Source organism: Neolamprologus brichardi, chromosome 17 (assembly GCF_056152115.1).
Source record: "Neolamprologus brichardi isolate AB-2024 chromosome 17, ASM5615211v1, whole genome shotgun sequence".
Taxonomy (NCBI): Eukaryota; Metazoa; Chordata; class Actinopteri; order Cichliformes; family Cichlidae; genus Neolamprologus; species Neolamprologus brichardi.
Genome location: NC_142120.1, coordinates 31611063 through 31735090, shown reverse-complemented (window position 1 = coordinate 31735090; position 124028 = coordinate 31611063). Strand labels below are relative to the sequence as shown.

The 124028-nt window shown below is 40.4% G+C and overlaps 4 protein-coding genes across 8 annotated transcripts; 2 read left to right on the top strand and 2 right to left on the bottom strand.

Moving 5' to 3' along the window:
* Nucleotides 1-17272: 17272 nt before the first annotated feature.
* tmem125a (transmembrane protein 125a) lies at nt 17273-30582 on the top strand. 3 transcript variants are annotated; one of them, XM_006804003.3, is made up of 4 exons: nt 17273-17509; nt 23582-24694; nt 24953-25038; nt 28281-30582. In XM_006804003.3, the coding sequence occupies exon 4, from the start codon at nt 28740-28742 to the stop codon at nt 29436-29438; it is 699 nt and encodes a 232-aa protein (XP_006804066.1). In that variant the 5' UTR covers nt 17273-17509; nt 23582-24694; nt 24953-25038; nt 28281-28739; the 3' UTR covers nt 29439-30582. The 3 variants fall into 3 exon arrangements, with proteins under 3 accessions (XP_006804066.1, XP_087686645.1, XP_006804067.1); XM_087830519.1 differs by having other exon boundaries at nt 23582-25038; XM_006804004.3 differs by lacking the exons at nt 23582-24694; nt 24953-25038.
* A 4363-nt stretch (nt 30583-34945) lies between these two features.
* On the bottom strand, nt 34946-69499 carry ap1m3 (adaptor related protein complex 1 subunit mu 3). Of its 2 annotated transcripts, XM_006804001.3 has the most exons (12): nt 69302-69499; nt 61362-61518; nt 60685-60752; nt 58258-58388; nt 49031-49178; nt 47340-47466; nt 43593-43735; nt 42498-42569; nt 42070-42228; nt 39886-40011; nt 39242-39317; nt 34946-36417 (listed from the first exon to the last, which is right to left on the bottom strand). In XM_006804001.3, the coding sequence occupies exons 1-12, from the start codon at nt 69341-69343 to the stop codon at nt 36395-36397; spliced, it is 1272 nt and encodes a 423-aa protein (XP_006804064.2). In that variant the 5' UTR covers nt 69344-69499; the 3' UTR covers nt 34946-36394. The 2 variants fall into 2 exon arrangements, with proteins under 2 accessions (XP_006804064.2, XP_087686953.1); XM_087830827.1 differs by lacking the exon at nt 34946-36417 and having other exon boundaries at nt 39159-39317.
* A 1145-nt stretch (nt 69500-70644) lies between these two features.
* Nucleotides 70645-79877, bottom strand: c17h1orf210 (chromosome 17 C1orf210 homolog). The gene is made up of 4 exons (XM_035913497.2): nt 79739-79877; nt 73251-73786; nt 72861-73046; nt 70645-71887 (listed from the first exon to the last, which is right to left on the bottom strand). Exons 2-4 carry the CDS (start codon nt 73297-73299, stop codon nt 71685-71687), a joined length of 438 nt encoding a protein of 145 aa, XP_035769390.1. The 5' UTR covers nt 73300-73786; nt 79739-79877; the 3' UTR covers nt 70645-71684.
* A 15907-nt stretch (nt 79878-95784) lies between these two features.
* On the top strand, nt 95785-118890 carry tie1 (tyrosine kinase with immunoglobulin-like and EGF-like domains 1). Of its 2 annotated transcripts, XM_006803999.3 has the most exons (24): nt 95785-96060; nt 96965-97261; nt 97425-97532; nt 97629-97784; nt 98360-98491; nt 100355-100495; nt 100615-100743; nt 101198-101343; nt 104366-104510; nt 104591-104755; nt 105299-105439; nt 109516-109818; nt 110250-110540; nt 110858-111057; nt 111140-111286; nt 111367-111430; nt 111597-111707; nt 114072-114262; nt 114516-114629; nt 115338-115408; nt 116384-116424; nt 117377-117473; nt 117575-117674; nt 117859-118890. In XM_006803999.3, exons 1-24 carry the CDS (start codon nt 95997-95999, stop codon nt 117928-117930), a joined length of 3426 nt encoding a protein of 1141 aa, XP_006804062.2. In that variant the 5' UTR covers nt 95785-95996; the 3' UTR covers nt 117931-118890. The 2 variants fall into 2 exon arrangements, with proteins under 2 accessions (XP_006804062.2, XP_006804063.2); XM_006804000.3 differs by lacking the exon at nt 109516-109818 and having other exon boundaries at nt 95786-96060.
* The last annotated feature ends 5138 nt before the right edge of the window (nt 118891-124028 follow it).

Here is a 124028-nt window from a genome sequence, read left to right as displayed (position 1 = left end):
ATCTTCTAAAGGTTGTACTTTTTTCTAAAATTATAGAAACACCTGAATCTGTGTTTATTATTTTCAGGTAAAAGATGATGGGGATCATCAAATCTTGCTATGCATTCCAAGATTGCTGCTTTCATCACACAAACCCCGAAGCTCAAAATAGCTTGTTTTAGCATAATATCGATTTGTCATGAACGGAAAGAAGCATCTCTCGCTCTCTCTCCCTTTTGCATTTTTAAAATGTCACAAACTAAATAAATAAATTATGTCATTTGAGAAATAATTTTGTCTGAGCACTTTTTATATCTGTGTGCTTATTTTACCTGAGATGGAACAGTGTTCAGTGGCCACGTTTTCAGAGCCACTTCTAAAGAAGGACAGAGAGGAATGAAACATGGAGGTGGACAAGGTGAAGCTGGCAAAGCAAAAAATCACAGTCCCAGGAGAGAAGAAATAAGACTTGAAAGAAAATTATCACAGAAAAATCAGAGCTTTCATTAAGCAGTTGTGACATTAAGTCTCCGAACTCTTTAGAATTACCCATTTACCTAATTAAAGGTAAAGCATAAAATGCAGTGACTGACACCTTTTAAAGTCCCATGACACTGCTGATGTAACATTATATTCACCGGACACTTTATTAGGTACACGTTGCTAGTACTGTGGTGGACTGCCTTTTTACTTCAGCACTCCTTAATTCTTCATGGCATGCATTCACCAAAGCGCCCTCAGAGATTTTGGTCCATGTTCACATGATAGCATCACACAATTGCTGCAGATTTGTCGATTGGCAAATCACCAATTCCACTACATTCCTGGTGTGCTCTATTGGATCTAGATCTAGTGACTATGGAGTAGAGTGTCTCACTGTTAAATTCAAGAAACCCAGCCACTGGAATATAGGTACACTATAGTCTTAAAGGGATGGACATGGTCAGCATTAATACTCGGGTAGACTGTGGTGTTTAAAAGATGCTCAGTAAGCACTAAGTCGCCCAAAGTGGCCCATTTTTTCCCCATAACATCACTACACAACCATCAGTCTGAACCATTAACACAAGGCAGGACAGATCCATGTTTTCATGTTGTTTACACCAAAATCTGACCCTCCCATTTTAATGTCACAGTAGAGCTCGAGACTCACTCATGAAACAAGGGAATATTTTTTCCAGTCTTCTATTGTCCGGTTTTGGTGACACAGTGTAAACTGTAGTCTCAGTTTCCTGTTCTTAGCCGACAAAAGTAGCAGCTATGTGTGGTTTTCTGCTAATGTGGTGTATTTAGTACAAGCTTTGACGTGCTGTGCATTCAGAGATGTTTTTATGCATCTCTAAATTACCATCTTGGTTGTAATGAGTGGTTACTTGAGTTACTGTAACCTTCCCATTAGCTTGAAGTAGTCTTGCCATTCTCCTCTGACCTCTGGCATTTTCACCCAGAGAACTTCGAGCTCACTGGAACTGCTCATCAGCAGTTTCTGGAATACAGCCCATCTGCTACCAACAACCATGCCAAGTGACTTCTTTCTTCTTTTTTGCCCATTCTGAAGCTCAGTTTGGACTCTAGCTTGTCTTGATCATCTAGATGTTTAAATAATGAGTTGCTGCCATGTAATCGGCTGATTAGATATTTGCATTAAGAAGCTGAACAGATATACCGAACACGGTGGGAGTGTTTGACTATATTTTGTTTCACTTCCCTTTACCCAAAAGATAATGTTATTCAAAAATGTGGGAACTGGTGCCTGATAACGTTCTGAATGCACGATTCCATTTTGGAAAAATCACTTCATCATCAATCACATTTGCACACCTTTCTAAACTCTTCACAAAGTTCTCACCTTATTTGTGCTCAATGAGCCTCAGTATCATTCATCACAGTTGGCAAGGTGACTGAGCTGCAGTCTGGGTCAAGAATGATGACACTGAATCAGCACAGATGTGAAGAGAAGTGGAAGTGCATGCATGTAAAACACATCTAAATTATGAAACAGCGTGAATTCCTAATGGCCTCCTCGTATCTTCAGCTTTGTAAGTCCAAAGTAAAGAGGAATAATTGTTACTACTTAAATTTATTCAAAAGCTTTATCTGGTACACCGTCTAAAAGGATATCTGACTTGAGGGCTTGGTAAGAAAAAAGAGAGAGAGTAAAACACCCTGAAAAGGTTAAAATTGATTCTGGCATCAAGAAGTCCATTTAATCAACCTCTTTAAGCAATGCAAACGGTGTTGTACCGACTGCTTGCTCGATACAGCTCATTAATGTTGTCCCAAAACTTTACCCATTCATCACAGGCTTTGTAGAAGCGATCCTCTGTAACAGAGCTCACTTCTGTCTGCCTTAGCAGTGTGTGTGGCAGTCTGGCATTTGCCCTCTTTGGAAAGAGCAAGTCCATATTTCATCACCACCATGCTACTGTCTAGTCAACAGAAATTTACATCCCATCTGCGATGCCGGTCACTATGCAGTTTTTTTTGTTTGGCTGGAGAGGAGGGGATGGAGGATGTTTTTGTTAAAGTGTCACAGATGTTGAATGTGAAAACTTTGAGGCTCTCTATCAGAAAACCGATCGCACTGTAAAATAATTTGGACTTTCTGTCTCTGTTTTGAACTTGCAGAGGAAGTATGTGTATTTTTGGCATTTGTATGTGTGGAAGTGAGAGAGTGTATACATTCACAACTACCTCATGATTAAAGATTTGCTCGTGGAGCAGCTGCTGCTCACACGCTCTGTTGTCAGATTGGTTTGTGGCTCTCTCTAATTATAATCCATTTCAATAGAACAGTTTACACTTCATTTAATCACATCAGTGGATCTGGGCGTGCTGAGACGACCGTTGGTGAGACACAAGTGATATTCATTGTCTTTTATTGGGTACAAGCATTTTATTTCAATGGTGAGTCGTGATTCCTTAAGCATAGCACCGAATGACAGGAGGATTAATACAGTAGGTGTGACTGTGAGTCATGATGAAAAAAAGAGAGATGTTTTCAAGGTTCGTCTAGAGTACAAAAAGAAGAAAAGGGGTGAAAGAAAACATATTGAATCCCAAGAGAATAACAACAAAGAAACATTAAAGAACACATACACAGATTATTTATTTTAAAAAAGATTTCAGGTGCTTTACTCCCCAGTTTAGGACTGCGTAAATCATTTTGGTGAATGTTAATGTATTTTTTCCACGCTCAACAGGAACAAGGCCATTTGCAGTTTAATGTCCAACTGACTGAATGGACTTACTAAATGTTTTATTTTATTGCACTGCAGAGCATGAATGCAACTCTTTTGATTTTATGGTGAAAGTAGCTTGAACTCCCACCTGTGCCACTTCATTTCATGTAAGCTGGAGACACTATACACTAGACACTATGTAACTTTAGTCCAAGAGTGTGGTTTCAGTCAAATGCAAATAAATATCTCATCTGAATTTATTGTGGTATTTTTTGCAAAATTAAAAATTTCCCTTCCTAAATTTCAACTAAGTGTGCTAGACCTGGTCTATAGTCTGGTGTGCAGCAGAGCTGACGCTTTTAGCTAAACTATAGTGAGGATTCTGTTAACCAAGCAAGATGCTCAACCTCGGCATCATGACTGCAAGAGGTTGGCAAAGTGGATAATCTTGGACATACAGCGCTGTGAAAAAAGTATTTTCCCCCTTCTTGATTTCTAGTTTTTTTGCACATTTGTCACAATTAAACCAAAGAAATTTTAATATTAAACAGAGATAACCCGTGTAAATACAAAATGCAGTTTTTTTCAACTTATTTGTACCTCCACCATGTTTGATTGTTGGTATGTTTTCTTTCTATGAAATGCTGTCTCAGGTTTTCGCCAGATGTAGCGAGACTCAAAACTTCTAAAGACTTCAGCTGAAGTCTTTTTGCCAAAAGTCTTGGGGACCATCAAGATGTTTTTTTGGAAAATGTGAGATGAGCCTTTTCCTCGTGTTCAGCAGCGTTTTTCTCCTTGGAACCATTTTTGCACAGTCTTTTTCATATTGTTGAACTCTTGACTTTAATCGATGTTGTTCTGGATTCTGTTGTTACCTCCTGAATGACTGGGGATTTACTTGGGCACATGCCCAGTTAGATTTAAATAGCTTTTCTTAAAAAGTGCATGATGGATTTACCTGGATTGCTTTTGTCTAATATTAACATTTATTTGATGAACTAAAACATACGAGTGTCACAAATGGGCAAAAAAGGAAGAGGATAAATACTTTTTCACAGGACTGTATAATATGCATACAGCTCAACTCTGGTGGTGCTAGCATTGCCCCAAAGAGTCTGTCATCTGGGAAATGTCTTAGTGGATGGCCTCGAGTATGGCTTTCCCAGGAGGGATCTTTTCGACCCAGGTTAAAGCAGCAGCCATAATTGACATTCATTTGGTCACAAGGTAAGGGGAAGCCAAAATGAATTTTGAATTGAGCAGTGTCCTAGGCCTTACATTAACATCCTATTACCAAGACTGCAGTACTGGCTTAGAGTTAAAACACTTTCCTCTTGGATTTTCAGCCCCAGAAACATAGTAGGTCAAAGATTTTGTCTCAACACTGACTGGAAGTGGCGATCAGTCGAGGACGCTGTTGTTTCATTATCTAAAAGTGACCTCTTATCAGACAATTCACTGTTATCATGCACATCTTTTACTGAGGTTTATCACTGTCAGCTCTGATGCTACTCTTAAAACTTTGTGTAGCACATCATTAAACAATTTATGACAAAAATCGTGTTTCCAGTTCACATTCACAGCTAATGCTGTTTTAATCCAAAGTATTTTTGCTGTTTCATTGCCTTTCGAAGTCACCTTGTTCTTAAAAGTATAAAAGTGGTCATTTACATGCATCTTAAAAAAGTTTTTCAGCCGCACCAATGAAAAATTAATGAATTCTTGGAAAACACTTGTCCAATCATTAGAAAAAGCAAAAACAAACTGTTATTGATCAAAGGGCTCATTTCACTGCTGTTATTGGGCAAGAAAAGTTTCTGTTCCCTCATCATTGGTGATAGTTTGTATCATCTTGCCAACTTGGGTTATCTTTAATTTAAATGGAAATGAGACTGGTCCTTATAGATCGAGGATCAGGTGCCTGATCAGTGCTGGATGAGCTTCTCCTCTCATTTGGTATGCTTATGTGTACGTGTGTGTGCGTGCTTTTCAACTGCTATCTCTGTGCGCTTCAAACTTTCAGGGTAGGTATATGTTTAGAAAATGAGAGCATTTTCGCGATGGTTAAGATACTGTTCAGGGTTAAATTAAAAAAAGTATGTCAAGTACAACTTTTTGGAAATTGTGGAGTTAGTTGAGTATATGTTTAGGTGAATATATAGCCTTTCAGAGCAAGGTCGGACAACGTTACATCTGTTATGTTGGAAAAGTTGGGTTGGCACCCACGCAATAAAAGTAAAAATCAATAAAAGAAATCAATACAAAAGGCTACAAAAAATAAACATTTACACTGGAGAAGATGTGCTTTCTAATGCATGTTTGATGCAAAATGTATTTCATTTGAATATGGAAGCAGCAAGTGTTTATTATTATAAATCCTACCCTGTGAAAATTAAACATTGTGCTGGAAAGAAAGAAGATCCTGTAAGTAAGAATGTCTAATCCTTATCACTTATTCATTTAGTTCACATTTAACCTGCCAGAAAAATATGCTATTGCTCCAAAGCCTGTTGATCGTGTTAAATTAGAGGATTACATGATGCTGGTATTTTTTATTTGATTTATACTTACTTTTGTTTTCCCTTTTGGATACTTCTTTTCATGTGTAGAAAAATGTATTAATTCTTCCAGGAACCTAACATTATAATTGTAACAAACAAAGAATAAAGTGTTTAAATTCAGTGCTGCAACCACAACACAACACATAGAGAGAAAACTCCAGCATGACCTCTTATGAGCTTACCAAGCAAAAGTGGGAAGGAAAACCTCTCGTTGGACAGGAAGAAACCTCCTGCATGACCAGATTCAGGCAGGTTGCCACCTGCTGCGACCAGTTGGAAAGAAGGTTAGGAAGACACAACAAAAGACATGCTGCGGAAAAGAGCCAGAGATGAATAATAATGATTAAATCGAAAGTGATGTATAAACACACAGAGAGTGAAAAAGAAGACTTGATATGCTGTGAACAGACACGAGCTTTTGCCTTAGTTTTTTTCCAGGTTGTTGTGTATGTTAAAATGAATTTAAATGCAGATAAAGACAAAGACGTAGCTCTAGATAAAGGTTAGGACAAGGCTGAGGAGAATAATCATTGTTCTGAATACAGATCATTGCATGCATTGATTACGTATACACAAATAATGTGTGGTATTGCAGTTTGCCACTGGCCAAAAACGGAGGAGTGTTTGAAGGTGCATGGGGGTGCACATGTGTGAACACTTGTTAAAGTGACTGTATTCATTAGTGCCGACATTACTTATTACTCCCATATGTCAGCAGCAATATTGCACGTCATCTCCTATTTTCTCCTCTCCACTGGTTCCTTCCCTAACACCTTTCCTCTAATTACAAAAAGATAAACTAAATTACATTGAGGTTGTAGGACATTTTTGTATCAAATGTCAAGATGAACAACTCTGATTCACATATTCATAATATACTAGCCTAAAGAGTTATTTTCCAGAATGAATGTAGATTTCCTCCCTGTATCTTAGGAATAAATCTGATGTTTTCTTATGGCGGTGTCACCACTATTAACAGATTGCAGTGCATCTGTTCATGAGAACACTCCCCTTTTCCCTCAGGTGGGGCCAGAAGTATAATAAACACAGATGGAGTGTTCCTGCCACAGGGAGCACCTGGAGAGAAACATGGTGGCTCTGAAGAGGAACATGATGAAAAACAAGTTATTGAGACTCACAGAATGTCAACCTCTAGGCAATAAGACTGTGTGCAGGCGACAGTGAGCAGACTCTCTTCCAAGTTCAGTTCTTCTAATTTTCTAAAGTGTGAGGTAGTGCATTTTTATTATCGAAGCATTCGATACACATGGTTGACCTTTAATTATCAGAGCTGTGGACTATAAAGGCTATACTACAAACTACTGAGCACATTTGAGAGGACTTCTTCGAGACAGATGCATGCTTTAAGCAGATTCACACTTCAAGTTCTCACTTTATTCTGTGCCAAACATAGATATTTGATTGATAATATAGCCTATAATATCTATAAAATGAAAGACTTGTTTGAAATGTGGCTTTCTTTACAAAGATTCAGGCAGCTCTGAATAGCATTTGAAAATATTAGGTTCTAAGTAGGCTCTGGGTTGATTTCTCCTCTCTCTCACGCTGGTGACGAAGACATTGGTTGTGCTTCTGCCTGCTTTTTGCTTTGTCTTATCCATGTACGGTATTTAATGTCCAAACACACCGAACTCGGAGCACCGACTTGTTTCCCATTCGAGTCCAAAGTCACTTATCTCTGTTTCAAACAGAGTTAGTCAGTTACTGCGAAAACAAGGACTACACTCTTGCTCACCTGCCTGCCCACTCCTCCTCCGCCTCCTTTGGATTACAGCCTGCCCAACTGCTACCCCTCCAATGCCCCAAATCCAAACTTAACAAGCAAGATCTCAGAGTTAAATAGGATTTGTCCTTTGCAAACCTTTATTTCCTGCTGGCCATCTCTAACAGTCTCTCTGCCGATCTCACCAGTCATGATTAATTCCTACCCCGTTGACCTCCTGCCACTTTAAACCTGTTGTCGGAAATCTGGGTCTGCTCCTTGCAAACCCAACTGCAGTTCAAGCCCCAGTTTTGTTAGACCCACGTGAGCAGTTTCTGGCTTCCTTGATTAAGCGTCACTCATCAACATCTAGAACAAATGCACTGTACTATGGAGTCCACAAATTATAAGTTATTACTGAAGCAACAGCCCAAACCAGTACATCCACCTGTAGTTCAGAAGCTCCTTCACAACCTCACACTTGCCATCTTGCTCCCCGCTCACCTGAGCCATTTGGCAGGGAGTTGGGATGTTGCTAAGATTTCCCGCTTCAGTGTACCTTTTTGTTTAAGCTCTTCCCAAATGGTTATCACAAGATTTCATACATTAGTCTGTTAAAGGTTTACAATCTTCAATTGGCAAAAGCCTATATAATCACTAACCTCACCGGATCTGTCAGCTATGCCTAATTTAGTTTTTGACCAAGAGAAAGAGTTTGCCTGCTTTTTATTGAATCTTCTGAAAGGTAATAAGAATTCTCAGATTTCTCCTTATTTCGAGTTATGGCTGCCTAAACTGGTTGGGAAAGAAAAAGCCCCTCCCTAAATGATCAGATAAAAGATAAATTGTCATCTTGAGATGAACCAAAGATTTTTATTAATAATAACTGTCTGTGTGACATATTGATCAAAAGAGCTGAAGAGACCCAAACAAACACATCCTGATCTTTCTCTCTTTTCGAAGGCATACCGCGACTTGGGTCCAGTATTCAATAAAGAGAAGGCTCAGTCACTCCCTCCACACCAAACAAATGCACAGTAGATCTCGTCTTCTCTCCAGTCATCTATATAACCTCTCTCATCCCGAGAGAGAGGTCACGGAGAAGAAAAGATTAACTCGAAGCTGGTATAATTCATCTGTCCTCTTCCCTGGTAGGTGCAGAGACTGAGACAAGATTCCCAGACCTTCTATTGATTATTAAGGACTAAATCAGATCGCAGTAGAAAACAAGTATTCATTCCTATTAATCACATCCACTTTTGAGCTCACATTGCACCAGAGCCTTCACTAAAGTAGACCTTTGCTACTGCTATTGCTTATAGTCATGTCCAGATCAGGAAAGAGGATGAATGGAAAACTGCACTTTGCATTTCTCTTGTTTAGTTTGAATATCTGGTTCTCCCCTTTGGGCTCACTAATGCTCCCACTGTCTTTCAGGTCCAGAAAAATGATGTGATGTGAGAGACATCCTGAACATTTTTAGATATTTTGATTTTCTAAGACTCCACCAAACGCCAAAGACATGTTAGACTTTGCTTCAAGAGACTCTTGGAAACAAACTTGTTTGTGAAGCCTGAAAAAGTGAGTTTCACATCAGCTCTGTCATTCCTGGGTCCTAAAACTGCAGGAATGTCTTAAAGACATAAAGACCTGGATGGCCGCTAACTTTCTGCTTCTTAATTCAGATAAAACTGAGGTCATTGTACTCGGCGCTGAAAAGCTTAGAAATATGGTATCTAACCAGATTCTTACTCTGGATGGCATTACCTTGGCCTCCAGTAACACTGTGAGGAACCTTGGAGTCATTTTTGACCAGGATATGTCCTTCAACGCACATATTAAACAAATATGTAAGACTGCGTTCTTCCATTTGCGCAACATCTCTAAAATTAGAAATATCCTGTGTCAGAGTGACGCTGAAAAACTAGTTCATGCATTTATTACTTCCAGGCTGGACTACTGCAATTCATTATTATCAGGATGTCCAAAGAACTCACTGAAAAGCCTTCAGCTAATCCAAAATGCTGCAGCAAGAGTACTGACAGGGACTAGAAAGAGAGAGCATATTTCTCCTGTTTTGGCTTCCCTTCATTGGCTTCCTGTTAAATCCAGGATTGAATTCAAAATCCTGCTCCTCACATACAAGGTCTTAAATAATCAGGCCCCATCTTATCTTAATGACCTTGTAGTACCATATTACCCTATTAGAGCACTTCGCTCCCACTCTGCAGGCCTACTTGTTGTTCCTAGAGTATCTAAAAGTAGAATGGGAGGGAGAGCCTTCAGTTTTCAGGCCCCTCTTCTGTGGAACCAGCTTCCAGTTTGGATTCGGGAGACTGACACTATCTCTACTTTTAAGATTAGGCTTAAAACTTTCCGTTTTTGCTAAAGCATATAGTTAGGGCTGGACCAGGTGACCCTGAATCCTCCCTTAGTTATGCTGCAATAGACGTAGGCTGCCGGGGGATTCCCATGATGCATTGAGTTTTTCCTTTCCAGTCACCTTTCTCGCTCACTATGTATTAACAGACCTCTCTGTATTGAATCATATCTGTTATTAATCTCTGTCTCTCTTCCACAGCATGTCTTTTATCCTGTCTTCCTTCTCTCACCCCAACCGGTCGCAGCAGATGGCCCCGCCCCTCCCTGAGCCTGGTTCTGCTGGAGGTTTCTTCCTGTTAAAAGGGAGTTTTTCCTTCCCACTGTCGCCAAAGTGCTTGCTCATAGGGGGTCATATGATTGTTGGGTTTTTCTCTGTATCTATGAAGCGCCTTGAGGCGACTTTTGTTGTGATTTGGCGCTATATAAATAAAATTGAATTGAATTGAATTAAAAAAGGTGAAGACGGATCCAGAAAAGCTAAAAGCAGTCACTGATTGGCTTGTTCCTCGTGCATTTTGTAAACAGCTGCAATGGTTTCTGAGGTTTACAAACTTCTTTCAGTGGTCAATGCTGCAGCCAGATTGCCTCACTGATAAATGTTTCCCTCTTTCACACCAATTACCTAAATGCCAAACAAACTATTTGCTTCACTTTCATAACCTATTGCTCTAGTTCACGAAATGTCAAACCTGATGCTCTGTCCTGATAGTTATCTGCAGGCTCCAAACTGACCTGAACCCTGCACCCATCCCCCCAGGTGTGCTGTGCTTCTGTGCACTTGCAGGTAATTTGCTTAGTCCACACTGCTAAATTTGCATGCCACCCCAAGGTAAGCTGAATCGTTTCATCATTAAAATGTTCTTTTTGATGGCCCTCAGTAGACAGTGTTGGGATGGTTACTTTTAAAATGTATTCCATTACAGATTACAGAATACATGCCCCAAAATGTATTTTGTAACGTATTCCGTTATGTTACTCAATGAGAGTAACGTATTCTGAATACTTTGGATTACTTAATATATTATCATGCTGTTTACAACTACATGAATGTACTATTGCTGTGATTTATTACTGTTACTGAAGGTCCGCGGCTCCGAACCGTAGTAAAGGGACCTCTGGCTAATACGGTGGGTTCAGTGTTGGGCTCATAGCCGAAAACTAGCTTTACTTTGTTGTCTGGGTCAAGTTTGCTAGCGAGAGACAGAGAGAGGCGTTGAAAGGCTGCTCCAACCGAACTTATTGTTTTTGGAGGAAAACACGAACACGGTGTACAGTCGAGTCTTAATAGCTTACTTACAACTGGGCTCGTCAGGCACTCTTCTTGGCTGCAGTGGTTATTATTATATTTACATGCTTCCAGCTCCCGTTTTTGCTCGATGACAGCTCGTACTTTTCCTTTTTCTCCCTCCCTCGCTCACAGACACATAACGAGTATGGCAGTCCATTCTCCCAGCAGCACGGACTACACTGCCTATGATGCTACATTCTTTAGAGCTATACCTGTAGCATTCTGCCTATTAGCTTAGCACAACAACAACAAAAAGGCCTCTCTCACCCAGGAAACACAGAGAGAGAGAGCGTCACCCTGTAACCATGGCAACCGTAACGCTGCCACCTGGAACAACAGAACGTAGCTGTCAAACAAAACCGAAACAGTCCTGACCCGCCACAATATGAAACAGGGAAGTACCGCCGTGTAATCCATTTATTTCAACAAAGTAACTGTATTCTAAATACCACCTTTTTAAACGGTAACTGTAACGGAATACAGTTACTCATATTTTGTATTTTAAATACGTAACGGCGGTACATGTATTCCGTTACTCCCCAACACTGTCAGTAGACAATGATGGAACAGAATATGTTTTGGCATGCACTGTATATTCTAGTAATAAAAGTGGCACACAACCACCTGCAGGTCATTTGCAACCACTATCCATTTCACATCGATCGCCGTCTTACATATGACTCTAGCTCCTCTGCTCCCATCTGAAGGACGCACAGCCATTTACAACTTTACCAAAGCTACCCACCGCTTCTTAAACTGCTAAACTGAGCAAGTCATGTGCTCAGGTTACACAGCATCTCTTAAGGCATAGTCTATGTGGCGGGGTGTGGTCTGTGGCTCAGGTGCAGGGGAGGCTGAAGGACAGCTGACAATAATTGTCTAATCTCGCCTCCCTTATTTCAGTAGCGCACCAGCACCTGGGAAGAGAAGAATGAGAGCTGATGCTGAGTTTGGTGGTAGGACAGCTGGAGCCCTGATCTGGGTTTGTTATAGTTTGAAAAGATGAATCACTGTAAATAAAGAAACTTCAACTGAGTCATCCTCCTATGTCTGTGTGTGTGCTGGGACCTGTAGTAACTGACAAGCATGACAGTCTCCAATAGGGTTTCTGTTTATTGCCCAAGTTTAGAAAAGCTTTAGTGAAGCTTTGGGTGATAATGTTTGTTTGACCTCTGGCTGTCACTCGACTCTATTGGACAAATCAAGAACTAAAACTGCTCTCTGCTTTTCTCCAACACTTCCCTGTGGAGATCTCATTATGATGGATTGAATATGCTCACCTCTTCTACCAGTTAGCGCCATGACAGGTTACTGACCTGTCCAGGGTGTACCCTGTCTCTCGCTTAACGTAGCTGACATAGACTCCAGCCACCCGTGAAGTAAAATGGTAAATGGCCTGCATTTGTATAGCGCTTTTCTAGTCCTTAAGGACCCCAAAGCGCTTTACACTACATTCAGTCATTGGGGATGGCAAGCTACATTGTAGCCACAGCTGCCCTGGACAGGAAGAGGACCTGGGCCCTGCTTAATGTTCCAAGTCAGAATGTTTGATTGTCCTTCACAGATATTGTTTTGCTGCCTTTCTTTGCTACTCTCATCCATGAAAAATCACCCAGCCTTCCGTGTTTCACAACTAAAGCCAGTCTCTTCCAATCCCCTGTGCCCTCCAGCTGACGCCTGCCTCCCGCCCAGATCATTGACAAAAAAGGAGTTTTTTCCTTTTTTCTTTCTTGTTCACTCTCTGTCTCTCTCTCTCTCCCTGTTTTTAGTTGGCGAATGTGAGTTGATCATCTGTGCCTCCACCTATGAATGGAGTTGCCCTGTCTTAGGCTTGCACACATGCACCTGCAGTGCAGTGTCTTAACAGCATATGCTATTTAAAGACCAAATTGTTGTTTCCACAACAGTGGTAACTTTGCTCTTCCTGGTTAGTGCTTGTCCTAGTGTATTTCAGTAGCCTTTCCTGCTTCCCTTCCTTGAGTTCGTGATTTGTTTCCACAGTACTTACCTGTTTTCCATCAAGGAGTCTGAAGATCACATGGAAGCTTATGCACATGGAAGCTAGTCGATCACTGCAGAAACATGGGCTCTTTTGTCGCTCACCTGCCTGCCCACAATCCATCAAACCTCCTCCGCCTCCCTTGGATTCCAGCCTGCCCACCTGCTACCCCTCCAACGCCTCAAACCCTAAACTTAACAAATAAGATCTTAAAGTTGAATACAGCATCTGTTTTGCAAACTTCTACTACCAGTTGTCGATCACCATCAGCCCACCAGTTGTAATTAGTTCCTGCCCTGTTGACCTCCTGCCAGTTTCCAGTTCACTTCATTCTGTAAATAAATCTTTTAGACCTTTTGTCAGTAGTCTGAATCTGCTCCTTGGGTCCAGTTTTTGCAAAATCATGGCAAAAAGGTTCTTTCTAAACACCGCTACAGTAATCAAAGGAGAATGTGATAATCAATATAATGTGCCAGAGTGCTGTTGAGTGTGTTTAAAAGAAATGTGACCTTTTTTTGCAATTTAATTTGACTTTGAATAAAATATACTGCTGTGAGACTACATCAGTAACATTTTGTTTCACTCTCACATGCCAGCGTCCCTCTCTGGAGTCATTTGATGGCAGCCACTTTAAATTCAGTCATTGTTGATATTTGGTTAACTTCAGTTTGGGGGTGTGTGTGGGGGTGGGGGTGGGGGGGCATAATGCAGGTTGAAAAAAAACAAAACAAAAAAAAAACGAGTATCACGAAAACAAACAAGAGCTGCTAATGTAACCAAATGATAGGCTGCTTTTGTTTTTGTCTGTTACCCCCCACTACAGCCCATTTACCTCCCAGAGTGAGTGTGCTGGTTGGATCAACAGCAACACAGTGCTGTGCTGGGTTAACACATCACCCAGCGCTACTACTTGGAAATGCAAAACAACAGATTTTTAGTTTTTTTGAATGATCCATTTCAAAATTAGTTGAGTGTTACTTCAGCTTGGCAGACACTTTTTAGCTGGAGCCCGATAAGCTGAAAGAGTAAATTGTCCCCTTAGACAGAGAACAAAATCTCTTTACTACAGCCAAAGTGAAAGGGAAACTCACACATACACAAACAACATCTTTAGCTGCACCAGAGGTCTGACAGTGTAACCCAAAACAACCTAAAATATTAACACATTTGTGATTTCTTCTGGTGGTGGCAGGGTGGTGCGGTTATTGCCACTGCTGCCTCGTAGCAATGCTATAGCTTAGTTAAACTTTTGACCTTACAGGAACATTATTAAACATCTGGGTAAAGTTCTTTGAAAATCTAATTACAATATTTGTTTTTTGCAAAAGTAACATCTGGGAATGTTCCCGTCTAGCTGGAATATTATTATTATTATCATTGTTATAGAATATCTTTTTAAGCGTGGCCATGTCAGTGTGTCAGACTTTAAGCTCTGGAAATACACCGGTTATAGTGACATGAAAGTGATAGCAGTTGCAATCTCTCTTTGATGAACCCCTCCAGTTCTGGTGAGATTATATCATTTACTCTGACACCATCAAATCAAAATGTAAAAATCTGTATTTATGATAATAGCACAATGAATAAATAAAGCTTGTCACATCTAGACTTTGGTTAAAATGTCAAATGTGATGTTTTAAAACTGACATTCATCTGCAGTTGCCTCACAGGTCCAAGGGGTCAATCCTGGCAGGGCCTTTCTGCGTGGAGATTGTTCTCCCTGTGCCTGCATAGTGCCTTCCTTCTACAGTCCAAAGATATGTTTCTAAGGTTAACTGGCAATTCTATGTCTGTCTCTCTGCTTTAGCCCTGTGATGGACTGGAAATCTGTCCGAGGTGTACCTCACCTCTCACCCTATGAGAGCTGGGATAGGCTCCATATCTCCACCGACCCTGAACTGGATAGGCGACTAATTACATGGATGGATGGCCTATTCTTTAACATGATTTGTGCTTGTGTCATGCACAGACAGCTTGATTTTTTTCTAACTTTCTAACATATTACACATCAGACATTGAACGAAAGAATGACATTGCCAAATGGAAAAGGAAACAAATAAAACTGTACTAAACTGTAATATTGCAGCCATAGAGGTAATTCATCACAGGACACAATGTCTGAACATTAGTGATGGTGACACTACGTTTTCACTTTTATTTTTGTAATGAAATCATTTTACTCTTCTTTTTTGTTTTTATTTCCACAAGAGGCATAAAATGTTTTGTTTTCTGTATTATCCAATTTATGGGGCATCACTAGGCTACAAACGATATAAATGGATTATAGTTACTCTTGGCAAAGCCCCTCCCCCTCAAAGAAATCACCCAATAATCTCCTTTGTGTCAGAGATGCTATGCTCAATGTGTTATATCACAACGAGGTTATTTATCAGAAGGAACAACTCACTGTGAAGTAGTATGCAAAACAAACAAACAAAAACTTTGTTTGAACAAAGTGTTGGCAACACAGTCTGATGTTCAGGTATGTATAATGTACAGATGAAAAGATAATAAGGGTCCTTGGATATAGCTCCACTCCCACATTCACTCTCTTGCTCTATGGTATTCATCCAACACATCTACTCTAATCAGCTCCTGTATCTTTGGTCTAAAAATAATACTTCTCTCCGTGCACATGACATTCTGTGGTAGCACCACAGTACGTGAGTGACTAACTGTGAATGAAGCACTTGATCTAATTTTGGAATGTGGCCCTGAAGAGGATGAAAATATCGAATGCAATGAACACTGTGCTGCAAGAAGGAAACCTGCAGATGTGTGAATATGATGCAGACCCCAAATGATCAACAGATGAGGAGAGGTGCTGTAAGATGTGATCTACGTGGATGTAGCTCCCAGACATCCACGCAAACCAAACACATGAGTTTTCTGGCTCTGGAAGTTTCTTTTATTAGAAGAATCAAATGATGTTGTGCTTTGAATATAAACTGGAAGTATGGGCAAATGAGTTTTACTTCAAGACACATGAAAAAGCTGAAGGCCAAAGGTCAAATCTGAATTTGCCTGTCTGGACTTTGGCATAGCCATCTGAAACATTTGAAAATAATAAAAAGTAATAAAATTGGAGCATCGTTATTCTATATTTAAGGATGTTTTAATCTTATTTTTTATCCTTTTTTTAAATGCATCTTGAAAGATGCTATAGAAATGTAATGTTACTTACTTACTTTATTTGTTTAGTACTTGTAAATGCACCATAATCACCTGTAGTATTTCTATTTAAGAATGTGAAGCAGGTTTTTGGCTCGAGGTGTAAAACTGTAACCAGAGTGTATTATTTTTGCTTGACTCTGTCATTTCATGGGGCCTTTAAGTGGAATAAATTGTATATGAGAAGGACACGTCACAGTATAATAATTTTGCATGCCAATAAACTACACAGATCTGGCCTTTTATCGGATCCCAGCTTCCCAGCCTGACCAAGCTTTAGCAGAAAGGTCGAATCAGTCTTTTTAGTTTCTGTGGGCAGAAACTGTGGTGATGGGGGGGGGGGCACAGACACATACACATCCATATATGCCAAACACGTTATAAGAATAGGTATGGATTTAAACTTATATAGGCTGGATACATGGGAAACACAACAGAAATTGTTTTTCTATGAAGACCAACGGAGCCTATCACAGACGCAGTTGCTAAAACAACCTATTAAAGCGCTCAATAGCGCACAAACATCAGCATGATGGAGAGTTCCACAGGAGCAGCAATAGAAATTGCTCAGAAATTTGCTTTCTGTCTAAGAATCAATCACGTTATGTCACTGCTAAGTGATGAATGGCGGAAAAACAACAAGTGCACCGCCTTATAGCCCTAATGTTAATCAGTTAGATTAATATTATATCAATCTGTTAACACTAGCTACAGTTATTGATTAATCTATTGATCAGCAGACTTTTCGCCTCCTTGTGGACTGGAAGGGTTAAACCAATAGTGCTCTGTAAACCTGACAGCCCTCCACCACAATCACAGTGAATCTTTTATTTATCAGGAGCAGCCGTCCTTCGTTTCATGTGCTGGTTTCCCTCTGGGGACCCACGGCAGTGCGGAGGTCGATTCGCTGACTCTCTGTCCCCTCCCATCGGCGTCCCCTGTCGCCGTGCGCGGCCACACCTGCATTAAACGGGGGAAGTCCGTCCGGTGGAGAGGCAGAGAGACTGTGGGCTTTCACCGAGAGCGAAAGGGGGGGAAGCGCGGCACCCACGGCACCTTCATTGCTCTGGACCCTCTCATCCAAAAGACGGCTGAAGGTATGCCGCGACATACGGCTGTGGGACTTTGATGATCTGGACAACGAGCTGGGAATTACTGAAAAGAAATCGAGCGCAGCTACTGCGCGGAGCTGAAGGCATTCAGTGTGAACAGCTTAGCGCACAGGTAAGAGTGGCTTCTAATAAACAAGCTCCAAACACAGAGGAGTTTCAACTTTTTATCAACAAAGGGCTTTTTTTCTTAAATCCGATTTATTTAAAACTTACATGCGAGTTTTTGTAACTGCTACATTATTCACGTCCCTTTATTCCCGAATGAACAGCAGTATTATAAAAAGGATTATAAAAGAACGTCACTGTCGATCAGTAATAATAATAGTAATAATAGCGCTCGTCTGCGCAGTAGTGCAGGCTGGTGTCACTGACATAGCACCTTTATTTAAAAAAAATAACAATTTAGTAAGTTGTATACTAAACTGTTAAAGTGTTATCATATAAAGGTCAGTATCCGTGTCTCTTTTTAAAAATGTTTTTCTCTCTTGGCTTTTGTAAGGACTTAACTAAAAGCCTAAATCTATCTATCTATCTATCTATCTATCTATCTATCTATCTATCTATCTATCTATCTATCTATCTATCTATCTATCTTATGATAGATGTAAGCATGACTTCTTAAAGAAATCCATTGTATGTAGATGTAGGGTGCCTGGATATTGGTGTCACTTTTCCCACAATAGTTGCATTGTCATGCTTGTATGCTTTCTGGACTTTCCCCGAAGAATAAATTGTCTATTTTACACCGAGGAAAACAAGGAAGTAAAACATATTGACATTATGCCATACCCACTAACCTTTGCTCTGGTAGGCTGGTCCACAGTTATCAAACACATAGGGCTTCAGATACACTGTAGATCATCACTTCATAGGGCTGCTGTCATATACTCAGCTATCAGTTTTGCTGCATTGTGGAAAATCCATAAACCACATAGAAAGGGAGTGTTGTAGCTGTATTCAAGCCTTTGCAATTGCAACAGATCAATAGACTGTCCAGGCATGACCCCTGCTGCTTTGCTCATAACCTCTTGATCTGCTGGTACTAATCTAAAGGCCGAAGATGAATCATGGCAGGGCATCTAAATGAGCCGAGGTTACATGCAGACTGTCAGTCTCTCTACACCGACAGCACTTTAAGGATCATTTAAGATGAGGTCTAACTCTTAAAAACATGTCAGGCTGAAAACAACATGTGATAGACCTCGTTAAGAAAGAGCCTGAAGTCAACACAGAGTGCAGGATGAAAGAAGGAGAAAAACAAAGTGAGTCAGTGATTGAGTCTGTGGATAACCGTGCAACACAGGGTGCGTTTTTTTGTATGTGTTTGTGTGTTGGCTTTGAGACAACACACAAATCAGAGTAGAGAGTATCAGACAAGAATCTTAAATATCCCCCTTTCTCCACCGTCAGCAGATGCACACAGTCAGGTATGTAGTGTGGCATCGGTAGCAGCTGTAATGACTACATCCACTCCTGTCCCTGGGTATAATACACATCCATCAGTCAGCATAATGAATTCCATAAAGGGGTGAGATGAGGCTAAACTGCCAGACTGTGTTCAGAAAAGGTGATTCTTCCTTATGTACTTGCATCAAATTGACGATCATAACTTTAAGCTGTTTGCACAAGATTGTTTTTACATCTATACATCCATACCGGCAGCTTGTAGAGATAGTGCTTTACCTCTGAACGCCACCTCCGCTGGAGGGGAGAACAGCGGGCACCACAATCAAGGGCTGAATCACTCGCGAAATGACTGGCTGGCTAAAAATATTAGATTTCACCACATCAGGGGATTATTTTGGCAATCTTTGCTGGTAGTTAATGTTAGCTATATAAGCATTCTGCTGTGGTTAGCGCAGGCACTTGCAGTCAAAACAGTGTCACTCGTATCATTCTGAAATACGTCTGTAACACAAGCTAAATAATGTCAAAAATACTTCAGCTTAACCTGCAGAAATACAGTAAGCTTAAAATGACACTTGCATTTCTAACTTATCAGTGAGAAAATGCTTACTGCACACACAGACATAGCTGAGTGTCAGCATCCTGTATTCCTTACCAGTTTCTCCCACTGAAACCCTCACATCATGTTGGCAGGATCCACTTTTGTCTCATCAGTGGGAGGTCCCACCTTTTTAAAAGATGAGACTTATAGCATTTCCAAACTTGATTCAGGTTTTCACTTACGCAGCTTATAAAAAAAATACCATGTTGTTAGTGCAGTCTACGCTGGAGCTTCCTGCCATTATATATGAATCAATCAGTTATTTATTTCTATCACAGACTGAATTGACAAAGAGGCATGTTTAAGCTTGATGAAGCCGCTGTAGATCCACAGGCTGCTTTTCCCTTTGTCATCAGCACTGCAGCTTTAAATCCGCTGCTAACATGTTGGTGTTTTAGCACTTGCGTCATTGTTTTTAACTGGTTAACACATTAACATGTGTTTATTATTGCTAGAACGGTGCTATTAAAGAAACCCGACAGTGATGGGAAGGTTATTTGCTTTCCAGGTACTTGCGAGCAGTAGAGACTCTAAGAAGTTACAGATCAAGCCCAAGTACAATTTATGTAATAAAATAAAGAGCCAATGATCGGACAATCTCATAGGAGGAAGTATTTTGCGACAGTGGGAAGACAAAGATCCATTTTAACAGGAAGATACCCTCAGGCAGAACCGGGCTCGGAGGAGGGGTAGCCATCTGTTGTGACTGGTAAGGGAGTGAGGGGAAGAGGAGATGAAGGAGAGCATGGGGAGAGATTTTTGAAACTTTATCAATACTCTGGCATGTATCAGCTTGCTTGCTGACTCTCTGTCTGTGATATATATAAACATTATAGCAAGCTGCTCGCTCTAGTTTCATGTTAAGCATATAAAAGTGTGGGGGCATCAGTGTTTTTTCAATCTTATCGATACAATAGTCATTAGAACATCTCACTTAACCGCAGGTGTCCTCCTCATATAGGCGCTACAGAGAAAGTTGGGAGCTCATTATAGTTGTTAGGTTTCATCCTCCGGGGAACATAGATGTCAAAAAAAATTCCTGTCACCTAAGACTAAAAATCTGTATTAAAAGTTCAGCCACAGTGTGCAGCTGCAGGATGGAGACATCAGTTCAGGTAGTGAGGAAATAGCCAGACACTGAGACAGCCATCTCATTCATTACAATTATCATCACCAGACAGCCAATATCAAATTAAAATATGTTGAAAATCACCTTTAAAACCCACAAGAGGAAAGGGTCAGGGTTAAAATAAACAAAGACAGAAGATGGGGAGGGGGGGGGGGGTGAGCCTTTCCCATCGTCAGCGGGAGTGAAGCAGAAGGGGACCAGCATGATAATTGGTGATTTGATTAGCGTTTTAATATTGCAGCTGTGCATGACAAGGGAAAGCAACCGGCTGGACAGAGGTTCTTCCTTTTTTCTTTTTCTTTTTTAATCAACACTCCTCCACTTCGGGGACCGAGGGTTATTACACAACTTTATCATTATGCACGTCATTCAGTTAATTTCCTTCAACTTTCAAAAAAAAAAGAGAAAGAAAGAAAAAAAATCTGGATTTCTGGAGTCATGGTAAAGGAGCCAGTTTGACGGAAGCAGAAATATTCGAGCCATTTTGAATTGCGCTCAGTGTTTAAAAGCCCCATTTGGCTCCCATCGTACCGGCTGAATGAGATCCAGAGCCTCTGCTAAGCTGAATTAGACTGGTCTACATTTTTGTCAACAGCAGTGTTTCCAGTGAGAGGAAGAAGTCTATTTAAAAAGAGAGGAACACCATATTCCAGATAACAAATTTGTGCAAATCGAGTTTTGGCTTTGATTGTTAACACGTGTTCGCGTTGGGGATTAACAATACTCAGCAGTTTTACCGAGGCTGATGAATTGGCATATTTTTTAATGTTGGGAATGATGGGATGTGAATACAAGAATGATTGAAGGGAGAATAGCATCAGAATTTCAAGGAGAAAACAATGTAAACACCAAAAGAGGGAAAAGGGCCCAGGTAGCTGTGTGCATGACACATGTTTGCATGGGGCTTTGAGTCAAACAGGCTTTTACCTGAATCCAGAGGGACCTCTGTGAGTAATCCCCCCTCCACACCCCATGCACATCTCTGCCTTCACAACACCCCAATACCCGAGCAGACAGAAAAGATAAGAAGTAGCCACACAGAGGAGCACTGGTAGTGACACAGAGAACGATATGAGAGGCATAGAAAAAAGGGAGGAAACGTGTGTAAAGCTATGGAGATAAGGAAGAGTGTGAAGAAAGCAGATGGGGATGAATATGTGTGCTTGGTTGTGGATAAAGTGTCAGGGGGGAAGGTCTTGGCTGGTCGTGCCAGTCAGGGTGATATTGTGCCATAAAGCTCATTTGGGAAGGAAGAAAATCACCTGAGATGAGGCAGTGGGTAAGGAGGAGAATGGGAATGGGAAGTTTAAAGCATCTAAAAATATTAATATCGCTTACAACTGAAGGTCTGCAGCCACACTAGCTGCTCTGTGAAGCTGCCTAATGCATCAGATTGCAATGTCGACACATTTTCACGTTAGCCATATTAACGCTAGCTAATTAGCAACAAAGTGCAGGTGGAGCAGTTGGGAATGCAATTAATGTAGCAGGGGTTGGCAATTAGCCAAAGTTTCTGACAATAGATGGGGTAAGAAAACAACAACTTATTCATCCCAAAAGTTTGGAAATCACTGCGGTATAGCTGCCAAAACATCAGAAACGTGTAGCTCAATAGCCCATAAAGGTAGAAGATTATGCTAAAAGAGGAGCCCAGTTAAATGGATTATAAAAAAGTGAAGAGCTTTATTAATCATAATGTCAATGTGATACAACAAGGAACTTAAATCTAAAATGAATGCTGGTATTGTGGTATGAGAGAGCCACAACTTCAAAAGTCACCATTTTTTATCTTTAACCTGGATCTAGGTGCAGTCAGCAGTTATTGATCACAGACCTCAGGGATCTAGATGTTATGTTTGGTTGTAGTAATTCACTGACATACAGAGTTATCTGACCATGGAGGGCTCTGAAAGGGCTTACCAAAAGTTTTAACTGAAGCGTAAACTTTAGGGGGAACCAGTGTAAGGAAGACAAAATCTATATCCCATGGGACCTGGTGCGTGAAAGAGGCATTCCGGATCATTTGTAGGCGATCCACGGATGATTTGCTCAGGCAGAGGAATAAGGGATAACAAATAATCAAGACAAGAAGCCATGCATAATTATCTCCATTTTACTTTGAGACACAATACATTCAAGATGGACAGAGGGTGGTAAGGATCTGTTTGCTATACATAGCTACCGACCACGTACGCGGTCATTTGGATGACCTTTGTGGCAGCTGATGGAGGAATCCGATCGAGAAACATTGTTTTGCAGTAACATATCTGGTATTAAACCACTTTTTCTTTAATCACAACTACTGCAATCCATTCACATTTGTTCTTACCACTTAGATTAATGTCCCTGTCCACCCCAAAAGTCCCGAAGCCAGGTACAGTCGCACGCTGAAGTGTGATTGTAGCAGTTTCTCGCTGCAGCACTCCAGGAATCACATCAAACTACTTCCACTGTGTTCCCTCTGGGCTTAATCACACCTTGAGTAATTAATTAGTAATGGCACAAGATTAAAATTTAAGGCATCGACAGATTCATCATAAATCATCCCAGATGGTACTTGAACCACTTCTCATTTGTTGAGACTTTTCACCCGGGACCAAAAGTTCATCCTGACGGGTGGCGCCAGACAAACTGAAAACGAATGCCTGCAGTAAATTTCATGGTAGTCCATCCACCAGCTATAGAATTAGTTAAATCCAACCCACACTGCCATCTTTAAAACCCCAGTGCCTATGTGGCTGAAAACAAACCATTAGTTTCTGAAAAAGAAACATGGTTCTGGTTGCGGCGTTGCGGGGGCTCATCTGGGTATACCGTTCCCTGATAATGTGCAAGATTTTAATTAAGCTCGTTAATCAGTTTGACGATCACGCACCGGTTTGTAGACTTGAAGCATCTTTAACATTTGAACACAGTGATTTGCTTGCCGTTAGAGGGATAGAAGCTGAATTTCAGTGGCAGAACAGGAGAGGAATGAACATGTAAGCGCTTTAAGGTTAAAGAACAGTATGTGCAGCTCCCGTAAAAGTCTTTTCTTTTTGTCTTAGGTTTTCCCTTGTGATGCCTGGCAGGGTGAGGACAGTAATACTGACTCGGCCATTGTCTCATCACTGGTTCCGGACACAGTGAGGCTCCCCGAGTGCCTTGCCTGTCCATTGTGACTAGAGAACAGACGAAAGATCCAGCTTGCCTGCATAAAGACCTATTCAGCATCATTCTTCTTTGCCAGCCACCTTTGTTATACCAGGAACAAGAGTGAAGTCTTAGCACTCTCCTTAGCCCCTAGCCTTTCCCTCTGTCCCTTTGCTTCTAACGCCCTTATCCCCAATCCACTTCCCTGAACCCCTTTCCCACTCCCCGGGCCAGTTTCAGCCCCATTCGGAGTCCCAGATGACTGCTCAGAAACATCCGTTACCCTCCCACTCCGCACAAGCCTTCTTTCCTCTCCCTCCAGCCCCCGTGGCGCTTGGCACCGATGCCCATCACATAGACAGATGGAGCCAACCCTGACCCCTCTCTTCGCCCGTGGGGACGCCAAGAGAATCAACGCCTGACTAGAGGAGAAGTGGGTGGGTGCGAGTGTAAAAGGGGGGGGAGACAGGAAGTACAGCATTGCTTTGTCACCACGGCAACACATCGTCTAATCTCCCATGGACTCCCCTTCAGCCCGTCCCGCCGTCCTCAGATAAAAAATGCACACAGCAGGAAATTCAGCAGCAGGAGCAGAAGGATCTATCTTTTTTTCTGACATATTTTTGCTTTGATTATTTGGCACTGATGCCTTGTTCTACATTTGTGCAGTAAGAGGATGTGAAGATTGAAAACAAAACCTCTAAATATAGTGAACATAATTTAGAGGAAAGTAAATGAACTGCAAATACTGAAGGAAAGGCTGTCTATAGCACAACAAGTTTGGTTTTGAGCCCCAAACTTCCTCTTCCCCTCCAGTCTGTGTGCTCCAGAATGAATTCACAGAAGTTGCAACAGCCTGGCAAACAATATATCAGCTTTTTTTTAAACAGCATACAAGCCACTTCTCATTGTGCTGTGCTTACCCGAATAAAGCTGTTTTCTCTTTTTTTCCCCTGACAGTCAAAACGTAATACGCATTGCATTCCAGTCCGAGCTTCCCTGGATGTCAACGCATGCTTTTATCTGCTGTAAGCTACCACGTTCTGCACTGCACCTTTGCCAAGCGCTCAAACATCCACTTCATTTTGTGGTTATTGCGCTTTCATTCTCCCACCTGAGTCCCTGCATTTTTCTTTCTTTCTTTGTATTTTTAAAATAAGCAAAATTTTGCCTACTTCACTTTCTTTGAATGCTTTTGCTCTCTTCTATCAAACTCTGCTGACTGGCACTCTGATTAGCATACGATATCCTGACATCCAACTTTAAAAAGAACCTCTCATCAACAGTAAAACGAGGCACTAATGGCCGGTGAAATGAATTCAGCTGGCCAACATAACAGAGGCGGGAATACCGGAGTCCCAAAGCTTCCCAGGTAATTGGAGTGAGGTATATTGTATTTTACTCTAAAGCACAGCTCCTCTTGTGACCTTGTGGGCTGAAAACGTAGCAGAGACGTAGAGAGCGAAAGAGAAAGCGGATGATACTCTGTGTCCGGGGTTTACAATTACAGTGTCTTTGGGATTTCTAATGACTTTAATTAACTTTTGGTTGCATTAGCAGTACAGAGAAAGTTTTTACTGGTAGTGTCAGCCCATTTCAATCATTTCAGTACTTCTGCAGAGCTGAGTGTCCATGACACACTTATTATTCCTGTCACTTAAAAGACAGCCGTCTACGGTTGTCTTCAGACACTGTGTCTTCTGATAAATTGGAATAATAATCACTAGAGTAGCTTTCAAATGCCTTTATAAGCTACTTTAGACATCAAGATGTGCTGATTTATAATCAGCACATTTTTGATATGCAAGTACCTGCCACATTCATAGGTCACGACAAATGCCGGGATTGTCAGTCCAAATGAAGGGATGAAGCAGATTGTCAATAATGCTGCTTGTCAACTCAGCCTCGCTTGAGTTTTACAGTCAGCGGCAGTAGTGCATCTGCGGATCTATATTTTATGAATATGCCAAGAGTTGTGGGAGTGTGAATCGACGGCTAAAGGTGCGAAGATTCATTGTTAGACTTGGTGCACTGAAGGTTTTAGCGCACGGGTGTAAAACAGTGGGATGAAGATGACTTTGGGCAACAGCAGTGCCGCAAAATCTTTTTGAATTTTCAAGCACGAGGAGATGGCCCTACCTCATTCACACTCTGTGTCAGACTGTATCAAGGTTTCAGACTGACAACTAAAGATTATTTCAAGCTTTTACTAAAGAAAAAAAAGTCAACTTTTGACATTAGCGACTTGAGCAGAGCACAGTGGAAAAACCGAATAATGTGTTTGTGTAAATTATTTGTGCCTCTCTACTTCTTTTCTATTTCTTAAAAGGAGGCCAGCACAGAGTTCGGCAGTGAGTCAGTGCTTTTGTGGAGATATTTATGAGGCCAATAAGACACGAATGATATGACAGGGTTTAGAGGTCATATAAGTGATAAAAAGAAGAAAGGCAGACACAGCCCAGCAGTTCTGTCTCTGTGTTTTGTTTCTGTGGGGAATCGACTGCGAAAAACAGAACATGAAGTGAGATATACTCGCGTCATCGAGGGTTCAGTTTCATCTCGTGTCACGTGCCGCTGCCTCTCGCTCTGTCGCCCTGTTGATCGCGCGCTTCATGTTACTAGGAGCTTAACGAAAGAGTATAAATAATGTCTCATAAATGAGTTGAGCGGGGATCAAAGGGTTAGTTTCACAGCTTTGGGTGGCGTTGTAGCGTCTTTCTTTTTTTCACCTTAAACCATATGTTTCTTCATCTCAGTGACTGTGCTGTGTTTTTGGCCTCACCTGTCAGTGACACTGAGCTCAAATCAGCTGGGATTAATTAGTGACTCAACATACATGCACAGGTGCACGCACAGAGACACACACATGCACATATGCAAAAACAAATGCAGATACTCAGTGAAACATGCACAGGCTTATCATATGATTAAACATGATAACTCACATGTTCTTTTTATAGCATTTCTTTTGACTACTTATCTACAACTGTAAAAAAGCCAACCACACACACACACACACACACGCACGCGTGCGCACATACTGACACAGCACTCCACCAGATACAGGATGTGAAAAGCTTCCAGAACAGCATGTTGCCAATAAACACCCTCCTCCTCGGCTGTAATTACCTCACTCTTCATTTCACACCTTGTGTATGCAACTCATATCTCCCCGTGTCACGGTATAACTGCTCCACCTCGATACAAGGCGGTACCTGTCCATACTGAGAAAAAATGTGATCTTGCATGTTTGTTTAGTCTTTTCCAAACAGCGTGTGTGTGTGTGTGTCTGTGTCTGTGTCTGTGTGCGTGTGGGGAATTCAAAGATGCGATTTCAATTTCAACTGGGATCCACGACCGCTGAGGACAAACTGTGACTACTGTCAGCTTCTGTTGGACAGTGTGGGCCTGTGACTTTGATAGAAATAAAGCTGCAGACAGTTTTTTGGGTTTTTTTTGAAAGACAAGCTGTGGAGAGCCATAACCTTGAGGTTGTTTGCTTGCTGTTTGTTTACATGACTGTGTTACGGGTGTGTGAAGAGGTTACAAACTACAGTGTGGACGCTAAATGTGCTGAGGTCAGCACGACGGTTAAATAAAGGGGTGGTGGTGATTTGGGGGGTTTACTCCAATTTGTGTTAACAGTGCATGTGAGGAAGGAAAAGAAGATTTACTGGACTCAAGGTAATAGAAAGATTCGTCAAGTGAGGCTGTGTGGGTGTCTGTTTGGAAGGATGAAAAGAACGAAAATTTACATTTGTGGATTAGCTGTTTGATTTTCTGTGTGTGCGCGTGGATAGGAATTGTTTATTCTATCGACAGCTGATGCTCCTTTTATCCAGCCGCCTCTGTAGTGGCAACTCATTACCATAGTGATAACGAGAGAAAGAAAAGGTTGCCGGTGTCAGCACACCAAGTTTTTTTTACACAGAAACTTTGTGTGTATATGTGTGTGTACGTGTCTGTAATTTGGCTGCTTTGTATCCGTCGCTGCAAAATATACACAAACGTAAAAAATTTTAAAGAGAAACTTGACACCGAGCTGAATAACACGGTTTGTGCTTGTTGCTTCTCAGGTTTCACACAGTGTCAGAAAATAAAAGAGCAGAAACAAAAAACAAACTTGTTGGTGGAGGCAAAGAACTTCAATCTCTGGAGCTCAGCACGCAGAGGATTTTTAGCTGGTCTGAAGTTTTTCTTTAACTTATCTTGTACTGATCACATCCTTCAGGGTGCGGAAAACAAAGAGACCCTTAAAAACAAGAAGGAAGAAACAGAAGTCAAAAAGTCTTCGTATATAAGCCTGTGCTTAGCCAGACACTGTTGAACGTGGGTGGTTAGAGCACCTTGAAGTGACTGTTGTTGTGATTTGGTGCTGTGTAGATTGAATTGAATTGAATTGAATTGATCTGAAAGTTAAGCTATTACTCCTCTCCACGTTGTGCTTGGGGAAGAAATGATAGACGAGCACTTCTTATCCATGCATTTCTGTGCTGTGACTAATTGTTTGGTTAGTAATTGAATCTATGTACTAGTTAGTAAGACAGTTATCTAACTAAGTGAGCTGGAGAGGCCTCCTACAGCACTGAATGAACTGTATGTCTTGTCTTCCAGGTGACTGCTACCAACTAACACTTTTGCCGATGTGTGGATTCTTTGATTCAGAAACTAATGCATTAAGGATGACTGGGATCTGCCTCTGTAGCCGGTGTTAACTACAAGAAAAACTACAAGAAACTCCATGAATTTTCAGGAACAATACATCCAAACTAACTTTGTGGAACTTTTGAGTACAAACCATTGTGGATAAAATACAATACACTGATCTCGGTAAATCTTTTTGGAACATTTTTGGGGAATTACATTTAACTTCTTTTTAGATCTGCTAAAAATTGAAAATTTCTGGATAATTTTGAGCAAATTCCCTCATAAAGCTTCTGGAATCTCTTGCTTGTCCTGATTGACCTGCAGTAACCTTTGGTAGATTTAATTGGACCGAAGTAACCTTGTGGATTCTCATTCCCTCGTTGTGGTGGTTGCATCCTTCTTCAGCAGGCTGGGAGTACCACTACAATGCCGGAGCTGGACAACCTTCCCCCCGCAAGGGAAGCCAGGAGTCCTGAACTGGGCCTTAATGGTCCAGCAGACCCAGCACAGATTCAGCACAGCATCCTAGAGGAACAAGTGGAGCTGTGGTGGTTCAGAGATCCTGGGAAGTCTGTCCTCTGCTACTGTGTCGCTGTGATTCTCATCCTGGGTTGCGGACTCGGGGGCGTCGGCCTTCTTTCGACTACCACCAGCGTCTCGAGTGAGTGGCGGCTCGGCACGGGCACAGCTTTGTGCCTGCTAGCCTTGGGAGTCCTGCTCAAACAACTTCTCAGCTCAGCCGTGCAGGACATGAATTGCGTTCGGAGCCGACGGCGAATCGACATGCTAAAGAGCGGCGGTTTATCCGACCTTCTAGTGGTTTTAATTACCGGGCTGTCACTGTTGATTTGTGGAGGGGTTCTACTGCATCTGGCCCTTGCCAACCATATGCCAAAGCCTGGCCAAGCCCTTAATGACATGTACATTTCTGGAGTGGTTTTGCTGGCTGGAGGTGGAGCTGCAGTTGTGGGTGTTGGGATATACTCTGTAGTGGTGATCCTTCTTGAGAGGACGAGGCACGGACGGCGGTTTGTAGACCGGGTTTTGCACATCTTCACTGTTTCAGGACATATGGACCGTCACGCTCGAAGAGAGACTACCTCCAGTTTGGCTAACCTTATATGAGATGCAACCCCAATAAAGCTTTTTTTTGCCCACTGGCTCAACTAAATTAGAACTGGCTTCATGCCCAGACACAGATTCATACCATGCATGCTTCGGCAGACTGTGTACGAGATAAAATAGTTGAGTGTGTAGTATATTCTTAGTGAACACGTTAGTTATTGTCAGTCAGATCTCTGTGAGTAAGGATGCAAAAATGGAAAATGCCAGAAGAACCGAACACTGCTGTACATGGTGATGGTCTGCTTTTTATCTATAGTGGGTAAATGTTACTCCATTCTCACAGGACAAATACTAAACAGCATGGAGAAGACACACAGAACAACAACAAAAAATATTTAAGCCAGTTCTGATAAATTACAAGCACAATTTTTATCCCACAGGAGGAGCAAGCTGCAACTGAGTACAGCTAACCTACAGCAGGAGTAAAGTCCATGAATGAACTTTGAGCTATTTCCTGTCTATAAATTCCAAGAACTGTAAGCCTACAACCAAACAAGCCCATCTTGTTCTCTAAAAGATGAAGTAATGTTTTTTTGAGTCCTCATTTGGAGAGCGGCACATTCAAATTTATGCATGTGATTTGCATCTGTGATAATTGACCAGGGACCACACATCTGACCACTACCTGCTCACCGAGGCTCTCGTAGTTGCGGATGAGAGTGTCATCTGAATGAATGAAATGGAAATTGAATAAGATGGAATCTGCAAGAAATGGGACAGTATGAACATGAACAAAATCCTATTTATAATTTTTGATTCATATCCCATCCTCATGATCTTCGTGTATATGTGAAAATATTGCCTCTGCAGTTTCTGGGATGATGAATACGAGGGATTCTTTGGGAGTTTTATTGCCTCGGTTTAATAATAATTTAACAAAATTCATGCTGCGGAGATATCGTGTTTGTGGCAGCCTGTCAAATGTGATTGTTGGAGACTTGTATCACAGCACTTTAGAATGTATGAATAACTTGTGTTTTTGTGCATCAACACTGTACTGTCTTAATTGTGACTCTCGCGGCGCTTTGTTATCTTAAACCAGTGTTAATCGAGATTTTTGATATCGTCACGGCATCGCATTCCACTGTGTACTGTAAAACACTCATTTAAAATAACGTGGAGGTCATAAAGAACAACCACCAAGCTTTGCAGACTCATTTAGTCTCGCTTTGTTGCATGGATTTCTCTCGTTGTCCAGGTGGGCTGCCAGGGTGAGCATTAGAGTTTTGATACCACCAAAAAAAGATAATGCAAATCTTGCTGGATTAAGACTTAAATAATAGGAGTTAGTCTCCAGTTCTGATTTTGTACCCACTATCTTGTTATGGCATCACATTAGCTACGACAATTGTCAACATGTTGTTCACATTCTCAGCCATGAGTAGCCTACTCAGTATTCATTATTTCTTTATTAGATAAAGGATTGGCTCATGGCCGTGCTCAGACTGAGCCTTTATTTGATGTCAGCTACACACTTAAAATTTCATGGCTACATCTTGTGTAGCTGCTTTCATGGTAGTTTTATCTACAGCTGGTGATGCCAGGGGCACATTTTGCTCTGATGGCACTCTAAGGGAATCTGGAAAACAATAGCCAGTATGCTTTAGAGGAAAGGCAAAAAAAAAAAAGGCATCTGGACTTTAAACTTGGAACCAACAGGAAATGCAGAGATCCATAAGGAAAGTTGTGTGTATGAGCTGTGTATGGGCATGCGTTTATCCAGTCTATTTAAGGTGTTTCCAACAAGAACAACATGACAGTATGGCAGAACTGGCCTCAAGAAGCAAATACGTTATAAGTAAGGATTATTTCATGAATGAATTTATGATAGAGAGATGATTTTGAAGAAAACACATTTAAGCCTTGTTAAAAATCGCAATAGAATCACCTTTTCAACCACTCCAAGTGACACAATGCGAAGCTAAAATCTTTTTGTTTATCATAAATGTTTTTTAATAACCAACTCTGGGATATATTATAGTTTCAGTGACAAAACTAGGCAAATTTAATGTCTATCACATAGAGTAGCAGAAACAAGCACTGGCACACTGGACGTTTTATTTACTTTCTGGCAATCCACTGGTGAAAACTTCAGAAGGTGCCTTTTGGGAAAAACTTCCCATGGGTCACATCACCGTGTGGGATACTTGGCTGGTCAAAATATGCTGTCGAATCTGAAAGCTCTCATTCCAACTCTCCTTTTGGCACTAGGCTCATCTTCTAGCCATGATTTCCTTAAAGCTTTAGGTGATCCTGAAAAGATGGTCCAGAATCTTTGGAATGAGGATGCAGAAGATCACCTTGATCACAGATGCTTCTTATGAGAGGTCTTGTTAAGGTGCTGACGGTTTTCTTGTGGGAATCATGGCACGTCTCTTTGCGTTGCCTAACTAAACTTTAGAGAACAACATCCAGTTGGTGTGACACTCGTACTGACCTGCTGGCTCATTACTCAGATCATTTTTTTCATTTACAATAAAACTCATTAAGATACCAAAACTACCACTATTGCACTTCTCTAAATAATACTGAGACTTTACAAAAATACACTTTTAATTTAACCGCGGTGCATAGCTGGAGGTGTCATCTGTAGTCTCGGCACTTTGAATTTATTAGATGTGGGCTATTTCTGGCTCAGATAATAAGCCATAATCATTCCTCACAAAGCTGAGACGAAGAAAAATCAGTGAAATTAAATCCATTACATCAGCCTGGCCAGTCATAGAATTTCAGTGCATTTGCAATCGTTTAAACAAGGTTGTCGATATGTCTACGTGAGTTTTTCTCTGAATTGGACGACTCCACGCTATGCTGCTGAAAATATGGCTTTGGTATCATTTAATCCTTCTTGTTTCCAGAAATATAAATATATATAAATATATATATAAAAAATATGTCGCAAAAGCAATCATGTTTCTTCCTTTTGGAAAAGTTCATTCGATACTTTTAAGACGCAAGGACAGAATCAGAGTAGAAGATGCAAAAGGTCATTCGTGTTTGCGAAACGCTTACAGAAGAACCTAAAAAATGGCCTTGCATTGTGTTTCTGTTGTGTGTGCGTATGTAAGTCAGTAACGCCTCTTATCTGTCCGCACATACGCACAGGCTATTGCCTTGAGACAAAAGGGTCACACAGTTAACCATTGTTGGTGTGATGATGGACAGCAAGCTGAAGGCACAATGCACGACACAGTGATCTGTAGGGGCTGGCATAGACCAGCACCACTTTCTTTCAATACACACACACACACACACACACACACACATACACAGAAAAATAAAATACCATGGACCCTGCTGGATTTTGACAACACGCAGAAATCCTCTGACTTTACTTACATAAGTTTGCCTTTTGACCTGCAGTGGCCTATACAGTAGAAATGACTGGCTGTGAACCCATGCATGACAGCCAGAAGAGGTGAACAGAGCGAACTGGGAGGCAGTTCTGATACTGAGGAGAGAGGACTGTGTGGGAGGAGAGGATTCAGAGCTTTTCTGTCAAGCTAAACAGAAGAAAGAATACAAAAACTGGACAAATAGTTTCTCTGCTATACACTGGATTTGAAAGACATTCAGACCGCTCTTCTGCTCTGTATTGTGTTGTTAAATTCATCTTAAAAGGATAAAGTGGTCATTCTTGTCCACAAGTTTACACTGCAGTAAAAACACATTTTTTTCCGCTGAAGAATAAAAAAAAAAAAAAAAAATCCAAATTCTGATTTACTAAAATATTCAGACCTTGTACTGTGGCCCTCCAAACTTTGTTCAGGTGCATCCTGTTTGCTTAAGACTTTCCCCAGATTGCATTTGAATGGAGTTCTCGTTTGATTCCAAAACTAGGCTTCATTTTGAACACAGTATTGCTGAAACGCCAAACAACATCTGTGGGTGAGACGTGAAGATGCATATGGCTTCAAATTCTACTCACAATTCTTCTAGCTTAACGCTATGCATTAGCATGTTGCATACATTTATTCCAATGACTACTTAGCTGTCTGCGGTCTAACTAGATCACAATTATCCCTAACCCCAGGCAACCAAAACATGCCAAAAAACAAAAGAACACTTTTTAATCAGAGTACAGCATCGAGTCAGTTAAACTTCTGAGATATTGACCTGGTCAATTAAGTAGCAGAGAGGGTTTTTAATTAGTTTCAGCTGCTTTGGTGTTGATGAAATTAACAACAGGAGGGGCAACAGTGAGACAATCCCCAAATACAAATGGTTTTAGGGGTGGAGGCCACTAACTGTTTTTTTTTTCCCCACTAATTTGGCATTTGGCTAGGGTCTGCGGTAATACTACGGGTAACACAAGGCAATACCTGGACCCTACAGTGATGCCACAGGTGGTCTAGCTCCTCCAGCATGTTCCATTGCCAGAAGGTTTGCTGTTTCTCCCAGCACAGTCTTAAGGAGACAGGAGACAGGCAGTTACTCTAGGAGAGCTGGAATGGACTTAACTCATCAGCAGGACTGATATCTGGTCTTTTGTGCAAGGAGGAACAGGATGAGCACTGCCAGAGCTACCAAATGACCTCCAGCAGGTCACAAGTTGTGAATGTCTCTGATCAAACAATCAGATGCAGACTTCATGAGAGTGGCCGGCACCGTGGAGTCCGATTGTCATATGTTGGTGCAGTAGGTCCTGAGTTTCTCCTGGTGCACAACATAGCCTGGCCTCATGTGGCAGTATGTTTGCAGGCACGTCCTGGAAAATGAAACAACTGATACCAATGACTGGTCCCACCCTTTGCCTGACCTAAATCCAATAGAACACCTCTAGGACTTTGTTTCCATCCATCCAGTGCCACCAGGTTGCATCCCAGACTGTCCAGGAGCTCAGTGGTGCCCCAGTCCAGACCTGGGAGAATAGCTCCCAGGGCAACAACCATCATCTCTGGGGCATGCTCTGGTATTGTCAGAGCTCTACAAAGGGACCTTATGAGTGTTGTTATGAGTTGCTGAAATTAAATTTTGGAAAATGGACTAGCCTACCGTGTAATTTTTTCACTTTGATTTTCAGGGTGTCTTTGAATTTAGCCCTCTGTAGGCCGATTATTGTCATTTCCATCAAACAATGTTGCATCATTTGAAACAGTACCCAGTATATATCAGTATAAATATCCAGCATGTTATTTTTCCTACTGAAATCTCATGTATATTCAAAATGCTCCTTTAATTTTTTTGGTCCGTGTAGCAAACTGACATGAGATTGGCATCAATTACCTCATCTAACGTCCCGCAAGAATTTATTAGCATATTTCACAAAATGTCAGACCAATCATTTAAAAGAATTGTACCTTAATGTAGCGTCTTTATGCCGTTAACTCAGAATAATAATGGAGCACTAATCTGAGATCTGTTCACTAATGTGACAGATTGTTGATCTACATTTCAGAGCTGGCGAACATTATTTTACCCACAAATATTAAAATTTGCTTGACCAATGTAGTAAGGAACTATGTGCAAAAATTACAACCAAACAAACAAAACACTGATATCCCATAACAAGATACAAAATTTTTTATTTCCAAATATATCCCTTTGTTTCCTATGGACAAATTGTCCTTGATAAATTAATCAAAACACACAACACAGATCTATTAAAATCGTCACTGGGGTCTCAAACAGGTCTCCACATGAAAAAAAGGACTGATTGTAATAGTATGTTTTTGTTTTAACAGCAAACATGGTAAAAAATGACTCAGGACTCTTCTGTGTTGTTAGCAATGCAGCTGAACTGATGTGGTGAAAAGCGTGCACAGTAGAGGGAGTCGAGAAGAATCCTGGGGGAAAGACTTCTTCACCATTTTGTCAATATTCTCACATTCTGCACAGAAACTCTCTTCAGGTTAATTTTACCTTTGTACCCCCTTCTGTTTTCCTTTAAAGTCTCCTTTCCACATGGCAGTGATTAGTGATTACAGTATAAACAACAGATATAAGGATAAAAAAAAAGAAACCCCAAAACCCCCCTCCACCTTTTTCCTTCCTTCAGTCTGTGCTCAGAGCTGGAAGCTGATTTTGAGCACAAGGACAAGGTTACAGGCCCCATGAGAGTGTGTCGACGGTGTCGCGTTACACTGCCGATGCCTCTGACAATATTGTGCCGTATTAATCATTGATCTGGTTGCTGGTGTTAATTTCAGTGCACTGGGGGATTAAGTTCACAGTGCTAGGGCCGATGAGACGCAGGCATTTTTTGGGGGCAATGAACGTGCCGCACAGAGGTTCTAGAAAAAAAAAGGTGCTCCGAGAGGACAAAAATCAACTACTGAATATAAAGGACGGGTCATAGGAGTGATTGAGAAAGATGAATGTTAAAGATGCTGACTGGTTTTGTGTTGAAGCTAAGATCCTGCCTGGAACCACATGTAACTTGAGTACATGGCGTTTTTCAATATAGAAAAAAATCACCAGTCTGCAACATTATGGCCCTTAGAGAAATAACAAGTGGCGATAAACAATCACAGCTGCTGTACACTGGGACTACATAATCAGTCAGATTACATAGTACACAGCAGAAAGCCACTGGACAAGCTGAGCAGCCCAAATTGACCATGTTTCGAATACTACAATAACATGTTTTTTCCCTTTATTATGAAAACTAGAAAAAAAAATGTTAGGAGTCCAGAAACTTCACTCTAAATGAGCCCTCCATGTTCATTTAGAGTGAAGCTCAGTTTATTATTTACGCTTTACTGAAGACTGGAGGAAACTGAAATAGAAATGACAGGTCAGAGGCGTTGCACCACACTTTCCCGTCTGAGTCAAGTTAGTTTTAGAGGAAGGGACGACGTCCCGTTGCCATTCAGTGTAAGGGGAAGGAAAAAAAAAATTGTCCTCCTGCACTTGTCCTCTGCTGTCCGCTGCAGAGAGAAATCTGGAGAAATGGAGGCGAGACGAAGACAGACAGAGAAAGAAAATATCCATTCGTCTAGCAGCGTCTGTGCCCTCTAGTTCGTCCGGAGCTGGTAATCTGCCAAGAGACGCAACAGCAGAGCATTAACGTGCAGCTTACTTCCCCTCAGTGCTCCTGCATATCACTACCACTTTATAATGGTGCCATTAAATCTCAAAACAAGGTGTACAGAATAATTACGATGCACGTGTGCACCCCCGGAGGTGTCACAAAAAAGATGAAGCAGAAGTATGCGAACATCCCATTTGCATATGTTATACGCTTTTGTTTTGACTCTTTTGAACTTCAACTTAAGGTAAATATCAGTGGCATAGAATACAGAGTGTGTGTTAACTGAACCATGCTCATATATGCTCATATATACATGCTCTCCTTCTCTCACCCCAACCGGTCGCAGCAGATGGCCGCCCCTCCCTGAGCCTGGTTCTGCCGGAGGTTTCTTCCTGTTAAAAGGGAGTTTTTCCTTCCCACTGTCGCCAAAGTGCTTGCTCATAGGGGGTCATATGATTGTTGGGCTTTTCTCTGTATCTATGAAGCACCTTGAGGCGACATTTGTTGTGATTTGGCGCTATATAAATAAAATTGAATTGAATTGAATTGAATTGAATATATATATATATATTAATTAAAAACAACAACAAAAAATCCTGACAACACAGCCTTTGAAGTTTCCCAGAGTTTGGCACATAATACTTAAAAGACGGTGAGTTAAATATCAACAACTCAGTGAAAGAGGTGAGTTTAGGGTGTTTCCAGGGGTCAGGGTGAGCACAGATATGTTGGTAATAGCAGCAAGAAAAAAGGGGGATTAAATATCTGCTTAACTAAAAGTAGATGGTTCATTTACAAAGTAAGAGTGGAGAAAGTAAGACAGGCAGGACCTAAGGAGGGAAGAGGGATATATTGGGTAAAGGATGTTGAAGATGGAGCTGCCCTGAAGGAGGAAGAGGAAGACCACAGAGAAGATTCTCTATGGATGTAGTGAAGGAGGACATGCAGAGGGTTGGGGTGACAGAGGAGGATGCTAGACAGAGGGTGAGACGGGGGCAGATGTGGTTCCACTGAAATAAAGCAGTCGTTTATGATATCAAGAACCGCATCTCCACTAAGTGATGTGTCATGTTAAACATCCAGCTAATGTGCATCATCACCTGATCAGTCAGATATTAGTGGTCATCACTTTGACTTACTGCTGTACAGTACAAGCAAATGCCTGTTCATCAATCATTAATGAGCCACTAGCTACAGTACACAGCATCAGGGTATTATTTAATCAGTGTGAGAGTGTCTGCCTGTAGTGTCGAGTGAAATGTGATCGCGCCCGTCTCCCTCTGTGTGCTGCTGATGTTAACAGTAAGAGAAAGGGAATAGCCATCTCCCCAAGTCACCCAAACTTCGTCCCCTTTCCCTCTCTAACTTGTTCTCATCTTTTCTCCTTTCGATCCCTCTCGCTTTCTCTCCTTTGCTTCTCTGCTGATGTTACAGCAAGGTGATCGTAACCTTGGCATTTGCCAAGTTGCCACCCTGGGAGCTTCCTGGCACCCTGTGGTATCATTCAACCTCTGCATCCCCTGACTCATCCCTGACAAAGCCAGGTAATGGATATGATTGATGTAATGCAGTCAGGTTCATTCCTGGGGCAGATAGCAGGTATGAAACTTGAAGATTTCTGGCGGTTGTCCAGCAGAGGTACTGGACTCCCATCTCCATATCATTACCATTTGCGTCCCCACTGAAACCCGTGAGCCTGTGTGGAGGACTTTGCTGCAGTCTCATCAATACAGTGCAGCTTTAAACTGACCTGTTCAAATGACAAGTGTGTGTTTGGGGCGAAGATGTGGCCTTTTATTTCAACGTGCTTTGCAGGTAACATCTCAGGTTAATGGGATGAAACAAGCTCAAAGCTGACAAACACTTCTTGGTCCTTGTCGCCCTTGTTGTCAGCAGTTGACGGATGTGGGTTCATTCCCAGGGCAGCAACTGAATCTCAAGATCCCAGGTGCTAACGTTGCTGCAGGAATTCGGCTGTTTCTGTTCAAAGTTGGACATTAAACACGCTACCTAAGCCTCGAAGAAGCAAGAAGGTTTCTATCCTTGGCAACCTGCATTTTGTCACTCTAAGCCCCTGATGACATGGCTCGTGGTGATAGAGCCAGGTAATAGATATGATAGATGCTATCCAGCTGGGTTCATTCGAGGGACACACACTGAATACTGATGCAGTAAGACCGATTGTGACTCTGATGTCTCTTGGGACTTTACTCCTCTGTCTTTCTAGGAACACCAACTTGGAATACAAAAAAAAGGTCAAAAATATGCACCGTGTAGTCTTCCGACACTTGAGGTTAATTGTCATGTTTTATGTGATGGTTTTTTCAAATTAGCTAATCTGTGGATGAGATGAGACACACAGTCCTGATGAAGCAAACTGTGTTTTTTCTTTTTTCCTCAAGCTTATAACGACCTTAAAAAACACGCTTTTCAGTTATCTTTATCTGAAACCTTAACCACCTGAGGTCCATGTTGTCACATGAGAACTCTTTTGAGAACAATTTCATAAAAACAAAAATGATTCTCGACATGATGACTACTTTGACCTGAGAAGATTATTACTTAATGAGAGAAATGCTAATTTTAAATCCAAGGGCTTTCAAACCACAGATGCAGACATTTGCATCTCTGTCACACATGAAAGATCAGCAGTTTCATCCTTCAAAAAGTATTTTTAAAATTCTCTTAAAACTTCATCAACCGTGCTGCCAAATCAGAGCAGCAGCATTTCCAGTTAAAAAGTGGTCCTAAGTGGCCAATCTGCAGTGTTTGTGTTTGTTTTTTAAGGGTGAGTTGTAATGAGTTCCATTTCCCTGCGTTATTTTCTCACCTCCACTTTGCGTGATGTAGCGCACCCATGGCAACGCCTGGTAACCACTCTTCTCTATGATCTTTAGGTAGCGCACCTGGGGGAACATTGGCATTTTAACTACAGTTATTTCACTCATTCAAACACATTATGAACCCTCATTTTCTTTAGTGGTTTGACATTAAATTTTACTATAAACAGACTGTGCGCTCAGGTAGGTTTCTGTCAGTTCATTTACAGCAGATATAAATGCCTTCTATCTAGCGAAAAACCACAGATCTCCACATTTTGACTGTTTTTTCTTCTCACTAACTGAAGAAATAAAAGAGATTCTGAAGAACTAAAAAATGTCTCATTTTTAATGGGTTGTAACAAAAGAGAGAAGGTAAAATTGAAACATGTGAACTCTAATGTAGTCAGGTAGAGCTCATTTATAAATGACCTAAATATCAAAGACGTTTGCCATTGGAATGTGAAGGTAGTTTTGCTCTATGGTTTAAATTCAACAAGGAGTGAATTGAGACAAAGTGTGTAAGGAGATCGTTGCCATAAACTTAAAAGATGACTTAATAAGTTATCCATTTAGTCCAGTAATGACTTTTACTTTACAGAATGCAGCTGTACAAGGAGGCAGTGAAGGCAAACGGTGCGTTGTCATCTCCTACCTGAATCCCAGACACAGTGAAATAGGGTATCTCAAAATTAACTGTGATTGGTCTCTTTGCCTCGAGCTCGTCGCTCTCCACGCTGGGCAGCCCAAAGTGTGCTCGCATCACGTACTCCTTACCCCCCTAGACACCCAAACAGAAAAGAGAAAAGGCCACAGAGCTGTTATTGGGTCTGTTAGGTAAACTCTTAAATTTAGGAGGATGCCATTTATAAAGCTCATGTCTCAAGGGGGCGTCCCATTCCAGTTAATACACACAGCCACACGAGGCAACTACCTTATCATATCAACATGAATCAGATATAGGTTTTTTTTAGGATTTAGCATATACTATATTAAACACATGCAAGTTTGTTCTCTGGTTCGACTTTCTTGAAGCCTCCTAATCACTTGGTTTATAATATAAACCACATAATATAATATAATTACTGTTGACTTTAACCTGGGTGTTCCTGTTCCACCCAAAGTCGACTAGGATTGGTTCCAGCTCCAGCCACCCGAGGACCTTTTTAAATAATAAGCAGCTCAAGCTAACGGTTGGATGGATTGATTTTAGAGTGATGAAGCAACAACTGGAGCATTCTTGCTCATTTGTTAAAAAATAAGAAAAAGAAAAAACAAAAACAAAAACTAATCTATTCTGCTTCACTAGTACTGTGCAAGTGAATTTCTTTTTTTCTGTCCAAGTAGCCTGGCAACAAAGGGAAAAAAACAACACAAGTGTCATTACAATTTTGAAACGCTGCTGTATGTGACATCACCTTTGTCCGCCTAAACCCTGCCCACATCGAACCGAAGAGAAGAGCTCAGGCAGAAGCCCAAACACAGAAACACTCTGCTTTAAAATAACTATTCTAACTGTGGCGGAAAATTGTGCATTCATGCAGCAACCCATCTGTCACAGGAAGAAGCTGATTAAGCATAATAATCATTTGGTAATGTCGTTTCTAAACTTCAATAAACCGACAAACCGAAATAACTGCAAACAAAAAAAAAAAAACCTCATTGTTGAACTGAATATGAAACATTTTTTCTTGTCATTATACGGTTGCTATGGGAAACCTTATCAGCTCTGCCCTCGCTTAAGGCTGATAAGAAATATCCAATAAATGATAAATATGTCAAAGATACATATACTCATGCTTATAAAATAGCTGAAGGCAAATTGACTTCTAAATGCTGCATAAACATTTCTGGTGTTTATAAAAACAGAGTCAGACGCAGCTGGGTGGAGCTCACAGCTGGTTGACTGTGGATGAGCGCTCTCTATAACCGCTTTCTGTTTGTTTCCTCAATCTAAACCTCGAGATTGGAGAGAATACGTCCTTTTACAGGGTACAAAGGTTGCGAGTGATGGAAAAATCCTCTGCACAGTCACACCGCAAGTTAGTCAACTATACTTTACAGCTGCAATTGCTAACCCTCCCTGACATATTAGATGTGTAATGAATAACAAAAGGGGATATCAAGACTTGACAGATAAAAGAACCTCAGCTTCAAGCCAGTTAAAACTTTCCTTTGAGGAGCCTACAGAGCAGAAACTGACACAAACTGAAAACAAAGTGGAAAATAGGGAGATAAGATGTGATTGTGTCTGGTTTTGTATGCTGGGAGGTTGGTGATAAAGTGATAAATGGCTGCTGTCTAATATTTGTCACAACACATCCTCATTTCTGACAGATATTCTGTTTCAGGATTATGTAGAAGTGCATCAAGCTGCTGCTGCTCTGCTTTCAAAGCATCACTTGGGAAAAGGGGAGCTTAAAAACCTCCATATATATATAGTGGATCCATAGTTGGTCCTGAGCCACTACATTTAAAGCAAAAGCAGAATTTGCACCATCTGCTGTACGTTTTGAAAAATGGACACACGTGTCTAACATAGATCAGTATATGAATTACAGTATAAACAGGAAGCACTCTCAGAACGCAAACCTCGGTCAAGGCAGCTCACTCTCTGGGCAGTATTTACTTTTAAGGGACTAATATTGGATTTTGTATGAATAAAAGAATAAATGGAAAACACTTTTCTGAAACAGCTAAAGAATGTCTGTCGTTTTCAGTCTATTTGATTTAATCTATTATTTATTGCTGCTTGTTGAGAAGCGCTATGCCTGTGAGTGTCTGTGAGAAAATATCAGTAATGACAACATGATATATTTTGTTTACAGGCCACACTAACAGGGAAAGATTTGATGTTCCACTGCACCACATTCTTCTCAGGCACCCACTTGGCGCTGCCTGTGCTGGTCTTGAACTTGGGTGAGTCAGCATCACTGGGCACCGGCACCAGAATGGACACGTTGTTGGCAGTGGAGCGGCTCTTAAACTGACTTTTAGCCTGCAGATGGTGTCAGAGAACAGAGTTCAAGCGTCATTAAAGATCTTTATAACAAAATTCAAATAAGACCATGCAATTATGCAACAGTGTTGTTACTTTGCATCACCACACTGCGAACAAACAGATGGCAAACAGCAATCCATTGAATGTGTCATAAATTATAGATCAGCTTTAGTGAAGGCACTAATGCACTTTAAACCCAGATAAGCATATGGTGCATTTTACTCTATGCGTGTGCATTCATATATTTGTGTGTCATTAATCGTTACCTTAACCTTGATCTCCACGCGGCTGTGAGAGAACTTCTCAATCACACTCTCAATCCATATGAGAGGCTTCACCTGTCAGAGAGCCAGAGGTCGGCGAGGGATTCAGAGAGTGGACACAAGGTCAGAAATGCACCGAGCGCACAATCGAGTGCATCGCTGCACACATCATAACAAGACAAACAGTGCTGAGGCTGTGCTTGTAGAAGGCTGTAAATAACATTCACACATCCAATCACTCTATCCTGGTTTTCAAAGACCCAGGGGAGTGTTTGTCTTGGTTTTAAAGTCTCATCATGCCATCTCGTAGTAACTGGAATAATTATTTTATCCAGGTTTCCTAACAGTATTTGTTTGTGCAGAAACAACTGGCTGAGCTGCCACCAACAGAAGTACTTCAACATTTTGAGTGAAAGGTGAGTGACAACAGAGGTGCCCCTAGCCACTAGCTACCTGCTAGGCATGACATCAGCTAGTCTGAGTTTTGTTTTTTTATTCTTGGTCCTTTTTAGAGCATCTTAATCAAAGTTAAATGTCAAATAATGTGGCCTGATGTGCTGCTAAGTGTACTGACATAACGTTTGTGGTTTGATATTTCTTTACCAATAATCACTATTTATCTGTGTATATGTAATACACCATTACTGTCTTATGGGTGCACCTTGCTAACAAAGCTAAAAAAAAAAAAGGTCACTCCAACAAGGCTTAAGGCTTCAACCCCACTGGGTAACATTGTGGAGGCTACATCTATTTTTTTTATAAATACAGTCAGCGACTCAGATACAGTAATGTCCATGCAAGTACACTAAAGGAGTGAAAGTTTTACTTCTTTATTGCAATTGACCAAAAAGAGCTGGGTAATGCTGTTTTTAAAATTGAGTCTTTTAAAGTGTTGGATGTTAACAACTTTACCAATTAACTATGACTGTGAAGATCAGTTATGAACAGGAAGCTTCACTATAAGTAGATAGCTTAATACAACAAAAATGAACATCAAAGAGTATAAAAACAATAAAATAAGACACTTTTTGGGTTGTCATGTCATTTGACCTAATGTGAAAAGAATGTGCTCTTTTGATAATGTTTATGTGTCCTCACTGTAGTGTTGAGGCGGTAGGACATGAGCTCGCTCTCGCCATCAGGGGGGATGAAGGAGATGGTGCGGTCGTTCTCAAAGCGTGACAGACGGACACACTGATGAAACTTCACATCCTCCAGCTCCACTGTCTTGCTCTTCTCTCCTGACACAAACACACACACAAAGATTGAGAGCTTTGTACACAGCCTTGGGGAAATCAAGGTCAAGGTAATGATGACTGACAAACATTCACTCCATCTCTCTCTCTCTCTCTCAGACAAACACACACTGAAAGCAGTGTGTTACCAGCTCACAGTGCCTTCTTCTCATCCTCCACTAAACAATTAGTTTTGCTGCTACACACAAGCACACAGTTTGTATTTAATACCTGCTGCCATCATCGCCCCCAAATGAAACTCACTGATTTCTGCAGACATTCAAGCGATATGAATGACTTCTGATATATTCACACCTGCACTGTACGCACTGCTGTTTTAGCTGTTTATAACAATTTATTTAGTATTTCAAATGTGACAATAATGCCTCCATGTATTCAGATTACTTTTTTTATGTAGCCAATTGCCCCCCAAAATATTAAATTCACAAAAGCAAAACCATTAAAAAAAATTCCCTGAATAGACTCGGCACAAAAACACTCAAAGTTAGACAAAAGCTGCTACCTAGAGTGAACACACTTGCACTGTTGCAGTAATCAGTTACACTGTAAGGGGAATCTCTTTCATGGCAGCCTCTGATGTCTGCTGGAGAACGCCTGATGCTCACCTCCGCTGTGGTTAATTGAGGGTGCAGAGTGGTGAAAAACCGCTGTAATGACTGTGGGCCTGTGAGCCTTCAGCTAAATCCTCCGTTCAATAGGGAGCTAAAGCTTCACCTGCTCAGAATGCAACCCCGGGACCAGCACCGAGGCCTGTCAGAGGGAATGTACCTGCCTGTGTGTGGATGTGCGTATTTGTGTATTCTGTGTGTATTCTTCTTCACTGTCCTCCCTCGTGAGTTGATGTTCGTGCATGTGTTTATCCATGCCCGTTTTGCAGATTTGTGTACTGCGCTTGTTTCTCTATTGATTTTGTGTGTGTCTGTGTGTGTGACATTTTATAATGTGTAAGTGGAGAAAGGTGGATGCCATGGAGAACCCAACACTCCTGGTCAAGAAAAAGCAGGAAACGCTTCCTGTTTGTGTCCTGCTATACCACTACCATAGACACACACACACACACACACACACACTTGTATGCAGCGTTATCAAGACAAGCAACGAAAGGTCATACAGGATACTGTCTGTCATTCCCTGGACCTCGGGGCCCAAAGAAGAGACAGGTGTGAGTACACATGCCAGAGGAGGATTGAAGATGCAGCAGTGTCCCCTGTGGTTCACCCTTACGGCCACTCTCAGCATGTCTTTAATGCACAGTAGTAGACAAGCGCAACCTAATCTGTTTTTCTGTCCACTGTCACACAGTGGGGGAAAAAAAAGGTTATAGTGAGAACTGATAAATGCCTAAAGCATCTTAATGGTGCTTCGAGTGGCCAAAGGAATATTTAATCGCCTTAAATGTGGAGATTGGTTAGTCTAATGTTTGATGTATATTATTGTAAACAACATACCTCTCCGTTTTTGATTGTCAGTTATAAACGTAAGCAATTAAAAGCTGTCACCTTGGGCATTTTTATGAGTCTTTGACATTTTGTGGAGAAACTGATTAACTAAGAAAATGATAAGAGTGCAAACTGATAACAACATAATTGTTAGTTGCATGCAAAGTAGCCTGCAGCTCATAATATGATTATATGGGCTGCTTTGAAAACATCTGTCATTTTTACCCAATCCACACAGTCTCAAAACCTAAAACTCCACTGACTTTAAACAAGCCATTGAGGCCACTGAGAGAGAGTTTTGAATTACTTAGAGAATATGCGAGCAGCTGTAGACATTCAAGGGATAGAAATGATTTTCTTTGCTTGCTTTCAGTCAGTAAATAACACAGGAGTGACTTGTGTTATGGTTATTTCAGCTCCGTGTGGTGACAGTTCTGGACTTCTGCCAGCGGAGGGCAGCATTAAATGATTTATACTTCCTCTTTCTTTCTTTTTTGGTCTGCATCAAGCTGTGACTAAAAAGTACAAACCAAGCAACTATGATAATCCAATGACTGGGAAATGATATGTAAAATGTAACTGCAGGAGATGAGAGTGCAAAACACTTTTTAATATTTAACATTCACCCTGAGTGTGTGTGTGTGTGTGTGTGTGTGTGTTTGCATCTGCCAGTGCGTTTGTTTGATCATTATTTCTGATCATTATTTCTGAGGATATGCTATTTCCCAGACTCCTACACACAGCAGGGGGATTGTGGGCTGCATAGGATAGCCGCGGACCCTCACCTTTCATCTGCAGGGCTGTAGCCCGGGGTGAGGATTAACGCAGAGGCAAAGAGGCTAGACAGTGAAGGAGCCTTTCCCCTTCACTAGAAACAGTAGGGGGGAAGGAAATGAAGGCAAAGCAGAGGAGGAAGAAGAGATGGAAGAGGAGGAGGAGGATGTGCAGGAGTAGGCGAGAAAAGATGTAGCAGTGGGAAACACCGGTGGAAAAATTGGTAGGCAGAGAGGGGGAGGTAGAGGTAGGAAGAGAGTTATGCATGGGATTTAGGCAGAAAGAGGAGCTAAAGCGTGAGGGTGAGTTCAAGGGGAGAGTGAAAAGCCAAAAGCTCAACCAGCACCAAACAAAGTAGAAAGTGTATCAAAAAGCAATAAAGCATTCTACTGATCGTTTAGAGGCTTACTGTCATTTCACAAGTTACAGAAAATAGAAACTACACCGATCAGGCAAAACATTATGACTACTGACATATAAAGTGAATAACACAGGTTATCTCTTCATCTTGGCACCTGTTAGTGGGTGGGGTATATTAAAGAGCAAGTAAACATTTTGTCCCCAAATCGATGTGGACAAAAAGCTGGAAAAATGGGCAAGTGTAAGTCTACAGCATGTCCAAAACAACAGCTCTTGTGGGCTGTTACTGGTCTGCAGTGGTCAGTATCTATCAAAGAGGTCCAAGGAAGGAACAGTGGTTGACCCACAACAGGGACATAGACGGCCAAGTTCAGTGATGCATGTGAGGAATGAAGGCTGGCCCGTGTACAACTGTAGCTCAAATTACTGCAAATGTCAATTCTAATAGAAAAGTGTTAGACCACCGATGAAAGCAGGATAGCACGCCCTGCCTCAAAGCAAAAATGGTTTAGGAATGGTTCAAGGAGTACAACAGCAAGTTTGAGGTGTTGACTTGGCCTCCAAATTCCCCAGATCTCATTCCAGTCAAGCATCTGTGGGGATGTGCTTGAAAAACAAGTCTGATCCACCTTGCAGCTTACAGGACTTAAAGGATGTGTTGGTAACATCTTGGTGGCAGATCCCACAGCACACCTTCAGGGGATGTTTTGGCAGCAAAAGGGGGAGCAACACAATATTAGGCGTGCATAATGCTATGCCTGATCGGTACATAATAATGTTTAAAAGTTACTGTAAACACATGCAGGTCCAGCTCCAATTAAATTTCCCTCACTGACTTCAAGCGTTACAACCCTTATGTGTGCTGGATGTTGTTTTTAAATGTATAATACTGAGATAAATCCACAGAAATACAGGGATTCTGATCATTTTTCATTCTGTCAGCTGCCTGCATGAGTGTTCAGCTCTGTAATAAAGGCTTCTAGTGACACAAATGGCTGTGGGTGACTGTTACTTACTGCCTGTGAGCTCAAACAGCACTTTGTCATTGAGGCCCAGTCGAAGTTCAGGCATCCCTGACAGGACCACTTTGAGCTTGATGCTACCCACTATTTCACTGCGCAGGACACTGCCACTGGCACTCACCTACAGAGAAAAAAACAAATTTAACATTAGTTTGTTTAGATTCTGTGAATACATAAGCTACACAGTCAAATCTACCCCTTGCAGCTGTGAAAGCTCAGTCTGATGATTACAATCTTTTCTTGAACCAAATACATATTTGTTATTTGAAGAATTACACTTTTCAGATATGTAGTTCTCAGAAGAAGAAAGCAACAAACCAATCAACCTAACCATTCAGAGGATGCACACAGTCTGAGGGACAAAACTGAAAGTCTTTTAGCATGCAGTGTAAGAACTGTAAGTAAAACACTGGTGAGGAAGACTAAAAAAAAAAAAAATTGGGGTGCTAGTTTCACTCATTGGGTGAGGAGGCAACCATTTACCACATGGCTAAAACCCAGCAGCCTGGGTGTGAGTCCAACCCACAGCCCTGTGCTGTGTCTTCTCCTGCTCTACTCCTTACTACTTCAATAAAGGAGAAAATACCTCAAAATAAAAAAATAAAGAAATAAAACTCTGTCAACATAAAAAAAAGTCCCTGTTCACAGAGAAGGAAGCGGTTACTGGTTTTTACACCCGTGTAGTGGTTGAACACCTCCACCAAATTAGTTTCCATGACTCATAACTGCAGTTGTAACTTGATTGTCCTTGAGGTGTTGCCTCAAACACGAGGCACATGAGAGAAGATCTGATTCTTTTGTGCATTTGAAGACGCAGCATGTTCACGTATTCAAACGTGTTCGTCTTTTGCTGCAGGAAATCTTAGACCTTAATAAAAATAGAAGTTCTTCTAATTGGGTCATGAAGCCTGACAACGTCACATTTGCACATCGTGGTATTACTGTCCATTTAAGCCCGGTGGGGGTGGGGGGAATGTAATAACTGTAAAGAAAGGGAAAATTACAACGTAATGAAATATTTTGGATGTTAGCATTTCCATACTTTTAGTTAAGAAAAGTGTTTTCCACCAAGTATTTACTGAAATAAAGCAGGTGGGCATTTGAACCTTTCTATTTTCCAGCAGTTAGACCACAAATTAACTAAAAATGCTGTACAGTCATCTCACTCACAAGAAACATAGTGTGTGTCTTGTCCTGAGGTATTTTGTCTGCTTGATTTACTGAGTAACCTTAGAAATAAACTGAGTCATTCAAAGAAAACACAACTAAAATATTTCACTGGAACAGAATGGATGATTATTGATGCAGAGACAATTTACTCAGCGATTCAATTCAAGGAAAGATCATTTTAGCACTAACGCACATCCACTTAGCCTCAAGGAAGCCATCTATTTGAACCGCTTGAGAAAGTCCAGCGATTTTAGACAATGGATTTAAAAAACGGATAATGGTGTTTGAACAATGTACGAACTGATAGTGAAATTAAAATGAGAGTCATGTGTTTTCTATTATGTTAGTTTACTTCCTGTAATTGAATTCAATGGTGAAAAAATATATATAAATTCTAATGAAAAACAGCCATATTATGTACATTAAATTTGTTTTGATGACACCATGGTCACCGCATGGCTGGAAATGAACATTCTTCCTGTACAGCTCTTTATGATGTTGTGATATTGACTCACCAGAAGATTTACCGACTCTATAACATCCATAAACACTTCATTCTTTCTGTACTTGATGCCCTCTGACCGCCAGGACACAGCATTGGTGACGGTGGCAGGGGGTCGCGGTGCCCCGACCTCTAATTTATGGCCCTGCTGTGTAATGTACCTGAAGGAGACAAAGACAGAGAGAAGCTCAAGTTGTGTTCAAAGGCAGTCTGTAATCCTGCTGAGTAGGACACCTGAAAACCCATGCACATCATTCATCAAGCTAGTTTGAAAACTAATGATCGCAGCCTTCATGAAGGTGTCTGGGAAAGAAGCAGCACTTTCTAATTTTGGAGGAGTACCATGATAAACTGCAGCAGGCTGAAATTATAATTTAATCTCCTCATCTCCTCTAAAGACTGACAGCTTCTCAGAGTCCTAAGAACAACAGTGAGATCCTTAACGCAAAGATATCTAAATGGAAAATGGCAACAAACAGCGTGTTTATCTAGCAACATGAACCGAATCTCTCTTGAGGAACGTTTCTACGCTTTGCATTAATTGCACCCCACGACTTTAAAAAAAATGAGTTACCCAAGCGTGGATAAATTAAAGGAGCTTTGTATTTGTGCTGTACGAAGATTATTCATGAACGTAATTAGAAAACAGATTTACATAAATCAATTGGGGCTGTAGCCACGGATAATAATGCGATACATGCATTTGTTTACACCAGACTAAACAATGACATATTGGCTGGGTGAATACGAACCAACAAATCGAGTGTCTACTGGGCCATGAGGAAAGACTGGGACAGCTGATTCAAAGGAACCGAACCTGCAGCGTGTAACGCATCTTGAAGCAAGTTTGTCAGTTTTCTTTGATTTGTTGAGGCTTCTCTGTAGCTTGCAACTGTGTTAGGATGCACTGACAGAAATAATGGAGGTTAGAGGCCTTTTATTGACACAATTTAGGACAATTCTGATGGACAAAAGATGATCAGTTACTGGCTGAAGTAAAGCCTTTAAAGTTGGATTCATGCTTCGGCTCAGTTATATATACATACTCTGTTTTCAGCTCTAGTTTTAATGCCACCAACCAACTCTTTAGCTGCTGCTGCATTCTGCAGATAATCAGTCAGCTCTTTGGTACTGAAAGTTAAATTAGAGTCTTAAGACAGAGATCTTGTCTACGGAAATGAGCCACCCTCTGCTTACTAAGACCGGCCAAGCCGAATCAAAACCTCAGATGTGAAACCAAAACAATGTGCTAAAAAACACTAAAAATGCTCAATACTAAGAGAGAATTATGGCACTTGGGTGATATTATTCAGGATATACAGACACAGAAAACTTCTTTCCCATTAAACACATACATTTACATAATTTAAGTGGTAGGCTGATGACAAAAATATTTAATGGTGCAACTTCTGAAAAATGTCAACAATGTACATATTCTGCTCTAAATTAGGTCTAATATTAACTGTACTAAGAACAAATCAATAAACTCATTATACATTTTAACATGTAACTATTCTGCCTCTACTCGAGAACAGAGCATGGCATTACCTCATCGCTCTTAACCAAGCTGTAAAGCTTTGTTTCACCGGTCCTCTTCAACTCCAGGGATGTATAATGACTTGTCATGAGAATAAGAGGGAGCTGCACTATGATAAACATCATGTGACCAGGCCTCTTTTACCTCTTCCCCCCATCACTGTTTACTTCTCAGTGGCCTCATTCCCACTGCAGAGCTGTCTGGATATTTCTGCCTCCCAATTATTTCCCCCCAGAATATGAAGTGTAAACAGTTATTCCAGCTGAAGGGTTATTAATCATTTTTGTATTGTATGTATTTAGATATATGTTAGTGTCTGAGTATGTTATTATTCACAATGATTAAATGCTGGTACTTGGCAGGAGAAATTGAAATTAGAGTTCATCGTACTTTGAAAAAGTATCAGCTTAAATTGAATTTAATCAGTTTCTTTGACATTGGCACAAAAAAGACAGACTGACAGTGATCCAAAGTGCACTCTCTGAAGCAGCCGCTTATCTCCACCCTCTGAGTTCATTACTCTGACACTTTCTCCTCCCCTCTGTCTCCTCCTCCGTTTAGCCGTCTCTCATCTTTTCATTCTCCCACTCAGGCCTTCAAGCTTTCCTTAGATAAAACCACATATCAATGACCTGAATGCTCCAGGTGCATTTCCAAACCTCAAAAATCCCTATTTGCTGAAAATGAGAATCTCTAAAGCAGGTATGCAATGTTTATCATTTCACCTTTCATACTTTTCAGGAATATATTGAAGGTAACCTGTATTATTAGAGCCATCTAAGCCACTGATCCAACCACTCAACAGTACTGGGCAGCATGGTGGTGTGGTAGTTGGCACTGTCCCCCCACAGAATAACGCTTACAGGTTTTAATCTCCTGATTGGCTCAGCTTCCTACCATAGTCCAAAGAGACACATGCTAGGTTGACTGGTGAATTTAAATTGGCTGTGGGTGTGAGCTGTATGAATGCACAGCATCAGTGAAGAGTTAAAAAGAAATGTGACTTCAGTACGATGTTCTATAAGTGCAGGTACATCAAATCGCTGGGCATAATGTGTTACACTGTAACTACTTAAAGTACTAAACACTACTTTAATCTAATGAGCTCATTCTGAAAATCAATCATTTAGTTTAGTTTTGTTTTTGTGATTTTGGGTTTTTTTTTTCCTAATATCCATTTAAATAATTTAAATAATAAATTCCAAAATAATCCATTTCTGTTAAATATTGTATTATATTGGCCTTTTCATTTTGTTTTCAATAAAACAAATGAAATAAAAAGTCCCTAATGTGCTAGCAATGTTTCTGTCTCTGGCCCTCACAGCTGCTTACTAGCAGAGAAGATCCCCTTGACACTGAAAGTATTCACATTGTGTGTATATGGATAATAATACTTCATACTGTCACGTTTGTTAACACAAAAGTGCTCCAACAAGTTGCTTTTGTCACGTATCACTGTAAAGTAACAGACTAATGTTAATGGCAGTAATCTTGTAAGGAGACATGTTACTTCTAAAGGCTAACGTATAAAAATACTGTCCAGAAAATTAACTTTTTAAAAAGATGTTCTTCAAGCCTGCAATAAACACTTTTTTCTTAGCATCAAGGAGACAATATTGCTTAAATGTAGTATTTTTTTATTACACAAAATGCCATCTAAAATATTTCCCCTTTTTTAGCAGACAACACCAAAAAAAAGGACAAAAATAAACAAAACTTGCTGTGAAGCCTCCAAAACTGAAGGATTTGCTTGGCAGCTCTCTGTGCTAAGTCTTACTATTCTTATTATAAAACTATTTAACTACGATTGTTCTAAACATACTTGGCTGTGAGATTGTGTGATTTCTAACTGTGTGAAATCCTGCTAAGCAAAAAGAGTCGTGCTTTTGCTTAAAATCAAAATTTTCTATCTAATCTCATCCACAAAATGTGCCAAATAAACAAGTTTTGGATTGATTGACGGATTGAGGCGGAAGATTTTTCTGTGTTTTCTGCCCTAGTTCCTCCAACCTAGCGGGTCTTGAATGCATGCTGACATGTAGGAAAGTCTGTAAGTGCTGAGAGATGAAAGGCGGCGACAAGTGGGTTTGGGGTTGACGCCGGATTGTTTTGCTGCTTTGCTGTTTGTTCTGTTTTGCCCTGATTCTCCTCAGAAATGCTAATGAAAGGGTCTGGAAGCTGATTTGGCAGCAAACTGACGGATTAGCATAACAATAGCAGTCAAAGGAAACATACACACGTACACACAGACACGCCTACACGCTGATGAAGATTTCTACTTATGTGCACACATGAACTCGCTCACGTGCATGCGCAACCCTCCAGTCACACTTGCATCCACCCACACAGACACACAGTTATACTCTTGCCAGGTAGATAGTGTTAAAATGTGAGAGAAGAGCAGTGTTGGGGGCATGAAAAGGTCAGAGAACTGAAGTAGCCTGCAGACAGAGAGACAGAACGTGTGTGTGTGTGTGTGTGTGTGTCAGAGAAAGAGAGAGAAAGAGAGAGTGTGTGAGAGACAACAATTGTGTGGCTCCTTGGGGAAGAGAAGAGAAGAGCAGGGATTTCTGTCTGAGTGTCTTGAGTGTGTCCAGCTGATGGTGTCATTGTGTGTGAGTGCCAACAGGAGCCTGGTAATTATCAGCAGTACTCAGACGCTCAGACACTCATACGCACGCACGGGCGCGCTCGCACACACACACACACACACACGGAACCAAAACCAAACCTCTGTGAAAAAAACCACATTAAATTAAACATCAGTCATGTATTACTACACATAAAACATGATTCCGATAAAGCACCCTGTAAATAAAGATGGTGACAAATTGTTACAGCAGCAGCTAATAGCAATAACAAGAAAAAGACAAAGAAATTGCGTGCACAATATATTCACAGCAAAATAAAATAATCAAATAAAATGTACACACTAACAGCCTATGTGCCTGTGGTGCTGTGGGCTTCAGAGTGAATGTTGATCCTTCTCCTGGAAACAAAAGTCTCTCTGTGGAGCCATGAGGAGGGTAAAAGCAAAACAACCCTGTGTACAGCTCAAACACAAAGCACGAGTGGTCCAAAGAATAGCAGTGGCTTCACTTCATTTCACTCAGTGTATAAAGCTGAGCCATTCATTACAATTTTAGTCACCAGTTGTGCTCAGTTGAATGAGAAGGAAAAAAATGGCCTAGAGCACTTCAAACAGAATCATCATTTGCTCTCATTCCCTATCTCCCGCTAACTTGCACCATGAAATATGAAGCTGTTACCTCGCTGAAAAACTCCTGTTTTGTTCCCTGATGGATGATACAGGTACCACTTGAGTTAATGTGGTTACATTAAAACCAGACAGGAATGCAGCAATTATGGCCTTTGAGAGTTTGTAACTTTCACCTCATCAGCCTGATTAGTGTTCATTTTAAATGCCATGCTGTTTCACCGTTTGTCCAATATGAAATCACCAAAGCAATTTCTACAAGCCCTCTTTTACGTCCACCGCACAGAGTGTAAGTTTTGCCACTGGGTGTCTCTCTGAGAAAATATCAAAAGACAGAGTTTGATGGTGTTGCAATGAGAAAGGTAATGTATTAAAGTTTTATTACTGTCGCGTTTGGCCATTCATGATGTCTTTTTTTTCCTTTTTCTTTTAATGAAAGGTTAGCTAATACTTTCAAAATAGTTTAAACACAAATATCAAAGAAATATACCGAACCATGCAAAAATCTTTATTCACCACTCATTTCTTTATATTTTACCTCCAAGGAGCTTTCTCTTTTGCAATAGCCCTTCAAGGGTTTCTGAGGGTTTTTCTTTGGACATTGGCTGCTTTTTCACTCATTTTTAGTTCAGACGTGGACATTTTTGGAATGTTTTTTTTTTTCTTTTGCACATAACTCAGTTGATGAACCAGTGTTTTGTCTTAATATTAGAGATGGCACGATGCCACTTTTTTATGTCTGATACCGATATCATAAATTTGGATATCTGCCGATACCGATATGAATCCGATATAGTGTATTTTTTAATCAATAAAACTGTTTTTTTTATAAATATGTTGCTACATTTTGTATAAGTTCATGCTCAAGTTTTAAAAAACAAAACTAAAGCTATTCTGTTATACTTGTATGTAAAAACTACACTGCACCCAAAATATTTTATAGTTCAGCAAAACTGATCCATCTAATAAACTTAAAGCTGCACCATCATCAATATTCTGGTATCTTAAAGAGTACTTAGCAGAAATATTAAACAACCTAACTAATAGGTTTGCCAACTCCCAGCAAAAATATTAGGCAACCACCCCCCACCCTCCACCTCACAATGCTTAATCGACATAATCAACTTTAATTTAATGCACATGTAAAACAAATGCACAGAAATTAATTATTTTTCTACAATATTTATATAGATTCAACATCTTTCTACAACAGAATTGCAGACTGCACAGATGGTACCTTCCCAAAGGAAAAAGTACTATAGCTTACTAGGGTGTATATTAGACTTTATAGTTACTATATACAATAATGGATTTCTATACATTTAATCAGAGGACCACTTTGGTTGTGTTTATTAAAAGTTCATCATTTTAAATGAAATAACAAAGAAAAGTATTTTTTGTGCCTCCCTTTTCCTGTTAATGCCCTACCTGGCCCCCTGGCAAAACTTTGCTAGACCCGCTCCTGCACAGTTACCATCTGTCAGCTACACAAAAAAGGATCCTGGTGTTATTTGTCTCTCAGAAACAGTTCATAGCTTCCCTTCCACTCATTCATGTCACATAACAGGTAAGCCTGTTTGTCCATCACTGTTCAGCTGATGATTCAGTAAGGACATCTCCTGGTTTCATATTCATGTTTCCCTCTCATCACATATCCAAACGGATATCATGACCAGCAGCTTTTACAGCCGTGGCTCCAGCAAACATCAGCTGATACTAGAAATTAATATTAAATCAAGTCTAACAGCAGCTTATCAAGCAGCTGTTCTTTATCTGCTGGTCTCCTCTTTCTGGTGCAATGTGGGCGATAAACAAACAAGTAAGACGGGACTTGTGACAGAAAAGATCATTGATCAGTTCCATGATTGAAGTAGCAACAGGGGAGGGAGGGGGGAGAGAATGAGAGAAGAAGAGGCAGCTGTGCAGCAAAGACAGAATAACTCCAGCCTTTTTTTGTGCCTTTTTTTCATTCTAGCTGAAGTATGGGACAAATCGCTTCCTTTTCGCCTCAATATGTAACTCCGATGGCCAGTCCAGCTGTGACTCCATATATCAGTTGTTATGCTTAAAGTGGAAATACTATGCAAACATTCAGAGATGCACTTACACACTTTACTTCTCTGGGATAGTTTTCTCTGAGATGGAATGCCGCGGTTTGGAAGCACGTAGCGAGGCTCCAAATGCTCCACCAGACCACGACATGTCTCGCAGACAACAGCCGCTCTATCACGTGACACATACTGCTCCGATGCGCTGAGCTGGGTTACGCCAAGTAGCGCGTTTTGTGAGGTTATTTTGTGATACTTCGGATCGGATTACATTTTTTATTTCTCTCCTATATCCGATCCAGTAATTTAGGTCAGTATTGGATCGATACCGATACGTGTTATCGGATCGGTACTTTACAAAGACTCCATTTAAATTTGGTAACACTTTGTTACCAGCAACCTGTCGCAAAAACACATAATTTGCTCCCATTTCTCCAGTTGAATCTAGAACAAATACCAAAGATAACACAGTTTGACAGGCATAAAATGGTATCTTTGCACCAACAAGGTGATTCCCAAAGAACCACGTGCCAAAAACCTGGTATGTCTTGCCATGGTATGCAGCATTACCTCAAAAAATGTGAGGAAATTGGATAAGTGGAGGACAAAACAAGAAGTGGCAGGAAAAAAATTTAATAAAAATATCTTCACCAGACATGCCATGTCCTTAGGAAATATGAAATTCAGCAAAGACCTGAAACTGGAACTGAGAGATGAACTACTACTGTCCACTGTAGCCTCAATGGAAGAGTGGCTGCCAAGAAGCCATTTTTAAGGAAGCGAAACAGGGAATAAAGGCCGATGTATGCCAAATTACTCAAGTACTGGGCTGAAAATCAGCGACAACTGGTCTAATGAAGTGATAATCCAGATGTAAAATTCTTGGTTTAAATTTTTATCGGAATGTACAGAGGAGGACAAGAGATACTACTGTGTCTACAGTTGTCTGTAAGAAACAGTGGAGGCTCTGACATGGTTTGGGAAAGCATTTCAGTCAGTGGTGTTGGAGAGCTTGTCAGATTTTGCCATGCAATGCCATCGGAAGTTTAATTTTCAGCACAATATTTTCAACAAAAGGCAGCCAACATCTACAGAAGAGCTTTGAATGTCCTTCAAGAAGCATGAGAACTATTCCTGAAAAATACCTAAAGAAATGACTACAAAGCTGCTTAAGAGAGTTCAGGCTGTGTAGAAGAATAAAGGTGGTCATACACAGAGATGGGTAACGCGTTACTGTAATCTGATTACTTTTTAAAGTAACGAGTAAAGTAAGGGATTACTATTGCAAAAACGGTAATTAGATTAGCGTTACTTTCCTGTAGGAACGCTGCGTTACTGCGTTACTAAAACCGTGATTTTTTTTTTGCGAGAATGTCTCATGACAATGACGTAAGCGAGTGCGACGTTCGTAACAACAGCTGTGCGCAGCTCAACAATGAATAATATATCGAGTACGGGAGAGAGTATGAGCGTGCAGCGTTTAAAGCGTGGAAGTACTGACCTTACTTTACGTTTGATTCCATAAAAAGTGACAAAAACATTAGTGTCCGTTGTGCGTGGGAAGAAAACTTCTTTTTACAGCGAAAAAAAACCCTAAACAAGCACCGAGTGCGCTGCGACCTAATGGGAAATTCACAGAGAAACTCGCAGATTCTTCCACTGACCGCTGCGGCACACCTGCACCAGGCCACACCTCTGCCTACCCTACTCCTGCTTTACAGGTGAAAATAGAGCAAAAGGACCGCTAGTCTTTGATGTTATTTATTTTCTGCTGTGTTTCACTTGCATCTATTTGAAAGACTGAGTGTAAACACAAAAAATATTTTATTTTATGTGCTGGAATGTGCAGAAAATAGGTTTAAATGTTAAACTAATTTCTTCAAGTCAGAGAATGGTGCATATAATTTAATTTTTACTTGATGCATAAAGTTAAAAGATTAAAACTAATAAAACAAGTTAAAAAAGAGACTTTTTCCATTTGATTACATTTTGTATGATGGATTATGCAGAAAAAGTAGAATTGGGCTGAAAGATCTATCGCTTTATCACCTATTCAGGTTGTAAATTGTGTTTTTACTAAGTAACTAAGTAATTGATCACTTTTGAAAATAAGTAATCAGTAAAGTAACAAGATTACTTTTCTGGGGAAGTAATCAGTAATTAGTTACTGATTACTTTTTTTCAAGTAACGTGACCAACACTGGTCATACCAAATATTAACTTTTAAGCTCATTAGAATTGTATAGTATTTTTTTGCCTTACTAATTGTATTTACTGTATTTCCGTCTGTGCTTACATATTTCGATAAAGTGCTGACTTATTATTTATTTGAATCTAAAATGCTTCACAGTCTGAGGTATTGTGTTTTTACACTTGAACAAACAGACGTGGCGCAATGGTTTGTGGACTGTTGTCAACTTGTGTGACATTTGTCTTACTCTTGTAGGATCTTGCTCTCAGTCGTCTGAGGGAACCCAAAATCCATCACCTCGTCCATCAGTTCGTACACCGTCACAAAGTTGTCGCGAATGCTCTCCTCCTCAAGCTCCTTAAAGTACTCCTTAAATACCTAGAAACAGAAATACAAGCAGCTACTATGAAAAATCCTATGCAAGCTGCTGAGCTGTACTTTTTACATTTAGTGCACACATACTGTATGTTATTACTATCCCACAGTAAGATTTTTATTATTACAGTGGGGCAAAAAAGTATTTAGTCAGCCACCGATTGTGCAAGTTCCCCCACTTAAAATGATGACAGAGGTCAGTAATTTGCACCAGAGGTACACTTCAACTGTGAGAGACAGAATGTGAAAAAAAAATCCATGAATTCACATGGTAGGATTTGTAAAGAATTTATTCGTAAATCAGGGTGGAAAATAAGTATTTGGTCAATAACAAAAATACAACTCAATACTTTGTAACATAACCTTTGTTGGCAATAACAGAGGTCAAACGTTTACTATAGGTCTTTACCAGGTTTGCACACACAGTAGCTGGTATTTTGGCCCATTCCTCCATGCAGATCTTCTCAAGAGCAGTGATGTTTTGGGGCTGTCGCCGAGCAACACGGACTTTCAACTCCCGCCACAGATTTTCTATGGGGTTGAGGTCTGGAGACTGGCTAGGCCACTCCAGGACTTTCAAATGCTTCTTACGGAGCCACTCCTTTGTTGCCCGGGCGGTGTGTTTTGGATCATTGTCATGTTGGAAGACCCAGCCTCGTTTCATCTTCAAAGTTCTCACTGATGGAAGGAGGTTTTGGCTCAAAATCTCACGATACTTGGCCCCATTCATTCTGTCCTTAACACGGATCAGTCGTCCTGTACCCTTGGCAGAAAAACAGCCCCATAGCATGATGTTTCCACCCCCATGCTTCACAGTAGGTATGGTGTTCTTGGGATGCAACTCAGTATTCTTCTTCCTCCAAACACGACGAGTTGAGTTTATACCAAAAAGTTCTACTTTGGTTTCATCTGACCACATGACATTCTCCCAATCCTCTGCTGTATCATCCATGTGCTCTCTGGCAAACTTCAGACGGGCCTGGACATGCACTGGCTTCAGCAGCGGAACACGTCTGGCACTGCGGGATTTGATTCCCTGCCGTTGTAGTGTGTTACTGATGGTGACCTTTGTTACTTTGGTCCCAGCTCTCTGCAGGTCATTCACCAGGTCCCCCCGTGTGGTTCTGGGATCTTTGCTCACCGTTCTCATGATCATTTTGACCCCACGGGATGAGATCTTGCGTGGAGCCCCAGATCGAGGGAGATTATCAGTGGTCTTGTATGTCTTCCATTTTCTGATGATTGCTCCCACAGTTGATTTTTTCACACCAAGCTGCTTTCCTATTGTAGATTCACTCTTCCCAGTCTGGTGCAGGTCTACAATTCTTTTCCTGGTGTCCTTCGAAAGCTCTTTGGTCTTGGCCATGGCGGAGTTTGGAGTCTGACTGGTTGAGGCTGTGGATAGGTGTCTTTTATACAGATGATGAGGTCAAACAGGTGCCATTCATACAGGTAACGAGTGGGGGACAGAAAAGCTTCTTACAGAAGACGTTACAGGTCTGTGAGAGCCAGGGATTTTCCTTGTTTGAGGTGACCAAATACTTATTTTCCACCCTGATTTACGAATAAATTCTTTACAAATCCTACCATGTGAATTCATGGATTTTTTTTTCACATTCTGTCTCTCACAGTTGAAGTGTACCTCTGGTGCAAATTACTGACCTCTGTCATCATTTTAAGTGGGGGAACTTGCACAATCGGTGGCTGACTAAATACTTTTTTGCCCCACTGTATCTTTTCATATATCAGTGCTGAAAAGATATGTATAGGGGAAAAACAAATAGATACGCTTACACTTCATAGTCAACTGGTTAATACTGCAGTTTATTAAGACCTATTCCAATAATTTATACAATGAGCTGGTTACATTTATTCCTCTAGCAAGAAAAGAGCTGTTTGTTTATCTGGCTGTCTGCTAGCAGAATTATGCAAAACAGCTACTAGGCCATATTTCCTGAAATGTGTTGGAAAGGTAGAGGTGGAGATCAAAGAAGGAGCCTATTACAATGTGGTACCGCTCCAGGTCACGTTCTTATAAATGTAAGAGTTTGGGAGGGAAGTATTCTGTGAGTGCCATTGTTGTTTTACCGTACATGTCACAAAGTACTTTGCAAGAAATACAACAAAACCCAAACCAAAAACCAAGACTGTCGGTGCAGAAATACCAACTGTTCCTGCATTTCATCAATAGAATCAAACCAAGTGTATTGCCTACATAGAAAATCAGACGACTCCAGAATGCAAATGCAACTTTTCCTTCCTTGGAATAAAAAGTATGAACTGTAAACATCACACTCACCTGTACTATTTTATAAAGGAAGGAGTACACGAGAGCAGCATTAGCATTCTTCTTAGTGATTGCCACCACTGAAAAAAAGACTGTTAAGAAACAAAGTTTTATCTACAAGAGGCAAACGTTTTTTAATCCGTTAGAAGACATGAAGCAGGCATGTTTTATTCTTTACTGGGAGTAATTATGAGACGAAGGCAGCATAATTGAAAGTTAACAGAATGTGTGAGACTTTCAAGCAACTAAAAACATGGCCACAGGGTGGTAAAAGAGCTCAGCTGTGTAATGCAGTGCACTGGGAATACTACTAACAACTGGAATATGTTCCTGAATTAATAATGCGTAAGTAAGACTGAGTGTGGAATATTGCAGACAGTGAATAACACATCATAGTGAACCTGTGTTCAATTTTTTAAGTGGAGAAGCTCAGAAGCAACCTGAAACACAGGACTTCTTATAGATCTGTCCTGGAAAGATGCAATTAAGGTATATGTATTACATGCTGTAAATGATTGATGGGAGGGCTGTCACTTTGAAGAACTAAAGCAGGAATGTCAGCCAGAATGGAAAACTATACTGTGGTAAAGTGGAGAATTCACATAGATATTTATAGTGTCTGCAGTGAAGGCTTCTTTTCAGCAGGCACCACAGAGCACATCACGCAGCAGTAAACTCTCTTTGGATACAGTAAAGGTTGTTGTGTTTGATCCACATGAAGTGTGCGGAGCCATGGCTGATTAGCGGCGTCATCTCAGCGTCTTCTTCTCTCTTCATCAGAATGGGCATGAACTGGTCGATCACATTTATGTCCATGTTTCCCATGTAGTTACGGCAAATCAGAACCTGGATGAGTAACATAAAGACACACAAAATACAGAGGCGGAGGATAATATTAAAGAGGACTTTGTCATTAAATATTTATAGCTTTTGGCAAAGATACCAAACCTGCACTCAAGCTTAAAGAAGCTACAGAAGCCAGTGGCTGACAAAAAAACCCCCTCTAACCTCCTGAATAGGGGTTATATATATATTTTTTTCATCATCCGTGGAAATGTGCAAAGTGTGTTTCCAGCTTGAATCTCTCCTTTGTAGTTTTAATGGACTGATGGGTATCTGATCATGAATGATGAATGACCAACTTCTCAACTTGAAAGAAGAATAAGAGCAGACCTTAGCAAGGGTTGGAAGATTTCCAGGTTTGAAATGATAGCCAAGGCATGCAATGTCCCCGAGTCCTACTGGACATTTATGGTATATTATCCTTCTTGTTGTCAATTGGCAAAAAAAAATAAATCAATCTTAAAACCAAATTTAAAATAAATTCTCATTAATTCTTAGCCTTTCCTTTAAAAAAATCATTTTATGTCTGAAAGAAACAGTACTAAGATACTAAGTGATAATAAACTAATAAGAATTCGCTACAGCATTGATACCTTTAACCATTTATACGTTTGCAATTACCAGATAGCAACATTAGCCGTTTCTTAAGTCATCATTGAGGTTGTGACTAGCGGATAATGTTAAAAGGTACAGTGTGACAAATTTCTCCACTAGCTGTCCAAGTCCTGTTTTATTACCCCTCCCAATTCAAGTGCATAATCCTGGCTATGGTGGCCACTGTAGGACAAACAACTCTGGCTGCCATTTGTCTGTATTAAGTGTAGGCTGACAATAGTGTCCATGTCCATTTACTCAAGGCTTTAAAACTTTGTGAAAGGAGTCAAATAAGAGGAGATGAGTCAGTGAAAATTTCTGTCCGTAAGCACTGCTGTAGGCTCATAGCACTGTTAGCTGCTATTAGCCTAGTGTTAGTGAAACTTTGGTTGAAGTGTATCTAATGTTGGACTCTGTTCCTTAGCAAATAAATGCAAGAGTGAAAAAATTAAAGGGTTTATCGGAGGGATTTTTAGGACACTCAAACCCAACATTAGCTAGCAAAATGTTGTATGTAACCAGCTATTGTTGTTTAGCCAATCTACTGATAATAAGCAATTGGTATAATATCAGGAATAGATAGCCATATTTAAGCACTTTTTCGTGTATTAGAGCCCCAGTTTAGAAAATATGGCTTGAAGTTAGAAGGAAGAGGATACGTTTTTCATCAGATGATCCGTAAAGAAAAGTGCAAAGTTGTGAGAAGCACAGTACTACCTCAAACCACCTATAAATATTATTGTCCCTTTTTTTTTTTTTGGGGGGGGGGGGGGGGGGGGGGGGGGGTAGGGAGGTAGATTTGTATTGTTCTAATCTTTACAAAAAAAAAAAAACCCTATTGATTTTTTGTCATTTTTTCCTTCCTCCTTTTTTAAAAAAAAGGTGTCAAATATTGAGTATTTTCCTGGGTATCGGTATCAAGTTTTAAATTCTAGTATCGCGACAACTCTATTCATCACTATATACCCGCAACACTAACAGCATTTCCATCAGTCACATACACACTTTTAAACAGTTGCATATTGGAACATACACATCTAACAGACCTTTCCCAATGTGAACCTTGAGTCCTCTTCCTTGTCAGTGACTCAACAACCATCCAAAAAGAGCTGGAACCGGTTTGTAATAAAAGGCGGGTGTGAGCTTACACACCCACCACAGCTACTAACCTAGTTAAGTGAGTACATGTCTGTGATTGAACTTCTAAAAGTAAAAAATAAAAAAACTATGACTGCACACTTTTTTCAGACCACTGTCACAAGAGATCCTGATATATTGGCTTTGCTTTAGTTGACTTTATAAGCCAATTGCTACGTCTACACAAGACACAGCGTCTACTTTGTGAAGAAAAAAAAAACTCCACTGTGGACACAATGAAAATAAAACACAGCATGAAAAAGAACAATATGTGACTGAACCAAGAAAAAGATGACCCAGAAACTCTTCTTACGCTGTTGTAAGTCAAGGATTTAAAATGATGACAAAAGTGTGTATGTTCATATCGCACAAGTGCAGTTTTAAACTATGTTTGAGAACAGTTTTCAGATCTGTTCTATATTACACACTGGGGGGTGGGGTGTAATTGTATCAAGGTCTGTCTTGAGACTTGAGGCTGAATGTTGTAACATCTCCAATCAGCATGCGATGCTAGTCACAGATATGACAAGACTTGCTTCATTCAGCCCAGAGAAAGCACCACACCTCCTAATTTGAATGAAAACATACATACACACGCACACAGACACACACACAGACAAACATAACAAGATGAGTTAGCAGTCTTTCTAGTCTCCGGACGCACACGGTGAAGTGAAGAAAGAGATCAAAGCTTGTACGCTTCAGGGATCTAGATGGCAAGCATACACACATGCACGCACACACACACACATGCATGCACGCACACAAACACAAAAAGCTTCCCATCTTCTTTAATAGAGGAGCCTCTGTTGCACAAAGGTCACAAAGGGGCAGATGCAACAAAGACAGGAGGAAATAAGAAATAAAAAAAAGGACATTCCAGCAAAGTAAAGTAATCTGGGGGAGAAGAAGGATATGAACAGGCCACTGATCAGATTCTATGAGAGGAGAACACACACAGGCAACAGTTCAGAGGTGACCAGACAGAGAGTGAGCTATAGGCAAGTCTATATCAAAAAAGAGCTGCAATATTGAAAGCCCATGGAAGAGTGTCCTTTGAATTGCCAGTTTTAAAAATCACACCTTGATGGAAAAAACATCAGCACACATATGTTCCAGACTTGACTCAACAGCAGGTTAACTATGTGGTGGTCATAATCGTTTCTGGTTACCGCATCAAAAAGGGGAATAATTAATTACTTAGTCAACAGTGATTTTCCAACAGAAGATACAGACATCTGCTGAGTCCAGCCTTTTTGATTTGATGATTCACTTATTTTCTTTGTTTTACATATAACAGTATCAATTTCTAATTGAAAAAATAAAGTATAAACAGCCCAAATATATAACACTATAAAACTTGCCTCCTACTGCACTTACAATGGCATATAGAACATGTGGACTGCAAAGAAAAGGCCACTAACATCGCTGGCCGTACACAACCAATGTGCACATACTTGACAAGTTGGCTGAAGTTCATTTCTATTTGAGACAATAAATCAATAAAAGACCAAGAACGTTTATCACTCTTTTCATTTTCTGTGATGAGCTGTGACGAGCTTCTTATTGACTGCTTTATCCACAAATTTTCCTCTGTGTAATTCTCTCTTTTAGTGCATTGATGTCCACCTTTAAAAAAACAACACAACAGAAAACCCACCAAAATTGCATCTGAGAGACATTTCACATCATCCGATTATGATGATTCTGAAAATAACTAGTCTGTGGTAACAATAACGTTGCCAATCATAAGAATGACTTTTATATCACCTTTAGGAAACAGAAGTGTCAACATATCACTGCCGTGCCACTCTGGTTCAAACATGTGTCAGTTAAACTCATATTTCCAGAAAAACAAGCAGTGCTGCACTGTTTTCAGCAGAGAACCTTGTGCAATCAGTTAGCATATTTCATGCCCCAAAGCACAGCTACTTAATAATCCAGGTCTCTTTACAACCAAGTGGGAATGTATCCCTTTCAAGTTAACCTGCAGTAGTGTCTGCTTAAAGTTTGGGAAGTTTTGCTGGAATATCAACGTGCATCACAAATATTTTTTTATATCTAATTGTTTTAAATGGCATTCAACTGTGACAGAGAGCTAAAAATCTTTATGTAGAACTTAGTTAAATCGTTTCAAAACCAAGAAATGTTTTTTTGTTCAGCGGGAACAAAAGGAAAAAACTAAAAACGAAATAAGAACAATGGAAGCATAATATAAAAACTGAAGTATAAAATACAGCCAATTAGCCCTACTATAAACTGAATTACATGTGCTGATCCATTCTTTGTTTAATCTACAAGACAAAAGGCAATTCTTGGCGTTATAATTGGCTTTTACCAGCACAACAAAGTATTATATATTAAAACCATCACTGGTCTTAAAAAATAAATAAATGAAATAAAACATAATCAGCCGGGGAAAATCGCTGTTGGGATTTGATGGGAGTTTGTTACTGGGTCACACAAGCCAATCAATGACTGTTTTCAATGTTTGAAATCAATAGAAAGCACTCACTGCTAACCTCTAAAGAAACATGGCAACAGAAACCCCTCGCTGGGCCGTATGACCGGAAGGCAAACAGGAACAAAACAAAAAAAACAAGAACCTAATGTCAGTTTGTGTCACCCATCAACCCTCTTGTAAATTACACTAAGCCCACTAAGTTCAATCTGACTATGAGATAAATTCCTGTACTAAAATAAATTTCTATGTAGAAAATGTTGAATGACGTTTCAAAGCTGCTAGTAGTTAACAGTACACAACTTGTAGCTGAAATAATGAACCATTGAAAAGTACAAAAAGACACCACTGAGTTGGTCCATCAACTGCAACCATTAAATATTGTTAATACTCAAAGGGCCTCGAGAAGGGGGCTTGTTGCAGCTGCAGCATTCTTTGTCCAATAAGACTAAGTCTACAGACATAGTGGCAGCTCTATCAAACTCGCATTGTACTTCTGCTTAGCTGGTACAGTGTTTACTATATTAATCACAGTTTAGTGTGTCAGCATGCTAATATGACACCCAACACAAGCAGATGAGGATGGGAATGTCATTTGTTTTGCATCTAAATAAGTGACTAAATTACAAATGTGATCTAGCTGTAAGTCAGTCCACAAACTGTTACACTGTTAGCAAAATGTGTATTACCCAAGTCATGCACATTCATCCTCTAAGGTCATGGAATGTATCTAAAACAATCTGAAGGTGATCCCTCCAGTAGTCTTTTCTGCCTGCATATCCTCCCTGTGCTTGCATAACCTTTTTCTGGGTACTCTGGCTTCCTCCCATGGTCCAAAGACATCCATGGGTTAACAGGCAAATCTAAATAGGTGTGAAAGTGAGTGTGAATGGTTGTCTGTCTCTCTTTGTTATTTCTGCAAAAGACCGGTATCCAAGGTGTGCAGGGTGTAACCTTCCCCAAAATCATTACTCTTAGTGGGTGAGAGTCACAGAGGATGTGATGTATGGATGGATGGACAGATGGATAGATCAACCAGTATGAAAATAATTAAATTGGGATTCATGGTGGACGCAATTAAATTAACAAAAAGCTAATCAAAATGAGTCAGTCTTCTAGAAAGGTTCTGCACATTACCATTATGATGTTGATGAATGTGCATTGTCCAACATAATTGAATATATATTACAAAAACTAAGAGCTGTAGCCCCTTGAGCAAATATACTATATGTCTGAAGATGTAAGCCTCCAGCTATTGGAATCTGCCATTACTCATTACAACCCAAAAAGTCAGCTTGAGCATGTTTGCTCATTAAAAATTCTATTGGGAATCACAGAGAACAAATGATGCCATGCTGATTTCAATAGCCTGACATTTAGGTCTACGCAGCAAGTGCAGTCTAGCGCCCATGAGGAGGCACCAAGGGCTTGGGGTAGCTTGGCACACTTGAAAACACAAAAATGCTACAGACTTCTGCAGTAGCAATAGTTCAAAAGGTCTATGGATTTGTACAGTTAAGCAGGTTACCTATGTATCCATAACTGCTTTGGGTTCATGACTACAACCTTAATATTATTATTTTTTATCGACAGTGTCACTGGGACTGTTCTCATGCTTTTTTCCATCTCAGATTTGTTTCACAATTGTCTGCTACAACAGAGGACCTCATCGAGTCAGGGCAGAGAGAGGGTGAAGACTGAAGGCAAAGAGATACTACTGATTTGCCTCAGGGCAGAGATAGATGGATAGATCGCAAGAGAGGGAAAGAGAAAACCTTTATTCTGTACAATAAGACATCCAGGCAACGACGGGACTGATCCTTCTCCCTAATGGGTGATGTTGTCAAGCATATAAGGCTTCTTCAGCAATTCTTTTTTTTTGGCCCCACATAAATTAACTCTACAAGCTAATAGAGTCATATGAAGTAGTAAGAAATTGTAGAAATACTTTAAAAAAATATACAAAAATTAATGAAAACAGCAAGTACTGCCTCATTCATGATCCTCATGATTTTCAGTATCATTTCCACAAACACTGTTTCATTGTCCTAAACATAAATTAAGGTTAGAGAAAATACATGGTGAAGATAGTCTTATCCTTTTAATGAGTTATTGGGGTCATTTATAATTCCAGCTGTATATTTATATGTAACATTGTGATATTTATAATCCTAAAAATGTTTCCCACTGTGAATGTGTACAGCTTTTCATAGTGTTTTTCCGGGAAATAGGCTGGAGGATAGTGGAAAGGTCTTTTCCCGGCTCATCAACAGACCCTAAAAACAAATATATATGTATATATATATATTTATGCATTAGTTTAACCATTTTTAGCAATATTGCTTTTTCAAAATTATTTTATCATTACTTTCCACTTTAATCACCACATTTTAATGTTTTACAGTGGAGCACAGCTATTAGGTCTAGACTCCAACCTCTTGCAGAAAAATCACTGTAAAACTATAATTACATTAAACCATTTTAGAATAGCTGTCATAGATAAAGGAGAGAGTATATTTACAACAAACACAATAGGAAGTCTATACAACATAATGGGGTCAAAATTGACCACACTCTGTCATTTTAATCACTAAAATAGTTTGGTCAGGTGGTAGACCAAGCCTAGCAGTATGGTTACAGATACTTGTTACTTGTTTTGTTTAACTAAACTTACAAGCATGTTAGAACTGAAACACTTAAATCAGGTGTTTCAGTATTCTGGTAAGATGATCAACATAAAAATAAGTATATTTTTTGCAAAAATAATAAATAAACTTGAGACTTGTCTCCTAATGTGAACGCTAGCTGGTTTTCTCAGGCTTTTACGAGAGCAAACCAAAACAGTGATGGGTTTGTAAGCTACCCAAACAAACTAGATCAACTAAAAACATCACATTTTGCTGTGGGTAGTTGCTTTTTATGACATTTATGGTTGAAATTATTAGATTGGACTGATTAAGGTTATGTATTAATAATATCAAATAAGTATTCATGAAATACATAAAAGTGACAAATTCTTACCTTTAGGACTGCAGATTTTTTTGTAATTATCTAAGTTAACTGATGAGTACAAATTTACAAATAAATGACATTTTCACCTTGAGATCACTAACCCTCAAGCATTTCACTTTCAGTTTGTCTCTTAAGATGTATTTCTAATGTATGTCATCCTCATGTCCACACACATATCCCCATTATTTTAAACTAACCACTGAACGGTTTATTGCATGGCATGTAAGGGCTGCCCAAGGTAAAGTTTTAGACCTCGAAATAGGACACATCACGTACAATAAAGGCTGCATCGCTGCACAAGAACAAGCCCTCTGTGTATACTGAACATTGGTGAAACGAGTTTGACAAGTTGAGCTTCTCTTCCTGTCTGCTCTGTACGGGTGGTTCAGAGTTAAATTAGCAAAGAGTTTTCGACAAAGAAAAGTGTATGCGGCATGTGATGTACAGCTGTAGATTACGCCAATAAAAATGAAAATATCCTGTGCGACTTTCTCCCCCCCTTTTTTGGCAAACTGACTATCTTGAGGCAGGTGCTGCGTTGATAATGTCAACTTCCTCACCAACAAGTCGCCACAAACTTACCTTTCCCTTCAGGTCCAGGATAAATATCGCTGACGCCGACATCTTCACGGAGAAAAATCCTCGAGAACAAGAAGTAGGCTAAATAATATCTGGGTCTACTGTAAGATATGGGTCACTTGAGTGGAATACGATTCGCTCCCATCATCCTCGTTCCTCCTCTCCTCCACACTGTACAGTCAACGCGTTTCGCTGCAACTCGCTGCTTTTCCGGACCGTAGCATCAAGCTAGCTACTGTCACGGAAATACGACTTCCGGCTATTTTCTTTTTAAATAAATAACTCCAAATACCTTAAATCATATTTTAATGTTTCTGTTCTTCAGAAATAATACATTCAGTGGCACATTACTTTAAAAATATTAATGGTTTCGTTTTTTCTACTCTCACAGCCCACAATAATTTTGTGACATAATACTATTTAATACTACTATAATAATACTGTGACATTAAGACGATCTATATCTATAGATTAAACAGCGTAAAAGAGAAGTTTAACCTTTTCTGAATGAAAGGAAAAGTGATGATTAGTGGGAGTGGTAATATTTTAAGATTAATATAAGTATTATTTAGTTATTATTTTTTTCCAGTTTTTTTGTCATGGTAGTGGTGGGTGCGTGGGTGGGGGGTTTCTAAGACATGAGACACACCCATCATAGCAAACGACGTTCCATTATCCATTTATTTTGAAGGCGAGATCGTCTTTTTCCGGTTTCGGTGTCAACTTTACACGCCGTGTTTCCGGGTGCCTCGGCTGACAGCTTCACAGACCTGTCAGCCCCTCTCATCATCGGCGTCGTCTCCTGGGATCCGAAGCGCTGCAGGCCTCTGCTCGAGGCGCACTGTCGGGCGTTATTATGGTTGTTTATAGCATCGTCGCAACGTTTAAATGGACAGGTGAGTGTAATGATTCCACTCTGTGTCCAGTGAGACAAGCAAAATACACAAATTAATGGTGGAGAAATAGCCCTCAGAAATAACCCCGACAGATTTCAGTTGAAAATACATGACAATGCAGCAAGGGTTTCACTTACAGGTAGATATTTATTGAGGTCTAACTGACTTTGTGTACACATCTCAGTGCAGTTTCTTAAAAAAAGGATTCAAAAGGTTGAAAAGTAACTGCAAGTACTGCTTATAATATATGTGAGCTGCAGTACAATTTAATTTAAAAGAATTACTGTGGCAGATTAATAATCTGATTAATAATAATAATAATAGTAATAATAATAATAATAATAATAATGTACCGTAACAGCACAAATGAATGATATGACTCTTGTAATTTTCTTGTAAGGCAACATCCAAAACCATACAATTATTACAATGAAAGTCAGAGTGCAATGAGCAAAGCAATGTATGCTCTTGTTGTCAGTCTTACTTAACTATGGCTATACGATTAATTAATTAATCAATTAATAATCAGTGCTATCAAATCAAATCAAGTAATCAGTTAATCAGCTAAAAAAAACTGGCTTAGCTATGTTTCCCACACCAAATGCAGCTTTGCGTGAGAGGCGTGAGAGGAAGCTGTACATCTATACTGTGTTACACTAAGGCCTCACAAATTAGGCAGCTTGTCACTAATCAGTCACTGATTCAGCTATGACCTGAGGCCATTCGAGTTAAGGGGGAATAGAACTCAGCACACTCAAATATACCAATGAAGAGAAATAAACAGAGTTGTGGAATGGGGAAAAAATCTTTGAAATGATGCTGAGGTAATTGAGAATTTTGAAAGGACAAGTGATCAAGAAAATCGTATCAATCTGATATCAGAGACTGGAGAAGGATTATGAAAAAAGCTAACTATCCCTGCTAACAGGGATAATAGTAGCTTTTGAAGCTGAAGGCGTACTTCCTATTTTTGTTTTTTTCTTTTTTTTTAACAGGGTATACTTCCTTTTTTTAAAAAAAAAAACAAAAAAAAAACAAAGGTGTATTTCCCTTTTTAAAAAGGTGTACCTAAGTTTTTTTTAAAGGTATACTTATGTTTTGTTTTGGTTTGTTTTTTTAAAAAACAAAATTTACTTATTTTTTTAAGGGGAGATATTTTTGTTCAAGTACATTTTCAAAAATCCAGCAGTTTCCATGATATGTGTTTTTAACGCGAGCCTATTCCCATAAGAACATGTTGAAATTTTCTCCCACACTGAGAACTACTGCCATGATAATGCGCTTGACATCATGATATTCCTTTCCAAACTCTCCAGAAATAATGGATTTTTTTTTATCTTTATGCATGTAATGAGTTGTTAACCAAGGATCAGTTTTTGAGATAGAAACGATGAAAACCCATGGAAAAGGATCAGATGGAGTGAAACGGATAGCTCACTTCTGGCCCAAATACCAGAACAGTGGTTCAGAAAGGTGTGGAGACATCCCTTCTAACCAATGCTAAACTCGCTGTCATAAATCTCTTCCTCCGTGTCCTCTTCTATGTTCTCGGCCGCTCTCTCGGCCCTCTGTCTCTCACTTGTCGGGATATAGTTGTCCTCAATGAAGCCGTCGTCATCCTCCTCGCTCACTGGAGGCATACAGTGAGGGTGCATTCCACGTCCTCCGTGCATGGTAAACCCCACTTCCATGCCTGAAAACAATGAGAAAAGAAGAAGAAAGCAAATAAAAAACCCACAGCCAAGAATCATTAGAAACCAAGTCAAGTAAGTCATTCTGTTATCAGCATTTGCAAATATAAAAAGACTCGCCTAGTAAGTCAACAGAGTGCAGACAGCTTTGGATTTGAGGTATCAATTTCTATGAGCTCTTAATTGCTGTATTAGCTCATAACCGGAAAGTGCATCTTAAAGACACAGTTCTTCTAAACAGAAGATCTCCTGCAGCCTAATAAAAGATTTTCAAAAGATAATTGCGCAGTCTGGTTTTGCTTCAACTGTAAGTCTGCATTTGTCATTTTTGGAAACATTATGGAAGCTATTTGCGGGACATGGCATCCGAAGTACAAAAATTAATTGTTGCCATGTTGTTATGTGTTCATTGGCTTAGATGATATTTTCATTTCCACTTGGAGGCAGTTCAATGCACTGTGAACACAGCACTGGACACTGATCTCCAGTAGCGTTTTTGTCTTTTTAAACTCAGATATTTAGTCATTGTTGTGCTGCGTTTTGGTCTCCATCAGCTTCTAAGGACTGCTTCTGTTTTTATCTGCTTTTAATTTCTGACCATCTACAGGAGCTGGTTGTTTATTTTGTCCACAAGCAGCAGGGCCGGAAAACAAAGACAATGAGCTGGAAACCACTGTAGCGCTAACACTAACTGCAGAGGTAGCTTATAATTCCTGTCATTCATCATACACATAATCTTTTGGTCTATTGTTGATTTTTTTTAAAAAATGCTTTAGGCTGTGACAAAGCACACTATGAGCACAAGTACACTTTTTTCATATTGCTATTTTTCTTGTGTAATGCTCTTATCCAATCTGTTGCATGAATTTATAGATGTTAAATGTACTCTGGGCATTGGCTCTGCTTTCGGTTTTGAACGTACAAACAAACGTCAGCATGCAGTAATCTCTAAAATTGAATTCATAAAAAGCAAACCTGATGGGTCACAGTGGCTAATAGAATCACTCTCCCTCAGCCGCGTGTGTCTGTAGCTCGCCAGGAAGCGCCGAAACACCTGATATTTAACCATAATGGCAATAATAACAGTGACCAAGATGGCTGCGACGAGGACGGCCACGAAGAACTCCCAGCTGTGACCAGTCTGTTTGGCTGTCAAAGTGTCTGTAAGAGAAGACGAGGAGTCCCATTCCAGTTAATCAGTGTGGTTTTGAGGTGGCACAACTGTGGAAAGAACCCAGATATCCACACTAAGCTTCAACTATGGGGAAGTGTATTTACTGTCTTCTGCCATTAGAGCAGATGCAGAGACAAATTTCCTGCTGATAAACGTTCTATCTGACATTACTAAAACAACTGAACTCTTACCATTTTTTGCTGCTGTTGGTAAAGCTGTGCCATTTAGTGATGGTTCCATTTAGCTTTGCCTCTTATTTGTGCAGCCTCTTCTAGAAAGAGACCTCCACTTTGTAGTTCAGTTTGCTTCTTGATGAATGAGGCTTTTCTCTTGCTTTGCGGTACCATTAACTCAAGCGTGAAACCATGGACTGCAGGCGTGTCAAACACATATGTCTCTCTCTTTCTACAAGATCCAGCAGACCCTTGAACTCCTTTTAATTGAAGCTGGCACTTTTCAGTGGTTTGTGTTGTATTGCCTTGATCTAATTAAAGCCACTGTAGGATTCAGAAGTGATGTTGTAGGGCTGGCATCTCCCCAGATGAGGGAGTTAGTTGTCTGTTGACTAGTGAGGAGTTTAACTTTCAGAGCACCGCTTGGCGGCAAGGTTGAGTGACCGGGGGGGAGGCCTCAGTTCAGTACCAGCTGAATGGTGCTGGTATCGTAATCGGTTTATGCATGCAATGAAATATGAGCCACAGACCTCTTGCTGTAGTTACATATGGATCTGGAGAAAGTAGAAAAGAGAAGAAAAGAAGCATGAATATTTTTATTTTACACACTTTCCTACAAAGGCATCTTACAAAACTGGGGGAAAAAAGCTCCTCAGTTATGTAGATTACCAGTAAACGATACCCCTGTGCATTGGTGCTTTGAAATCTTTGTGGCATTAAATGCATATTTCATAACTAAGCCACACAAAACGAAACTGAACAATCAAACGGCTTAAATATTTCACTAAGTATCTATGGAGAGTGAGTGTTTCATCATTAAAGGAAGCTCTTTTAAAGGTTCTTTTAAATACTGGAATTATCACTCAGCACGAGCTGTCAGGAAATCAGGAGGATATCATGCACAATAGGAAAAGTGTGTCACAAACAGGAAGTCCCACATACTGTAGAACCCTTCCTTTATGCTACACAAAACACTGGCAAAATGAGTAATCTGTGAGTGTGTGTGTGAAGGAATCTTAACTTCCTACAAAGCTTCAGACTTAATGGGCAAGAAGATCTTATATTTGTTGTTTATTATAGAAAAAATAAAATGGAATTTCATGGAAAATCAGTGCTGAGAGGAAATTCCCTCTAATTTGAGCCACATGGGAAAAGTACAGCATCTTGGGACTTCACTTCCATTTGTGTTGTGTAGCAAAAAGAAATGGGGAACAGCCTTTCTAGTTTGGCTGAAAGCCAGAACTCTCTACTGATGTCTGCAAAGATTACAATTTTTAAAAGCAATAAAACAAATCTTGCTTTTATGAAATGAAACAAACGCATTAATACACGTGTGATCCTCCCTGACAGAGCCAGAATCGGCGTTTCCACCCACTTTTTTCCCCCCAAATTAGCTAACCAGCTGTCAAATGTATCATCATATTTCCAGAATAGGCAACACACACTGGATTATAAACCCCCATGTTCTGCTTACATTCAGGAACTCGCTTGTTCCACTTGGTGTATTTTGTTGACAGTAGCATATCAGCGATGTTCTTAATGCAAATATAAACCTGTCGTCCACAAGAGAACCTTTATGCACAGCTGTTTGCAAAGTAGACTCATATTTGCATGCACAGCACTACGGCAGCGCCCCTGTATTTACACTGGCGCTGCAAAAATGCATTCAAATAAGATTTGCTCTTGATTCTTAACTGTTTTTTACTAGGACCTACAGTATATGTTTATGTTTGTGATCTAGATTTTAGATCATAAGATTTTTGTTTTTTTGTTGGGTTTTTTTGCTAAAAACCTTTATATTGACTGTAGATAGATTTATAGCTCACTATAAACATAGAAATGTGTCTTAGTTAAATAAAAGAAGCAACACTGTATTGACACTTTACATCACAAGGCAATTGCCCTTTGCCTGTTGGAAGGCAGTCTTGTTTCCACATAATCACTGTGTCTTAGATGGACTACAGTTACTCTCATACAGATTAGAAAAGGTTTGCAAGTATTGCCACCAAATTTATAATTGCAGACAAATTGTCATAACACTCCAGTTGATCTGGGTTGGTTTGCACTGATGAGCACAGCTTGTCTGCGATGCATCTATCTGCACAGCCTGTTCTCACTCCCGACGCGTAATATACCGACGATTTGTCATGTCCGAACGGGAAAGGTGACATCGTGGATGAAATCGAATAGAATGACGCTCCTACGTTAACACACGTTCCAGCTGTGTAATTCAGCCCTAACCATGACCACCACCTTAATCATGTTAGATAGTGTTTTCCAAAGCGATTTAAGTAAAATAAGTGTACATGTGTAGATTCATTTCAAAAGGTTCTCATGTTTCCTAGTTTTTCCGAACTCGTAATATAGGGACGTGTTGGGTGGCCGAAAGGGTAATACACCGGCGATTTCAATTCAATTCAATTTTATTTATATAGCGCCAAATCACAACAAAAGTCGCCTCAAGGCGCTTCATAGATACAGAGAAAAACCCAACAATCATATGACCCCCTATGAGCAGCACTTTGGCGACAGTGGGAAGGAAAAACTCCCTTTTAACAGGAAGAAACCTCCGGCAGAACCAGGCTCAGGGAGGGGCGGCCATCTGCTGCGACCGGTTGGGGTGAGAGAAGGAAGACAGGATAAAAGACATGCTGTGGAAGAGAGACAGAGGTTAATAACAAATATGATTCAATACAGAGAGGTCTGTTAATACATAGTGAGTGAGAAAGGTGACTGGAAAGGAAAAACTCAATGCATCATGGGAATCCCCCGGCAGCCTACATCTATTGCAGCATAACTAAGGGAGGATTCAGGGTCACCTGGTCCAGCCCTAACTATATGCTTTAGCAAAAAGGAAAGTTTTAAGCCTAATCTTAAAAGTAGAGATAGTGTCTGTCTCCTGAATCCAAACTGGAAGCTGGTTCCACAGAAGAGGGGCCTGAAAACTGAAGGCTCTCCCTCCCATTCTACTTTTAAATACTCTAGGAACAACAAGTAAGCCTGCAGAGCGGGAGCGAAGTGCTCTAATAGGGTGATATGGTACTACAAGGTCATTAAGATAAGATGGGGCCTGATTATTTAAGACCTTGTATGTGAGGAGCAGGATTTTGAATTCAATTCTGGATTTAACAGGAAGCCAATGAAGGGAAACCAAAACAGGAGAAATATGCTCTCTCTTTCTAGTCCCTGTCAGTACTCTTGCTGCAGCATTTTGGATTAGCTGAAGGCTTTTCAGTGAGTTTTTTGGACATCCTGATAATAATGAATTGCAGTAGTTTTGTCACCTAGCGTTTAATGTTACGCTTTGGGAGTTGTTCTGCAATAGATACATCGCAACCGCTTGCCAACCTCTTGGATTCTGGTTGTATTCCTATATAAAAACATGGTTGATAAGCACCTATGCTATTTTGTAGTTAAATCGTTGTCTTGGAGGGGCTACCTCACTTTTTGTGGGCAAGTTAATGTGAATGTGAATTTCTATATTCTTATACAACAACAGATTTGTTATTTTTATCACATTGCCACAGATGAACCACTGTTTCCACTAGTGTGACTGTAGAAAAAGCAGTTAAGTGGCAGTAAAAAAAAATCAACATGTAAACTGTAACTGTTATAACATCTAAATTAATTTTTGCAAACCAAACTGACGCATCTTGGTTTGCAAATTGGCTGGACTGATTTATAGTCAGCAGCGATGGGAAGTGCTGGAGTAGTCATGAATATTGCAGCCTGATTTTATTCAGAAGGCTGACCCACTGAAATTAGGCCTAAGTGACTGGGTCCGCCACAGTTCACAGGAAGAGCGCAGGACATTGGTTCCCACAATGTGACAACTATGACTTTGGTTTTTATGACTTTGTTCCTGTACCAGCTTCATAAAAAAAGTTCAAACCAACTATGGTTTATAAAGATGTAAAAATGAATTTACAGTGTCTTTCTTTCCCCCAAAATAGTGGTGGTAGCTTTAAAGGGCGTGCTTAAAATTTCTGTGTTTCTTGCTCGCTTTCTTGGCTCTGAGGTGATTTTTCACAGCAAGAGAGCTCCAGCTCCTTAGCTGTGGCCATTAGGCGACTTCCCCTTCATCTTCTTAGGCTATTCTCTTCAGCAGTGTTGGCTGTAAACACACCGACAGAGCTGCCTTTATCTCTTCCCGTTCACACAGGCGTAGCAAAACATACACATCAACCCGGAGCCAAGAATATGTGTGTCAGAGTGTGGCTGCGCACTGCCGCTGTAGATTTGTTTGTGCTTGTATGCAAAATTGCGTCTGTGAAAAAGCTGCATTTGTTTGAATATCACTCTCAAACGCAAGGAGCCAGTTTTTCGCAGCCTTACTTTGTTTCGCCTCTCCAAATTGTGAGTCCAGCGTCAGTTTGTAGACGCTAATGATGGCCAGAGGGCGTGAAATGCTCTCCCTGTCATCAAACTGAATTAAACATCAAAATTATGTTCCGCTCACGGAGTGTGATGAGGCTCCTTTGAAAAGGCTAACTGTAAGCGGTTTGATGTTTTCAAATCTGATTACGCAACAGGAGGTGACACCAAATTATATGGTAAACTTCTTTCAACTTATGTAACAGCGAGCCAGAATCAGACATGAGAAACGGGCTTTTTGATAAGCACAAAAATGGATTTACTTTTCAGCTCACACTTCACGCTCTCTGCCTGGCTGAAATAATCACAGATATTTATATTCAAACCACAAGCCGTCCTCTGGGTGACCCTCACCCCAACAATCCACAGTGCACCGTGCAGGCCTCCCCCTTTGCCTCTTATCCCACTGCCAAGTTTTGTATTTTTGTCTTCCTTTGTAAATGTGTGGAGGATTTAGGCCATGCTATTGTTTGTCTGTGATGATAGGCACAAGATCTAATTGAGCAGCGGGTTTAAAAACAGCTGGCAGAGACATTGTTTATTAGTCTGATTCTTTAACTCACATACTGGAAGTATGAAAGCTACGCCCTGAAAAATGATTAGTGTATTGTGCTGGCGTTGTCTAACTATACCCAAGATCATAATAGCTTAAATGAACTCGCAAATGACATGTTTGGTTTTTGTCTTTTGGTCCTGGAATAATGGCAGTGTCAACAGAGAAGGTTCAGCCACACAAAGAATAAAACCCAAGCTTAGGGATGGCTAATTTAAAAGATAATAATCAACCTGCAGTAAGACCAAAAACTACGTTATTTGATATTTTAAAATTACTTTTAACACTTCCTTAATTAAACTCCACACATTTAAAGTGGGAAATTATAGACATGTGCTGTTTAAAAGAGAGTGAGCCGTTAATGGTGTTCTTTTGTTTGGGGTAAAAACAGCAGGTGGAAAACATGTCAGTGAGTATTCAGCAAGGGTCATTCGGACACTATATAAGTAAAAGAGTTCATAAATTGTGTGCCATTTTGCCGTGACTTCATAAGAAATAAGGTAAAGGTTTGAGTAGCTTTAACACGAGTAGCAACTACAGAGTGGGAGAAAGGGTTTAAAGGTTGTAGTGTTCGACTGTTCTCTTAAAGGTTATAATTTTACCCAAACAAATCACTGAGATAAAACATGTACCTGCTCCAAAACCTTTACATTCACCTTTGGTTAAAGGTCGGCATCAAACTCCTTAGGATCTTTGTGTTTTTATTATATCGGTTAAAATGTTTTTGCTGTTGTTGAACCCTTTATACTGCTGTACTACTTCTTTTTTCCCATTTACAGTGACAGCTGGGTAAAAGCCACTAGCTAAACCTTAGCTAAGACTAATGCTAATGCTCGATGGACCCTCACCTGACTTGGCTACAATTTCTGCTGTCTCTCTTTGGCAAAGAACTCGGTGCTGACAAGTCCTACAGCTCACAGTTTACCAAGCCTGTGGTGTTTTATTCGGAGCCCGGGCTCCAATACAAACAGTATTGTAGGAACTACACACAGCAGAAATACTACTTATTGCTTTTGTACATTTTGAAGGTGCTGCAGATGCACTCATTTTCTATGGTACAATATACTTTGAAATAATAAAGCACAGCAGTGAGCACACAGTTCTGAACCACTGTGTGCTCAGTTTGTAGGGCAGTGCAGGTCATAGAAATGTAAACACGCTTTGATATTGTGTTTTTTCTGTCTATAGAAAGAATGGCCTTCAGCTGCTGCAGCACTAAATGACTCCACTGCAGGAAAAAAAATATGTTACTGATTTCCACTGTTAATGAAAACCATATTATTTTTTGATATATTTCGGATTTTTCTGGCAATGCGTGCCTGAAACTGTCCTCCTTCTTCAGTCGAAACCAGTCGAGTTGTAAATAAAAGTATATTACACTTCATGGTTTTGGAACAGCTAAATACTGCTGATTTTATTTATTTATTTATTTATTTTATTTCTCCCATTGTGATATTGTTGCACAATATTCAGATATAATTCCTTGTCTCAGTTCACAACCAAACCAAAACACATATCCCAGTGTGTGGAAGACACTGGCAACCTCTCTCTTCTACAAGCTGTTGATTTAAAGTCTTACCTGGTCACCTGTCAGAGTAGCTCTCCGTGGCTCGCGCATTTCATGTCGACCTTAGCCACATTTTCTCCTGCCTTCCCTATGAAATGGAGAAATGTTATGCAAAGGTTGAGCGAGGTGTGCTCAGCAGCTGCTTCCGAGAACATCCAGTTAATAGGTAACTTTGTAACTAAGGTACGCTCTCTCTCACTCCCGCCTCCTGCCTCTTTTCTGGCCAATGGCACGGCTGACCTGGATGGAGCTAATGTTGTTGTTTTTGCACTGCCAAACCAGGAAGAGGTAGAATTTGACTTATGAGCTGTATTCATATTTTCTTTATATGTAAATACCCACATACAGGTGCAACTATATGATCTGGTCTAACCTGTTTTTTGTTTTTTCTTTCTCACACACTGGTATCCTGTTGCTGTGGATACAGTTCCATCAGTAATCATATAATCTTGTTTGTTACGTGCTTTGTGCGTCCCCTCTTCTTGTGTATCGTAACTGTAGTTTAATGCCACCCCTTACTATTTAAAATGCAAACTATTGTCCGAGACCTCCTGAGATCAGAAAGGAAATCAGACAAGATAGATTTTTTTGGGTTGACAAGGAGTCGTGTTTATGTAAGACGCCGCCCGCTGGAGAGGACAGACCTCTGAAAGGCTCTGAAAGGAAAAGCGAGGTGACCCTGAAAACAATAGGGCCACTTCCTGGCCACTCATCAGTGCACCCTGCATCTTTACATCTCCCTTCCTTACTCTTCCTCTTTCCCTCCCTCCCTCCATATGTTCCAGGACGCTTCAGCTGGATGTCTTGGAGCCGATGACATATATGTAGATAGGTTGGGACACTGAAACGATTGTGTGTGTGTGTCCACCACCACGTCTAGGGGCTGTTTGATGTCACTCTCAGCCGTGCCTTGCGTAAACAGCATTCCGTGTTTTAGTATATGCTGCAAAGACCTAACCTGTGACTACACTTGTGCATTGTGGGAAAATCAGTGAAGTGCAGTAGCAGCAAAGAGTTAAACTGTGAAAAGGGTGTCTTCCTGTACATGCTGAGTAGACACAATATTTAATGTCACATCTGATGATGAACATGTTCAATATTTCCTCTCATTTCAACCCTGCTTCGTTCTTTTCTGTTAAATACATATATTAACCAGCTAACCACTTACTTTATCTGTTGTTTGATGCTGTAGTAGACAGACATAGCATTTTTTTCTTTAACGCTACTTTCTGCCACAGTTTGAAACACCAATGATAAGAACTACAGGAAGGACCTGAATCAGCAGAGAATACATAAGACCATAGAAATGAGCTGAAAGATGTTTAAAGATGCTGTGGGACTGAGATGAGCTGCTTCAACAGACTCTGGGAATGAATGACGTTGTTGTTCAGTGTGAGTGACCTCACCCTGAATCGTGACTTTTAATGTTGTTCATCATGGTGACTCTTTTTTTTGCATGACGTGCTGTAAAACATCTACTGCATTTAGCATCTACTGGATTTGTCAGTAAGTTTGGCAAGCATGTGTTTTTCTTTAAATCGCTGTCTTTTGGTCCGAGTGCTATTTCAATAAAGTAAAATGTGAACAGAAAAAAAATCAGATAGTAAAATTAAAGTTGTTATTTTTTCAGAAACCTTTCAGAAACCAGAGTTTAGTGGTGAACCAGTCATCCAAGTCCTAGGATGAATGCTTCTTCAAAGCATCTACTTTAATCAAGCCCTTACCTAATTCTACCCTGCCTTCAATGTAGTCTTTGTTAAAATAAACATATTAAAGCAGCTTTAAATGTTAGCTTTAGTGGAAGTATTACACTTTTTTGCTAATGAGATCATTTGTTGTAAAGAAATATGCCATCAACAATGTAATTTGAAGTACGATTTTTCTCAAAGCATGCAAAACTTTATGTAAATAATGAATTTACTAATACATTACTCGTTTCTCCTCTCCTTATTGTAGTTATGTCTGTCAGAACTTCATTTATGTTATGTCTCAACAAATTTAAAACTTTAAAAGGTTCAGGACAACATATTTACATGTGCAGAAGAAAATCATTTTGTTCAAAAAAGATCCAGATTTTTCATGATAAGCTACAAATGTTTCGCTGCTAATGCTTTGACTCCATCTACAATGTAAACAAGGTTAAGGTCATCAGTGGCAGGTCTGGAACTGTTGTCAGACTCTGGATAAGACTGTAGAAGGAGGCCAGGGGCTTTCCCCACTTGTGCTGGCATGGGATGTTTATTCTTTGTCCTCTAAGTGAAGTGTTGGGGTCTGAGGTCATGGCCCTTTCTGTAGGGAAGATGGGAAAGCCTTGGTAGGTCCTTAAAGACGAGGGAAATAACAACACGTGCTGAATTGTACATAACAATGGACACTTGGACATGAGGAGGAAGTTATATGTGAGAAACGAACACGCCACTGGACATTTAGTGTGCAGAAGAGACAGTCGCACAAAAAAGCATCCAAGTTTTGTCTAGTGGGATTGTCTACTCCAATTTAATTTTCTCTAAGTGTATTTTTTTTTGAAGGCCGTGCATGCATCTGTATACATTTGTGGGTTTGCATATGTAAGTGTGCTCCACCTAGAAATATGATTATCTGCACAAGGCCATCTATACATGTGTTAAAAATCTGTACATTTTATAATTAAACTGTTCTTTTCTTTTTTTTTTAATTTGTAATTTTGGGTGTTCCTTTATTAGAATGATTGCATATAATCACTGAATTAATATAACAGTAATTCAGGCGTCTTCTAATGAGTTTCTGCAAAAATAGACCCTTTTGTCCTTCTTTCCTTCATATCCTTCACTCTTCTGTAATGACCCAGTTACAGCACAGAGGTTGTGAAAGTTTCATCCAGTTTAATCTAATATAAGAGTTTCCTCACTAGCTCTTCTCATTTGTGTGACATTGCATGCCTCGCTGGCACTAGCATACAAAATCAAGAGTGTGTTTGACTTGATCTTCTTCCATATCTTGCAGGTACAGTATTGTATACACTGTTAGAGAAGAAATGGAAACTCTCAGTATCACTGTCCCAGCTTCTCTCTTTGATCGTGCTGCAGGGTGTTTATTTTCTGCTCTTTTACTCTTCAAGGTGAATGAATACTTATCAAATGACCTACTGCATGTAAAAACTTAAAGCTGAATACCTGCCAACTTTTAATACACTGAGGTCCATGTTTAATGACGTGAATGTTTCCTCTTTGAGGAAAGTGACTTACCCAAACGCTGTGTTAATCAGTAGGTGCTATCACTTTTCTGTTTGTTTTGGATGTTATGGTTGTGTGAATGTGCAACAGACTTAAACAGCACCCTGACTGATACACGCACTGCTTAAAAATGGCCCCAGTAGCACAGAAACACACCCTATGTGGAAGTGAAAATATTAGCTGTGTTATAAGTCTGTAATGTAGACATGCTAGTGTTGCAAAATCCATGTAAAAGTAAACACATTTTTTTAATAAGCTCCGACTGCATTTTTCTAATCCCTCCGTGAACGCTATGAGAATATTTATGTGAAAAGTGAGAGTGTGGCAGGATTCAGTTATGGCTCAGCAAGAAATCTGACTTTTAATTATAGAATGAAAGATTCCTTTTTCAGGGTTGCCATGCAGAAAAGCACCCACTCTGCTAGTATCCACTTTATTTAGGGTGCCCACTTCTTAGGTTTACACTAATATTAAGGTTTGCTGTTGGTTACGTTTAAAATAATGTTACACGGAAACCTTAAAATATTCAATTTAGTTCTGTTTTATTTATATTATACTAATACACAACAACACTCAGACACTCATTTGGGGTCATGCTGAATAAAAAATTGAGTCTACTTTGAAAATCTTGGTCATCCTATATTTCAAGATCTGTGCTATGAAACTGCACACTCATTGGCTAACAAACTGTCAGTCACGAATCAGTAGCCAGTGTGAATGCACCCACTCTATTCTCTGTCCCTGTTTTTTCACTGCCATGTTGGTGACAGGGGAAATGGTCATGTCAACACTTCAAAACAGCTGTTTACAAACCAAGCTACATCTAGACCCATTTTTCTCTAGCAACTAGAGGTTTTCAATGAGCTTTAAATTGTAGGTTACAAGCCCTACAATATTAAACAAACAAAAAATTAGAAAAAAAAATACACCAATCAGATGACCTGCTAAAAGCAAACAAGCAGGAAGGAACCTTTGCCAGTACAAGCCCAGGGAAGGGGAAGCCATATTCCACAAGTGGTTAGGGGTGAGCAGAGAGAAACAGGACTAACGACATGCTGTGGAAGAGAGCTACTATTTTTGAACTAATAATTAAATGCAAAGGGATGTATAAACGCATAGAGTTTAAAAAAGGTGAGTGAAGAGGAAACACTTGTTGCATCATGGGAAGCCCCCAGGAGGACGATTGCTGCCTAACTAAGGGAGGGTTCAAGGTAACCCTATAAACATGTCCAATAGGGAGGTTTTAAGCCTGATCTTAAAAGCTCTGCTGTTGGTTTCCCAGGAGAGGGACCTTAAAGTTGAAGGCTCTGCATTCCACTTTTAAATATACTACTGCAATTAAGCCTGCAGTCTGAGAGCAAAGTGCTCTATTGTAATATAAGAGCTTTACGGTGTGATCGGACCTGATTTTTTAAGCTCTTGTATGTAAGGTGAAGGATTTTAAATTTGATTCTGGATGTAACAAGAAATGATTGAGGAGAAGATAATATGGAAGAAATAGTTTCTGTCTTTCTGGTCCCTGTCAGTACTCTTACCACAGCTTGAGCCTGAAAATAATAAATGCATGAACTGATTTTTCAGCATCAATAATAATAATAATAATCATGGATTGGATTTATATAGCGCTTTTCAAGGCACCCAAAGCGCTTTACAATGCCACTATTCATTCACTCTCACATTCACACACTGGTGGAGGCAGCTACAGTTGTAGCCACAGCTGCCCTGGGGCAGACTGACAGAAGCGAGGCTGTCATAACGCGCCATCGGCCCCTCTGGCCAACACCATCACTCTGACACGGGATGTTTCTAATTTTGGAGATGTTGTACAAGTGAAAGAAAGCTGTCCTACGTATTTGTTTAATTAAGCCTGTGTTTCTAAGCTAAAAAGAACTAAGACATGAAAAAAGCCATGCCTAGAAATAAAATTTAAACTGTTTTTTAATTTTTCAAACTCAATATCCTATGCCTCATTCTCCTCTTCCATCTTAAATATACAGTCTTTTGGTAAGAACATTGCAGTGTAGCATGGCAGACTTTGTGGATGGGGACCTGCTCCCGCAGTAGATATGAATTACTCCTTCCAGGGTACTCCAAATCTTACCTGATCAACCTTGACTTCAAACAGCAAACCAGCGGAAAATTGTCTTTAAAAAATGGCTTTGCATAGCAAAGTGTTGCATTTCTTGGAGGTTCCTGGTACTTTAAAAATAGTCACTTTCCTATAATAACAACACTGTGTTAACTTTTGCATGTAATACAACTTAATCCAAGACTTATCACTAACTTCCTCAGTAAATGCAGGGGCATGCATGCTTTGGCACAAGCAGCCATCCAGATCTCACTTGCTGTGTCCCTCCTTCTCACCAGACGCTGGGAACAAGAAACTATGGCCCCCAGAGCTGTGTGGCTGAGTGCGCATTTGTGTGTATGTGTGTTTGTCGAACAAGCTATCAAACAGGAGCCGAGACCCGCCACCTCCACCCCCGCCTTCACCTCCACAGTCCTTTTCCTGCCTGTAGGGTGATTCCTGCCCCTGCGCTCCCTCCACTTCCTTCACACACATATCAGCCTCCAGCAGCAGTACCTCTTCCTGAATCTGGCTCAAGTTCTCTGGATACTGTGGACAAGCAACAACAGCTCATCCATCTCTGTGTGTGTGTGTGTGTTTCCATGCCTCCATGCACTCTCTTGCTTTCCCTCTCACTTGCTTTCTCAGCTTGAATTCTCACTTAAAAGGAACGCGGCCTGAGAATATTTTAACACATTATCTTTCATCATGTGTCCCCAGGTGACACATAGTTGACTTCTGGGGCCTCTGCAAATATATTCTCAACATACATATGCATAAAATCTTACACTCCAGCTTAGCACTCTCAGGGTGTTATTTAACTTCCTCAAAACTGCCTATAATATTCCAGAGACACGTTGGCTGTACTCAGTACCACTCCCTTTCCACAATTTCCTCAATGCCCATGTTCACGTGGGACAGATAGTCTATTTCTGTAATTAGGATTTGTAGCCCTAACTTGTATGATGATACTGATGAAAAACCAGCTCAATATATAGTGATCAAACATGGCTAGCCAACTAATAAATCACAGAACAATTAAGCACAACAGCCATTCAGCGAGTGGTTTGAATTTTATCACGTTCATACAAAGCATGTGGATTTCAAACAAACCCAATAATATGAATAAAATGATTTCAGTGCTGTAACCTGAACTGGAACCAAAACTGTGACCAAACCACAGAAAGGAGGACAGGAATTTGGGATATAACAAAGGTCTTTTTCTTCTGGGAGTTGTGTTTAAACAAAAAGGGTTCAGGCTCTCAGGATTATATGTGACATTTGCCTTTATAAACACCACAGTAACAGCAAAACCCTTTTGCCTGTTCTGGAAAATAACCCCCCTCCCCAACCCCCTTTTTAGTTATCTGGCTGTGTCTGTTGACTGTCTGAAATCACGTTATCCTCTGTGATCCCATAGTGAACTCTTTTTTTTTTCACATTATACCTGCAGGTCGACTCCATGCTGTTATGATTAGGGCTTCCTCAGTCTGATCCAGAGGCTTTCCATAACATCATTAATGAGGTGTGTGCCTGTGTGTAAAGACCATCTACCTGTTCAGGGTCAGAAGGGGCCATAACATCAACATCCATCAACATCCTGACAACATGGAGGGTTTGGTTGGTGTCAAAATGACAGGTCACTGTGCTCTACAGCTGGTGATGGACCCAGATCACTCTTTTCCCATTCGCAGTGACCCGACCTCACCCCAGCAAGCAGATTGCGAGAATTGGGCTGGTGGTAGGTTGCATACCCTCGATTCTGGACCATGTTTTCTCTTCAGTGGGTCTGATGAATGAGCAGGAAAATAGTTGCAGCTTTTGTAACAGTATTGTAGTAGTACTAGTACTAGTAGCGTGGTGTTGTAGCTTTTATAGTGGTTTTTAAATTACTGACACACATCCTCATGTAAGTGAATAATGCATTACACAAAGATATTTTTAACTCGAAATCATAAATGTTCCAGGTAATGTGTGACAATATATTAACAGGCTTGCTAAAAATTCTTTTCAGAATTTTCTCAAAGCACAAAGTTCAAGATTTGAGTTAAACTGTATCTATGAACATAGTGTGAAGTCAGCACTCTGTAAATGTCACAAAATGATCAACTAGCCTATTGAGCAACATCAGTACTTTTAACAGGACAAATGGGTAAACTTGAGTTACTCGTGCTTTTATGAGTGCTTTGTGAAACATGTAAGGCTTACAGTATCATACTGTCATGAAAAAGGAAACTTTTCATGGGGCTCTATGCGGTCCTGTGAAAACCTAAGTGCGCCTAATGATTCAATAGCTTGTACAACCAACTCTAACAGTCATCATTTGCTGTAAGACTTTATCAGTCTCTCGTATCATTGCGGAGGAATTTTGCCTCACTTTTCTTTACAGCGTTCTTTCATTTCACGGAGGTTTGTAGAGATCCCTTTATGCACGGCTCTTTAAGGTCCTTCCGCACAATCAAGATCTGGACTTTCATTGGACCGTTGCGACACCTTGATTCTTTTGTTTTTCACCCATTCTGTTGTATGATCATTGTCCTGTTTTGACTATCAGACGTGTGATGACGGGTGAGGGACCAGACAAAGAGCGATTTAGAAGACCCTTATGAAAAGAACACCGAGGGAACAGTTTACCCTCCCCGCCCTGGAGCCAGGCCCGGGGAGGGTGCCCGAGGGCGAGCGTCTGGTGGCCGGGCCTTAGTCCATGGGGCCCGGCCGGGCACAGCCCGAAGAGGAGACATGGGCCCATCCTCCCGCAGGCCCACCACCCGCAGGAGGCGCCATAGGGGTCGGGTGCATTGTGTGCCGGGTGGCGGCCAGGAGCATTGGGGGGAGCAGCTTAGGCTGCTGCCCCCGCGACCCGGCCTCGGATAAAGCGGATGAAGATGGATGGATGGACTATCAGACGATCTCACATTTAACTCTATAACTTTTTGGCATACAGAGGAGTTCATGCTCACCATAATGACTGCAAAGTACCCAGGTCCTGGGGATTTGCGCTGATATGCTGTGTTTGTCTTTCTTGTGGCCAGACATCTTCACTTTGGTCTCATTGGTCCAAAGGAAATTGTTGCAGAAGGCTTGTGGCCTGTTGAGATGCATCTTTGCAAACCTACGCCATGCTGCCATGTTCTTTTTAGAGAGGAGAGGCTTTGTCTTGGCAAGACTTCAAAACAAACTGTGCTTTTCCAGTCTTTTGCTGATTGTGCTGTCATCAGCTTTAACATTAAACATGCTAAATGAAGTCTGTAGAGTCTGAGATGTAGCTCTTGGGTGTTTTGCAATTTCTCTGACCTTGGTAAATTTCCACTCTTGAAAATTTTATTGCATTGTGTTAAAACACACCTGAACCCTCCAGATCAGAAAACTGCCAAATTTCTGCTTCAGCAGAGGTACTCACACTTCCTGATGATCGTTTAATTATGTACATTTTGATTACCTAGCTGCTATTTACCCTCTTAATTCCTATGCAAATTGTAAGGGTGGACTTGGTGGTTTTCAAAGAACTGTGAAAACTTTCTTTCTTACATTTCTGTACATCTTGTAAGTCCTAATCTAAAAACTCTTTTTTTAAAGTTTTATTTTTAAGATTTAAATACCAGTTGTGGCATGTTAAGGCTCTTTCTGCCCAGACAAGTTTTATTTGGTGGAAATGGTCAAAAAACAGTCCTGCCAAACCACACTGCTGGCTGTTCATAAATGTTTTAGTATGAACATAACCAATTTTCTTTTTTATGATAGGATGTGATAAATATGGCAAACAGCTGTGCAGTGGGCCAGAAACACTGGCAAGAATGTTTTCCCTCCATCGGTGCTGATTGGAAAATGTATTTATATATCCAAATTCATTACATATACAACACAGTCAGCTTTACTTTGTGAGACAAGTGGTAGAAATAGAAACATAAACATGAGAAAACATCATAGAAACACAGACAAAATAAGTGTAAGCATGAATGAAATGAATGAATAAAAATGCTGAAATTGCCACAAATCCTATAGTGAGTGCTGCGAGGGCCCTTCAAACATGCCACAGACCCCTTCGCCCTGCCAAAATGCATACACACACACACACACACACAATGCTGCATGCGTACAAAAGGGGACAAGGGACAAAAATACACATTTATACACACAGTGGTCTGATAGAATAAGCTTTTAACCCTTAAGAGCCCAGACCTATTTCTACTTTCATGAAAATTACGGGGGTCTTATATCAAATGAATCATATATAACCAAGTCTCTAAGTGTAAAGGGGCAGTGACACCAGTGTCACTGTGGGTCCTTAAGGGTTAATGTTGTGTCTGTGAAGGTTCTCAGTCATCCAGGTCATCGTAGTCAAAGGAGCTTGCAAAGAAAAGCGTCTGGACTTCTTTAAGTTACTTGAAGACGTTTCACCTCTCATCCGAGAAGCTTCTTCAGTTCTAAGGTCAAATGGTGGAGAGTCCCAGATATAAACCTAGTGGGAGTATCCCCCACAGAGGGACAAAAGGACCCCCTGATGATCCTCTAATCGCCTGGGCCAAGGTGTGGGTCCCAATCAGAATTCCAGGGCCAGGTTTCACAATGAACTCACCCGAAACCCTGGATGATTGGGACCCACACCCAGTTCCACACCTTGGCTCAGGCGATTAGAGGATCATCAGGGGGTCCTTTTGTCCCTCTGTGGGGGGATACTCCCACTAGGTTTATATCTGGGACTCTCCACCATTTGACCTTAGAACTGAAGAAGCTTCTCGGATGAGAGGTGAAACGTCTTCAAGTAACTTAAAGAAGTCCAGACGCTTTTCTTTGCAAGCTCCTTTGACTACGATGACCTGGATGACTGAGAACCTTCACAGACATTTTGACTTTTAATGTTGTCTAATATTGGGCCTAATGACATGCTACTATTGCCCTCACATTAATTGATATTACACAGACTCTTAAGGACATCTATATGAAAGAAAAAAGGAGAAGCAGGGACTTGTAATAGCTTTTTAGAAATAAGATAATCATGGCTGGTGCATTACCAGTGATACAGTGATCTTTATCTGCCACCTGATTAGAAAACACAACGATGCTCACAGTCATACCCACTTGTGTCAAAAGCATTAAGAGGTGAACATTTCTCAGATAGTGAGAAACAATCTGCCAGCTGTCAGTTTACATTTTCTTTCTTTGAAGCTCGAGACACTTACAAATTGGGGTAATAGCATTCTGGTCACATGGTCCACAATCACACAGGAATATCTGGATGGTAACACCATCCCTGCTATCTAAAAGTTAGTCTATGTTATGGCTTGAATTAAACCATCAAGTTAATGTCTGTATAACTCTATTACAATGATAATACGATTGCTGGTGGAGCCTGAGGAAATGGGAGGCATAGAAAGGAAGTGTTCCTGTCATGGGCAACTTGAAACCTGAATCACGAGGCCCTAAAACCTGCCAGTAACTCACTTTGTATCTTCCTCCCAAAGGAGAAGGTAGTTTTTGTGTGCATGTGTGGTAAAACAGGGGTGAGTGTCTATACGTGCCTGCAAGTGTACGTTTAGATCAAATGTAGCCTACTACTGCATCTTAGCAACTTTTCCCATCCCATGCTCACCCCATCCACACTGACGTTGTATATTTTTGTACCCTGTCATGTCATTTCCCATCATTCCATGTCTTGAGCCATCTGTTGGCAGTATTTACCCCTTAAGGTTACTTAAGTGGCAGCTTTTCTTTGTGTGAAAGTATACAGTGGAAAGCGACAGGAAAGATGGGAGGGAAAGGGAAACGACATGCGACAAAAGTCGAGATCTCGTGTGCTGTGATCTGAACTTCTGTCTTCACATCTTTGCTCCAAGGAGGTGAACAAATGTCTCCAGTCACTTTTTTTTAGCAACAAGATTTAGCAGCTGCACCTGTCAGATGTGTTCCTGTGAACGCAATAACAGATTTGAGTTTCCGTGTTTCAAGTTATTGCACCACATGTGTCTCGCTAAAGTCACAAATGGTACCAATTTGCAGCATGTTTTGACTGTACATCAGATCTTCGGTTCAGATACCATTTTTGGATTCATGATTGCTCCTTGATGCGAGTGTTGGAGAAATAAACAAAGACACATATCTGAAAAACGTATGTCAATTTGTGGCTGAGCAGTTGCAGCAACTTTCTGACCCCTGCTGAGTTAAAGTCTGTGCCAAAAAACAAAACAAGAAAAATACTTTAGTTCTTCATTTCTTCATATATTAAAGAATTACAAATGTAATAGTTAATCTGTGGTATTTTTGGATATAGCTTCTTTTTTACTGACTCGTACAACAGATTTAAACTAAACTAAACTCTTTTGAAAGCATGAATTTATGTCAAAAATAATAAATCGTCACTTACAACAGGAATGATCCAGGGTCTGAGTCACAGCTTCATGCAAACCACAGTTGACCAAGGTTAATGGTATGATGGGCATGGGTGGCATAAAGCATACTCTGCACACACAAGCTATTTTTCCTCACAAGCAGACGTGCATGGGAAAACTGGAAGAATGTTTATTTATATTCCAGCTTTGTGGCACATGTTTCACTGATACCAGATTGCACTCCCTGGCTGCTTTGTTTGGTACACCTGTTCAACTGCTCATTAGAGCAATCAGCCAATCTCACGGTAGCAACTTTGGCATATAGAAATGATCCAGATAACCTGCTGAGGTTCAAACTGAACATCAGAATGGGGAAGAAAGGTCAGTTAATGACTTAGTGTGGCAGGGTTGGTGTTGCTAGATGGGTATAGGTCTGAGGATTTCCAAAACTGATGATCTACTGCGATTTTAAACACAGTTATCTGTAGGATTTACAGATGGTCCAAGAAAGAGAAAATATTCAGTGAGCAGCAGTTTTCTGTGCTAAAATGGTCTGCGGATGCTAGAAGTCTAGAAAGGCAACAATGACTCAATTAAACACATAAAATCAGAATATTCAGAAGAGCGTCTCTGAATACATAACATACTAAACCTCAAAGCAAATGTGCTGCAGCAGCAGAAGAGCGCACTGGTTGCCGCTCCCCTCAACCAAAAACAGGAAACTGAGACTACAGATTGTATGAGCTCACAAAAATAGAAGAATTTGAAAAATGTTGCCTGGTTTGAAGAGTCTCAATTTATGTTGCCATATTTGGATGCAAGTGTCAGAATTTGGCATGAAGAACATGAAAGCATGGCTCCATTCTGCTTTGGATCAGTGCTTTAGGCTGCTGCTGCTGGTGGAGGATATTTTAGTGACACATTTAAGGCCGCATGGTACCAACTGAGCTCTGTATAAATGCTGCAGTCTGCCTGAATACTGTGTTTGATTGTGTCCATTCCTTCATGAGCACACAGCACCCATCTTTGGATGCCTGCTTCCAGGAGAATAACACACCATGTCACAAAGCTCAAAGTGTTTTTTTTTTTTTTTTTTAAATAACAGCGTTATCAGTGAGTTTGCTTCAATCTGAGTTAATAAAAAGTCAAAAACTAACTGTGACACTCTGTGGGTCATCCATATTAAATTCAATTTAATTGTCAATTCAGTTTTATTAATTTGTTGGCAAATCTCATCAAGAGCAAGCAATTGGTGACAGTGGGAAAGAAAAGGGGACAACGGGCGAGATGGGACAAAAGACACACTGTGGAAGAAAACCAGGGATTAATAATAACTAACGAATAAATGCAAAAACAAAAGGCGGGCGACAAATCAAATATCCATAAGACACTGTACCACAGTGTCTACGGTGTGTCCACGCTGCATGTGTATGCATTTGTCTTCTCCCTGTTGTGAGTGTGCTGTCATATATGAGTGGACAGCTTCGACAGGAAGCATTGGAATTGTATTTAGCTCCAGTCACCTTTATGATAAATACTCTTTATGCATTCTCCGATCTGTGAAGTGAAGGCTGTAGAATAAAAAGCCCTCTCAGTTTATTTTTTTATTTTTTAAAGTTGAAAGCTGAACACCTCTCAGTTCCACTGGAACATGATTGGCTTGCTGCCCATTTTCTCTAAAGTGAGTGTGAAATATAGCTGCGATAATAGTTTGTAAACCTTTCAGGTTGTCAGCACAAAGTGTTGGAAATCCTGCTTTTAAGAAAAAAGCTGTTGAGAGATGATCTGTACGAGAGCGTAAACACATTTAGAGCCTACGCTGAAGTAGTGCCGTAGAGTTATCAGCACCGTGGAGCTCGTTATCTTTGGGGAAATTCGACTTGATTCAGTGGAGGTATTTAGATTCTACCAATCATTTTCACACAAATCCCAGAATCACCCTGTTGCTGACAACATATACGCAAACACCCTAATCATGCATGATTTACATTACTCTAAACATCCACGATCTTAAGGAGTGTTTATCAGAGAGCACAGCTTATGGTAAGATGAAGGTCAGGGGGGTTTGTAACTGCAGTTGGGGAGGAATCAAGGGGGTTGTTTTAGGGGGCCTGAGAGGTGTGAGTGACACTCTTGCTTAGGCTCCCAGGGCCCAGTAGGATCAGTGCGTGTGGAGCCAAGCCAGCTCGCCACACAATGAGGGGAAATGGGAATTTAATACAAACTTTCTCACAAAGTCTCTCAGACCTCCCGCCTCTGTTGCCGGTCTCACTTCCAGACACCCCCAGCCTCGCAATCACCACCTCCTCCACCTCAACCACAACAAGATGTCAGAAACCTCTAAGAGATGTCGAGCAGCGCGCTGCCATGAATTTACCACTTGACGCCATTTTCCCTCCAACTACAATAAATAACATAAATATTAAAGCTCACGATAACACGAGTTTTAGATACAGCAGTTCAAACATTGCACACTTTTCTTTAATTTTTTTAAGTGATTCACACACAATTACAAGTCGGCACAGTATATATGGTTAAGAAACATCACGTTCTCTGTTACTTGCTGCACACAACGGTGCACAAAGACATGCTATTGTTTGTCACGCTGTTGGTAATATTGTTATTTTGAACCTGGACAGAAGACCCGCTGAGCCGTGTCTTTGTCTGGTAGTGTCATTAAGCGAGTGGCTTTGTTGTTCCACAGTTCATAATTACTGTGGAACAACAAAAACTAGAGGATACAATGGCATGTGTTTGGTGAGCAAAGATAAATGGCTCCAGTACTGCATGCTTACCATACTGCATTTCCTTCATTTTTATATACAAACAAACAGTATTCTGTTCACACATGCAGTTGCACTGCATATGCATTCAATAGAGGGTTGATTCACTCCAGTGTTCCATCATAAATGGATATATACAGCATATCTGTGCACAGATATCAAAACACACACACTGCACACTGAGGCATCTGTGTTGACCTAGCCTTTGGTCTTTTCCCTTCTGGCTTCCTATAGTGGCTCCACCAAGCTGTGTCTGCAATACGGAACTTTTTTCTGTCCTTGAACGTCTTCCTTTCTGCACGCCTCCTCGGTTGTTTCTCTCAACTGCAATGACATAGTTTGCAAGACTCTGCAAAATAAATATATGAAGAGTAAACGGATGAAAAAAGGCTCACAAGGGTGTGCACAACTAGTTTAAGGGTACACTTTGTCGCACATTGCTCTACTGTAAACTTTACTGTTTGCCTTCCACAGCAGTAAGAGCCTGTTCACGTGACATTTCACTATCACTGCTCTTCCTTATTCTGAAGCACATGCAGAGGAAATAAGAGGAAATAAGAAGTTCTGATTTCTGCGCAAAACAGGACCATGCCTCCCACACCCAAGTGTGAACTTCATGGCCTTTTGTTTGCCACAAGACCCAAATGGAATCACTGTAACGTGTAGCCAAAATAGTTTGAACCTGTGTGTAACCATTTCAACTTTTGATTCCCCCCCCAACTTGAATCAACACCACATCTCTTTATTCTGGATAGTATTTTGACCATTGGATATCGTTTTATTTATCCATTAAGTATCAACACTTTACAAAGCTTATAAAATTGCAGCCTTTGTTTTGTTTTTTTTGGGCAATACAATAGAATGTTCCTTGCAGTCTAAAACAGCCTGTGTGTGCTCCTGAAATTGAAAACAGGAAATTTCAAACAATAAGAAGTTGTGTCAGGTTGTCTGAAGTTGCAAGGGAAAAAAAACACCACACAAGTCCGACAGTTTTTGTGGAGAGAATTAGAAAAGGCGTGTTCAGTTTTTTTCCAAATGGAAGTAGCAAAGTGAGAGCACTTTTAAAAAGTTGGGATCTGAATAGACACAACAAGCATATTGTTCATCATTTCCTGAGGCTGAATGATTGTGAAGGAAAGAGACTGACTGGTCATAAAAGCTGCAGGGATTGTGCGCTACTCATTGAAGTGAAAGAACAAAGCTGTTGCATTTGGCAAAACGTGATTTTGGCTGCCGAAGTATTTGGTATCTGCGCAAGGGCAGCAATTAGGTACAATGTCCACATTGGAAGATGTTTGGGAAGTGCAGGGTATAGTAGTCAATATATTTTAATAAAATGCATTCATGACTCCTCAAACAGTGTATATTTTAAAATTCTAAATAGCTGATATTTCATGTTTTTGTTGTTGTTGATGAAACCGAAAAAAGTTTCATCCTAAATCCATCGTGCACAGATCAGCTGTTCTACTTCTAAAACATGATGTTCAGTGTATGCAAAAGCAATTAGACGAGTGCTTAACGTTCAGCATTGTATTGGAACAAAAAGTGACAAAGTTTGAAGTCATATATACACTAATCGTGGATCAGGGAGGTCTGGAGCGCCAGCAGCCCTCCGCTGTCTGGTGACGCTCTTCCTTCCTTTCCCACCCAGAGAAAGCTGAGCTTCACCAAAAGTTACACTCTCTGCTTAGAGTGACAGTAGAGTGAACTCCTAAAACCAGCTGGTTACCGACGAGATTTTACAAACCGAACGGGAGAATCGTAGGCTTCGACGAGTTATGCGTAAAAAAGCGCATCGTCGTGACGCAGCGTCACCGTTTTGGATGCAGAGCTCACCCTGAAAAGAATCACACGCCGGCAGTTGATTTCCAGCTTTCCCCAATGAGGATTACAAATACCAAGATGATTCTGTGGGTGTTTGCATTGTGCTTCTTTACTTTATCAGGTAAGAGTGAAACTATTTCAAAACCTGTCTGAGTAGCTTACAGATGGAGCAACATTTTCGAGAAATCTTATATTAACGGGGGGGAGTGGGGGGGGGGGGGGGGGGGGGAGTACTAACGTCCAAGTTGTACAGAGATAACGCAACCTTCATCCACTTATAGTTTTTAAGCTAATTTTTTTTCGATTGTCTGAGAGCGATTGTCAGCGCAGCGCGTAGATCTATGTACCCTCAGGGAATAAGGAGCTCATCCATGTTTCCTTCCATTGTTCTGTGGATTTGGGGCTCACATACCAGGGAGAAGGAATGCTGGGCAAACTCATGTTATTGGATTTGGCACTTTTGTTAATGAATCACTCCAAGAGGCGTTTATGTTTGAACCCAAACCCCAATCGGTATTTTCGTTCATCTTCGTTGATCTTCCCCATTTTAACTCAATATGATAATAAGGCGTTATTAACAGAAAAAAAGAGTTACATTTTTTCCCTTAGATTCAATATTTATTCCATGTGTCTGATAGGCGAGTTTTATGAAATTTATGAAACTAAGTTGACACAATCATCTTTAATTTAATGCAGAACTTCAAATCAAAACTGGAATGAAACAGTAGTTCCACACTGCTAACGACTGAGCACTTTAACAGCTCCAAGATGACAATGGAGTAATTTAGTAATGTGTACATTTCTAGGGAAAAGCAATACAAACTGAAAAAAATATGTAAAGATGTAGTGTATGCATTTTCTGTCACTGTGTGAATCACTTAACAGCTGATTAAAAATTATGGGTCTCCCCCCTGAAAAGACAACTCTCCATCTCTCTGAATAATTAAATAAGGTTTGTTACACGTGATTAAAAAAAAACTCACACTGCTGCCTTACATCAGAGAATGACTAATGCTGTTTTACAGATGCTGTGATCGACCTGACCATGTTCTCTGCAGCCATGATCAGAACACCCGAGAACTTCTCCATCTCTTGTATCAATGGAGAGCGCAACTCTGCCCAGGCTAAGTTGGACATTAAGAAGGACAACAAAATCCTCATGTTCTCCAGTGTCCCACAATATAAAATGCACAAGTCCGGAAATAAAATGGTTGTGGCCAGAGACTTCAGTCGCCTAGAAAACATTGGCATCTTCTACTGTGAATCTTCTCAGGACGTTCCCCCAGTTGAAAAGATCACAATGATTAACAACCTTGACAACGGTGTGTTTGCACTTCAAAAAACAAGACTTTCTTCAGAGAGATTTATTTTATTGCTTAAATCCACTATGCATGAAATACATGTTTAAATGCAACTACTTTCAAGGGTGTGCCATTAAAAAAACAAACAAACAAACAATAACAGATTCTTTGTTCCTTACAACAGATTTCGTTCCAAATTCCCTCACACTAATGGCTAATGTAGGTGAGACAGTTCACCTCACTATGCACTTGCTCAACGCCCAAAGGAGAGATGTGACCTGGAAGTACAACGGTGAGTCAACGTTTGCAACTCGGTACAGAGGAAGGACATTTTTGTGCAAACGCAGGCTCAAACAATGACATTAATGTTGTCGCTTGTTTCTTGCAGGAAACTACTATTATATGACACACTGGATTGACATGTTCAATGAAACTGTTGAGCTAACGGTGGAGAATGTAAAGCTTGACAATCAAGGTATCTACAGTGCCAGCTACGTTGGAGACACCCCTCTCAACGGTGCCTGGATGAGGCTCATAGTCAGAGGTTTGTTGGGTCTCACACACACAATCAATCGGTGTCAGATTAAATCAAGGGTTTTGTAGCATTTTTTGGCTCAGATGTGCAGCTGAACTCACAAAGGATTACACAAGACATGCTAAGGTTGACTCAGTGCACGTTCTGCTAGACTGATTGAGATGCACAAGATTCCCCAGCTCAAAATCTTTCTATTTAAATGGAAGCTTGTGGAAAGTTACTGTTAAATACTAGCCTACCCTAAACTGTGAATTCACTATAGGCTACATCTGCACATTTTATTTGGCAAGGCATGTGCAGCACATATGTTTGTGTCATTTCCTTTATCTCAGTACCCCAAAGAAAAATTACAGCATTAACACTATCTCCACCCTCCACCTGCAGCCGGCTTTTTCTTTTTTGTCTCCACCAGATGCACATTTTACTGTCATTTAGCATGCATTCTGTACTATGTATCCTTTTTTTCATTTAAATAGGTCACATGTGCTTAAAAAACACACAAAAGGCGAAATACACATAAATGCTATCGAAGGTGTTTGAAGTCTCTGTGCTGCTCTAAGTAAAGAATCTGTGTTTCTTTGCAGGGTGCCCGAGTCAGAAGTGGGGTCCTAACTGTATCAGAGATTGTCAAGAGTGTCTTAATGGTGGCGTGTGTCATGAAGTGAACGGAGACTGTATCTGCCCTCCAGGATTTATGGGAACACGCTGTGAGACAGGTTTGTACTCTACTCAGGCAAACATCTGCATCTGCAGTATTGTATAGGAGAACTTTCTGTTTGTGAATGAGATCAATAAAAAGGGAGATAGAGGAGGATAGTACAAAAAGGGTGTGCAAGGTGAAAAAGCAGTGTTAATAAGTCACATGAATCATGTTCACTCACTTACACATTTGGAATAAATATGCACAATCAGAGTCAAAGCCTCGCAGTCTGACTCCTTAACATAAACAGTACCAAAAAGAGACAGACAGACTTTAAAGGGAGACGCCAGTGTGGAGCCTAAGGTTGAAAAATGAATCAGCAAAAACACTGGCAACTGCGTTAGGCTGATCGAGTGAGGCAGAGGAACGTGCTCCGTCTAAAGCATTAATATAGCCTTGCGCAGAAAGGCTATATTAATGAGTAAATTATTCCTTGTAGGATCAAAGCGATGTCACTTTGACTTCTTAGAGAAAAGATGCAAGTTTTTGAGTCGAAATTTCTTGTACGCAGTCTTAGATTTATTACCTGAGTTGAAAGTTAAGCAGCCATTAGAGTGATGGATGTTTTAATGGTGTTTGTATCACTAATCAGCCTCTGTGCAAATGACACTGGTTAACAAAAGATTGTGTATTCTGGAAAGCACCTTGGGTCACGTACTCTCAAATGCACAAATAGCCATAGACTCCATTGCTGTCATTATCTGTATGCGGTAGCTATTTTGCGCTACATGTTTTTCTGTATGCACTTTATTGTTAGGGTTATTGTATTTAAAAGCACATCTAGCAAGAGGCACATTAGTTTGCTGAAACTATGTAGCATTAGTTCATAATACTTACTTGTCTCTATATGAACAAATTTTTTTTTTCTTAATATACTAGGGTTTGTTTTTTTAAAGAATTTTTATGCATGAATGAAATAGATTAGCTTTTAACTAAACATCTGATTTCATATATCAACCAATCAGAAAAAAATAACTCACTAAATGCTATATTGTAAACACACACTAAAATGAGTTCACTCATTAACCACTGGTAGAAAACTAGATCATTGAAATATAAACATATATAAATCATTTTTTTACATTTGGAAGGAAAAGGCATTTGTGGGTTGAGCAGAAGGGTTGAGTACGTGAGTTGCGTCCATGAAAAATCCTCTTCCTCATGCTGTGGGATGTCATCCCATTCTTCAACCAGTGTTATCTCCAAGTCCCGGTGTGGCTGTGCTCGTCACTCTGGCACGAACAGCACGGCCAAGCTGATCTCTCAGCTGTTCAATTGAGGTCAGGACTGCAGGCAGGTAGCTCCATCCTCTCAACTCACAAGTTCTAGAGTCTCGTATAAAACCCACTCTGAACGGGTGAGCGCTGTCATCTTGAAGGACAGAGTTTGGTCTGTCCTTCAAGATGGGATGGTCTTCTCTGGCATTGGCAGAGAGGAGTTTTTACAGGGGAGCAGCTCACATACTCAACTCTGCTGCTCAACTCATAAATGCATTTCCTCATGAACGTGGCTCCATTTAAGGTCAAATGAACAGGCTTTTCAACATAATTGAACAAACATAAATTTCCTAACTTGGTCATGATCCTTTTTAATTTCTATTTGGTGAAGTTCACCCAGCATTGTCTTGTGTGTTAAGCTCCGTTATAGTTATAGATAGAAAACTTCACATGATGTACACTGAATTTAAATCTGTCACTAGAGATACCTGAAGACAACATATTCTACAAATTCTGAAGTTCTTGGCAGTACAGTAAAACATTTAATGCAACTGTGAAACCAAGAAAAAAAGAGTTTCAGAGTTTTAAGGCATGATACCGCAAAACATGAGGAATTTAAACAAACAGATTTGTAATTTTTTTCTTTCTCTGATGACTTGCAGCTTGCAGAGAAGGAATGTTTGGTCAAAACTGCCAGGAGACATGTGGTTCCAAGTTGAACTGCAGGGGGCTTCGATTCTGCCTACCAGACCCCTATGGTTGTTCCTGCGCCAGCGGCTGGTTTGGGAGCCACTGTGAGAATGGTATGATACATCATTTAAATAAGATCATCTGTTTTCTTTTTTTTATGTCAATGAGTTTCAATAATGACCTTATCGAGTCTCACACTATGAAGTTTTGTTTTCTTCTATTCTGTTGTCAGCCTGCCATAATGGCATGTATGGGCCAGACTGCAAGTTTAGCTGCAAATGCCAGAACGGAGGCGTCTGCAGCCGTTTCAGTGGATGCCAGTGTCCCAGAGGGTGGAGAGGACAGCACTGTGATAGGTCTGGTAGGTATCTTAACAGCTACAGTGATATGCATGTTTTTTTTTTCACTATTTCAATTTTATTTGCATTCTTCTTGAAATATTATATATAGACCAGCTTTGCAACTTAATAAAACTGTTGCACACACCACACACAAACCATAATGAATGATTTCACTGAACAAGTTAGTCTTGAATGTGCAACCTTTTTTAATGCTAAGGGTCACACAGCCTTTGTATTGGCACCTGAATTTGTCAAAAGTGTATTTTTCCTATTTCATCACACACAAAAAGTACAACCACTAGGGGATGTGATTTCAAAATTTGACCAATGGGTGTACTTATATAAATGTTTTTACAAGCAGAGTTGCTGCTTTTATGATCTCTTTCTTTACCGTGCTCATTAGTGAAGCATAATTTGTCTTTTTTTGCTGTTCCTTTCTTTTACTGTCCCGTCTCTCTCTCTCTACATCTTTAGACTGGGCTCCTCAGATTTTGGACTTGGATAGGCATTTGGAGTTGAATCTCAACTCCAAAGCTATGATCCTTTGCTCAGCCACAGGGAACCCCCTGCCCAGTCACAACAGCATTGAGCTGCGAAAGTTGGACAGCACAGTACTTAAGGTAGGAAGACCAGCAGTTGCCAGCAGCACTCCGGCAAGGAAAACTCACAGTAAGCCTGAATACAAGAGTGTTAGTTCAGGCTGAATATCTTGGCAGACCTCCGTGTCGGCCCATATCAGCTAATGGTTCACCTGATATCCTTCTACACATTCATCTAAGTTACTATATGATATTTGCCAAATTCTTGCTTGAGCTGCTTAATGGCTCAGTCACATTAGGGTAAAAGCAGTACAGCAACCTCTGTTGACCAGGAAAATGATGTGTTTGCTTGGTGATTACAGTAATTTTTTTTCCATTCAGCAGCTGATTACAAGTAGTTGCAGCAACTAAATAGTCATCCAGTTGGAGGAACCATACCTCCAAACTATCATGGTTTGAATCAGAGTGACTGCAATCACTGTCGGACAGGCTGTTGAACATTTGCAAATAACTGCTGCCTAATTAGTACACACAGACTGCATGCCATGACTTTGCAAACCATTTTTGCCTGCAATAGGAGACTCAGCTCAACTAGTTGCTAAATGGTTATATTGTGGCTATATTCCTAAATAAACTGTTCGCAGTTAAATCACTACAGCAACTACGTCACTGTTAGTAGATTCTGATTGGACGAAATGTAAGCAGTTAATGAGAATTTCTGTTTAATATTAATTTCTGATTAAGTGGATGACAGCAGATTTGCAATAGATGATAACGTATTTGTTTTTTTTTGCTAATTTGTCACAGTTATTTACTGTATAAAGAGCAACCCAAACCCATTTAGTCCCAAAGACTGACTGCAGACCGACTCTGTCTTATCGTGTCATTTTATCACCCCAAATTCACTTTGAAGATAGCAACTGACTGCGGGTGGTCACAGACCTCGATGCAAGGCTTGTGTTGTGGTTAACAACTTTCCTGTAGTGTGACTGTAGCATTAGCTTTCCCACATTTTTTGCACATCTGCAAGCTGCTTTGTAGTCCACCGCAACCTAGGCATCTCCATCTGATGTTACTAATGCCTGCTCTATTCTGGAAAAAGGCATTGAAGTCCCTCAAAAAGTGCCATTCTCCCAAATATGGACTGTGCAAGTGGAAATAATCAGTTCTGATTATACTGAATAAGGAAAGATTTATTCATTTAGGACCAAAATTAACTAAAAATGTAGGTCTGGTTAGCCAGGCTAAGGTTAACTAGGGCCGGATAGCTTAAGTGATAGAAAGTGACATAGCTGGCCAGCTATATAAATGATCAGAAAATAGTTACTTAATTTCATATCGCCTACAAATGACTGTTTCAGATAAAAAATAAAATATGAAAAGCTATCATCTACACAACAAAAACATTACACAGTTTTACAGGAATAAGTGAGCATATGTTTAAGTAAGCTGTTAGCTAACTGAAACCCTGTTTCCAGTCTTAATGCTACACAGTGATGTAGGTAACACAGCCATGACAGTGACTGACCTGCAAGTGCAGGGGTCGGCAACCTGCGGCTCTTTAGTCCGTATAGTGCGGCTCCGCGTGACTTGGGAAAATAAATTAGAAGTATTTAGCTGAAGTGTATTTTATTTATGTTAGTTCTTTTTTAACTTGTAGTTCTAAATTGGAAGATTATTGTGATATTTAAATATAAAAATAAAATTATATTCTATTATTTTTTTCATCGCTCAAAATAAGCGTCGCACTTGCGGAAGCCGGTGTACCCGCCAAAACGCCTTGCCCTTATCGAGACTTTCAACCCCAGGTGGATCTTCGGATCCACATTATGTCAGCAGCTATTCTACACCGTGAACTATGTTAAAAACAAACAACGCTCACGCCTCACAGATGACAGATTACAGTCCTGCATAAAGATGAAAGTGACTTCGTACAGCCCCGATTTGCAGACACTGTGCGCAGAGGTTCGGGAAGTCTTATTGTAAACATACCACGGCAGACCCGACGATGTTTCCATGAACATGCTTTTCAGCATCTCTTTATTGACCACTTTTCACACACGGTTGCTGTACGCATGCAGCTCTAGCTTTTCAGACACATACCAAGTGTCTGGTATCTATCACATCTACCACATACCTCACAAGGCGGCGAGGCGTGATTGCGGGTGCCGCTCAGGTGCATCCGCCTCCCCTGCAGCGGCTCTGCAGACCACGCCCTGCCACACACATTAACCAGGTAAAATAATATTTAGGCAGAATTTTGCAAATATCTATTTTTTATTTATTTTTTTTAGCAGCATAGTGCTTTTTTTTCCAAGGCTTTTTTAAAAGCCAGGTCAAGGCTCCAAAAGCCCAAAGGTGATATAAGGGTGGGGGATCACAGCAGTTTTTGTTTGCTACATGGATCATTTTAGTTCAGCTGGGTGTCTTTCCTTTTGTTATATTTCTTTAAGAGTTCAAAATGTGTTAATTACATAAATGAAATGAAATGAAAGCGTAAAGGTGAAAAACAATAGATACAGTGTTATCTGCATTTTAGATGTCAAAAAGTAGTTTTGACAGTGTTTTCTTTTGCATGGAAACCAGGTCCAAATGGCTCTTTGGGTGTTAAAGGTTGCTGACCCCTGTTCTAGTGTAATCGAGCAAGAAAATTTATGAAGAGTCTTCAAACAAGTCCAACTGTTTCTTTAAATTTGTAAAGTCTCTCTCTAAAAGTAAAGAAAGTGTAAAATAGTACAAATGAAACAACTTTTATTTGGGGTTTAAACTTTGTTTTTATGTCAAGCCCGATGAATGCAAGCTCGAGTCATGTTCTGAGGAAGTCAGCAGCACAATGGCCCAACCAGATAAGGCTGTATCACTCCACAGTGCAGCAGTCACCATGTTTTGCCTTTAAGTGATATGTTCAGTTTCTGTGTTATTGTTTCTCCGCTGTTTCCTTGATAATAGACACACACTGTTTAAAAAAAAAGAAAAAGAAAATTTGACCACCAGAATTTTCTCAAAGTGGTGGAAAAAGTCAAAACAATCCCACCAGATGGATCTAAAAAAAAAAAATTGCAGCATATTTCATTGCCTCCCTGTGTTACACATTTATTTGCAGGCCTCTCGTACTGTCATGGACTCAAACAGGAGCACTGCTGAATTTGATATCCCTAACCTGAGCGCTGAACAAGAAGGCTTGTGGGAGTGCAGGGTGTCCACCGATGGAGGCCAGGACTCGCGTGAATTCACCCTCACTGTTAAAGGTGTGTGATGTATGACATTTTAAAGTTCTGTACAGACAGGTGAATTTCAAAATAATAAAAAAAATCCTGCTTCTTTTCAGTGCCCCCGATGCCCATTACTGCTCCCAAATTGCTGGAAAAGAGAAGCAAGCAGCTGCTGGTGATGCCAGTGTACACCTCTGTGGGAGATGGCCCCATCATCTCAATCAGAGTCCTCTATAAGCCTGTGGAGAATAAAAATGAAGACTTGTGGTCCTCCATCATAGGTATATGGGACAAACATATTCATGTAGTCATGCAGTCAGTCTTTATCAGAAAGACGAGCAATCACAGATAATTATTTTTTTACTTTTTCTTTTATTGCATTGCAGCAACAAAAACAAAGATTGCGTAAATCTCTGTTATTTCAACACACTCTCAGTTCAGCCAAAGATATAATGTATTAGCTAAAGCAAGAAGCATGATTAGGACAACAGATTGCACAAATTTAAAATAAAAACTGTTCTCAATGGAAAATCTAAAAAAGTTTAAAAAATAACAAGTTGTATTTGTTAAAAAAAAACACCCCAATCAGGTCTATAAACAAAAGAGATCTTCTCAAAGACTGGACATCGTGTTCCGTTAAGTTTGAGTTCACATCTGTTTTTCCCCCATCTAAAGACAACACATGTTAAACATGTGTTGAAGTTTATGTGTGTAATGTTATTTAAAACACTTCAGACACTCTGTGTTTCTGCTTAATAATCCTACTCTAAAAATGAATGAAAACTTTGGCTCACCAGCCTATCCTAAGTCAATTTTCCTTTCAGTTTATAGTGACAAAGAGCCTATCACGCTTATGAACCTGGAGCCCTCAACACGCTACTACGTCCGTGTCCAGCTGAGTCGTCCTGGGGAAGGAGGAGAGGGGGACCCGGGGCCGCAAGCCATAATGGAGACCGACTGTCCTGGTGAGACCTGCAGATAAATTTTACAGACCACACAAACTTTGGACATGTGTATATTTATCTGGAAAATTTGCCTGGTAAAAGATATAAATTTTCCTGACCACAGAACTTAAGCAAGCGCAATTATTTTAAGTCTGGCTAGTGTAATAGTGAAGTGTTTTTTCCCATGCCTGACTCAAGTTTAGAGCAAATATAGAAAAATGCAAGTGGAATGATTTATGGTTTTTTCTTTTAAAAACAACAACAACAATAACAACAAAACGGAATAGCATAGAAGGTATTAAAAAGTGTAATTTGTTATCGGCCTATTAGAAGTCATGACCCCGTTTAAAGCAGTAACAACCTGTATTCAAGAAGCAATAGCAGGTTTATTCCTAAGTGAAGGTTGGGCAGAGGGAGAGAGCATATTAGAAAGAGCAAGTGCAGAAAAAAGAACATGAAAAAGTGTTTTGAAGTGCAGTTAATTGTAGTTCTACTAAGCTTGAGTCTCTTACAATGTCTGAGGTCCGCGTGTGAAATGGATCTAAAATGATCTGTTGATGATAGTTTATGCCTGTCTCTTGCACAAACATAAACTATTGACATTAGTGTAAATTTTGGAAAAGCAACACTAAATAGATTCTCCTGGCTGGAAGTGAACTGAGGACGTTCCATTAATGTTTAAGTCAAAAACTGGAATGGAAAATGAAATAAATAAAACCGTGCATCAACAAATACTGGATTTATCTTAGCCATTTGTCCATTTTATTTTGAAATGTACTGCCATAAAGGGACTTGAAGTCTACCTTTTGGGAAAATATAGCATTCTGAGCTGGTTAATCACAGACAAAAGAACAGAGTAACGAGGTCCATATAACTGAGGGGCGGAAAGCAGACAAACACAGCGCTATTTAAAGCTAGCGCTGTTGTAAACTAACTGCTGCTCACCCCATTTCTGTGAAAACTCAAATTAACATCAAGAAAATCACCTAGCATCCATCAATTAGGATACATGGGTAACACTAAAATATGATCTGCTAATAAGGGCTTAATTCCCTTGTGATTGAATGGAATTTAAATTATTTTATTTGAAATTATAATGTAATTATGTTACTTACAAAGCAGGTGCACTAGAATTAGGGGGTTCAAATTCATTTGTAGTGAAAAAATCCAACACAAAACAATATATCCCCGTCTGACTTGTAAGTATGGAGGTAAAGGGCACGGGCCATATTATGGAGGGGGTTAATCTTGCCTTTTTACATCTTTATTTAATATTCATTATATTGGTTGCATGATGATGTTTTATTATTCAATATTCCCTTTGACTTTACAAATATGATTGTGCATAAACTGTTCTCCTTTTTCAACTTTTCACTGTTGAAACATACACACACACACACACACACACACACACACACATATATATATATATATATATATATATATATATATATATATATACACACACACACACACACACACACACACACACACACACACACACACAGCTTTGTTCTGCATGGCGCAGATAGATTCTGCATGGCCTACCACTCGGGTAGGTAGCCGTTTTGGTTCAGGGTGCCTCTCACTCTGTACAACTCACCGACCCTGGACCATCACACTTCCTCCTCTAAGTTTGACAGTTGATGCCACACACTGTGGAACGCTCCTTTTGCCTACTTGATGGCACACCAAGATCCTGCGTCATGAATCGAAAATTTCAAATTTCATTCTTCCATCCATCTATTTGCTTCCACATATCCTTTTCAGGGTTGCGGGGGGCCTGGACCCTATCCCAGCTGTCTTAGGGCGAAGGGCAAGGTACACCCTGGACAGGTTGCCAATCTGTCACAGGGCTAACACATAGACAGAGACAACCAATCGCACTCACATTCACTCCCACATTCACATCTATGGGCAATTTAGTGTTTCTAATTAACCTAACCCCACTAACTGCATGTCTTTGGACTGTGGGAGGAAGCTGGAGTACCCGGAGAGAACCCACGCATACATGGGGAGAACATGCAAACTCTCTGCTGTGAGGCAACAGTGCTAGCCACCATGCTGCCCAAATTTTGATTCATTAGTCCATAATACCTTCTTCCAGTCTTCAATAGTCCAATGGCAGTGCTTCATGGCCCAGACAAGCCTCTTTGTCTTATTCTCACGTCTTAGCAATGGTTTGCTACTCGTCCTGTCAAACCTGCAGCCTGAAGTCTTCTCTTCACAGTGAAACTGAGACTTGCTTACTACGACCAGTGTTGGGAAGGTTACTTTTAAAATGTATTCCATTACAGAATACATGCCCCAAAATGTATTCTATAACGTATTCCGTTACGTTACTCAATGAGAGTAACGTATTCTGAATACTTTGGATTACTTAATATATTATCATGCTGTTTACAACTACACGAATGTACAATTGCTGTGATTTATTACTGTTACTGAAGGTCCGCGGCTCCGAACCATAGTAAAGGGACCTCTGGCTAATACGGTGGGTTCTGTGTCGGGCTCGTAGCCGAAAACTAGCTTTACTTTGTTGTCTGGGTCAACTTTGCTAGCGAGAGACAGAGAGAAGCGTTGAAAGGCTGCTCCAACGGAACTTATTGTTTTTGGAGGAAAACACGAACACGGTGTACAGTCGAGTCTTAATAGCTTACTTACAACTGGGCTCGTCAGGCTCTCTTCTTGGCTGCAGTGGTTATTATTATATTTACATGCTTCCAGCTCCCGTTTTTGCTCGATGACAGCTCGTACTTTTCCTTTTTCTCCCTCCCTCGCTCACAGACACATAACGTGTATGACAGTCCATTCTCCCTGCAGCACGGACTACACTGCCTATGATGCTACATTCTTTAGAGCTATACCTGTAGCATTCTGCCTATTAGCTTAGCACAACAACAACAAAAAGGCCTCTCTCACCCAGGAAACACGTAGAGAGAGAGTGTCACCCTGTAACCATGGCAACCGTAACGCTGCCGCCTGGAACAACAGAACATAGCTGTCAAACAAAACCCAAACAGTCCTGACCCGCCACAATATGAAACAGGGAAGTACCGCCGTGTAATCCATTTATTTCAACAAAGTAACTGTATTCTAAATACCACCTTTTTAAACGGTAACTGTAACGGAATACAGTTACTCATATTTTGTATTTTAAATACGTAACGGCGGTCGGTACATGTATTCCGTTACTCCCCAACACTGACTACGACCAATATGAAGCTGTGTTTGAAGCTGTTGTCCTGTGAGCTGTCTATCACACAAACTTTTAACTCTCAGAAACTTGTCCTCTGATTCAATTGTGGCTTTGGGTCTGCCACACCTCTTCCTGTCAGAGTTTCTGCGTGCCTTTTGATGGTGAGGGAAACTGGACTCACTGACACCTTGACTTTCTTTGCAGTTTCTCTGAAAGAAAGACCTGCATTTTTAAGTGCTATGATGGTCTGTCTCTCTTCCATTGTTAATTTCCCTTTGTCGTTTTTGTTGCAACGCACTATTTTCTGCGGTACAATACTGTTCAACTGATTATCACGAGGGTATGGCACCACTGCGTGTTGCAGTGTTTATGCAGACAGAGGGGGTTGTAAGTAATCCAGGAAAGTTGGAACACCTGTAGGAATTAGTAGCACCAGCTTTCAGTGCTTAATCCACCGCCATTGCTGCAGAACAGTTTTAAATTGGTTGCCCATTTTGTGCTCCCTGAAAAAGGCCTTTCTGTATAATTCTGAAATGTACATTATTTTTCAGTTTTGGGTATCCCTACCTTTTAAACAAAAAAAAAAACCTCTGGCATATTCATTGGACTTGAATGACTTGAATTGCAATAAATAAGTGGAAAAATTGGGGTGTTCCTAAACCAGTAGTGTGTATATTATATATATAAATTGAACAAAAACTTATTACCTCCTTATTCTTGTGCACCTCACTCTAAGTATTTGGTGGTAAATATAATATAATCACAATTTAATTTCAAACACAATACATTTGAAGTCCATTTAATTACAGTGAAATGTTGCATATTATAAAGTGTTACCAAAAAGTGTACCAATAGATCGTAGTCCCCACAGCTCATCTTGTGTTCTCTGTTGCTGCAGAGCCCACAATTCAACCTGAGATTGACAGCAGCTCGGTGGAAGGCCGCAATGTTACTGTACGCTGGCGATTACCCGGCAGCAAAGCCATTAATGCTGGCAGAGCCACTGGCTTTTTAGTGCAGCTCTTCGGGCCGCCACGCTACAGTGAGAAACTCCAGGAGGTTGACACCCTGCTCAATGTGCTCTCCACCAAGTTCCACAACCTGGAGTATCAACAAGACTACACTGTGGTGGTGCGCCTCATCAACTGTGGCAGCCAGGGCCCGCCCTCCAAACGCTACCATTTCCACATCAACAGCCAGGGTAACTAAAACCTGCTGGTTAGAGGAAAAAAAGCTGCAAAGAAGTCTTCTTTTAAGGAGTTTTAAAATGTAAAGCAGTTCATAATTCACTTCTCGCAGCTTGTGGCACAACATTAGGTGTATTGCAATATATTGCGCCCTATAGGTTTTAGCCTTGGTTTAAACACTCAGCTATATTTGGAGCTCGACTTTTACTTAGCAACTCTCTCTCTGCCCAGAAGTTGTGTGTAAATTGAAGGGGGGAAAATAGCAGCTGATAGATGTAAAGCCATAATCTATGCATATGATTCTTTTAAATCCTTAATAGTCAAACGTCCCTCAAGTAACCAGTCTTGAAGTGTCTGGATTAGATTACCTGCTTGATTTCAGAATGTGTGGTAAGAAAAATTCTTTTTGATTGATTGTAACAGCTCTAATGTTTCTGTATCTAAGGTCCATCATCCCCACTCAACGTCAAGGCCGTGCCTCTGTCCATGTCAGCCATTCAGGTGAAGTGGCAGCCCCCTGACGACCCAAATGGAGGCATCATTAAATATATCATAGAGTACCAGCCAGTCGGCCAGGTGAGCCCCCACCCTTGGGTGGACACGGATGATGGGAACAAGACCACCAAAGATGTGACGGCACTCAATGGCAGCACAATCTACCAATTCAGAGTGAGGGCTTTCTCTAAAGTGCCAGGAGAGTGGAGCAACTATGTTCAGGCAAAGACACAGGGGGATGGTAAGCAGGAAGCTCCTCATAATGATCAAGTCACATAGAAGGTAAAATATACACGGCAACATGCAAAAGGTTCCAAATGAGACTGTGTTATATTCTTAAGTTTGATATTTTTGATAAATTCTGAGCCTCTCAAATATGGGACCTCATAATCTTATGTCCAACCTCTTCACTACTATATTTGGTTGGCTCCTCCAGTTGACCAGACCACCCACACATGGATTCCATGTTTCCAAAATTCCATATTTATCTCCCCCGTATTTAAATCTTCTGTATCTCTCCTCATCTTTTTTTTTTCACTGTCTTTTTCCCAATGCTAGAAAAAGCTTCTCCAACCTTTACCCCTACCACCCTGGATGTGATTGGCCAGCCCACTGGGGACAGTTATCAGCTGTTAATTGCGGTGGTGGGTTCAGTGACTGTCACCTGTGTGACTATACTGTTGGCACTGTTGGCTCTTTTCTTCATCAGGAAGACGCTGCTGAACCGTCGCCGCACGTTTACCTACCAATCTGGATCGGTGAGCATTCATTCTATTCCGGTCGACTTTGCAGCCACTGAGAGAAATTATTTTGCTGACTATACACTGTTTATATCTCCAGGGGGAGGAAACTATTCTGCAGTTTAACTCAGGAACTCTGACCCTGACACGAAGGCCAAAGCCCACGCCAGAGCCCCTCACCTATCCAATCCTTGAGTGGGAGAACATAAAGTTTGAAGATGTCATTGGAGAGGGAAACTTTGGCCAGGTGTTTAGATTTTCTGAACGTTGCAATGTTCCCTGTGGTTCTCTTCGCAACACTTGAGCTAACTGTGGTTTCAATAACAGGTTATCAAAGCCATGATCAAGAAGGACGGCAACAAAATGAGCGCAGCCATCAAGATGCTGAAAGGTATCTGAGCCACAGATACAGATATAGTGGTCAGACATAAAACCGTAGACATGTAGATGCAGTAACATTAAGACACCGTACGTCATTCTGATGTGTCATTTTCATTTCAAATACTGCTTTGCTTGCACTTTGCTTAACAATGCCCATCATGTTGTTCTTCCTGCAGAGTTTGCCTCAGAAAATGACCACAGAGACTTTGCAGGAGAGCTGGAGGTCCTGTGTAAACTAGGCCAGCATCCCAATATCATCAACTTAATAGGAGCCTGTGAAAATAGAGGTGAGTGAGCAACATCTAGTGGCTGTAATGAGGAATTGACGCACTATTGGCTATTCGGGGACAGTAATTCACAGGTGAAACAAACTGCTGTTTCAGTGTCACAAGTATACGACTGCCTTAAAGTTTAGTGACCAGGTTGTATAAACTGTATACTACAGAAATCTATACATCAACAATCTGATGTTTCCCTAAACAAATCCAGTTGAAACCCAACAACCATACAATATGACTTTCCTCAGCAGATGGTGTTTGGTCACTTCTCATGGAAGTAGATACACCATCTAGTTTGGTTGTTGGTGTGATTTCATCTGTAGAATATATACCAAACTGCGTGATAGATACATTGGTATGTGTCAGAAAACACACCTAGAATCACTCTAAAGATTCAAATAGCCTAAAGAAGGTTTTCTTAGAGTCTGTAAATAATATGGTGCTAATATACAGCATCTTTATATCTTTATCAAGATTTTAATGTAATCTTATACAAAAGCCTGTGTTCAACAAACTGTACCCTCAGCAGATTCCTTATTCAGCTCATTCCTTCTTAATATGCAGCGCTGTACTTGAACAGGTTAAATTCTTCTTACTTGAGATGCAAACAGATACGCCCGTCCCATCTGACTCTCTGTCATCTGCACCTGGAAAACCCCAGAATGTGTCCAAACGAAATAATCTTCGCCTGCCAGAAGCATTTGCGCTATCACATGTGTTTGATTTGTCCGCGCGCCTAACAACCAAACAGCTGTGGCATGCATTAATGTATTTGTACAAGGTTTCCTTCATGATCCCTACCTCGAAGTATCAGTTTACGCCAGTGTCTTCTAAATTGAATCATTTAATTACTTCTGTTTGATCAAAGACTGGAAGCACATGAGAAGCACCTCTGTGAGGACATTACAAACAAGTCGACCTTGAAAAAATAAACGCTCGCTTCGAAGTAGCGCTTAGCTCTGCAGACCTTATCTCTTCTTTGTTTACACCCTTGATTAACAATCGTGAACATGCATGTGCACACACATGCTGCACACATACTTGAAAAGATTTAAAGAAAACCTCGAGTGTTTTCTTCATTTAATTTCATGGAAAGAGCAACAGAGGAAGGAGGGGGTGAGCACGAGGGAAAAGAGGTCAGGAGGGAGGAATGTTTCGAGGAAGTGGGGAGAGAGGAGAGCGAGCAAGTAAAAATTTTAACATCAAAGAAGATTTCGACGAATGGTCATCAAGAAAAGGTGCTAATTGGCAGGAAGTATTGCTACTGTCTGTGTAACCTTTGAAAGAAAAGTCGCTGGCTAGAAGAGGAAACACAAACTTGACTTTTTGTCAGTTTTGCATTTAATGTCTTTAAGGGAGAGATTATGGTGTCGTTTTCAGCTCTCACCCTATCTCGTCTTACCGAGATCTGGAACAAATTTGCTCTCCTCCTGTACTAGAAAAACAAGGTGTGTCCGGAAGGAATTCACCGCTGAGCTACTGAACACAAGAGAGGAGGGAATAAATTCAGACGATATTTGATATACTCTTAAAAGTAGAAGATAACGATTGAACGAAAAGGTCACGCCTCTCCACAGAGCTTTCATAGCACAGTCTCTCTCTCTCTATTCCAGCTATGTGCTAATACTAACATGACCTCACATTCTTACTGAGCTAGGTTATTCTTAAGTTCTTAAGGTGATGGAGGTTTTAAAACCTTAACCACTCATCACAAGTTTTACTTTGTCTTGTATTTCCTGTTTTATTCACTGAAACTATATCCCCTGTACAGAGCAGATGACCTGTCACCGTTCCATATTGAGAAACTCTTCTTTTGCAAGAAACATGGCATGTGCTTGATTAACAGAAGTTTTTGTAACTCCCAAGTAACATAATTGTATTATGTTCCAGTTCTTTGACCACTCTGCCCATAAACCCGTTATTCTTTCCTTTCACATATGGTACTTAGTAATTGTGTTGGCACTGTCCCTGGTCCTAGTGAAATCAACATGAAACTCTTCCAACAACTACAAATGCCTGTAGGAACTCTGGCTCTGTCTGGAAGCTGTAATCTATTAACAAAGCTTCAGCCATCTGGTTGAGTTCTGTGAGGATTTTACAAAAGGTCTGGTGTACCTCTGCTGTGTCAAAGACCAAAGAGTTGAAGGTCAAGCCCAGTACAAGCTGTAGCTGGGTCTCTTTCCAGGCAAATCCAAGCGAGTCAGCCAAGGTCAAAGTCATAGTATGTCGTAAAAATAATACAATTTCATTAAAATGGTCTGTCTGAGCCAATAACAGTTTGCACAGATGGAAGGTAATATGTTTATTAGCAGGTGGCATGGCCTTTTCTTATTGACAGAGATATCAGTCAATCTGTCTCTCTGTCTGCTCCAGGTTATCTGTACATAGCCATAGAATACGCCCCCTATGGTAACCTCCTTGACTTCCTGAGGAAGAGTCGGGTGTTGGAGACGGACCCTGCCTTTGCCAAAGAGCACGGTACTGCTTCCACCCTCACCTCCCAGCAGCTGCTGCAGTTTGCTGTGGATGTTGCGAATGGGATGCATTACCTCAGTGACAAACAGGTAGGAGGAGGAAGGATGAGCAACCTTAGCTGCTGTTTTGTGCCTGTTGGTGATGGTGCTTTTTTTTTCTTTTAAAAAATTATCTTAGATCTGATCAAAGTCTCAGTTTTGCATGAAGTTGTGACCTAAAACTAGATTTTTTTTTTTTTTCAGATTCATTTACAGGTTCATTTTAAATTTTGCTTAAAATTGTTGTATCTGTATCTTTGTCATGACACCGCTTCCCTCCCCTCCTCTGCTCTCTTGGTCCTAGTTCATCCACAGGGATTTGGCAGCGAGGAATGTTCTTGTTGGGGACAATCTTGTGGCTAAGATAGCAGATTTCGGTCTGTCCCGTGGTGAGGAAGTCTATGTTAAGAAGACAATGGTGAGTGGTGGGGGTTATGTTTTGGTTTAGCCTTGCAGAAGGCACCGGTTGCTTGAGACAAAAACAAAGCAGTGTTAGATGTTGTCTCCCCCCGCCCCCCTTTTTTTCCTTTTATGAGAGTGGATTGCATGTGTTGTTCTCACTTTCCACATGCTGAAAACGGCAGAAGACAAAGGAGCTCTACAGCAAAACATTTATCAGCAGGCTGCTGCAGTCTGTGACTGCATAAAGCCATATCTTTAGGCTGTCAGTGTATCTGTAGATCTGCATTAACTCACATATGGTTAGCTAAAAAGTTTATATCAAGCTGATCAAATGAAACAGTCCAAGGGGATAAGAGGTTGTTATTTTTTTATATTTTCAGCTGTTGTTGTTGTTTTTAATGGTATAATACTGTTCAGTCAGTCACTGATTTTCACAATAATAGAGCGCCTGCAGAGGGCAGTCATGTTTAGGTTTGTAAACTCCAGCACGTGCAGTGTTTGTAGAGCAGATTATCATCTTACTGTAATGGGCCATAGACTTAATAATGTAATGTGGCACCACTTTATAATACAGTTTAAACCCTATTTTTCTTATTATCATTTCATGCATTCATCTTTTCTATTTAATACTCAAACATAAATGATGTCAGAACAAGATTAAAACATGCCATAACACACCAAAGCCGCAAGATTTGACATGAATCTGTTGTTGCTTCACTTTCAGGGGAGACTGCCGGTACGCTGGATGGCCATTGAGTCCCTGAACTACAGTGTTTATACAACAAAGAGTGATGTGTAAGTCTTTTACATTTTTTTTACTAATATGCTGGGATATATTATTCCTCAGAAATGAGAACTATTGGTAAAATGGTTCACAAACACTTCCTGAAAAACATGGTTTCCGTATTACAATACATAGGTCTACATCTTCAGAAACCTTATTTGCTACTACTCCTAGTAAAGTTTTGATTAGGCATGCCACAAAGTGCCTCACCACAGAAAACAACAAATCATCCATCTGTCACTGGTGGAGTGATAATAGTGTGCTGCACAACTGATAAGCACAATCAGGAAGCCCTGGGTACAACTTAGCAGACAGACAGACACGTTGGCATGTCAACTGGAACCTATTTATACACAGCAGAGAGTGCAGCATGGCCAACGGAAAAGTGCGCATGCTGCTCAGAGGGCCAGAGAGTTGTAAACATTTGTAAGAGACACAATGTGAGACGTCGCGAAACGTGCTGCGGGGAAGAAATCGAACAAAACAAACGGACAGGCTGACAGCACAAACAACACTTGTCTGCTCGTATGATCTACCACACTGTTCTGTGACATATGAAAGCCGTGGTATTTCTCTGAAGAGAAATTTGCTAATCAGATAGCAGGGAAGAGGGTGGTTTTCTGTCGGTTCCCCTTAGGTTTCTGCATTCATTTTACAAACAATCTTCATTTTAACAATTAAAGAATCAAATATCCTCCTGTTATTCTGTTTAATGTTTGTGGTTGTGTTAAATACTTACATTTTGAGTAAGAGGTATCTATATTGCTTGTAAAAGCATGATAATCAGAATCTTTCAGAATCTTTTGTCATCTACAATCTGTATATTTTCGCAGCTAGCTGCTTTGCAAGGCACCAGATATAATCAACAAAGATATGATCGACAAAAAGAAACATGAAAATGTTTCCAAGAGCCAGTATTTAAATTGTTTAAGCTTTCTTACAGTTTTACTAAGCTTTGTGTCTTATCTTTATATCTTCTCTAACAGATGGTCTTTTGGAGTTCTTCTCTGGGAAATTGTAAGCTTAGGTAAGCATACAGCCTCATATAGTGCAGAAACTACACCATTTACTTCTATATAATTAATACAGATGTCAGAGCCACATTGCGACAGGCTAACAAAAGTTGAATCCCCATAAACTGTTTGTAATGAAGCATCTGCTCTTTCTAGGGTCTATTGGAAAGAAAAAATAAATGATCTGAATTAAAACCAAATAAAAAACAGGATGACTTACATTTGCATACATGTTTAAACACATATGTGCATGTAAATACACGTGACGACCAAGAACACAGTCAATAATAAAGTTTGCTGTCATAATCAATTGTATTTATACTATAATTTTTATGCTTCCTCTTTGTTACTGTTTAAAAGGCAGTACAAAACCAGTACACTTCCCCTTACAGACCTGCGTCCAGTGGCGGTCCTAGCCTGTTTGGCGCCCTGGGCGAACACTCCCTCTGATTCTGATTGTTTCAGGATGACCTGCCATTATCCAATGACACATCTGCTTACCTGTATCTTTTGCTCATTTCTCCTCCTCTTCTTCTCTCTTTTTTCTAAACTGTGCACCTGATGGCTTTGAACTTTTCTTGTCCATCTTCCATTGGTTTTAATTTTGCACTCCAGTATGAACACAAATCCCTCAACCCGAGGATCACCACAACATAATCTAACACACCTACACCTTAGTTCACAGATTCACTTTGTCTAGGGTGCATTTCTGAGATTTCACACAACCCAGGATTCAAATCATTAATACACAATGGACTTGGATTTACAACATTATAAATAAAATGTGCTCTATTTGCAAGCAGCCGGGCCCCCCTCCCCTTTCGACGGGTTGTGTGTGAGACTTTAAATCATCAAAACTGTAAATTATAAATTTTAAATTGTTATTGATCCCTTTACCCCCATTTTACACATCGTCCCACGTTGTCCTATTCAAGTTCTATGAAGTTCTGTGTGTATGTGCTTCAGGTGGCACACCGTACTGTGGGATGACATGTGCTGAGCTTTATGAAAAACTGCCACAAGGCTACAGAATGGAGAAGCCCAAAAACTGTGATGATGAGGTGTAAGTAATCTGTATCTTATAGCTAGTGATTATCAAATTACACAGCCCATTATGGCACTGGGTTTTACCATATTTATCACTGTGTTAATGTTTGTCTCCAGTTATGAGCTAATGAGGCAGTGCTGGAGAGATCGGCCCTATGAGAGACCCCCCTTCTCCCAAATCTCTTTGCAGCTCAACAGGATGCAGGAGGCCAGGAAGGTAAGGCTTCATTTGCATTATGTTGGTAGAAAGGGAAGAATAGACAAAAACATCCTGTTGTTATTATTTGGGCATAAAAAACAGAACTAGAAATGTGGGCTAAAACAGGGTTTTTGTTGTTGTTGTAGTAAGACACTTCACTTGCATTCACTTTCTTAATCATGAGGTTTAATCTGTTTTTCAGGCTTATGTGAACATGGCTCTCTTTGAGAACTTCACCTATGCTGGGATTGATGCCACAGCCGAGGAGGCCTGACTACCAGCCCCCCCAGACCCTCGCAGGCCACGAAGCTCCAAGAGAAAGTCACAAGGGAGGCTGCCACGTTACTGCCACCCCCCACCCACTAGGCGTCAAGACAGGAGGACTAGGCGCTCTACTTCAACCACCCAGCTATAGATGGAGGACTGTGAAAGGACACTGTCTGGAAGTACTACAGGTGTAAGGAGAAGAGGCATACTGCTGGGTCCTTGATGGATAGATGTGTCTGCTACTAACCTTCTGGGAACTATGAACCCCTGTCACAAAAAAAGGAAAGAAGACACAAAGTCTTAGAGAAACATATACAGCATTCCATCTTTTCCTTTTCTAGCAGTTATAATGATGGAAGTTTTTCTCTGAGCACTGATATGGAGCTATGTGACTTGCTGAAACACCACAGGGTCTGTGGGGTGTCCGTGCTGGACTTTTCTCCTCCATTTCTCAAAATGGAGAACATCTTTTCACGGAGAGAAAATAAAAGAAAAAGACAGTGCTCTCAAATAAGACACGACAAGTTCTCAACGCCGCTCAAGTGTCAAGACAATCAATTGTGATGGAAAGATGTCCAATGTAGCACTTAAAAGTAGTTTACTCTGTCATCTTTGTGCTTTTACTATTTGCCTATCACTGCCATATGGATGTAACTACGACTGTATATATCTTGCCTCATTTTTAAGAGATCAAACTCTCCTATTATAGGGATATAATCAGAGTTATAGACTGATTTAAAAACCATGATGGATTTCATGTGTTGCATGCAAATTTCCATCGCAAGAGAAATTATTTGGAAGCCTACAAGTAATACAGAGAAGTAACCTTTGTAGTTTTTTTTAACATTATAAAAATGTAACACTGACGATAATCCACTCTGTGAGTATGTACAGTATCTGTTCATTAACTGGTTTCCTTAATAAAGGTTTTATGTGGTGACTGGATTCATCACCACAAGTAGTTTAATTCCTTTTGTCGTAGTGCAATTTTGTGCGACTGATCTTTTTTTTCAACTTCAGAAAGAGGTGATTATTTTGGTGTGCTGGCCCTTTTAATAGTTAAGATGATGGGAAGAGGCCAGGCTACTGGGGACCAAAGTGAACTCAGGAACACTGGCTGCCTGCACTGAGCTGATCTGTCACTGGGTTTCCTTTACGCACCAACCACAAGCACAGAACTGTCAAACATCGTAAAAGCCTGCCAGCTTCCTGACTATGGCACATGTGTAACAAGGGAACAGCAGTGGCCATAGATTTATTTTTATACCATATTACTCAAAAATCTGACCTTTGAACTTAGGTTGTCTACAGCTACTTCTGTTATCCAATAGTTTGCCTGTGTTGAAAAAAAATTACATATTTACTTGTTAGCCAGCTGCAGGTTTCACCTTAAACTGGGTTTTTATAAAAAGGTAACTGAAAAAGAAAGCACGGTAACAGACTTTGTAAAAACATGGGACCTCCCCTGACTTGCTGACAGGCGTATTTTAGATATCTGGTCCATCTAAGCAGTTGTCAATAGAAACAAGCAAAGCTAAGCAGCACAGTTGGCTGTATTATAGTTATTATTTTTCAATTCAATTGAATTCAATTCAATTGTATTTACATAGCGCCAAATCACAACAACAGTCACCTCAAGGCGCTTTATATTCTAAGGTAGACCCTACAATAATACATACAGAGAAAAAACCCAACAATCATATGACCTCCTATGAGCAAGCACTTTGGCGACAGTGGGAACGAAAAAAAACTCCCTTTTAACAGGAAGAACCCTCTTACCAGTTGAAATCCAGGATTTAATCTTTAATGGGCAGACATTTTATCATTCTGGGTTGGCTTCTGTTCTGCTACATGATTATGAAGAGAAAAATCCACGTTTTTATGCCCAGTTTTGGTGGAGAGGAGTGTGGTATGAGTGCTAATGTTAGCTTAAAATGTTTGTAGCTACCCAGCCACTTTTTTGTACAGTATAAATGAGTGCCAATTAAAAACAAAAGTCTTCTCAGATGTTAGTTGTCTTTTTTTTACTGCTTGGATGGCTTACTCATTTCATCCAAACAGTACACTAGCTACTATTGCTGTAGAAGTTTGGGTAAACAGGGTTCCCAATGCACCAGGTTTCAATAAACAAGAAGTGCACAAGCTACAGAAATGGTGGCTAGCAACAGTGCACATGAGTCAGTTTCATGTCAACTTGTTGTATTGTGCCGTTTACGAAGCACTGTTCACACATAAAATGGCCCTCGACACATGCTCCCTATTATAGTCCACTAAAGCAGTTTTAAAAGAAAAGTCTGAATATGACGTGCATTACCTAATGTTCAGTGGTTTTTGTGTTGGCTGCACTGATTATTACCTTAGCAGATCTTCATCGCTAGTCCCCTCCTGCCCTAGTGTATGGCGTGTGCATCCAAGGAGGAAGCTTCTTTGATTAGCACATATTAAAGCTTACCCCTTGTCTCTTTACTAAATAATCTTCACTTTATCCTGGTCCATAATGGTCTATGGTAACTCAGGAGAAAACTAGCCCATCTGGGGAAACACACAGGTAGGCCTGACAGAGATAGTGTTCGTAATTGCTGCAGCAATTCTTTCTTTCTTGATTCTTTCCTGTGTCATCGGTGTGCTTGTTAATATTTTGTGATTATGTTGATCGCCTTGAGGAAACTGTTGTTGTGATGTTGTGCTATATAAATAAAACTGAATTGAACTGAATTGAATTGTTGGCCTTCTTGATAGTTAGCAAACATCTTGGTGTTTGGTCAAAATCATAAGGTGCTTATGTCAGCAAATAAGACTCAACTACCAAGCAAGCTCACCTGAGTTCTCCTCCCACATGCAAGACTCCATCCTGAAACAAATGGTTAACTTATTAAAGGCTTTTCTGTTTCTTTTCCAATTCGGTTTGTGTGATGCTCCACTGAGCTGGATCTTTTTGTTGTACTGTATTTCTGAATTTCTTCAAGGATCCATTCGAAAAGGTGCAATAAACTCGGTGGACCTCATTTCACAGCAGCAGGTAGCTGACTTGCTCTTGCAAAGTAATGCAAGTCCACATAAGCATGCTTTCCAAACTTTTCCTGGCCAATCTATCCACCACTCTTTAACTGCTTGTGGTAAACCACAATACTGACCCATTTCCATTACTCGAACTTCCCAAGATTTTGCTGGCAACACCAAGAATCGCAAGAATTCTGAACGACTAAATTGAACTAACAACTAATAACTAACACCTGACAGCAGAAAGGATAGGCTTTGATTGTGATCTTAAAATTAAAAGTGCTGGACTCACTATTGAGTCACACTAATGTCACACTAACACTAACTCCACATAACCTTTTTTGGCCAAGACACCATTTGGCATTGTAGTAAGGACTTCTGCTGTTGCTGACCTATTTTGACCTCATTTTGTACAAATTGCTCTTAGATCCCAGTAAAGCGCAACTGCTTTCTCTTCTGTGGTTTTCCTTAGAGTGAAAGTGGCATATCTAGGTGAAGAGGTACTAGTATTAGTTTTGTTACTTAGCAGTACTTGCTCTTATTGGCCCATTTACAGCTCATCCTACCCTTTGTCCTAGAGGCATAGGGCCCATCATTTACATTGTTTACAACTTGTAACATGTTTTTTGAAGAGCTTAGGATGCTTTAAACAACAAACTAGAAGCTACTCTTTTCAGCTTTTGCTTACAGTGGCTTGCAAAAGTATTCGCCCCCCTTGAACTTTTCCACATTTTGTCACATTACAGCCACAAACATGAATCAGTTGTATTGGAATTCCACATGAAAGACCAATACAAAGTGGTGTACACGTGAGAAGTGGAACGAAAATCATACAAGATCTGAAAACTGCTGTTCACAAACGCAGTCCATCTAATCTGACTGAGCTGGAGCTGTTTTGCAAAGAAGAATGGGCAAGAATTTCAGTCTCTAGATGTGCAAAGCTGGTAGAGACATACCATAAAAGACTGGCAGCTGGAATTGCAGCAAAAAGTCGTTCTACAAAATATTGACTCAGGGGGCTGAATAATTATGCACACCACACTTTTCAGTTATTTATTTGTAAAAAATGTTTGGAATCGTGTATGATTTTCGTTCCACTTCTCACTTCTTAAACAGCATTCCTTTTCCAATGGAAAAATCTTTGTAGGTATGCATGAGTTTTTCACTGCACTGTCTTAAAATTTGTGGTTGTTATATTGTCATAGTTGTGATGCATATTTTCCTCTTCCTTCCCCTTCTTCCCCTTGCGTGTCCTTGTGCAACAAATTTGTCTGATCGGTCATCTGTGACGCAGCCAAAAATGGGACATGTTGCAATTTTCGTTACTAAAGTCAACAGGAAGGACAAACATCTTTCTATCATCTTGTAAAAAAACTTTGTGGTTGTGGCTTTTGTGTTGGCCAGACTGATCATTTATTTCAGAAAGATAGTATCCATCATGGCTTTGCAGCATACATTTTAAAAAATGAGTAGGTATATAAGGATTCTTCACCTTCAAGTTTGAAGGATGTTCAAATGTTTTGGTGCACAAAAGCTTCACCAAGTTTGCTTTCAGTTCGTTCAATATTGTTTTCCTAGATACTTAAGATCCATGTGAAAACAGCCATTAACTAGCTCTCTGCGTTCACCACTAGTCGTTTATTAGTCGTCAATTAGACGAGACATTATATTGCATCAGTGCAGTCACCTGGCCTGTGCTCAGAAACAGGTCCTTCTGTAATTATAGTCAGTGTCCAGTGGCTACAGGATACCTCATTTGTGCTCCTTAGTCATTTGCTCTGAGATATTAGCTTGCTACACTTGGCTATATAAGGTCTCCACAACATTGCCGTTGGTAGACTTGACCATTGTTTAAATTCAATTCAATTCAATTCAATTTTATTTATATAGCGCCAAATCACAACAAAAGTCACCTCAAGGCACTTCATAGATACAGAGAAAACCCCAACAATCATATGACCCCCTATGAGCAGCACTTTGGTGACAGTGGGAAGGAAAAACTCCCTTTTAACAGGAAGAAACCTCCGGCAGAACCAGGCTCAGGGAGGGGCGGCCATCTGCTGCGACCGGTTGGGGTGAGAGAAGGAAGACAGGATAAAAGACATGCTGTGGAAGAGAGACAGAGGTTAATAACAGATATGATTCAATGCAGAGAGGTCTATTAACACATAGTGAGTGAGAAAGGTGACTGGAAAGGAAAAACTCAATGCATCATGGGAATCCCTCGGCAGCCTACGTCTATTGCAGCATAACTAAGGGAGGATTCAGGGTCACCTGGTCCAGCCCTAACTATATGCTTTAGCAAAAAGGAAAGTTTTAAGCCTAATCTTAAAAGTAGAGATAGTGTCTGTCTCCTGAATCCAAACTGGAAGCTGGTTCCACAGAAGAGGAGCCTGAAAACTGAAGGCTCTCCCTCCCATTCTACTTTTAAATACTCTAGGAACAACAAGTAAGCCTGCAGAGCGGGAGCGAAGTGCTCTAATAGGGTGATATGGTACTACAAGGTCATTAAGATAAGATGGGGCCTGATTATTTAAGACCTTGTATGTGAGGAGCAGGATTTTGAATTCAATTCTGGATTTAACAGGAAGCCAATGAAGGGAAGCCAAAACAGGAGAAATATGCTCTCTCTTTCTAGTCCCTGTCAGTACTCTTGCTGCAGCATTTTGGATTAACTGAAGGCTTTTCAGCGAGTTTTTAGGACATCCTGATAATAATGAATTACAGTAGTCCAGCCTGGAAGTAATAAATGCATGAACTAGTTTTGCAGCGTCACTCTGAGACAGGATATTTCTAACTTTAGAGATGTTGCGCAAATGGAAGAACGCAGTCTTACATATTTGTTTAATATGTGCGTTGAAGGACATATCCTGGTCAAAAATGACTCCAAGGTTCAAAATGATTACAGTGCTCATGCTTCGTATTTGATGCTAGGTTTCTTTTACATTTTGCTTACACTGATTCCTTGTGTTGAATTTATTACTAACATGCAGGATGTCTAAAAGAATTTAAAGCATCTGATGTTACTGTGGCGCTTTCATATACTCTTAGCCCTTAATTCAGCTTTCCTGATTCTTCAATGTCTGCCTTAAGGTAAACTGACGT

Coding starts and splice junctions, on each gene's coding strand:
- ap1m3 (XM_087830827.1), bottom strand. CDS start 69,343: ATGTCGGCGTCAGCGATATTTATCCTGGACCTGAAGGGAAAG. Junction 43,736..47,339: donor GCTGTTTGAGCTCACAGGCA/GTAAGTAACAGT, acceptor TGTTTGTGTCAG/GAGAGAAGAGCAAGACAGTG. Junction 42,570..43,592: donor CCTACCGCCTCAACACTACA/GTGAGGACACAT, acceptor GCTCTCTGACAG/GTGAAGCCTCTCATATGGAT.
- c17h1orf210 (XM_035913497.2), bottom strand. CDS start 73,299: ATGGAACCATCACTAAATGGCACAGCTTTACCAACAGCAGCAAAAAAT. Junction 73,047..73,250: donor ACCAACAGCAGCAAAAAATG/GTAAGAGTTCAG, acceptor CTTCTCTTACAG/ACACTTTGACAGCCAAACAG. Junction 71,888..72,860: donor TAGCCACTGTGACCCATCAG/GTTTGCTTTTTA, acceptor CATTGTTTTCAG/GCATGGAAGTGGGGTTTACC.
- tie1 (XM_006803999.3), top strand. CDS start 95,997: ATGAGGATTACAAATACCAAGATGATTCTGTGGGTGTTTGCATTGTGC. Junction 100,496..100,614: donor TGGGAGCCACTGTGAGAATG/GTATGATACATC, acceptor TTCTGTTGTCAG/CCTGCCATAATGGCATGTAT. Junction 111,708..114,071: donor AGGAGCCTGTGAAAATAGAG/GTGAGTGAGCAA, acceptor TGTCTGCTCCAG/GTTATCTGTACATAGCCATA.
- tmem125a (XM_006804004.3), top strand. CDS start 28,740: ATGCCGGAGCTGGACAACCTTCCCCCCGCAAGGGAAGCCAGGAGTCCT.